The sequence below is a fragment of the Hippoglossus stenolepis genome, chromosome 6 (genome assembly GCF_022539355.2).
Source record: "Hippoglossus stenolepis isolate QCI-W04-F060 chromosome 6, HSTE1.2, whole genome shotgun sequence".
Classification (NCBI taxonomy): Eukaryota; Metazoa; Chordata; class Actinopteri; order Pleuronectiformes; family Pleuronectidae; genus Hippoglossus; species Hippoglossus stenolepis.
Genome location: NC_061488.1, coordinates 9,611,066 through 9,755,244, shown reverse-complemented (window position 1 = coordinate 9,755,244; position 144,179 = coordinate 9,611,066). Strand labels below are relative to the sequence as shown.

General features: G+C 43.8%; 5 protein-coding genes across 12 annotated transcripts in view; 2 read left to right on the top strand and 3 right to left on the bottom strand.

Annotated features, from left to right (window-relative positions):
• The window catches only part of slc2a4rg (SLC2A4 regulator), a 34,811-nt gene extending 7,567 nt beyond the window's left edge, over window positions 1–27,244 (bottom strand). The window contains exons 1-4 of one of the 2 annotated variants that reach the window (XM_035159987.2): window positions 26,563–27,244; window positions 23,526–23,761; window positions 4,371–4,471; window positions 1,354–1,592 (exon numbers count right to left, since the gene is read on the bottom strand). In XM_035159987.2, coding sequence (XP_035015878.1) covers window positions 1,354–1,592; window positions 4,371–4,471; window positions 23,526–23,761; window positions 26,563–26,841 — 855 coding nt within the window. In that variant the 5' untranslated portion in view covers window positions 26,842–27,244. The remainder of the gene's footprint in view (window positions 1–1,353; window positions 1,593–4,370; window positions 4,472–23,525; window positions 23,762–26,562) is intronic. The other variant, XM_035159988.2, reaches the window with a different exon arrangement.
• A 1,416-nt stretch (window positions 27,245–28,660) lies between these two features.
• Window positions 28,661–67,318, bottom strand: LOC118111415 (basic salivary proline-rich protein 1). 4 transcript variants are annotated; one of them, XM_035159985.2, is made up of 9 exons: window positions 66,919–67,318; window positions 42,256–42,473; window positions 40,013–40,067; window positions 39,768–39,855; window positions 39,197–39,660; window positions 38,832–39,032; window positions 38,163–38,324; window positions 35,454–35,588; window positions 28,661–32,479 (listed from the first exon to the last, which is right to left on the bottom strand). In XM_035159985.2, exons 2-9 carry the CDS (start codon window positions 42,381–42,383, stop codon window positions 31,859–31,861), a joined length of 1,854 nt encoding a protein of 617 aa, XP_035015876.1. In that variant the 5' UTR covers window positions 42,384–42,473; window positions 66,919–67,318; the 3' UTR covers window positions 28,661–31,858. The 4 variants fall into 4 exon arrangements, with proteins under 4 accessions (XP_035015876.1, XP_035015871.1, XP_035015873.1 ...); XM_035159980.2 differs by having other exon boundaries at window positions 39,768–39,858; window positions 66,919–67,317; XM_035159982.2 differs by lacking the exon at window positions 66,919–67,318 and adding an exon at window positions 66,191–66,381 and having other exon boundaries at window positions 39,768–39,858.
• Window positions 67,319–72,115: 4,797 nt separating this feature from the next.
• Window positions 72,116–120,479, top strand: nkain4 (sodium/potassium transporting ATPase interacting 4). 3 transcript variants are annotated; one of them, XM_035159989.2, is made up of 7 exons: window positions 72,116–72,621; window positions 92,555–92,692; window positions 93,900–93,980; window positions 97,840–98,040; window positions 108,580–108,640; window positions 117,099–117,183; window positions 117,976–120,479. In XM_035159989.2, exons 1-7 carry the CDS (start codon window positions 72,568–72,570, stop codon window positions 117,983–117,985), a joined length of 630 nt encoding a protein of 209 aa, XP_035015880.1. In that variant the 5' UTR covers window positions 72,116–72,567; the 3' UTR covers window positions 117,986–120,479. The 3 variants fall into 3 exon arrangements, with proteins under 3 accessions (XP_035015880.1, XP_035015882.1, XP_035015881.1); XM_035159991.2 differs by lacking the exon at window positions 117,099–117,183; XM_035159990.2 differs by lacking the exon at window positions 117,976–120,479 and having other exon boundaries at window positions 117,099–117,187.
• A 219-nt stretch (window positions 120,480–120,698) lies between these two features.
• On the bottom strand, window positions 120,699–124,216 carry birc7 (baculoviral IAP repeat containing 7). The gene is made up of 7 exons (XM_035159075.1): window positions 123,589–124,216; window positions 122,966–123,065; window positions 122,724–122,805; window positions 122,531–122,576; window positions 121,818–122,027; window positions 121,109–121,174; window positions 120,699–120,908 (listed from the first exon to the last, which is right to left on the bottom strand). Exons 1-7 carry the CDS (start codon window positions 124,127–124,129, stop codon window positions 120,709–120,711), a joined length of 1,245 nt encoding a protein of 414 aa, XP_035014966.1. The 5' UTR covers window positions 124,130–124,216; the 3' UTR covers window positions 120,699–120,708.
• Window positions 124,217–127,091: 2,875 nt separating this feature from the next.
• LOC118110915 (YTH domain-containing family protein 1) lies at window positions 127,092–135,639 on the top strand. 2 transcript variants are annotated; one of them, XM_035159074.2, is made up of 6 exons: window positions 127,092–127,547; window positions 128,314–128,338; window positions 130,430–130,509; window positions 130,982–132,622; window positions 132,779–132,823; window positions 133,057–135,639. In XM_035159074.2, the coding sequence occupies exons 1-6, from the start codon at window positions 127,521–127,523 to the stop codon at window positions 133,081–133,083; spliced, it is 1,845 nt and encodes a 614-aa protein (XP_035014965.1). In that variant the 5' UTR covers window positions 127,092–127,520; the 3' UTR covers window positions 133,084–135,639. The 2 variants fall into 2 exon arrangements, with proteins under 2 accessions (XP_035014965.1, XP_035014964.1); XM_035159073.2 differs by having other exon boundaries at window positions 130,982–132,631.
• Window positions 135,640–144,179: the final 8,540 nt, after the last annotated feature.

The following is a 144,179-nucleotide window of genomic DNA, read 5'->3' as shown; positions in this document are numbered from 1 at the left end:
TTCGGCGGCTCAATAATCTTCACTGCTGCCCCTCTCCAGGGAGGCTGAATTGCAAACTCCCACAAACTGTGCAGTATATGAGTATCTCCTCTGTCACCATATGGCTGGAGGGAAATATTGAGATTCATTTTACCTCCCGTTACTAACTTGAGCATCAATTCTTCTCTCCTCTGACTGTCCTCGTTTTCATACATCCCATGAACCCTTTCATACTTCCTGCAGAACATCCCTCCCCCGTCTGCCTCCTCTCCTTCATTCTTACTTAACCTTCCCACCCGAAAGGGCTGAGAGGGAAAGAGAAAGCTTCTTAACACTGAAACGTTTTCAAAAAGAGAGAGGGGGAGGATTGAACGACACAGAACATAATACATCACCCACACAAGCAGAGAGAGAGACGAGCCGTACGTCAGAGGCTTGTAAAACTGAATGGTGCTTACATATTCCCAATGTTTCTGGTGCTTCTCTGCAAATTCTGCCCCTGCTACTACAAATGCTCTACTGCTAATTAAAGTGACAGAAGCAAATCAGAGTTATTTCTCTGCAATTGTGGACGAGTATTACGTCACATTATGACACATGTTCGTACGTGAGGTTAAAAGTGGAGTTAATGACATCTAGGGCTGCCATGCTAACCGCAAAACCACAAAGAAACTGTGAGAGCGACTGTGACAGCGACTGTGGAGGCTTTAAGCTAAAATGCACAATAAAAGTCTTTCAGCTTTCACTGTCAAATCTTTAACCAAAACTATGAAAAATGCAGCCACATCAATCAAAAATCTAATAATGCCTACAGATAACCTTGGAAGACTCAATCTGTCACAACTAGAAAGTTTCTATTCAATCATCAATTCAGTCAAAAAGATTTCAACATTTTCTTCAATTTCTCAGAAAATAAAACATGGATCTTTATGAGATATTTATGAGTGAACAGATATTTATGAGTGTGGGCATTGAAAATACAAATTCAAATCTGGATCTAGTGAATTTAAATGTGGTTTCATGAGGGGACTGTTTGTGCTCTACTGAGGGGCCATTCCAGTTGTACTTCACATGGGCAATTACACAGGTGTTACATTGCTTTGTACCTCACTGCTGACAATACTCACAAAGAATAAGCGTGTAAGTGAAAAGTACTGCATTACCTATGTTGCATTCACAGAACGTTCAAGTGACATAATACGAAATGCGGCCTGGGAAACATTTTTTTTAGATGAGCTTCCCATGGGATATGACAAATATATGGAAAAAACCTCACTGAATATACATATGAAGCTATTTACAAAATGAAGTTCACTGTTACAAGCTGCAACATAGGACAAGACATGAACTTCACGTCACATCACCCATCTTTACCTTTCGCTTCCGAGGTATGGGGTCCTCAAACATGAAGTGCGTGCTCTCTGTGTTATCCTCATTGACATCATCACCCTGGGACGAGAGCAGGAAGTTCTTGGTGTTATCGTTGGAGAGAGGAGGGGACGGTGTGGAGGGCACCGATTGGTCGCTGGTATCCCAGCTCCAGTTGCCGCTGGTCGAACTGCTGTAGCTAGCTGATAGCACCTCTTTCCAAGCCCTGCTGGCTGGCTCTGGGACTGCAGGTTAAAGAGAGCACACATTTAACTTCAGATCAACAGCGAAAAAGCTCTACTGCCCTACTTTGAAAGGCCTGAAATAAAAACTGGCCAAAAAAATGTACATCAGAAATGGACATTAAAATCTCTGAGAAGTCCTGAGCTATGACAGCAGGTTTAATATTTACATTCAAATATATTTCATATATTACATATAGTAAATACAGCCACGACATTTTTCATCAAGCTTAGCTGAGCTCAACTGATTAAACCCAACACAGCTTTAATTTCCCCAACAAGGTTTGTAATCTACTATTTCTAGTCTTGGCCCACAAACCCTTTATAAACACTTTGGCTTGTCAACAAATACAATAATGCTTAATCTATATAGCTTAATAATTACACTGTAGTAAAACATGGTAAAAATCCAAACGTACACTTTGACATACTAATCCCCATTGGATTAAGTTATACCAAACCATAACTATCCTATATTAATGTAAGGAGACCAATCCCAGCTCAAATGAATATGTAGCATAGATCACTTGTGTAGGATTACTGCACTCAGGGCTTAATGCAATGAAAATGTGGTGTTTTAAATGTGGTTGAAGTGGGGGTTGAAACTTGGTCCACCAGCCCACTGAAGCAGCAGCCCACCAGGGTTTGCCTGGTAGTCCCTATGGCTAACTGATGGTGGTGGTTGTCTGTGCAAAAATGTTCCTGGGACTTGAAGTTCAAGGAACTTTTGGTCAAAGCCAACTTAAGATGCTAAAAACCGTACTACAGGCTACAAATGTGAATCCTCACATTAACTTGAAGGGTGGTAATAAGTAAAATCTCTTGGTCCTGTCCTCAGTCAGAAACTGGAGTCTCAATTTTGTCCCCAGTCCAAGCATAACTTTCAAAGACCAGTGTTTCGCCCCGCCCCCCCAACGGCCCCCCCCTGGAAGGTCAAGTTAATTTTTTTTTTTTTTTTAATATAGCGCCAGATCTCAACATAAGTCATTTAAGGTTACCTTTCCTATAAAACAGGTCTATAGCTTGCTCTTTTATTAAACAAACTAAATGGCCTTATGTTATTTATCTTATTTACACGACGGCATGTCATTTCTGTCTCTACATGGTCGCGCGTTTAGATTTCTCCTCTGCTCTCTGTATCACACACAGGTGAGCATGAACATCACGATTCCTTGAAGTTTTTGTGTCCGTGTCCGCCGCCCCCCCCCGGCCACCACCGCCCCCCAAAGCTGTAAACCTAGGGGAAACACTGAAGAATGTTCCAACATCGACCATGAGGCATGTTAGGTTAACTGTTGTTGAATGATTGTGGCAATGACAATAGTGTCATGTGCTTTATAGTGCTGACCCACAGCATAAACATTTTCCATATACTTATTTTTGAGAACTTTAAGTCATGTGTCCCACTTCACAGAGCGACTATAGCGCTATAGTAAACCATGTGTCACACCAATAAGGGAAACAAATCACAGCATGAAAAGATCTATTTCAGTTCCTAAAATAGACAGAATGGGGAAATTGTGAATTACCAAGAAAAACAAGTTTAAATCACGATCATAAAAAGCATTATAAGAGAGGCGTGGAGTGAGTGGTGTTAAGAGTTGAGACGCACAATGGAACATACAGATATTTTTATGACCAAACTGTGATGAATCAAAGACGTCAACCTGCATTCCCACTGTGCAACACTGCGTATTAAATAAATCTTTCATCAAGCTTAGCTCCTCCCAAACCCTCGGCATCTTCAAACAAGTCTGGAAGATGAATTATACAATAAAAACTTATAGAGCTATAGATTTATTACATCCACAGAGGAGGTGGTTTTCATCCCTGTCCGTTTGTTTGCATGTTTGTTCGTCAGCAGGATTACGCAAAAACAACCCAACTTATTTCCACGAAACTTGGAGTAGGAATGGGACATGGACTAAGAAAGAACCCATTCAATTTTGGGGTGGATCCAGGCTATTTAAACTCTCTTTAGCGTTGCAAGATAGGGCTTTTGTTTTTTTTACATTTTCACATATTTCCAAGGGAATACTTCATGGATCTTGATGAAAAAAAATCTGGCAGATTAAAGTGACTGATATCTATGAGTGAGTGCACTTTGGTGCTGCTCGATTGAATTTAAGGAGACTGTTGGGCCTTAGTGGAGGTATGTGCTCTACTGAGTGCCATTCTAGTTTCATTTGTTTATACTTGATCCCACTTGGTACCGCCATTTCTATCAGGATGCCTCTGGGCCTTTGGGATATGAAGTACAACATGTTGCTTTACTGAGAGCAAAACAATAGATTTGATTTAATGCTGGGCTTAAAACTATTTAACACTGACAGGACTTTGACCATCTGGTGTGGTTGGCATGGTGATGGCAACCGCAGCAAGACTTGAAACAGCAAAAGGAACCATAGTGATAAAGTCAGGGCTGAACAGTTGGCACCAAGTACTGGGCTTGGGTAAACAAGCATGCGTACAAAGATAAGGGAGCAGGGCTAAAAAATAGTAAAACTACCTTTCCATTGGAAGGATACAGATTAACAATAAGGTTAAAGCAGGTGAACAACTCAGCAGCTCAGTATGTGCGAAGCTAAGCTAACATCAAGTGATTTAAGATGAGTATTTCTTCCCACTGTCCCCTGCTTCACCTTAATGACACTGAGTAACCCCTGACATGATATGAAGTGAATGTCCTAGATTTGTTTAACTCGGTAGATGAGTCAGTATTTGATGGAGGAGCTTCTGCTGTGTGAGGTTACATGAAGCTGACACTGGGGGGGGTGTTACCTGTAGATGCAGAGGAAGGGTAGAGCACCAAAGGGGATGTGGACAGTGAGGTCAGGACGGTGGCAGCCATCACTTCCTTATCAGCGTGACCTGAGGGCTTCCTGCAAAACACACAAATATAGATTGACCAAACAGGAATAAACAGTCAGGTGTGGATTATCAGTGGGTCCTCTTGTCCCCAGTTCACCTCGAAGCCAGTTTAGTTATTATTTTTTTGTTTGGACAGTTTCTCAGAGTAATGGAAAATGTTTTAATAAGTGTTCTGTCCAAGCCAGGCCTTGTCCCTAGAGAAAAATTCAAATCTCTGTAGCCGCCCCAAAAATATCAAGAAATGTGATGTAGCAAACAAATCCAACAAGAGTAGTAGCCAGTGCACAGATACGTGATATAGCTGGGAAACTTACTATTCTTATGTCTGAGTATGTGCGTGTGCGTGTGTGTGTGTGTGTACAATGGAAAGCCTCCAGAGTAAAAAGGGTTTTGTGGTGTGTTTCTGCACAGCTTGAGCAACCTCGCTTCGAGAGGGAGAGAGATGCTTGTTCCTCCCTTCCTGCTCAGTGCACCCCATGCTGAGCTGAGTCCAGGCTCAGCCTAAACCTTATTTATACTGCCCACTTGAACTGGCAACAGACACTTACACACAATAATAATATACATGCACAGTAATGAGTATGCTTTGGCATCTGGCATTTTTATAAAAAATGTGACTGGGAACACCAGTAATTTTTGTGCCATCCTGTAATGAAGAACACGCTTCACCAGACGGCCAATCTATTCTATTTTGCACTTTGCACCTCTGTCCATGCTGCCCTTGAAAGTTAAATACAGTGGAAATTATCCAAGTCAGGGCCAAGAACACACACGCACGTACACACAGACAAGCAGAAAAAAGATTTAAGCACTTGTGTAAAATCCCGTTAAAAAAGAGAGCCATACAATGTGGTGAGCAACTATGCACTTTGTGTAATATACAGATCCAAACCCTGTAAACGGTTAAACGCACATACTAACACAAAGCAGACAGACACTCGTACACAGACGGAGATACACATGGTCTGCAGCTTTAAGAGGTCCTTGTCCCGCCCCCAGACTCCTCCACTACACAACCAGAGTAAACTGGTTTGAGGCGTTCTCTGAGCCAAGCCCTGAGCCCTGGCAGACATCCACTCCGAGTCTCCGTGCGCACACTCACACATACTCAACATTAAAAACTTCACTCTGGAGCCCACAAACACTTCAAAATATGCAAGCGTACGTGTACCTGCTCACACACACACACACAAACACATTAGAAGTGACTAGATTTAAAAAACTTTATATGACACAGAAAAAGTTCAGAGTGTCTCAGCTCCCACGCTGAGGAGAATGTGTTAGATGTGGGGCAAACAGTTTGCAGAGGAATGTACCAGATATGAAGGAATCTGAACGTCCTGCAGTGATGTTCACACAAGACACACTGGTGTTACTCTTCAGCGTCTCAAAACATGGGCTACGTGTGTGTGCGCGCGTGTGAGTCTGTGGTCGACATACTACTTATGTTGTGGGGATCCACATCTCTTTACACTGTCACATCACACAGACATACCATCCTTATGGGGACAAAAGGCAAGTACCCATCATGTAATTCATTAAATCATAAGATGAAGACATGTTTAAGGTTATAGTCCGTGTGTGTGTGTGTGTGTGTGTGTGTGAGTTCTGAATACAACGTTGCCAAAACAGCCAATTCTAAAACACCAACATAGAGAATATCACAGTATAAAAAGAATAACACAGAAGGGGAAAGGCAGTTAATGCACAACGCGCACAACACGAACACGCACATGCATAAACACACTCACAGTCTGGGAGAGAGATAAAGAGATAACAAGATTAGCCGTGTCCTGTTTCAGTCATTAGCTTTCTTTTCAGCACTGAACAGGGCCGACCAGGGACAAGCTCCTGATTTATGGACCCGTCTATTTTTTTAATAACATTTCTGTGCTGTTTTTCCTCATTCTGCCGCCAACATGGACGACGTGTTGTCAGCTACACAGAAATTATGCTTTTAATTCTACAAAACGCATGTTTGGAGTCCCAGTAAAGTCCCATTTGACCTGTGTGGAAAAGTGGTTTACTAATAGCGTATCACTTGCAGTCACGCATGTCTGTTTCTAGTGTGTGTATGTGTGACAGATTAGAAAAGAAAAACAAAACTATTAGTTGATTCCGGAGTTATCTCAAAGTTGAATATCCCTCACTCCCACACACACACACACACACACACACACACACACACACACACACACACACACACACACACACACACACACACACACACACACACACACACACACACACACACACACACACACACACACACACACACACACACACGACCCCATTAATACCCGCACACCCTCCCAACCCACTCTGGTTTCCTGACATTGAGCTTTTTCCTTCCTCTGCTTCCCGGCAGAACCTTGATACTCCACCACAGTTTCATTACATCTGGTGTGAGAGTGTGTGTGTGTGTGTGTGTGTGTGTGTGTGTGTGTGTGTGTGTGTGTGTGTGTGTGTGTGTGTGTGTGTGTGTGTGTTAAGCAATAAACAACGACAATGACATGTGAGACACTTTCTCAGAGGGCAATTCGCTGATTGACTCTTACTCAGGCTGACAGAGGTGGAGCTAATCCCATGTTGTCATTAGATTGATTTTCATATCAGTGTTTAAGTTAGGAGCAGATGGTTGCCATCTTCTGCCATCATAAAATCAGTTTGCCCAGATAATAGCCCTGCTATTCCTGTTCACTGCTCGCTCTAATGAGCAGACACTGTATATGTCACGATCCTGCCTCTCTGTGAAATAACTATGGAGCCATTAAACTTGGTGGGAGTGTAGGACAAGCTAAAGAGTGGCTGCACTGGCAAGGGAGTAAATCTGTCTGCTTCTTCCTATGTGAGGCTTTATTTTCGAGCAAGTTAAACTGGGGATGCCTTTATTTAGTGCCCAGAAAGAGGCGGCTGGAGAGGTCGCTGTCAACAAAAAGCTGGTGTGTGTGTTTGTGTGTTGGACGACAAGGGTGTTTTGGGGTTTCTTGGTTTTCAAGCGCCCAAATATGGATGTTTACAAGAACCTTTCAGTCCAACCACCTTACGTTTATGGCAAACAGTAAATCTAATGATGACATGATAAACATAACTCCTAAGCATCTCCTCCCACATATGCAGATGAATACGTGTAGGCACATACAGGCACTGTGTGGTAACAGGATTTTATTTATGTAGAGGAGTGACACCATTCATGCTCTGAGCTGTCAAATTTATATCCCCTGTCACTGATACAAATGTGCTTAATGAGACAGGTATTATATCAATCGGAACGTCTTAACCTCATTTTACTTCCCTTGTGTATGTGCGCGTGTGTGTGTGGTATGAACATTGTAGCATATTCTGGTTGGAGTATTTGGCAGTTAAATATTTCCGCTGTGATATGACCAAAATCTCACATCCCGATATAGGTAATTTCAAATTAAGTTGTTGATACTAACTACTTCCGTTATTGCTAATTTACTGTAAATTCCTTGAATAGTTGATATAAAATGACCAAGTGGAAAGGCCTATTTTATTCCATTTCAAATAATGCAACTCATAAACAAAACGTACTTTCTCATATTTGATTATTTTTGTCATTTTATCTTCTGCAAATTTCTGGAGCTAGCAAGTTAGCCTGTTAGCTGCAGTGAACTGGGGAACTGTATAGTTTGTTGAAAGACAGTCAGAAGTCACTAGTTTGTTAGTAATATCTCAGATTTAATGGCACCACTGACCGGTAATGGAAACTGCTAACTGCTAACTGCCAGCTGTCGTCCAATCACCTGTTGACTAGAAGCCTCAAGTTCACAGCAACTACACAACACTTTATTTATCAGGTAGAAGTCTTTTTAATTGGCCTATGCTCTACTGACCTCTCAGTGTTAATCGTAATGACAGATTTTTGTGTTATGGCTTTAAGACAGAGCCAAGTGGTTTGTAGCGATGATGCTGCTGAAATAAAACTTCTATTTATGAGTCTGAAAGTGTATGATTCTACTTTTTCCTATGGTCTCGTGTAGAAAAAGTCAATACAAACCATAATAGATATTGAATCTACAATCTACTTCGAACAATATCCAAAGATTGTGAGAGTATTGAATCGAGAGATAAACATATTATCCCAGCTCTATTAAATATGCATGCATAACCAAATACCCACTCTCACACGCGCACATATATAACACACACTTTCTCGCCTTCTTTCCCCCCTTTGCGTGTATTGGCCTTGACTAGGCCAAAAACCCTCCCCTCTGGCAGCAGCACAACACATGGGCCAACTTAAGTCAACAAGCCAGGCACACATGCGCACACACATACACACCCACACTGAGGGAGCGAGGGAGAGAGATGAGGAGCAACAACTGGCTCAGAGTGTAGAGAGGGAGAAAGTGTTGTGCGTGTGTGTCTGTATGTTGTGTGCTAATAAAGGTTAAGCGCTGTAAACCATCATTTATTCCTTGGTGCAGTAAATAAACAACGAGTCGAGACTCAGACTGAGCATTTTTGTGGGATGATTTTCACGACTCACTTTATTACTTGAATATGAAACACTTCCAACAGTGGATTAGATTTCCAAACAAGGTCCTGAGAGGAGACCCGGACTTTGACACTGAAAATGGTGATGTGATGCCACCGTGTTGGCCGTTTTTGCACCCCTCACACACCGACCCCACCCAGTACTATAGTGGGCTCTCTGCTGTTGTTGGGGAGGCAACGGGGCCTTACCTCTATATTTAACACAGCAACTCTGCTCAAGTTACCAGCACAGAAGAAATCCCATGGATCTGTCTGGTTTATAGCACCTATTACACACGGTACAAGCCCACTTAAGGTCGAGGCCAAGTGCCACAAATACATCAGTTTTGAGAGCCAACAAACCGGCCAGTCAGGCCACACACACACCGCAAAAACTCGACATGTTCATTTGCGGAGCACTGACCTTCATATACGGTGTATTTTTCATCTCTGTTTTCTGCCTAACCTAATGTAATCACTCTCCCTCGCTCCATGTGTATCCCACCTGTTTGGCAGAGCTCAGATTCAGTTTACCAGAACATGACTCCCCATGCCCCCCCACCCCCCTTTCTTACATTGCATCTTTTGCTTTGCGTGGAAGAGCAGACGATGAACATTTTAGAGAAACCTTCCTTCCTATTGATACAATGTGTGAATGTCTCATTATCAAATGTCAGATTTTAGTTTGATTATCACTTGAAGTCCGGTACAACACACTAAAGCTCTATCTTGTTACCAGAGGAAAAACAACTGTGCGTCGCACAGGCTGCTTAAAAGAAGAGTTTTAGAAGGTCAAGAGAAAAAGAGGAAGGCAGGGTGGAAGGGACTGGCCATTATCAGTGGATTTCATTGTTTTGAGTTGGCTGACCACAAAGCTTATCCATTTTTCACCAGGATGATTCAAAGCTGTGCAGAGTTTAATATGGTGGGTCTTGTTTTCACTCGGGATGTACACCGCCAACAATACTCTCTGCCCCCCCCCCCCGAGCCCTGGTGGTGGTCACTTTAAATAGCACTTATCCTTCCAATATGTGATCAACGTGATCCCCAAAACAGGCACCGGGTGTATTTGTGTCTCTGTATGAACTGTATGCATTTGCAAGTGTGCCGACTTCTTGATATCCAAGGCAGCTGTGTATGCCTCAGACTGGCATGAAGACTGGTGTGTGACCTTGGCAATTAAGGAGTCGAAAAACGCTGTCACGCAGACACATAAATAAAACCAACTTTCAAACATGGCTTATCGAGATAGGATACACAGTGACACCCGCTGAAGTTTCCGTGCTGCTTTTCTCTCCGCTGTTTCTCGCTTTATCTCTCTTGAACACAAACAAATGCAAAAGCACACGGCAGCAGAGATACACACATCAAACATAAGGGTTATGTTTTTAGTCATGAGGCAGACGTCTTCCTTAGGGGAAGCTTTTTTTTGTCAATTCATCTCTAAAAACATATGTTCTCATTCTCATCTGAGAGAACGAGAGGGAGGCTGACAGAGAGAGAGAGATGGAAACCACAAAACCACACGAGAATTGTTAGCCATACATTTTTCTGTCACGTGTCCTGATATGCATCTCTCTTTAATTTATCCTGTGGGTCTGTTCAAGGCTCAAAGCAAACAGATTGGCTCGAAAAAGGAACTGGGACTATGCCCTGGCAAGTGCGTTGTCCTAAAGCATGCAAAATCATAGATGAAGATGTAGATGAAGGCTTTAAAACTTGAATTATTGGTGCACACGGATAAAGTGAAGTGCGGACGATGGTATGATGTAATCAAACGGTTTCCTCCTGCATAATGAGGTAAAGTTGTGACAACTGAGGCTATTAAAACTGACCAGGCTGGTGTTGATGGTCGTCTGTCTGCTGTGTGCCCCCCCGACAGCTGCCCCATCCACACCCACTATTAATAGAACACCCACCACTCTTCGTCCAAATATCCCTCAGTCGTTGCTCATCATCACGCCTCGACTCCACAGTATTATGTAACATCCTCGGTCCCTCTCTCAGCCAAGAGACGCATAGTCAAGACTAGCAGTAAACAGTCTAGCCCCTGACCTAATACGAGGCTTCACACCCCCACCCATTTTTCAGCTATGATCCTCTCCTTCTGTCGTGATCACTCTCTCGACTCTTGCTCAGTTTTTTCCTACGATCTCTTTGTACAACACAGCAGATTTTGTAAATGCGCAATTAATATGAATTTAAATATAAACCTGTGGTTAAGCATTAGGCTGTGTTGTTGCAGTGTGTGAATGCATGTGTGTGTGTGTGTGTGTGCAGTCTATAACCGTGTTGCCCATTGCCAAACTCCCCGGGCTCTGAACCCCTTGGAGAGGCAGAGGCTGTTAGGCAGGAGCCGTGTCTCTTAAACGTGGGCTGAGAGAGTAATGGCTATTCAGTCCTGGGACAAACGGCTCTCTCTTTCTCTCTCTTGATCCTCGAATGCAATCTGTCGCCTTAGGGCCAAACACAAACAACGGATTGCTTTGTTCTGGGAAAATAATAATGGACAGGATAGACGGAGCAAGCAGCCGAGGTGTCTGACCTACATGTCATAAACTATACAGACACAATAATATAAACACATATTTAACTTTAACGGCAAACTGACAAGTCAACTGTCAGTGAACGGTCGTTTATTCTGCGTGAAGTAACCTGTATCAACATCTCGCATCTAGATCAGAGCCGTGCTTGTAGCGCATGTTCCACACAGAGAAAAATGTTGACACAGCACAAGCAATTAACAGGCTGACGACAGAGAGGATCCTGACGCACTACTCGACATGCATGCCCTGCCCACAACACGTGGAAACAGCTGAACGTGGTGAAATTGTGGGTCATTACATCTGTAGTATGAGCCGCACACTGCATGTCAGACCAGTGCTGGAAAAAACACCGGTTGAACATTAGTTTGGCACCTTTGCTTGACTTTACCCGACAAATGATAAGTTACATAATGTTCTATTAAGTATAACATACTGCTGCTAAATGTAACACCATCAAAGAGATGACAATGTGTGGAGAAAAGAATCTGAGCATAGTTTTACATTACACAACTCCACTGATGCTTTGGGTCTATGGGCAAACTAACTAACAGCTACAGGTAACTCACTTTATTACCCCCATGTCACCTCAGGCCAAACAAAAAGATTAACTTGTAGCTATAGCAACTTCCCCCGCAACTTCTCTCAGTCCCTCCTATAACAATGCTGTTGCTAAGGGAGAGCAGGGCAGTTTCTCTTGCGGCCTTAAGTGTTTTTTTCCCCGTCTTCTACCAAGGGAGACAACAAAGATAGACTCGTCTGCCTGAAAAAAAAAATGCCTCCTTATCAAAAGTCGTTTTTCAGTTTCGTTTTTCATTATATTTTCTCAAGGTTTTGATTCTCCAGAAACAAGACGTGTGTTATCCACTGAGCCTCCGAAAAAGAAACTGCCTGTTCATTGTGTGAATGTTAAGAGAAACCAGATCATGTTGTTAAGAGAAACCAGATCAAATCACAGCAGGAAAAGTTAAATCTACATATAGTTAACTATTCCTGTTTCCATCTGACTTTGACAAAAAAAAAAGAATTCAGATGATGTAACAACCCAGACTTTGATAAACAAGTAAAATAGCCAAGAAAAGAGGAAAATAAAACCCAAATTAAACAGAAAGAAACAAGTCTTGGAGCACAGATTAAAATGTTGGAGTGCCTCAAAGCAGTCCGTTCTCTTCAGCATTCTTAGTTTGTTCCTCATTCTTCTCCCCCTCTCGCCTGCTCTTGAGATTTGCCCTTCTGCCATCACAAGCCAGAGCAGGCCTTTGCCTGGTTTCCTGTGTTTTGCAAAAGCAGCCCATTGCTGTTCCAAAGCCACTCTGCTCTAGTAACTCCCATGAAGCCAAACATCTGCAGGGCAGCATCACACAGACAACGACTCCAGCCAGTAAAATAAACTGATCCATATCTTTTTTTTTCTAGAAAGAGAAAGGGACAGATTCGGAGTTCAGAAGAATGAGGTGCTGAAAGCATTGAAAGGTGTCGAAGAATTATTGCTGCAGATTTTGAGGGAGTGTGACTCCTCACCTGGAAGTAAATGCGACCCCTCCCCCAAAGAAAACAGTGTTTTGTTTATATGCATAACAGCCAGCACTTGTGTTTTTTCATAAGTCTGTGTGAATAATAATACATTTAAATTTGCGGGGGGACCTACAAATTAGACTACACAGATAGAGAGAGAGAGAGAGAGGCACTTTGCTGAACGCATATTATTACGCTGGTGTAAACTGAAATAAATAGCCATTCAGACATGTAAAGCAACTCAACTGAACAAATTAATACATTTACCTTATCAAACACTCAAAGCCAGTATGTGCTTCTTCTTGGACACAAATGTGAACAACAATAACAACACAGTATTAGTAACGGTTTAAGCAAATTAATAGTTAGATTTTCAGCCGTGACCGAGTCTGATTCATTAAGCGAATAAAGCAGCTCCCACTATCACTTCAAATTAACTGTTTGTTGCCTCAGCTGCTTTGTCACAAGCTATTAACAGAAAGAGATTTGTCCACCAAGCACCCGAGTGTCTCAAAGGTCTGACGCACTTATCATGCACCGACAACATCTCAAATTTGAATTTTTTATGGTTTATATCATAGCATTTTAAACACACATTTGCATTTAACAACGGCTCAAACACATTTGATCTACAAAATGCAACTAGAGTAGCACTCAGGAAAGTGCAGACCTCTGCCAAGGCCAAACAGTCCCCTTAATAAAACCACATTCAAATTCACCAGATCCAGATTTGGAGCTGGGCCATATTACACACACTCATAAATATGAGTCCCCTAAATATGTCAGATCTTTTTTTATCAAGATCCATGAATTATTCTCAGAGAAATTTTCAATCTCACAAAAAAAAAAATCCTAGATCCCCCGATTCAGATGCTAACCGAAATTCTTTCCTGACCCATGCCACATCCTTCCACCAAGTTTTATGATAAACCACTTAGTACATTTTGGCCTAATCCTGCTAAATAACAAACAAACAAACGCAAATGAAAACATAACCACTTTGGCATAGGTAATAAATATATATATTTACAGGCCATAAGTATTGAAAGAATATGACAAATAAATAATAATTTTTCAACTGACCCCAGGTGAAAAACAGACCTGTGCTTATCATTTACAACACTAGAAAATATTCATAATATACATGTTGCCTAGTATCTGTGTGATAGAGAAGCTGTTTTTACATTTTAATGGTGGGAGTGAGTGTGCTTTTAATTTCCTGGTGTGGCCCCTATCCTTAGGAGTAGCCCTTGTGTATCACCCCATCCTCAGGCCAAACTGGCCCCATCAGACTGGATACTGCCAGATATAGAAAACATTTTTTGTTTCCCAGTGGATCCTCTGGCCCAGTGCCTCCAAAAGCTATTCACCCCTCTCCAAATTATCAGTGTTTCAACATCCTACAGATGGAGGCAGTGAAACTATTGGGAATAAGGAAAGGAAAATGGCCCCTCTATCACCCTTCAATGCCAACAACTGAATAGTTAACAAGATGAATGGAGGCAATAAGAGCACATTATAAAAACACTGGAGAGATGATGATAAAACAGAGAGTAATCCGGGACCCTGACTCAGGACCATATTGTTCTTTTTTTAGACATTTGTCATTTCTAAACACAATGACTATTTGTTGGATGTGAGAGCTGCATAATTAATAACATGGCCAAACCTGAACAATGGTCAGATCAGACTCGTTCTCCTGAACCCCCAAACAGGCAGATGGGAGAACTTTCAGACTTAGCTTTCAGCCTTGGCCCAAGGAAAGTTGTGACTTGTATTTTTGTCAGACACATAAAAGCAAAAACAAATTATAACAGTAGGTTTTGTTGAGTGAAAGTAGAAACACCTACACACACTGAGTTTTGTCAACTACTTTTCCAAAGTTCATAAGTGGACAGTCAAATCTAATTAAATTAAACCAACAGGAGACAATGATTTCACCTTAAAATAGCAGCTTCAAAATCCTTTTTCATGTCACACTGACTTGTTATAGGGAGAATGGTGCCTCTTTCATTCCCACTCCACACTTCTTGCACTATGTGACTTTGGTGTGTGGGTTCAATCCCTTGCCAGAGGTGCCAAACCGAGTGATAGTCTGCAGCTTAAAATGTCTGAGTGATGTTTGACTTTAAATCCGTTAAAAAGACGTCTCGGGTGAAGAACACTTAAAATATCAAGAATTCCACACAGGGTTTGGACTACACTGTCAGAGATCGGTCGAGAGATTGATGGACTTTGTTTCTGCACTTGAAAACCACAACACAGCAGAATTATTAAGCGTTTGTGGCTGCAGAAGCTGCTGTTGCTCTGCAAAAGTTACTTAGTGTTGCTTTAATAATTGAACTTTATTAATCTTATCAGCAGATAAAATGCAGCCAATCGGGGCCGTTACAGTTGTAAAGGTTTAAAGGCTGCGTAATGCTGTTTGGACACTAGACAGGAGCCTTGTGTGAAGCTACCGAAGCTTAAATCAGATCCAGCGTCAGAAATATCACCATACCGCTACACCGCATTCATCCACACACTCACAGACGCGCAGACATGCACGTACTTGGAACATAAAGTCCCCTGTAGTGCACTTACATCTCGTAATAAATCTGGTCAAATGTACGGAATCTGGCATGCCACCCCCGCAGACCGAAACAGCTGCTCAGCTTTACATATACAAGATGTATAGCACTCCCTTGTTCCCCTATAGAGTGATGACCTTACTTATCCCCTGTTTTCACATCATTTTTTCCCCTCTGCTCTTGGTCTGACAGTCGTACAGGGCAACATTGTCGTCACTTAGTTATAGTCCATTTGCTACAACCAACATCTTGATCACATTTCCTGTAACTGTGCAATGTGTGCCATATGTTAATAGTACACTGTTAAATCTAAAAGAGGGGATGTGATGAACAACATGTTTATGAGGGGTTTCTTCGTGTGATGTCTTCAGACTAAATGAAAGAAAGGCACCGAAGGGAAGTCAAAATAAAAAAATATATTTTTAATAGAGCCACTTTGTGTTTTTAAAGATAGACATTCTTAATATGGGATATGATGCGACAAAACTGGTGATAATTTGAGGGGAAATTAAAGTCAGGAAATGTTACATTTACTGGTGTTATCCTTTCTATTCCTCTTCCTCTCTGTCTCTCTCTCTCTCCCGCCCTCGTTCTTCCATCGTTTCCTCATGGTGTAATTATGGTGAACAAAACACTGTGTAAACACAAGTCTGTATATATATAGTGACCATGGTGTTGATATTTGGTCCAAACCAGATTGGGGCAGATTGAACAGGAGCGAGGAGAAGCAAAAGCTGTTAAGTAATAGGAGATCAGCTCTGTCCTCTGCATAAATCACAAGTGAGGGAGCAGAACAACAAGAAAAAAAGGGAACATTTGCATCTCTGGGTGAAAACCAAGTGTAGGAGGAAACACAGTCCATTAGAGGAGAGTGAAAATTACCAGATAGTGAAAATCTCAGAGTACTCCCATGCCCTGGAACAGCTACAAGAGTTCTTGGGGTTACTTGGGAAGTGATCAGGGTTCTGCACCTGACGGAACAGCTTCACACACTCAGTGCTTTGTGCAGTGGCATGTTGGTGCTGGAAGCCGCCACCACTAAAATTAAGCTGGGATACTTTCACCTCTCCCCAGGCCGGAAATCTCCACGTTATCTTGGCAGCAGTCACAGGCGTCCAGGGGTGTGTGTCGGCTCCTGTTTTAAGAGACTGCTCGGCGGAAAGAAACTTATCTTGGCCAAAACTACTTTTTAGAGTCATACAGACTAGGTATGACTTTTAAATGTCTTTTTTTTTTTACATTAAGGAAAATTAAAGACTAATTCAAAACTAGAGCTGCAAAAATGTGTCAAAATTCACAAAAGATGATATATCTCACCTCCATTTGTTCATCTGCTCATTGATCTTACACTAGAAAGTAGTGCAAGCAATATTCACAAGGTGGGAAAGAATCAAAGTGAATAACTGTATGTAAGATACTTTTCACATCTTCATTTTAGCTCACACAGGGCTAATGAACATCAGATAGCAAAGTTCATAAAGAGTCATCTTTCATATGTAACTGAGGGGTGTGTGACTTTGTGCGAATATTGCTGACTGGCTCGGCACGGTATAGCCAACACTTTGATGGAGAGCAGCATTATTAGCACATCAGTGTTAAATGAAGCGTGACTACCTCACAATGGTTACAGAATTTAGCTTGTGTGTGCAAGTAGGTGAGAAAGAAAAGAATAAGCAGGGGGAATGGGAAAACACAATCTGTTCACCTCCAAAGCTACTTAATTGCTTGTTTTGTCCTCCAGCAGCTTTGTTAGACAGCACAAGGATACGTCATTTTCCTGGCCCTCACCGCTCTATTGTTAAAGTCGTACATATCTACACCCACACACTTGAAGACACACACAGATATTTCTCTGACCTGGGCCCACTGGTGTTAGAAGTCTGGGTGCGGCATGTTCTTTAAAACTTGTTTATTTCAAGCTGAATATCTGAATGAAGGAGCTGGGCATTGAATCTATGCTGTGCTTTGGTTTTTCATTCACACTTTGATTAACCCAGTTCCTTGCAGGCCCAAATTAAAAGGGCCCACATCACTAAACTGTGTCAACAAGAAAATCAATGGGGATTTCAGACGTTCAGTGCGGCTCTCCTTCCACAGCCGAGCTAAAGGACAGGGCAGTCGATGATCCTTTAATTACAAGTGAGATCATGAACATGTGATGCTCCTCAGGAAGCAGTCAGAAAGCACTGTAATTTTCATGTCCCTCATATTTACATAGTGACGTGAAGGAAGCCATGTTTCCTAATTCATGGGTCACAGACACAGCAAAGGGGAGATGAGGGGAAATAGTCTCTCACAGGAAAGGAGAGGGGAACTCAAGTCTGGGTAATTTTGGAAAATTATAAACAAACTACCTGAAATGAAACAATGGTTAACTGTTAATGGTCTGAATGGCAATAAAGGATCATAGCTAAAATATGTCACCTATAAGAAAGAAAAGATGACACATATTCGACTTAAATCTGAGAAGTATGATACAAAAGCAAAGTACCTGCATTAAAACAGATGTTAGCCACTCAGTGCTGCACAGTACAAAGTATTAGGCGTTTCTCAGACTTCTTTCTCTTTGCAGTCTGGACTGAATTTCACTGCCTGTCGTTGGCGGACCGTGATGACTTATGACAGAGTTGCGCAAGACACCGAGTGTGTTTGTGTGTGAGGATATTTATAAGTGCAGTGATTGAGCGCAGGAGAAAGCAAACCCCATTAAACTAAGAGCTTACAGGACATTTTGAAAAGTGTTTGAAAAGCAAACTCTTCGCCACCAAGGATCTGCTTTTGGAGGCCATTTGCAACTGCACTGCTGCCTTTGCACAGTGGATTCAGAACATGTTCCTACTGTGTCTGCTATTGTGAGAGGTAAAATAAAACAGACCAAGAATAGAATTACTGTTATAATGTATTGTTTAAGTGTATAATTGTATTATTTTCTGTTTGATTTTAAGAAAAACAACACGTGGAACTTGCTCAGCATTGAAGAAATATTTCGAACCGAAAATCAACCCTTGGCCTGTGAGCGTAATGTCTGAGAATCTGCGGTTTCAGTGCCAATAGAAACATAGTGAACATTCCTGTGATGACTATGCCATTATTTTCCTGCCTTGTGAATGAACACAGTTACTTTAAACTAATGGAAATTAAACAATATCACATACACACTGAAGATGTGTGTTTATGGCTGTTTGAGAATAAAAGAAAGATAAATACATGCCAGCAGATAGGAATGGAACTTATTTTCTAGAGCAGTATGGAATACCCTTTACTGGCAGAGAGGGAATTTGAGAGGGAGTTGGCATTGTTCAGAGGACTTCATCTCCTTTGGAATTGAGAAGGATTTAGCATGTGTCCTTCAGACAAAAGGGGAAGAGGGCAAAAGGCCAAGAGAAACGGAAAATGGGATGTATGGAACAGATACAACACATAAAAAAGGGAGGCGGGGACATTTCACAAAATGAGGAAAAGGCAAAAACCTTCTGACCATGGAGCAATTTTGTATTATACTGTGGTCCGTGCCTCACTATGGAGAAAGCTTTGTAAATAACACTGTCAAAATAAACTCTGACTTCACTGAGGAACTCTTTTGGCACGTTTATAGCTTGTCTATAACGCACGGATAGAGAGGGAGGGTTATTGAGGGAGTGACGAGAGTTGCAGATCCAGAAACTTTGTAGGAGGAGTATAATGAAAGCTGAGATGGTTTGGAGGAGCTGGTGAGCAGAGGGGCAAGCCTCAGAGCAGCTGCTGTTGGTATGAAGAGCTGGGTAGAAGAACAGAAAGACTGATTGAAGAAAGACGTTGACTGGGGTATCTTTGAATGCTACTGAGGCAGAACAGGGGGCCTTATGTAAGGCTCTATTAGTGTGAGTGAGCAAGCGGTAAAGCATTTTGCTGCAGCGGAGCCAGAGCTGCGCAACAAGAGTTTCCTTTCCTCTTGATATGATTTTACTTCTCTCGCTGTGTCCCTATGGTACCGTGCTTGAGCACAGATAAACAACCCACATGTACACGACTAGATGTGGAAAAAGTATGTGAGGAGTTAGAATACACATACAATCAATCCACTCTTAACCTCGTCTATCTACTTTTGCAATGGAGCAGGAGGTTTGCAGATAACATTCCTTCATGGCCTCCTACTCCACTCTTCACTTATGAAATTGATTTTGCCTTGCTTCGTCTTCCCTGCATAACAGCAGATGATTAATGTCTCATTAGGGCCTTGTACTCACAAAGACAGAGAGGGAGAGAGATAGAGACGGAGAGAGAAAGAGATGGAGCTTCTCCCAGAGGCCCTCATTTCTGTGAGAGATTCAGAGCCTGGTGCAAAGCTGCAAAACACAGATCAAATAGGAAAAAAATGCTTTGACACTAGATCCTCACTTCTCCATAAATCAGGATCCAGTAAAGCTACGGTTAAGTGATTATATGTCTGCTATAATCATCTGTGGTTATAAATTGTCTACACTAGCACCTAACCCAGATCCTGAGGCTGACCTAGCAGACGTGCCAGATGCCTGCTCGTGTCCTGATCTGACCCGCACACAAGCCCTACCGCCACCAACCCCCTCTGCATAACTCCATTCATTGAGGGTGACCTTTCACCCCTGCTTGTGTCAGTGCAAGAGCATTAACCTCTTATGGTCTGGAAGGGGGAAAAAACGGCAACAAGGAAGTGTAGAAATAGCTGCATGAAATTCAGAGTTTTGAAAAACTAATTATAAGACTAACATGAAAGCAAAAAGAGGAAAATATTATTGATATATTAAAAATATAAACGAGAATAACCACCTGAGAGAGGAGTGCTAGACTCTGGAGGCCTCGTCAGCAGTCTGGATGTGGGTTAAACATCCCAGACAAGAGTGGGGGCGGGTGGCTGTTCCTCTGACTCTGACCTTCAACAACAGGCTGTAATGTCTCCTTTGGGAGAAGAGGATTGGTGGCGGGGTGGTCGAAGGGGGACGGAGAGGTGGTCAACGAACTGCCTAGCCCGGCCTAAGCCCTCCCGATGACTCTGAGCAGTCTGAGTTGACGGCTGGCCGGTAATTATGTTAAAAACAGAGCTGTCATTTCCAACACCCCCAACACCCACCCTCCAGTTGGTTTCTCTGGTGTCCTGTTTATGCAGACTCAGTGTTTTCTATTCATGTTATCCTACTGTGGTGACAGTGTACCTGACCAAGGACAGATAAGAAAGAAAAGCGTTTCACATCAATACAAAATACCCCCTCCCCGCTTCATTTCGTCAGACCTCGTTTTTCAGTCCATTCACACTGTGCTTTGTTCTGTTATCAGTGCCCTGGATCCTAAGCTGATGAGTATTGACAGGTAGAACGAGCTCCGCTATGAGGGTGTGAGTGAAAGAGAGACTTTAACAGAACGAGGGAAGGAGAGAGAAAGACACACACAGGGGCAAAGTTGATAAGATGGGTAGGAGTGCAAATATATATGTGTAGGTTTGAATGTATTTGGATGAATATGCACAAGTGTGAGTGAGCGATTATCTAGGTTCCTCCTCTTTCCTCCTCTCAGAGCTTTGTCCATGCTTGCCTAAAAGATAGTGACCTACTTTGCAGCATTTGCAAAATGACAAGAAAAGGTGTGAATGCACTGAAAGTTGTACCTGACAAACAACACTTTAAGTGAGACAGTTTTTAATGTAAAACACATAGGCTTTATAGCTTAGGTCTCTGTAAACAAACTTAATCCCCGAAACACAACGGAGGTATTACCTAAGGTGGTGGGGAGCAAATGAAAATAAATGGGTTGGTTGGCATTAACTAAAGTAGGGCACAGAGTGCAGCAAATGCACAATTAGTCACACCCGCAAGCGGAGATGTGCGCACTCACTGGGCTGGTAAGTGCAGCCTCGCCACTGTGACCATTACTTGGAAGAAAAAAATGTTGCATCACGCTGCAGTTCAAAAGTGTATTAGCGTTGTGCGACTGTAACTTGGTGAAACTGTTGCACTCCGGTCAAATCCAATTACTGTCAGTAAGTTTAGGTGGTACAGTGCCTGTCCAAACTGCTTTTATAATTTCTGATGAGCACCACATGTAGTTGTGTTTTAATACACAAAGCTTTTAAAAGTTCATCCAATCAACTGAATATTGTATTTAAATGGTTTAAACCGAAAAGTGATTCAGGGTTAAAAGAAAAGCTGATTGTTTCATGGTGAAAGAGGAGAGCAGGGCCTCTTGTCACCAACTGCAAAACAAAAGCCAATTTGAGCAGGGTAAAGACAGGGACTTAATATGAAAGACCAATGGAGCAGCAGCGAGGCCGGGCTGACATGACCACACTGTTATATAATGTTATGCAATCTCCTTTAGCAGCTGTGTAATGTCAACGCAGAGCTCATTATAGCTGTAGCAGTGTCCTGAGATAGCCGTCAACATGCTGTGGAGTAGAGATTGTGGGTTTGACCCAACAGCTCCACTCTTCTGTGTTCATTCTGATTGGTTCTGAGAGTTTTGTGATGTCATAAATTCACCACAATCGTTCAACCCATTTTGTTTAAAAGCGTGTTCAGTCTTGCACGCTTCCCAGAGACACTCCCTCGCATCATACATGACCAGTGAAGTTCACATGATGAAGATAAAAGGAAGGAAAGGAGCAAGTGTGACGTTAACTAACACACACACACACACACACACACACACACACACACACACACACACACACACACACACACACACACACACACACACACACACACACACACACACACACACACACACACACACACACACACACACACACACACACACACAAAATGTATATCCAAACATTTTTGAAACAATCATATACTGTGGTTCAGAAAATAAGGTAGAATGTTGAATGCCTATTCAATAAAGGGCTGCTGAGATTGTAGATAGTACTGTCCCAGTAATTTTGTTAATGTATAAGAGCGGTTGCTTAATGGGTATAAGCACCAACTTGATTCAGACAGTAACCAATAGCAGTGTAAAATAAAGGCTTAGGCACCGCCTGCAGCCTCTCCCAGCGCTCTTCACTGTTACATAATCCCTTATCAGTACAGTAGGCTTGTCCCTGGATGTATTTTCTGCTTGCTCTGTGTGAAATAGTACAAATGTGCATGTATGTTTGCCAAAGGACGATTGAAGAATTACCTGAGCAAAAATGTGCCAGTGTAAATCTTGTGTGAATCAACAGTAACAAAGGTTCACTTCACTGTACTGAAGCAAGAGACATCAAGCAAAACGCACAACAAAGTTCATCTTCCTGCCCGACATGCAGAGAGCACGTCACGCTGAGACATACGCTAGCCTGGCCAGAATATAATGCAAGCAAGCCCTTGAATTGCTTGATTAGTGAAAACTTTCCTAAACACAGTAAACTGATCTATAAACACTCAACACCATCATCTTGTAACTATCTCATTCCTTTGCTCTCTTTTCCTTCTGTCAAGCGATGGGGCAATCGTGGCCCTCATCTCCGGCTCTGGCTCGCTTAGGGCCTATTTCATAACTATTCTGGATAGAATACCAAACATGTGGTCAGTTGACCAGTACGCCCCCACACCATTCATAACCCAACCACTGTACTGTTGTAGCTAGAGGGTGCATTCCATTTCCAGTCAGGACTCGGTTATAGAACACAGGGTCGGAGTTGAGCATGAAAATGTTGATTGTTTTTAACACCACAAAGTCAGAAGCAAATTAGCTCCTGGACTGGGCTGAATAGAACTAGAGCTATGCACAAACAAATAGGTCTGGTAGATAACTATGTGCTCCAGAGTAAACTAGGGTGATTACACTTTTTCCCAAACCTCATGGTTAAATGCCACGGTAAGGTTAGAAACCCATTAAATGACTGCAATACTTAAAGGTGTCTTTTCTCTCTCAACACCGATAAAACAAAAATAAACCAAAGGAAAAGGTACAACAGGGGTTTAAGAAGATTAATGGCCGCTCTGTACCTGTTTCTGGGGACAGGGATGTGGGAGGAAGGGAGCGGTTGTCTTTCTGCCGGTGGTGCGTTTTGCACTTGTGCTGCCCTGAAGTTGTTGGCCAGCTCTGCCTGTTTCCATGGGTTGCTGATGTCCAGATGCTTGAAGCCACCTGGTAAAAGACCGTTGATGCCAGGGCAGTGAGTGGGACTGGCCCTCTTCAGGATCCCAGTGGAGCCAGTGTCTTTATGATCCCCAAGACCAGTCTGGAAAATGAAAATAATAAATGTTAAAGTCAGTCTATCATTTCAAGGCTGATATCAGCATGCATATCCATCAGAAACATTAGGTCTGGTAATACCATAAATTTATATTTTTGGTCGGACCTGACCAACGTCGAACCCAGTCTTCAGTTTGATCTGAACTACACACTTGCAAAATTCGTGGCTGTATATCTTGCATGTAAAATAAATACAGCCTGAAATACATATCAGGTTTGCTTGTTATTAGCAAGCATAAGTTCAGAAGCTGAAAAACATAAATCTTAAGTCACATATGAAAAGGAAAACCAGAGAGCACTTGCTCGGATTACTGCTCATAGATTTCGGGTCATCTGCGTTTCAGTCAAGCAGCTGATCTACTTCCCATAACTTGGCTCATGCGCAGTGCAAACTTTGTGTGAGAGAGCACCGGTTACTTGTCATTGATGGCATCTGGTGGTAGCAGCTTGCAACCTAATTCACAGAGAGAGGGCATGAAGACTGAGAATAAAGAAGGATTTGTTAGGAAAACGGGTGAAGGCAACGGGCACAGACGAAGCTAGAGAAGTTGGAGGAAGAGTTAATGTCTGTTGCTGTAGCAGATGGCTGAGAGAAGAGGGCTCTGTGGCAAGCTAGCTATTCTGATGATGTTGTGGTAGATATAAATATTATCAGATCACACAATCCACCGGAGGAGAATGTGCTGATTGATGTACACGTGTTGCTGTATTGAATATCTCCCTGTATTGGCCATCCAGTACTGTTGTTGTGTTGGGTAACTATCAAAACATATGGAATAATTAGTATTGATGACCATTTTGCACCTTTTTGGCAGGATTAAGGTATTAATAGTTTGCCCAATGTGATATTGATCTGTGTGTTCAAATAAGTCTATTAAGAAAATAAATTGATTAATAAAATATGTTTAAGAAGTAATTGTCACATTTAATATGAGAGATCTAGTTGGATATTTCTTGGCAGACGTTTGATTCCTTTTTTGGAGCAGGACAGGAGAGAGGAGAAGAGATGAGGAGAGCGACAGACGGATAAGACACAAACAGACAGGTGAAGAAGAGGAGAGCATCAGATAAGAAAGGACAGGCCGAGCGTTTGTCACAGTTCGAATTTGTCACAGTTCAAAAGGAGCCCTTGTCTCACAATAGAAGCAGAAGCCATGACTGATTCATCAACATCAAGACTTTTATTTTGTACTGCTGCTGCAGAAAATAAACTAAACTAAAATTACAGTTATTTTGTGTATTCTGATTTCATGTGGTGAAAGCCAACCTACACATCTAACTCAAACCTTTAAGTAAAAAACAGTGCCTGTGTCCGAAACAGTCACTAATCACTATGTAGAGAGTTCACCATTTTGTAATGCAGTCCGAATGTTTAGTGAATCATTTTTTGTTTCCAATATAGTGGACTTATTGTTTCCCAAAATGAATTGTGAAAAGTGGTTTACAACCGATGACCACTAACCGAGCAATATATACCATCATGCATTGCGCTCGCGGGTGAGAGACGATAAGAGAGGAGGCCGCAGGAACAAATGAAAATAAGAGCAACAAGTTTATCTCTACATTTAAAGATGGTCCTTCAACGTGCTTGTAAATTAATAATCCATATTGGTTCCTACATCTTTGCAACCTCCTCCATTGCTCTATTGTCCTCTGGTCACAAATCCATCACATCTGCATAGTAATTAAATGTTAATGTCCGACCTTGCTCAGCTTGTTGTCCTGCTGCACTACAGCTTCACTCTATTTGCACATAGTGATTGTGTTTATTTTGTTAGCTTATTTTGCAGTCTGTTTTTACTGCACGTCTATTTGGACAATCAACACCGCAAATTTATTGCGGGACTTTCCACTGGCTGACGTTGTTATACGTCACAATCCTGCAACAATCACATAATTACGAACACAGAGAAAATGCGATGAGTAGTGTCGAAAAACTTGTTGGGTCAACTGCATTTTGCCGATGGGTGATCAGAGGTTGTCAAACGTTTTTGGAAGCAGACTGGGCGGCTGTGGCTGAGGGGGTAGAGCGGTCATCCTCTAACCAGAAGGTCAGCGGTTCCATCCCGGTCTTGGGCAAGATACTGAACCTCATAGTAAAAATGCATGGATGCGAGTGTGGAAAGCACTTTGAGTGGTCATAAGACTAGAAGAGCGATATATAAATACAGACCATTTACAACTGAATATAACTATGTAAATCACCATTGTGAATATTTAATGGATGAGTAGAAATAATTGTGAGAGAGGGAGATGATGAAAAAGCAACAGAAGTGGATGATGATGTCCTGTGTCTTATATGTTGTTTATTTTGAAAAGTGGGGTGGACGTGTTGAGATTTCTGGGCTGGGCAGGGCCGGCCCCCCCCCCACCCATCCTAACAACGCCTCTGCTGTAGCTCCACCCTGAGGTTACCGGGGGGGAGGGGGCTGCGTGGCCGCTAGTTTGAAAGTCCCTTCCCCCCTTTCTGCTAAACTTTTGCACGCAGAACGAGCCGCCGCCATTTAATCCGTCTGGATGCGACGTAATCAAGTCGAGCGCAGACGGCAGTCGGCGAAATGACCGACACTTTGCCGAGGAGGGTGAAGAGTTGTTGAGTCCGGTAAAGAACACACAACACACAACACAACACGGCGTGCAGCGGCGAGTGTCACACGTCTCATGATAAGCTGTCAAACTTCCCGGTACATGTTGTGTTTGTTGACACTTGACTGGAGTCGCACACACGCACACACACACACACACACACACACACACACACTGAAAACGCGCCTGAACGTCACTTACTTTTTCCGCGTCGTACATTATCCGAGCACCCGGAGCCGGTGCGCTCCCTTCTCCGGGGGTTCTTCCACTTTTCACCTCCGCCGCGCTGACGTCCATTACGAATTTGTAGAGGACGGGCCCGTGCGTGTACACCGGCATCACGGGGCCGCTCTTCTCCGCCGTGAGGACCCGGGCGTCGCGGAGCACGGAGCGGCCTGCCCGGCAGTTGAAGTCCGCTCCGACGCCGCCGCCGACCCTCGTCCCGACCGAAGACTTCTCCGAAATGTATCTGGAATCCATTTTTCTTTTTTTTTTTTCCTTCTTCAGAGCGGGGGGCGAGTGGAGACTAAAGAAAGAAAACCAGCTTTCTATAGGTTTTAGTGCAAATTGCTGGAGTTTGATACATTTATCGGGATTGTCTCGACTGGATCCGACTCTTAAACTTTCTACTCTACATGCAAAGTTTTCGTTTTTTTCCCACCGCCGCCTCCAGCAGGATCTCCAGCTGCCGCCCGGTCCGGACGATTCAAGATTGTTTTGCCTCTTTTCTCCAAACCAATGCCACGCCCCCCCCGCCTCGCTCCCATTGGTCCGCCGCGCGCAAAAACATCACATTCTGGCACGCGTCCACGGCGAGGCGGGCCCTGATTGGCCGCCGCCGCCGCGTCAATCACTGTGTTTTTTAATCCGAGTGATGTGGGTGGAAGGACGGGAGGGGGGCGTGTCCTGCAGTTTACCGGCCGGTGTCTGCGGCCGAGGCCGGAGACCCGAGCGCAGGCAGCCGCCAGGCCTCCGCGGTAACTGCGCATTTACCCGCCTGCAGATGGTGATCTAGCGAGCCGTGCTCGTGTTATTGCACGAACTAAACTGTGCAAGCGTGTTATTATCGATGCAGTGAAACCTCCTGAGTCAGATTGTTTACTCCAGCAGAAGTTTTAAAACTCGATCTATTATGAGGAGTGTCTTAAAACCCCAGTTGTCATCGTGTAAACATTAACATGATGGCGTCTGCAAACAAGCAGTGAGTGGTATTAGAAGCCAAGATCTTCTGCTCGTGTACAAATTATGATATCACAGTATATAAACGTTCAATTACAAGTAAAACAAAAGTATTAGCATTGAACTTTTATTTAATTTAAGTGTGAAAAGTGAATTGGCTTCCAAGTGTTTCAAAAATGGCCCCAGAGTGTTAAAAGTACGTTGAGCCGTTTCTGTGTTTTGATTTGACTGTTGTTTGAACTGTTGCATCCTATTTTTGAACCGATCGCATTTTACATATAAAATCTTGAAATGGAAAGTAACCGACCGTCTGATAAATTTAGTCGAGTAAAAATACAATATTTGCCTCTGACATGTAGTGAAGTAGCAGACAATGGAAATATTCATAGGAAAGTACCAGTACCTCAAAACGTAATACATGTACTTTCACCAGTGACAATAACACGAATCCCTGTACTAAATAATGAACCCAAGACAATTACACTGCAATAAACACGGAGACTGTCATGCTGCAGTGGGTTCCAAAAGTCTGAGACCACTTTCCCAATAAAGTGTGTAGGTACACTTATTGATTTACATCCAGGCCAACTTTGAGGTCTAGTTTGTGACTTGATTGCCTTATAAAGTGGACACAATAAGAGACACTTTGCTTTTTTTATGTCCTTGCAATGCAAAAGATATTTTAATATGAAAATGGAGGAATATATTTTTTCACGGTATCATGTAGATACACAGTGGAGAATGTAGTCTCATTGCAATGTATTTGTTTGTCTGAACTGTTCCTGCTTACATTAGATGCATATACGTGATATTTGATATAATGTTGTAGCAACTTGCTTGATGTAGTCATAGTAAGATTGAATTTATGAACATCAAACACATTTTATTATTGAGAGATGCAGTATATAAGTGTTTGTTCCCCTGTCTCTCAATATAACCTATTTCTAAAATGCCTGCAGAGCCCAGCCCCTTAAAGTTTATTGCTTAATACTACACAAACACATTTTACTGCAAAATGAATTTATTGTAAGCTACAGTTATTACTGTGAGGCTGCTCCAGAGATTTAACCTGGTATAATAAAGTGCATGAAGCAATAACACCACTGGCAAAAGACAGAGACGCGTTATAATGTGCCACTTTATTAGAAAAGTAAAAACTCACTTAAATATTTTATGAAGGTTAATATAAAACATTACAATCTTTTGCATATCTGCACTGTCACTATATTTTTTTTATTATATTTGCTATTTTTAGACTAAACCCTGTGCTTTAAGAACATACAACATTGGCTACAGCTGTCACAGCAGTATTGGCCCATAATTATATCTGAAAACGATTAACAAACAGCATCTGTATCTGCATGGAAAGCATGAAACACTTTGCATCCACAAAGTACAGTGTCTGTGATAACCATCTTTTTTTCAACAAATATACTGTATACTGTATGTTACATTGGAACAACATCAGAACAGCAACAGAGTATTTTTTACACATTTACATCATCATACTGTATTTGATTGTGCAATGAACGTCCGTCTCGATCAGCGTGTGACAGTGCTCAGCAAAAAATATATCAGATCAGTGCTTTCTCTTAGGATAAAGAAAAGGTGACGCGTAAAGTGACAGCCACAGGAGAAGGATTAAGTGTGATAGTGATTTCCTGCCAGCGTTGTCTAAAGGTAGCCTCAACAGAGCTTGTTAAGCGTCCCAGCTGTTAGCCATTTCTCATATCAGACAGTGGTTGAGCCGTTGGTGCATCGTTCATATCAGACATGGGGTTGGCCTGACCCACAGCCTCTGTCTCACCCCATCCCAACCCCCAATATCACTCCCAGAGTCCCTCAGAACTGGACATCAAACGCCACTCCCCTGCACAGCGAGGGAGCGAGGTGAAGCAGAGAAGAGAGAGGCCTGTGTCGGTTACTGGAGGATGAACACAGCCGGGGGAGGAGTGTATGCAAGGGTAGACCAAGTGGAAGCAAAATGTGCTTCTTCCCCGAAACTGAAAACGCACATGGCTCAATGTTGCATTGTGTGTGTGTGTGTGCCTGCCAGTGTATGAGTGTGCACGCTATGGGGAGGAGGAGGGTCCTTTGGATCCATGTCCATTTGCAGCGATCCTCATCCAACTCCACACTAGCTGTTCTCCATCTCCCTCCCCCACCACCATTGCTCTGTCCTGCTCCACCAGAGGGGAGGATAAACAATTCTCTGCCATAAACTCTCTGTGCTTTCTCTCTATCTCTCTCTCTCTCTCTCTTTCTCTTCCTCCAAGTTGTTGCTTTGAAAAAAAATAGAATGCTGCTTTGCATCACGCGGCAAAAGAGTACAACAGAAAAGTTCAACGAACAAGAGATCAATTAAGTACCACAATATTTGTTTTCATCTCCATATATCAAAGCATGCACTTTTTTGATCAAGCAGAAAAAATTGCACCAACAACATAAACATACTGTTTTTATGGCAGTGGCATGAGCTATTTAACCAATGGTATTGTCAGTAGGTAAGAAAAAAAAGAAACAGTGCATAAAATACAGAGTGCAATCATTTTTACATACTTTCAGACGCAGTAGCATTTGTGAGCGTATGCTACTAACATTTTAAAACCCGTTTTTTCTTTGTTTTCGCATGTTTGTCTCAGGGAGCTCATTCTAATGCGTCCTCCGTCTCTCAGCCTGGGAGCAGCTTGTAACCCTCTCCAACTCTCATCTTTATGCCCATTTATTAAGGCTCTAATGTTTTGTTTTCGTCCGCTGTTTTTAATGTTCCCCAAATCTACATGGGAAAGACATTGTTTACAATGGGAGAGAACTCAGAGGCTGGAGACAAGGGTGGGGAGAGGGCGAGGGGCAACCTTCCAAAGGACACTCGCTGGCAATTTTCGTGCCCAGCTCTTTATTTTTCTTGGAGCCTTAGCCTTCTGTTGCTGTTTCAACCATCAGACTTAAGTCTGGTGAGCTGCAGGGCCACTCTGGTTCTGTCTTGAGACCATGGGAGCGAATCAGGACGGCGTTTTGGAAACACCCTTTAAAGCACACGATTAGGCAAACCAGTCCTGCAGCTGACCAGTGCGAAATTAAAATGGTCCTAAAATCAAGCCAAAAACGTTATGACATATTAACTGCATATAATGAAACATCCTGTGCTATTTTGGACACTTTCACTTCCTTATTTATTTTTAGTTCTTAATAGTCTTCTCTCATTTGATCCCAGTAATACAGTCAACATCTCACATTGTGAAATCTGTCACCCACTCGATGCCCCTGACCTGATCACTTTACCCTGCAGGACTCCGCCAAGTCTGAGTGTATCCGTGTGGGGGTGTGCTGAGGCGTGTCATCATGCTTCTGGCTACAGATGTTTGTCAAATCTGAGCACCGATTGTTAACTAATCTCATAATTAACTTTATTGCGCAAGAAGTCCCTTTCTATATATATCACAAGGGCTGTTATTGGTAATTGCTAATACATGTAGGGCACGTTGAAGGTAATTTGTGTAACTGTGACAAAAGGCTTTACTGGCCTCTTTGCTTAAGGAGAACTACAAATTATGTGGGCTATGTTTGAACAAAGCACCACGATGCAGTCGGCCAGGCAATAGGCCACTGTGCACCGAGAACCTGTTTCAGATGTTTGCTTAGTGAGAGCTAAGCACAGCAAATCTCTGTAACATCCATCTGCTTATATTACATAAGTCTCACCAAGATGAGGCCTATGGGTGTGTGTGTGTGTGTGTGCTTGTGGTTGTGTGTGATTATGGGTGACAATAGCTATCATTGTGCCTTACACTCTTAATACATCCAGGCTCCTTGCTACTACACTTTATGTTCAGGTGTGTTTGAGTTTGCCCAATGCATGCACATTTATTTTGTTATACATATATTAAAGTGTTTTTTTGTCTCATGTTGTGAGTTTCATCACATACTCTTTAAAGAGTACGGTGTTCTTATAAAAATAAAGATATTATGGAAAATGATGCACAAACAGGTGAGTATGGTCAGTGACACAGTAGATTTAAGTTGTACAGTTAATTCCAGTTTTCTTTTCTTTGTTTTTTTTCTTGGTTGTTGAAATGTATTTGGTCCATATTCGGGCTGGACTAGGCTTAGGCTGGTTCTGAAGTGCAGACCAATCAAGGGAAGTCTGAACCTGGATTAAGACCCTGTTTGTACCTGATGTCAACACAAAAATGGATCCTCATGTGTTTTGTCTATAGAGGGCCTTGTATCTATGTACAGTAACCTGCTGGCAGGTCAACAGGGTCCCGTTCCTGACTCAGTACCAGAGGGTTCTGGGGCCCTTCTGACTGTCAGCCAGCTACAGGCCAGTGACGTACATCTCCATCCCATCATTGAAGGTGAAGATGGTGGTGGTGCTGGCGCTGTTGCCCCCTTGTTTCACATCACTGATGCTCTCATAGAAGTTTTCCCCACCAGGCAGGCCTCTAGCAGGCGGGGCGGTGGGTCCTGAGCCCTGAGGTGCCGCTGGTGCTGCTTGTTGTTGTGGTTGCGGTTGCGGTTGCTGTTGTTGTTGCTGTTGTTGCTGTTGTTGTTGCTGCGGTGGCTGCTGCGGTGGCTGCTGCGGTGGCTGCGGCGGCAGCGGCGGCGGCGGCGGAGGCGGCACCTGCTTCTTTCTCTTCAGAGTGGCACTACCCCCTGCTGTGCCGTTATTGGTTCCCCCCTGCTCACGTTTCCGGTGGCTGTCGATAGTAGCGTACGCGGGGTCAGACTCGGCCATTGCGCATGTGGACCAGGACCTGTCTCCAACCGACTCATAGCAGGGCTCCTCTTGGGAACGCGCCGGGCCCTGGACTCCTCTTCCTCGACCCCGGTTTCCCCTATCCCCACCGAAGGAGCGTGGGAGGGTCTTCGCTCCGTTGTTTTCCATAGGAGGTTTCTTCTTCTGGGATTTACACACGATGGAGTAAGTGTCTGCAATCTGAGAGCACACAGAAGACAGGAGCAGAGTATGGTGTCAGTTAATGGCCCTGAACTACAGTCCAACTATGTCCTTCAGTCTATGGGCGACAGTACTTGAAATAGAAGGTGACTGTAACTCTGCTTGATTCATGGTCTTGTTTCTACAGGTTATACAGCACAGTATCACTCTTTCCCACCTTAAGTTTCATGTTTCTGAATTTGCTGAGAGTAGCCTATGTGCAGATTTCTACATTTAAGCAACTATAAACTGTAAAGGAACAATATGTTAACATGAGAGTAAACATATGATGCTGTTAATTCGGTGTGTGAGCATGGATTGTGTGGGTGTGCACAGTAGTTTGCACATGTGTTGACAGAGCTTGCTCTGTGCTGTAACCTGACCTATTTTGACGGGGTAGGATAAGACAGAGTAAACTGTGTTATCAGTCCGTTGAGGTCTCGGCACAGAGACAAAGTTAGCTTTGCAGTGGATGGACCTGTTAAAATTTCACCACAACGGCTTTGGCAAGAGAACAGCAGGGTATGGTGTGAAAGATCTGGATGACAGCCAGCTCGCAGAGGGGAAAAAAAACAGTGTTGTTCATTAATGGACTTTGCTCTGAATGAGGCAAATGTACTTGTTTTCCTGACTGTGTTCACTGCAGGTGTATGCATGAGTCTGTAAATACAGTGTCTCTGTGTCTTTTCTGTACATGTGTGCGCTTTTTACAGTGTAGAGCGTCAGATTTGATATCTACGACTCGCAGCTGACTGGCATGTGTGAGGTCTTCTGGGGAATTCGGATAAACCAGCCCTGTGACCTCTGGCATTTCTGTGTCAAAATTCCACGAGGAGAGCACAGGAGCAGAGGATTGTGGGACATGGTCATGTTTACCTTCCGTGTTCACACCCAGACTAACAGCTCTGCTCTAGTGGCCCTGAGAAACACCGGCTATGCAAAGTCTCTCCCTTTCTCTCTCTATCTCTGTCTCTCTCTCTCTCTCCCTCTCTCTCTCTCTTGCACACACGTGCACACACTCACGCACAGATTTTTGTTCTGCTCCAAAAAAACTGAAACCTGAGAGCACACATACAATGGACAAAACTCTTTGTGTGCTCGCCTTGCCTTTACTTTCATGGAGCCTTTGTATTTTAAATCTTCCAAAAGAGAAACATAATATCAGGAAATGTGATTAAAGTGAAAACCGCTGTGACTTTAATTGTGGAGATCACTCTCTCTCTTTCCGTCTCTGACAAACCTCCAGCAACACGGATACCCTGCCCCCACAAATCACTTGTGTGACCTTTTTGGATAAACAAAGACCCTGGCGTATGCTACAAGTGTGTGCACACAATGTGCATTATGTGTGTGTGTGCGTGCATGTGCGCGCGTATGTGCAATTGTGCGAGTGTGGGTGCATCTGAGCACACAGAATTTGCAGCTCTGTGCAGCAGAGGAAGGAAGTCACAAGATGATGGGGATTTCAAAACTGGGCTGCAGCTGTTGAGGAAGCCTGTGCACTGTATGTTTTCTTTTCTTCTCCCCTCAGCCCCCTCTCTCCGTTAAGTCTCGGCTGATGCTGCTTTAACTCTCTGCCCAGACTTAGGCTTTGGAAAGTCCTTTTTTAATTTCTGCACACAGCGATTATCCATGGAAACACAACAGTATTCATAAGCGATGCATCTTTGTGTGATCAACTTTCTGAATAGCAAATACGGTGCAAGTTTCCAAGCGGTCTGCGAGCAGTTGATATTCATCTGGTAAGACATGCTTTGCGCAGCGTGATTGGTCGGGGAAGGCAGCGCCTCCTAATAGCCACAAAGGGAGTGGAGCAGAAGGAGAGAGCGCCAGAGGAGAGGAGGAGATTTAGGTGGGAGTGGAAACTCAACACCTTTTGACGGCTGCAACTGACAACCTCCAGAGGATACAAAGTATATGGGCATGTTAGGGCAACAACAAACTAAACAGTGGAAAAACACAGCAAATAAGGAAGAGAAAAAGTTTAAAAAAGAAGAAAAAAAACTGGACAGAAAGTTAGAGGGAAATAAAAATAAATTGGGAGAGCGATTGCAGAATGCAGTCAAGGCCAGCTGCTCTGTGTACCAGTCTGACTTGCAGAGGAGTAGTTTAACTGTTGAGCCAAACAGCAGAGACTTAACCCTTTAATCTCCACATACAGCAGCTTCCAAACTTTTTGGTTCAACTCTGTTTTAAACAAGAAAGTTACCAGCAGCTTCAAACTTCATAAAACTTCAGGCCAACATGTCTCCCTGAATAGATACATCAAAATTATCTTTTTTATATTAATAAACTAACCCAAACTGTGTAAAGTCACAAAATCCAGAGTTACTCTTCAATCATACATACACCACCGGATTTACTGTCCAGCAGAGAGGGAACAAAGGGGGATTGAGAGAGAGATTGAGTGGGGTTGCTGTGTTTGGAAGCACATGTGCTGGGGTATGTGACATGATTGGTGAGTGCAGGCTTCCCCCCCCCCTATCACCACCAGACACACTCCGCCACATATATACATGTAGAGCTCATCACGTTCTGTCTGCATGCGCCCAGGAGATACAACAGTGAACCCCTAAACGGATGAATGCAAAGTGGTGATTCATTATTCGGCAGCAGGTGATAGTGATGTCTGATCTGCCGGGTGCGTTGTGACTAACAGTCCAGTGGGGGGCTAGGAGATTGGGGTCAGGGAGATTGGGGTCAGGGTTCAGGCAGGGGGGTTGGGAGTGCATGGATCGATGTAACGAAACCACTGGTGGAAGCAAAAACCTCATATGACAGGCAGGTCAAAGGGCAGCGGCAGCATGACGGCGTGCCCAATCAGATGTGCACCCCGCTCAGTAAACACAGCAGTAACAAATCAGAGACATGTGCATCTTTCAGTCTGCCTGTTGTCCTTCCGCTCCCCCTGTGGAGGGGTTCCCCCTTCCTACCAACTACCCCCACCACCACCACATACACACACGTGCACTACCTCCTTTGCAGTTGGGGGAGATGGGTGCCCCTGTCCGTTCTCGCCACGGAGTGGAGGTGGGTGCAAGGTGATGATGTCATCGTCCTCTGGAGGCTTCCAGATGTACTGCTCCCCGTTGCCCATGAACACGGCCTCCTGGTAAACAAAATCAATTGAGGTTCTCAGGCAAGTATTGTAATTATGATGGATTCTTTGTGCAATGATGCAGAAGTTTTTAAAACATGTAATTAGATGTAATAATAACACAGTGCTGTGCTTCACTGTGTCGTTTATTTTTTACCTCCGCCAAAGAGGTTGTGTTTCCAACGATGTCCATTTGTTTGTTGGCTGGTTTGTATGTTAATTTGTTCATAACCAAGGTTATACAAAAAAAAAAACTGATTGGATTTCCATGAAACCCGCTGGAAGGATGTGGTCAGAGAAGAACCCATAAAAGTTTGGCGCGAATGCAGGTTGGTTTTTTTGGGGGGGGGGGGGTTCTTAGTTTTTTTTCGTACATTTCCGTTGATTTCTCAGAAAATAATTCCTGGATCTTGATGAAGAATTCTGACATATTTATTGAACTGATAACTCTGAGTGTGTGGAATTTGGTGCAGCTTGATTGAACTCAAGGAGACTGATGGGCCTTGGCAGAGAAATGCACTCCACTGAGTGGCATTCAAGTTTTTGTCCAAAGACCTACGAGCTGTCAAAGTTTTCACTTGTCAAATGTGTCCTTGTTGCACAGCACGAGCAGAGTGTGCATGTGTGTCTGTGTGAGTGTATGTGAGTGTATATATGTATAGGTGTCAGAGATCATGGCTGCATGAATGACAACACACTTACACCGTGAGAATAATATGAACAATTTGTTTTTTATCAGATTTGGTCAGTGCTGCTCTCATCAAAACAAGGTTCTAGTCATAAAAGTGTCACTTCTGCAGCTTTCTGATGAGAGATGTCTCTGTTTCAATATCCACATATGTAAAATGATCTGTCTTTTATGTCCCTGTTGCGCTCTCCAAGGGCAGCTTTTATGTCGAGATCCAAACAAACGAATCAGCAAGTGGCACCGTCATAAAGAGAGTGGGCGTTGGAAAACAGTCTCTTCAGCTGGCAGCTGCTCTGAAACCAGCTCCTAACTGGAATCAGATGCTACTGACATTTCCTCTCCTCTGTTGCCACAGCTTTATGTTTCTGTTACTACTGCGTGAAGTGTCACCACAGCAGATTACTGAATGGCTCGTGCTGTGCAAGTGTCAAGGAACTGCCTGCTCAATTGTTGAACGTTCATTAAGAGTTTTATTGGTTTCTCCACCCTCTGTGAATAATCTTTCCTCGAGGTTTCGACACAAATCCATTTAGTCCGAGACGATGCTGCAAAAACACAACCCCCGTCAAATGCGACTAGTGATTCTAACGAGGTTCTCGTGAAGATTTTTGTATTGTATCTTTATTTTCTGTCCGTTTAATAGCAGTTATTCACGACCCTTCACCGAGAAACAGCAGAAAACCAGGCTGGATGTGGTGAAACAACAACAAAATGAGTAACTGCTTTTGTTAAATTTCTATCACTGCTGCTGCTGGAGAGCAATTAGAAAGCAATTAGAAAGCATGAGGTGGCATGTGCACATGCGACCAGGATGATTAAACGTTTATAAGCTCCTCCTGTGCAGTGTGGGGGAGTAATAGAAGCCGCAGCAGAGTAAATGGCTTCAGTATGTGACCATTATTTATCGCTACAGTGGCTGCTGGCTACCTGTTAGCCTGTTTCTAGATAGACTTGCTGATTGATTCAATGAGAACACACACTGACACTCACACACACACAGAGACACACAGACACACACACACACACACACACACACACACACACACACACACACAGACAGGGGGCTTGGAAGCCTGCCAAGCTCTTACATAATACATCCTTCCACTCTCGACTCTGGCCACTCTGATGCCGTGCTGCGCAGCACAGTGCAAAGGGGCGGAAGAAACTCACGTATTCGCAAACATGCACACAAACGCACACACTATCAAGGATTTAAAAGATACGCAGATTAAAAGTGCAGGTCAACAGAGGGGCCGGCATCCACAGCTAAAGCAAAATTGTTTTTAACAACCATATCAGTCTCCTTAAATCACGAACACAAACGAGAAAGTCATGGGTTTTCTTTGCTCTGGAAAACACACAAAACCATACACACACAAGCAGACGTGTGTGTGCCAGCAAACCCACAGGAAAAGGCTGATCACCATCCGAGCATTGTGTCTCTATTTCCCCACTGCCCTTAATTGTTAAAACTCAACCCAGCTGGAAGTATATTATTATTTTGGGGCTATTATATTCTTCAGTAAAGCAATTTGTGTTACATTGCTTCTAAGAAAATTGTGACACAAATAAAGTGATGATTGATTGATTGATTGATTGATTAAAGTTTGTTAGTTTATACATTTTTGGGAGGTAGCTATTAGGTTTGTTCACACATGCACACACTAACAATAAATGAAAATAAATTAAATAAAGTATAAACATCTGGTATAATTTCATTTGAAGCCATTGACTGACTAAAATAATCGAAATCCTCAAGCGTAACCATGAGGAGCGGTTTGTTTGTGGACAGTGGCCTCTGGTGGTGAGCGGGCAGGCTTACAGTGTGGAGGGTTTTGGTAGTGGCATGCGGGGGCCTGAGGTTGATGGGGAGCATATTGAACCAATGATTCCTGTACCTTTGGGAAGGAGTGCAGGTGGAACGGCTCCAGCGGCTTGCGTGGAAACTCCTGACTGCGATGCAGGGGAGGAGGAGCAGTGGAGGGTGAATCACTCACGCTCGACTGGCTGTCTGACTGGCTGTCGGCCCCGTTGTTTTCCTTCCTGTTCGTCTTGTCAACCTTCAAACATCGAGGCAACAGTGAAAACATTATCTATAAATGAACACGCAGCAAAAAAGTCCACAGAGCATTTTAGGATTTTTCTTGCATCTTAAGCTGGAGTGTTGATACTAATCTTCCATTTATGTTAATTTAACCTAATGAGTCAAAGCCTGACAAGATAATGGATTCATTTTTCTATCTACATGCAGAGTTATTAAAGTACATTAAACATCCAGTACCCTGATAGCTCTGGTCTCTGGTTTAGTGTGATGTCAGTAAATACATTCCATCCAATCAAATCACAAAACCCTCAGAAATGTTTTTAAAATCTGCAAATCATTGATCATTTTTTTGTTGACTGTATCATGTGCATGTCTGTGTCTGTGTAACCACAGGCTGACATTCTTTCTGGTAAATAAGACAATATAGAGTTTATAAATTCCATAAAAACCAAACTACTAATTTACTGAATCACCACAGGGGGGGTGTCACCAAAATAAGTGATATTCATGTTAATAAAATTACCTTTTTGAACTTGCGTATGGACGCGTACTCGGCTGCAGTCGGATCTTGAATGGCCAGAGATTTAACAGAAGACAGAGGGGAACTAGTGACAGCGCTCACCCCATTACCTCTTCCATTCACCGGACCATTAATGGTGACGTTCCCCCTGCCGTTCCCCCTGCCGTTCCCCTTGCCGTTCCCCTTGCCGTTCCCTCTGCCTCCCTGTGAGCAAAAAAATATCTGTTTTAGCTGTTTATTATTATAATTTCATCAACTGCCTCTGCAGCTAATACTTGTCGAACATGTGTAGAGAGTTGACTGGGTCTATATGTTCCATTGCATTTAAAGGTATAAAGCAAGTGTTGGATCTGCGTGTATATACATACGTTCCCAAGCCCGTTCCCAAGCCCGTTTCCATTGCGGCCTCCGTTGGTATGAGCTGGCGGGCTCTGGGCAGCCCTGACTAAAGCTGGCGTGTTGGAGGATGTGGACGGCGGGGCAGAGGGCACCTTGGGGCCCGTGTCACCCTCCCGGACGCCTACACTTTCGTACAGGCCATCGTCCAGGCCGTGGGTCGGGGTGGGGTTGTTGCGCAGGCCCACCTCGGTATAAGTGTGGTCTCTGGCCTCCCCTACTCCTGCCCCTCCCGCTCCTCCTCCTCCTCCAACTCCTGCTCCTCCTCCTCCTCCCCCTTCTCCTCCCGTCTCCCCACCCTCCCCGTGGCCAGATCCCTGGGGACTGGTGGGGATCTGGGGTAGCTGGCGCCCATGGGAGGGCCTCAGGTCTGTCTGGGAGCAGCGACTGTGGAGGAGCAGGAGGTCCATGCTGGCTGGACGGCTCTTACCAACAGCTGCACGGAGAGGAAGAGGAGGAGGGAGGGGACAGGACTGAAATTGTGAAACAGCTCAGGGTTGTTTGTCATACATTGTCACACACAAACTGTCGGTCCTCACTCACAGTTTCCATTGCAGGGAAAGCGATTGATCTCGTGCAGCCTGGTGTCAGATTTGCTCATGGAGTTCAGTTTGGGATGGCGAAGTGTGCCCTGCTGTCGCACACACAAACGGACACGTCAATACAGGAACCAACCATGCAAACACACGCACGTGTATCTGTGCACACAACCAGCTTTAGAGGGAGGACGCTCACAGGGAAAAGAGCAAGAGGAGATGGAGAGAGTAAAAAACGAATGCATGTCTCACCATATTTACAGATGTCCCTTTCTCTCCGGCTGGAGGGTGCTTGGTCTTGCTTTTTCTGACACAGCATCAAAGTGAGGAAGGTCAACAGGAGCCGGTGGACAGAGAGAGAACATACACACACTCAGAGCGCATAGATACTATCAGCACCCGGCGCTGGCGAGGGCACGAATGTCCTTGCTTGATAACAACAACCCAGTCAAACAGTGAGGGGAGCGTGCGTCCAAAGTAGAGGATGTCCCTCAAAAAAACTTTACTTTAATTTTTTGTTTGCTTTTGTCTGTCTTTGTTATTAAGCAAAATTACAACAAAAAAAAATGGGTTAGGGGTAAATCTTGGTGCATATACAGATCAGGAATCAGAGCCACAGCCGCACCCAACCAGGAGACTGTTAAGCAGAGTATGCCCTCTATGAGTGCCATTTTAGTTTTTATTATAAGACCAAGAAAACACACAACCATTATGGTGTAGTTTCCTTTATGCTGATCCTCTTTGCTGTTGCATGCTCTGGCATCGGTGTGAGAAGAATGTATCTACAGGAGTGTTGTGGATCACGGTGGATCCCTGGAGGAGGCTGTATCCATAGGAAACAGTTGATATGGTGAGAGAGCGACGAGATGAGAAGAAGTAAGAAGACAAAGGCTCCAGAGTGCAGGTGTGACTGTGAGAAATGCTCTCGCACGTAATGTGTGAGATTTCAGGTTAGCGAGATGGTGCGAGAACCACACAAATAGACTCAACTTAACATTATAGACTCAACTTAACAAGTAGTTTGAACAATATCTGAGCACTAGAATGGCACAAAGTGCAGCGCATACCTCTGCCGGGTCAGTAATCCCCTTAAATTCAATCAAACTGTTTCACACATAATTCCATAGATATCAGTGCCCTTTCATTATTCCCTCGGAAATTGGCGAAAATGCCCCAAAAAATTGCAATGTTTTACAGAGTAAAACAAAATCCTGGATCTGCCCGTTTGTCCGGATCTACACCACAATTCAATGATTGGGTTGGTAAGTTATTTGTTGACGTCCTCTTCACGTCCCGATAATCATAACCAGAGTCTTCAGCTGGGTGTCGTACACCGCTGAAGCAGAGACGATCGCCAGAAGTTAGCGAGTGAGTCACGGGAAAGTCGGCTTCTAGCAATTATCAGTTCACGCCCGTGTGTTATGTAGCTTTGACAATATATGGCTGATGAGAAGGGATGAGGGATGTATCTGTTGCATATTTTCAAAGTGTAAGCTACTCTTGCTAGCTTTACCAACACTAGATTTAATGGGTTCTTTCTTGGTTCATGCTGCATTCTTCCGCCAAGTTTTGTGGAAATCCGTTCAGTAGTTTTTTAACGTAATAATCCTGCTGACAAACAAACCATCGGACAGATAACCAAGGTAGCAAGGTCAGTTGTGTCAGCTCCGTGTTACTGCAGATATCTATTGTCTCCTCTGGTGAGCTGGAACTCCATGGGATTTTCAGACTAAAATCTCCCACAGGCCTCAGCTTCAAAAACCACAAGCGCAGGGTTCATTTTAAATCAATAGCAGCAGGTTTCTCTTTCCAGGATCTTTGGCATTAATGCATGACAAAGTGAATTTGAACAGGTGAGCGGCCGAGCACTCGGCTCCTCGGCATCACATCCAGTCGGGAGCCTGCATTTCGTTCTTTAGATCTTTACAATGGTGTTGTTTTATTTCCATGACACGAGCTGGTTTGACATTTCGTTCCCCTACATCCTTATCTGTGTATCCCATGGCAACAAAGCCACAGTGCAGCCTCTGATTGGTCCCTGAGGATTGTGTGTCAGAAAAAAAAAAAACAGGCTATTCCATTGCTCTTGCCTTGCGCAGAGTCTGATCCCCTTTAAACTGCAGGGTGTTCCACTGCTACTGCCTGCTGAGGAGTCTGCTTAAGAGGGGTGACGCGAGGCTGCTCTGACTCTGGCCTGTCTCCTCAGTGTCCTGTAAACATCATTTCATCTGATCTGACATTCGAAAGCCATTAACATTCATTACTGCCACTCCGCTCAGAGCGGGAGGATAAAAGAGACGGAGAGGACGGATGGAGGGAAGAGAAAGAAGGGAGGAGAAGAGTTCAAAAGTAGTAGAGACACATAAAAGGGAAAAAGGATCTGGGAGGGCACCAAAAAAGCTGGCTGCAGATTTGATAAAACTCTGGCTGTCCTCTTTTCTGATTTCAGTCCGCCCCCTTTACGCTTTTTCAAGTCACGTGAGCGTTCCTCTTACCTTTGGCAGCCGACGCAGACGAGGACAATAAGGATGGTGACCACGAAGGCAGACGCTGCTGCGATGGCTCCCAGGAGAAGCAGGTTCTGGTAGGGAGGGTCCTCGCCATCTTGTCCCCTTTCATCCATGACAGCCACTCACTCACTCAGTCACTCAGTCACTCAGTCACTTCCACTCGAGCTAAAACTCTGCCACACAGACCGTCTGCTCAGGAAAACCTGCAGCGATAAGGGAAGAGTGAGAAAAGAAAAGAGAACGATACAAGGTTTGAGTGACATGAGAGATAAGAACAAACTGAAGAAATGAAATGCTGCAGAAGGCGAGGTGACAAAGTGTGCGCGTGTGTGTGTGCGCGTGTGTGTGTGGTTGGTTTGCCTCTGGCTTTTTTGTCACCGTCTCTTTCTGACATATCAGTTTCTATTTTTGACTCACTCGGAGAATAATGCACAGAAAATAGAACACCTTACAAAGCAGCCGGTGTGAGCGAGCCCAAAAAAGATTTCATCACACATTAAAAAAAGATCTAACGACACCGTAACATGCGTTTGACTAACCAGAGAGAGTCGTCTGTTAGTTTAACAGGGAAAAAATCCACCGAGCTCCCCAGAGTCGTCTCTCATTGACGGAAGGATCAGATCCACTGCTGTTGCACTTCATTTGCCTGGCACAACAATTACTTTCTTTCTTTCAGCAGTGGCTCAAACACTCACAGCAAGATTTCCAATTTTGAATCAGCGGCTCATACTGCAGGTAGTACTATTAGTATTACTGCAGTTTTCTAGCATTAAAGGTACCTTCTACAAAAAGAATCGTGGGGTAAAAACTTTTACCAAAGGTTTGAGATTCTTTGCGTGAGTGTAAATGTTGCACTTTTTTCTCCCATGGGTTAAAATTACATTTGCAGTTAACATAAGCTGCTTTCAAACATGCACTGAACTCTCCGGAGGACGTGCATGTGTGAACGCAAATGTCCGACTCCGAGTGAGAGGCTCTAGACTTTTTTTCCGCCTGGCCCCATAGTACAAAATCTGTAGAAAGTCAGGAGAATTCGATGTGAGAACACAGCAGGGGATCCACAGAGATAGTGGGAGGGGGGGTTAGGGTTCGAAGATGGCGCTTCTAATACGCGTCAGACGCAAACATGAGATAAAAAAAGAATACAAGTATCTCTCGGTGGAAAAGTGGTGGTACACACATAGAAGGCGATAAGAGCTGGTGTCTGTGTGATGTAAAGAAAATCCCTTGATCTCCGCAGCGGAGTTAATACATCATTTCCTGCCTCTGTCTGCTGCACCCACCTGCTCCACCTCTCACCTGAATAATACAGAGGGATTTGTTGCTGTTGTGAACGTGTCTGGAGGGTTAGGGTTAGGGTCTGAAAACGGCTTTATATTCTGCAGAATAATGTTTTGTGGAGAAAACATGATGATGTTTTGCTACAGTTTAAAGAGAGAGAGCTTTGGGCCAAGTCACTATTTTGGAACAGTTAGTGAGTACGGCCCTGCTGGATGATCTCAGGATGCCATCGGGCTCATGGGGGGACTAGCAGATCGCAGATATAGGCAGGAGCCTGACCATTCAAGGATTTAAAAACAAGCAGTAAAATTTCAAAATCTATTTTCTAAAACTCGCAGGTAATCAGTGAAGGGCAGAAAGGATCACTTCGCTTAGTCTGTGTTAAAAGCCTGGGAGCAGTGTTTGTATTTAGTTGTAATCTTTGAATGTTTTGCTTCCTGATACCGGAGTAACGTGCATTACAGTAATCGAGTCTGGACTAGATAAGAGCCTGGATGATGATGGGTCTTTGTGTAGATTTCTAAGAAACTATTACCTGTCATTTGAAACTGCCGATTTACTCAATTTGGCTGCATAACATCTATAGACATTTCCGAGTACAAGTCAGTGTCGTGTCACAACCTGTAACACAACTTCAACACAGGTCCTTTGTGAATATAGGTATTACTTTCAATACGTGGAGCATCAAAGTTATTATTATATGTGCAGTTAAGTTTAGTGTGAAATATCTGATCATGCTAATCTTACTGACACTATTTGATCAGTTAAGGTGATGTATTCTGCTTTTGTGAGTACAATCTAAATTCTTCCTATTTCATATGATTTATCTAAACGCTCAGTATCAGTTTATTATGGCAGATAAGGGGGGGGGGGGTGGATATTGAGCAACGAATAATCTCTGCACAACAACTAGTAGATGTATTACAGCTGGTTTTAGTGATGCATGAATCTCCACTAAGTTCACATTTACATTATACATTTATATAGGCTTGAGTTTGAACTTACAAAGAGCTGGTGCAGCTGGCTCCTGGAGCAGAGCATCCAAAATGTCACTTGACTAGAGGACGTGTTCAGTGTTATTTAAAATGTCTTCACAGTTACTGAAGTAGCAGCACAAGACATTTGGAACTGGAGCAGTTGTCAATACACGCCCTCGCTACTCCGCACATCTCCCACAGGCACAACAACGCGCACATGAACACTCTACATGTGCTGTGCATTCTCTCGGCACAGAGACAATGGCAGCAATACGGTTAAAATATTAGATTAGAGAAAAGGCTGAACATCAGGGATCCGAAGGGACAAAGCAAACAGAGCGAGCGGAGTGAAGCTACTGTATATACTGTGTGTGATTCTGGAATATACCACCACAGGATCTGGCTGTGGCTTTCTGTTTCTTGCAGATAAAACTGCATCTTTTTTCCCCCCTCTCTCATGCATGTCCTCTTTCCTCGGTCCCTCTCCCTCTTCTCTTCCTCCAGATCTCGTCTCTTCCTCTCCTCCTCTCCCTCTGTCTGTCTGCCTGACCCTGCAGATATGTGAGGCGATGCACAGCGAATGAATTAGCAGAGCAGACGACTCAGACAGCCCTTTATGGAAGAGACAGACAGGCAGGCAGGCAGGCTGAGTGCTGAGAACGCAGCGGAGAGGGAAGAAACAAGAGGAAGAGGGGGAATGAAAGGGAAGGGTAACGCAGAGGTGATGAGACTATAGGAGCATATGAGTGGGATGAAAGGACAGACAGGTGGGTGAGGATGCGAGAAAAATGGGACGGAAAGACGGAGGAAGAGGGGAGCACACTTGAAACGCGAAAGGAGGAACGAGGAGGGGAGGGTGTGAACGGTGGGGGAGGGAGGAGAGAGCAAAAGAGAGTGATGAGACTGGGAAGATGAAGACACTGAGACAAATAGCGGGGAAGCCTGGGAGAATGTGCGATGAGCTCAGGGAAAGGAGGAGGAGGTGTTGGAGGAGAGGGAGAGAAAAAAGGAGGAGGAGGAGGCGGCGATGAGAAGGAGGTCATCAGCGGTCTGTTTCTGCCTGCATTTTGTCAGCCCCCTTCTGAAATATTCAGGGGAGAAACACACACGAGGGGGCTCGATTCGGAAACCGCCAGCGAAACACAACGCAAGATGGGAGCACATGTCTGGCAGCGTATTTAACAGTGTGTGAAGCTCACAAGTGGGGAACATGGCTCTGGATGAGGAGAGGCACTTTCTGTACAACAACACACAACAACACCCCTGCAGCATCAGCTCAACAATGACAAACACACACATACACACACAGACACACACACAGTTTCTTTTTCTCAGCATCCGTCTTCATTTCAGCAGTAAAAATGATGACAGTGGTATTAGAAGCATATTGAGAATGATGACGACGGTGGTGATAGCTCTATTGATGCCTGCTGCTGGCGACGAATATAATAAAGAGATCAGTGATGATGATGATGATGATGGTGATGGTGGTGGTGGTGATGATGAAGAAGGGTGCAGGCACTTATACGGATGGTAATGATGGTGATAATGAGGTCAAAGTGAGCGCTGCAAAGAAACATGTCGAGGGGCGGATGCAGGCAGCAGAACTCTCAGAGCAGCGAGCAAGATGCAGCGGTGCAGCGCAACCACAGGGTGGAAGGTTTCTTCTGTACGTCTCCTGAGATCACACAAACGCACGCAGCGCAGACACACACACACACACACACACACACACACACACACACACACACACACGAAACGGCAGCCGGTTGTGTCTATCAGCAGTTTTCTGGATTACACAATGAAAAGCAAAACTTTAACGTACAGGTTAATGCTCCGATGTAAAACTGGGGGTCTGACAGACTCTGCAGCCTCTTTATTGTGAAATAGCTGCTCAACAAGAGCTAATTATAGACTCCACTTCCTGTCTTAAATTGGATTGTTTCTGAGGAAATTCAAAAAAATTTCATATGAACCAAGATACTGTTTTTGAGATAATCTGAGGTTTATAGTCCTCATTTAATGTTCATGTTTTGTGTGTATTCCTGTTTCTCATTCACGATTCTTCAGCCTCACCATATGTAAATTAAATAGAAAAAAAGGGAAACGTTACTTGAGTATTAAACTGACCCTGACAACCCACTGGTTTGTCTTGTGGTGATGACTGAGTGGATCAATGTTTTTAATGTGTCATCAGTTTGATTTAAGAAAGTATTTCCTTACCGAGAGGCTCTTTTACAAACAATCCATCATCTATCGCCTGCTGACACTTCAGCAATGTTTGATGAAAATCTGTTACTCTTGGGTCGCAACACTACTTCACTGATTTTGAGCTTTAAAAATAAGCGTAACCTGATTTCAGTTTGGCGTGGTTGTAACATGCCGGCGACCTGTTCAGGTTGCACTCATCGTCTTGCCTCTGGAAAGTGGGATCGGGGATTTCAGTTATGTTTCAGGTACATTTTTCGCCTGCCATATACAAAGCATATAGGCCGGACACAACTTTTGAGAGGCTGAGTGTAAATAAAATATGTTGAGTTGTACTGGGAGGTTCTTTTACAACAATGTATTCCTTGGAATTATTCAACATCCAGTTATCGCTTACCAGTAAAAATGATATTAAGTGCAGATGACATTTTTGAGTATTCTGGCTGCATGTAGACATACTTGTAGTACTGTACGCCTGCCACATGTGCAGTACATTTACATGTTGGAGTTTCAGTCGTTGCCCTCATCCACAATGAAAGAAATATTTCATAAATGTGAATATGTCTTGCAACTATAACTATATTATTTTACCAAGGTTCAAGGGTTCTCTAGTATTTACAAAGTAAGTAATAAGTGTGTTACTTTTCTTTCTGTGACACATCACATGACATAAGGTGCAGAGTGATAATACAACATATAAATTACTGTCCACAGTCAGTACACACATATGACCTTGTGTTCGTACTCAGAATCCCACTTATCTGGTTTCTGTTCCTTGTATCTCCCACACAAAGCTGCCTGCACTTTACACAGGAGGACCCCCACTCCCCAAAAAATAAAGCCTCTTTACCCTCCCAACACTGGATTCACAAAACCAGCATCCATGCAATTTTCCTAATTGTAGCCAGAGATTCGCGAGGCCGATATGTGCCCGTCATGTTCCTGAACGCAGCTTTCAGTCTGTGTCATCACATTAGGACAAATCCAACTAAGTGATTATTATCAAGAGCAACAATGGAGAAAACCCTCGACATACGTCGGACTGCTGCGTGTGCGTGTGTGTGTGTGTGTGTGTGTATAAAGGAGTGTACGCGACCACTCTTGCTCAATCAAATAATTACATTAACTAAACAAGTCCCACTTTACAAGCTTTAAACAACCAAGACGTCAGTTAGAGGCCACATCACCTCTTCATCACTGACCTGTAACCGATATCAAACTGTGAAGAAGTCTGCCCTTTACACGCCCCACCTCCAAATCAATCTATCACGCTATTTCACGATGGCTCGTCGATGCACACGTAATCTGTGATGGACAGGAACAAATGGCGATAATAGAAAGAGAGAAAGTGCGAGGGGAGAGTAGAGAGGACGACATGTCTTCCAGAACACGAGCGGGGCGAGTTCATCGGAGGACTGGACCACAGCATTCACGGCTGAGAGCAGACGAGAAATCACATCATGTCCACAGCAATCTGCGGCCCTGTGGGACGTCGCTGCGCTGTGCATAACAACACGGAGTGATGGGGCGACAGAAGAGGAAAAAAAAAAGGGCGAGCAGGAGAGGCAGAGAGGCAGTGGGAGGCAGCGGTGGGTGGGGAGGTTAGAGATTAACCCTCTGACATTTTCGCCATCAGCTGCAATGCCTATCTCTAAGCCTCACACACACATACACACGCTTGCACGCACACGCACACACACACAAACACAATAAGGACTAAAAATTAAAGTTGCATTTTTGTGCCCGTAGCACCAAGTGAACTGTAACAAGCAGTCACATAACAGATGAAGTGATCATAACCTGCAGCTGTTTGTCCCAGACTAACACTTTAATCTCATAAACAAGAACAAATATGAGCTGAAGTCTACTCAAAGCTTTCTGCAACATTACTTAATGAGTGGCATGTGTAGGTTTAATCTCTGAATAACGTGTTTAATTGTTATCTGAATATAATCTTGTTGCTATATCATAATCACAGTTTTTTTTCCAAGGATAAAGCTCATGATGTTTTGTGTTTTTTATTGTCAACAAATCCCATGAAAGTATTTAAGTCTGATTAAGTGTTTTGCCACAGATTTCCATTGTTATTCAGAAATAGACCAACTGTTGCACTGGAGGACATGGTCCTCACCGCTGTTTATTTTGAGGACGCACTAGAGCACATAATGTGTGTTAATCTCCGGCGGAAAATAGTTCACAGCAAATGTGCTATTTAATCCTTTTGGAGTAAAGTTTGGGAACAGTTGTCTTTAGGGAAATTGCAGAGCCATTTTTAAAAATGAAACAAAGGGTATGTTTTTCGCCCCGCAGTGTTGTTGGTTTGTTTGTCGACAGGATTACCCCAAAAAACTACAAAACAGATTCCCACAAAACGCTTGGCGTAAAGATCGGAACCTGGGCCAAGAAAGAACTCATCAAATTCTGGCCTGGATCCACAGAAAAGGGGCAAATTCAGGAATTGTTTTATTCACATGGAAATAATCAGGGTATTTAGGGGACTGATATCTATGACTATGGGTAATTTGGTTTGACTTAAATGAATTCAAGAGGACTGCAGAGGTACGCACTGAGTGCAGACAGTATGAGTACAGAGTAACATATACATGTATGTTTGATTTGCACACATTAACAAAATATCAAATGTTGTCACCCTTTTCCTTTAAGATGCTGGATGAGATGGCAGCAAATATCAATCACATTGTGTTCTTTCTCCACAAAACGTATTTGATTCGATTAACAACGGCATTAAGGCACAATTTGTTTTTACATGTGGTTGTATTATGTAATAGTTTAAATTTATGTATAAAACATTATGTACTATACGTTAAATATGGCTGCACTGCTATGTGATTGTGACGTTACAGACCCTCGTTGGTCGTTTGCCTCTGACTGAAACGGAAACTTAGTTAAAAATGTTAAATACATAACAAATTTGTAAAACCCACTCTCGTCTATTCTCAGCAGAGGACAGTTGACAGCTCCACTCCGGCTGCTGTTGGGTATAAAGAACTGTTTGTTTTATCTGTTCCACACCCGATCGTGTGCCTGTGATGTCCTCAAATGGCAACCGTTGCACAGTTTTATTTTTAGAGTTGCTCAGGATTCTGACATTTCACTCGTTTGCCTCATCCTGTGTCGCGCGGCGAAATCTTTCCACCATAAAACAACAAAGAAAATCCCAAAGGTTGCTCAACAGATTTCTTTGTTTCTCTGAGTTCCGCAGAAGTCGTGTGTGTGTGTGCGTGTGCGTGCGTGCATGCGTGCGTGCGTGCGTGTGTGTGTGTGTGCCTTTTCACTGAGTGCCGGATGTGCAAAAAAAAAGCATCTACCACAAATGGGAGCCAAATGAATAAGTGTGATAAATAAAACTGCTGGCACACATAGGCTGAAAAACCAATGCTGAATGGGAGCATTTACGCTTGATGTGTATGTAAATTTAAAAACCTGAGGGAAAGTGTGTGTAAAGAGGCTGCACAGGTCAAGCTAATGAAAATAGGAGAAACAGACGGGATACAGTTTGTTCTACCGCTGCTTCCAGAGAGCACAGGGGACAGTTCCAGTGAGAGACTTCATAAGCTGCAGATTCAGTGTAGTGCTGATCCTACAGACTCCGGCAAGACAAGACCCCATTTTCCTCTCACTTGACTCAACTTAATTAGCCAGAATGAGTCAGAGGCAACATTCAGGATTTAAGATTTATTCTTATGGGATTGAGGATCTCTCTCTCTTTCTCTCTTTCTCTCGTTCTCTCTCTCTCCCTCTGTCTCCATGTTTATGGTTGAATTCAGTGCTAACTTCCTGCTCATTACTTTAATGATGGTGCTACTGTGAGCTCTTGCTCACGAGTGCAGTTTGCTTTTCTAACGCTGCAGTTGGAGAACAGCAACATGCGTGGACAAAAAAAACACATGCAAACAGTGTGGTGTAGCAGAAAACAACTATAGTGGCCTCGTCGGGGAAAAAACTCTAAAGAAATCCAAGAGTTTTTCACAGGATGCATCAGTGTGCAAACGCCTCACATTTACCGACAAGAGCTAATGACAGAGGGAAAAGTAAATGGGAAGCTGGGAAAAGAGCGACAAACATACTTTTTCCTCCTCTGAAGTATCAGCCTAAGTCCCTACATAACTGTAATACAGAGAAAGCGGCTGACAGACAGATATCCAACCCCAGCTCTCTGCTTTTGCTTTAGATGCATTATTCATCTGTGTGCCAATTTGGAGGAACCCTCCCAATCCCCCAGCTAGCACCAAAAAGAGGAGAAGCGAGAGCGAGAGACAGGCAGACCAGAGAGAAAGAAGTCGCAGCGACAACGTCAGGAGAAGAGAGACAGACAGAAAGAGAGAGAGAGGAAAACACCAGAACAAAAGAACGAGTGCGACAGACGCAGAAACGCGGCAGCGGCTCAATCTCTCAGCTGCAAAGTAGTGAAACATCCAAACAGGATTTCAAATGAGCCAGGGACACTTCTCCCTACGTGTTTTGATATTCTCAGCGCTGCCTGACTTGTCTGCGCAGGGCAGATTAATGACGGTTTCCACACTAAAGCGTCTTAACCCTGTCAGAAACACAGAGGGAGCAAAGACCTCGGGCCTGAAGCTCACTTCGTTTAGCCCCGAACCAAACGGCACGCCAGCCGCTGAATTTCAGTCACAGTGTAAACGCCACCGTGAGCACGCTGTCAGGCACTTCCGTTAACCGCACGGTGACGCCGCGAATCTTTGTTCACAGCACTGCAGCTTCACCTGTACCTCAGCTATACTATCTACAAGTGTCTTGATGATGTCAGGATCATCCCAACATCCCTTCCAGTCAGCCACATCCTGCGCTGGCAGCTGTTGGAGTTGTCCATCAGGGGGGGACAGCCTGCCCCAGATTTAACCCCACACATTCTGCCGCCCCCACCTCATCCTCGCCCCCCCTTTTTCCCAGGTTTGCTGCCATCATGGCGGCAGGCTGTCAACCGTATACAGACCGGACCTCTTTAACGTTACCGCCAAGCAGAAGTTAAAGTGGTCACTCATAGCGGCAGCTCTTCAGTGTGACGGATGTGTGTGTGTGTGTATGAGGGGGAGGGGGAGTGGGCTGGTAAGTGTGTGGGTTGGATCAGTAGGATTGCTGTTTAATCTGCCACCGTCTCCCCGTGGCAGAGCTCGGAGCTTTTAGACCTAACAGCTGGTTGTGTATACGCCCGAACCCACGTTTCTGCTCCACATAGAGAGCTAACAGGCTACTTCCCCATGAAAACCCACTCCCCACATTATTTAACCTTGATTTACGCAAACACAGTGCGACGAAATCCGTCTGCATCATATCCGACATGTGACGCTAGGTTCATTATTTCTCGCAGCCTCGCTTACGTGATCATTCCAACTGTAGCGGTATGAAATAGCATTAATGAAGGAGTATGAGGGGCGTTGGCTCACGCTCCTCCGCTGAAGGATCTGTCAGACTGTGGAGCTGCTCTGAGGATTCGCCTGTCAGATTTGGCCTTATTTGTCAGTTCGCTGTGATCCCGCTCCCTCGGCTTTGTCGTGTCACCGTACCGACTGCTTCAGAGGGGCTCCTGGGAGTCGCCCCACCGCGCAGAGTATATGCCAGGCCTCGTAGCTGATTTACATCAGGTCAGTCTAACCCGCGCCGAGACAGACGGAACGCCACAGCTCCAGCAGTACCTCTAGTTATGAGGATCAAAAGTGCTGCGATAATCTCCTGAGGTGCACAATCAAAGAGACCATCACACAAAATAGGTCTCGTTCTCTTATTCAGCATTGGAAATTTAATTCAATGTATTTAATATTAAAGATGCACAACACATATGAAGGGAAACTGTCTAGAAATGTTCCATTTTACACCTTAAAACTCCATCGTTACAGAACTGATTCCTGATTTGTGGGCAACTTAAGGGGCGTCAGTTTGATTCCCGGCTGAAGTGTCCTTTGGCTGCACACTGATCCCCCAATCGTCCCGGATTGCTTTGCCGTCAGTGCATGAATGGTGGGTTATAGAGAAGAAGCGCTGTGTAAAGAAGTGCTGTATGGATGTTTGCACGAATAGGTGAATGTGACTTGTACTGTGAAGCACTTTGAGTGGTCGATGAGACTGGAAAAGCACTAAATAAACACAGTCCATTCACCGTTCCCTGTATAATCATATTTTTTGTAACAGGAGACGGACAAAGTACCTTTCAGTCGCCGTAATGAAAAACAACATCGCAACTAACTATGACCACAGAAATGATAACAGAATGAATCAACACCACTTTAACGCAGTGTCAGAGAAAAAGAGAAGCTTCACAAAGACGGGAATTATTGCATGCCCGTTGTGTTGGATTGTACAGCTGTGCCTCAAACTAACTCAATATATACCCTCCGTGCTCCAGGCTGTGTGTTTTGTAATCAAAAACCAATAGATTTCCTTTGCTCAGGACTGACTCAGAAGCATCCCGGAGTCCCATGCTCCTTCAAATCCTTTATGACAGCCTGCAGGGATCAAACTCACCACTCACTGTGACAGGGTGAAGGGCGGGGGGGCTCAGTTTGTGACCCCTTATTTTTTAATTCACAGATATCTTGGTGTTCTGTTTCGTTGCCTCGTCAAGGTTCAGTTTAGATGCGTAAACGTCACAACCATCGGTCGGCTTCGGGATTATACCTCTAACATGTTGTAACCCCGAAGACTCAGACTTGTATGCAAACAGAAACACACGCGTACACGTGTAGACCCACATGGCAGCGCCAGCTCCCAGGTCTCTGGTGGCGAGTGATGTTTTCACACTTGTGTGGGGAGATTGCTATTTCTGCGCGGAGCCAGATAACTCAATTATTCATCGCGGATGCTGGTGCACTCACTTTACCTCTATAAGGAAGGGGGAGGGTGTGTCTCGCACAGAGTGGGTCTTCCCACGTGCGCCCGTGCGTGTGTGCGCGTGCTGCGAGAAGACCTGCGCCGACCAAAGATGCACTGCTGACATGCCACACCGCATGGAGGGAGGAGGCGAGAGGAGAAAAGGAAAGGGAGCTGTCATAAACATGGCAATCAGAGAGATAGGAGGCAGGAGGTGAGGATCAAAGAGCAAGAGGAGAAGAGGGAAGGAATTAGTTCCCTTATCTTCTCTCGAAGCCAACTGTGCAGCCTCCAATCCTCTTTAGCTCAATGAATGCTTATAAATAAAAAGAAACGATATAGCAGCAAAATGGAGACTCGGCTGCTGCGGCGTCCAACTGTTCTGCACAGGAGGGCATGTTAACGAACGTTTTGAGTCTGTTACTGACGCAATGTACTTGTTATATACTCAATCTTTACTTCAACAGAAATTGCAGAAGACGAGACATAAAGGTCAGGAGACATATGCTGCTTTCAGAATTTCTCCAGAAATATCTGGAGGGGCCACATGTCAGAATGAAAATGTGAGTCAGTTGCTCTCCTGGAGATTTTCCTCCTGTAGAGCAACGTCCACGGGTCCGTGGGAGAATACAGCCTGATAAGTCTGAAGGATTCACCCCGAGCGAGTGGGCGTCTCCATGATGTTTCTAACACACACCAGATGCAAAACTGAAAAAGCTAAAAAGAAAATACAAATATCTCAGAGTGAGAAAGAGGAGAAGACGCTGAAGAAGATGTCAACTTGAAAAGACAACAAGATTCGGGAGCTTTGGGATGTGCTGTAACAAAAACAGGTGATTTCCGCAGCAGAGTTCATACGTCATGTTCTAACCACTTCTCACCTGAAAGCTCCAGAGATTTTGCTGTTGTTGTGACTGCGTCTGATCCCGAAAGACCAAGTTCTTGTCTGACTAGCAGCACTATATGTGAATGTGGTGATGTCACGGGTATAGTTTGAAACCAGCAACGTGGTGGGTGTATCGTGTGGTAGAAGGCCGCTTAGCCACAGACCTTTACACAGTAGGTTGTTAAGGCCATGACTCAGTGTGCGCTGCTGAGAGTCCACAAACAGCTGCTGAGCAGTGTCCCGAGAGCACATTTATCACCCCTGACACCATATGGAGTCCTAGGAAGTCTTGAACAAACAGCCTGCTCACACTCACACACACACACATAGCCCCCAGAAGCAGACATTATGCACACATATGCACGTGTACATGTAAACAAAGACAAATCTTCACACACAAATTATTAGCCGCAATGCAAATTTAAACTTGCGCGTACACACACACACACGCACGTGGGCATGCATGCACACACTCACACTACCACAACACATAGATCAAACATTGCGTCTGTATCTGCACATTTCGCACATTTGTTGCGTTTCCTGACATCAATCTGAGTGAGAACGTGCACATGTAGGACAAACACATAACTCTTTGTCGGTGGCAGCCCATCTCCGCCTGCGCGGCTGCCCTTATTTCCCCCGAGGGCGACTCCGGAGAGCCAATTGGAGCAGTTACACATGTCGACACTTCCATTTACCACACCTCACCCGCCCAGTGGCTCTTCTCATCAGCTTTACATTTGGTAGCTCACCCACGGACACATAAACACTGTATACATGCCGTAAATTCACCAAAAGCACACTCACAGACAAACTTGGCTGTCTCGTTGACAGATCACACAGACACACACACCCACACACCCATGAATTCACACACACGTCCCTCCACTTTAATCTTCAGGACAGGCGGAGTGATGTATTTTAAACCGTTCCCCAGGGGTTTCACCGGATTGAGCCACTACTCAATCTGATCACAGCGTTCGCCTTCTATGTCAGCACTTTATGAATCCTCCCTCTTAGCCTGAGTTTCTCCAGGTGTGCATGCATGTTTGCGAGCATGCTAATGAGGGACATAGAGAGAGGTGTAGAAAGAGGAGATGCGAGGAGCGAGGGGGAAACACAGGAAGAACCAACTGGCGCTGTGATGAGTGTATACTGTAAGTTAGCACAGTGTCTGTAGCATACGCCCCCGTGGTTTTGGGTGAGTCACTCTCTGCACTTGCAAGCTTGCATCCAGTCTTACGTGCTTCGCTATGCAACAGTTTCAGTGGGTGCGTGTTTGGGTGTGTAAAATGTTAGCAGACCCTGAAAAAAAGCACAGCACGAAGCCCCGAACTCTCTGCAAAAGCTAAGCTGTGACACGACAAGGCCACAGCGCGACACACCCCTCAACCGTCATGCTGCCGTCTCCCATTCACCGCCCGGCGCTAAGTACCATCCCGATGAGTGTGTCTAATTTTCCCTGGATATACCATTTCCATTTGAAAGGTGGCTCGGGCCCATTGAGCGGTGTTATCGAGGCTGTGCAGACAGAGAGAGGCCGCCCCGCTCCTTTGCAGCCACAGATGTAGAAGACATCGATTTGATTCAGTCTTAAAAGCCGGGGTCGGCCTCGACGATGGCGGCTTATGGAAAAACCATTACCGCAGGTGAATTCTGAAACGTTGAACCTACATGCATGTTTGCCACCACTCTCTCCCTCTCTCCGACTAGCCTACGTAGCACCACAGATGGAGAGGAGACAGCAGAGAGAGAGCTCTGTGGGCTGCTCTCTGTGGAGCGTGCAGGCTCCTCTCTTGGTGAGTCACGCTGCCTTTCTTTACACTTCTCCTCCAAGGCCACCTACCTTACACCTCCACTCTGGCTCAGCTTCTGCCAAGTTACTACTCCCGCTCATCCATTACACTACTCACAGCCTCTGACACTGTAGAAAAGTCACAGATGACGAATGTGATCCAGCTGGAATCTTTGCTGCTGGGCCTGAAAATGATATTTCATGTTTCAAGCCGACATCCACAATGTTTACAAGTAAGAATATTATATGAGGGGACAAATAAAATCGCATCATGGCTTCACGTGGAGTTCAACTTTGGTGAACTCTGACCTGCGATATTCGCTTCACATTCCTGGATAGAATGTAGGCCTGCTACATCCTGACCATCACCATGGGACCTTGCTCACCACTCAGACCCTGGAACCCAATTTCGAGTCCCTCAATAAATCTGTACATAGTGGTCGTGTACAGTTGTGCACTGTACCTTTGTAAGTATGTGGTAATAACTTTAATGTGAAATTTCTCAACAGTGCTTAGATATCAATGAGAAAAACATTTTTAAAAATGATATAACATGAATATTTTACAGGTATTGATGCGCAATATTGAAGAAGGAAATGATGCCAGTGGTTATTTCACTCGGTGTTTGACGGGCTGGCCTCGTATGTTTGATGCCAGCGAGATGCATGCGTGCGGTGCAACAGTGTTAACAGAGTGCAGGGGCTCTGCTAATTGGGTTGCTGCACAGTGTGGTTAATTGGGTTAGCGGCGATTCCATGACAGCGACCACGCTGACAGACCCAGTTTGCTATCGATCAGATGTGTGAGTGGAGGGGACAAACACAGCAGGTGCTTTCAACAAACACGTGGAAGCACAGGCAGACCCAATGAACTACGTGCACACTCAGACGTGCACATATAGAGGTATCGGATTACACTGGGTCTTTGTGACAGAGGGAGAGTGGAGGTGAATATATCCCATCAAATGTGATACCAAATATAGTAGAATGTAATAAAATATCATACAAAAAAGTTGAAAGTAATGACGAGTGTTTACAAAAAGTGGTTGTGAATGGCTAAATATATATGGATTTATGTGTGTGTTTGCATAAAAGAGAGAAAGTGTGTGAGAGAGAAATAGACAGAGACCACTTGGGACCTCAGCTCTCTTTCATGTGGAGGTGAATACATAAATAATAAAATTAAATCATCAAAAACCGCCCAAAATAGCGCCGGCCCTTCTCTCAATAAGAAACACACACACACACACACACACACACTCACTAAGTATCATATCATACGATCCACTTTCATTCTTCAAAGTTATGATAGTTGGAAACCGTCTTCGAATTTAATAATCTATGTGTTAAAATGTCAAATGATGACAAAAATATCTCTTTTTCCTGTCTGTTTCACAGGAATTAAAATGGCCTGGAAACTGAGATAACAGTCCTGCTGACAAATGACATTTTGCAATAAAAAAGTAAAAATAGTTATCGTCAACAATGTGGTTTAGTATCTTCTGGCTTTGATGTGCTACCTGCTTATGTAGCTATCCGTTATCTGATGGAAGCTGCGTGCAATCTGCAAGGAGTCGTGGGAGCAAAGTACTAAATAAAGATATTTTAAAGGTTTTTCAGAAACCAAGAAGTCTCAATCCCAGTCGTGTCAGTTCACCTCCTCACTTAACACAATGTGCTGCCTCCTAAAATAGCTCAGTGTCTCTGTGAAGCCAGGCTCTTGACTTAACACCAAGACAGACACATCGGGTGTGAAGCTACAAAAAAAAAAAAAAAAATGTCAATGCAAAAACCACAACATCCATGCTGCTCTACAACTCTACTGCAGGATGGTAAGGTTGATTGTGTCTGATCCTACCACGTAGCCAACTACCCGACACGGCTGCTTAGGGTTTTAGAAGATATGTGATACTGTGCTCAACCTTTTGCCCTGTGACTAAAGTTTGGGACTTTTATTTCCCTTTTTAAAACTTGAACCGACCTCACAGAGAAAATGTCTCTGACTATGTTTACACAGATACCAATAGTCTGATATTAACCTGATTAGGACGAAGGTCTGAATAAGACTCTGCCATGCAAACAGCATTATCTGGTTACCTTAACCTGAATAAGATCAAACTCACAATAATTAACTATCAAATTAAGACATGAGTTGAGTTGTATTATGTAAAAAATGTATATGTCTTAATCAGATTATAATACCCTGGAGTTTTCACAGCATTTTGCAACATCAACATACGACAGTTACCAACTGTTCGACTATTTATACCCTGTGTGTAAACAAGATGGAAAAATAGAAAGTTGTAGCTTTTGGAAATTTTTACAGAAAACACCCAAGTTAGAATATGGTAGCATCATTCATACATTAAACTATCTCAGCTTGAGGTTTTAAACCTGGGGGAATAAGATGTAATGATGTGAATCATAATGCTCTCAACTGACATGTAAACAGGAATATGAATTGAATGTTTTATTAGAAACTCTGAATAAGGTCAATAGTAGGAATATTGGTGTCAATGTAAACGTGTCAATGTTTTGTTTAGCGCCAGCCCTCATGTAATGTTCATATAAGATATTTCCAAATCTAAAAGTTGCTGCGTGCCAGAACCTGTAACCTGAATGGATTAGCCCCCTCTTACAATGTTTTGATTCTGCTGTGAACTGTTCTTTAGAGTGGAGGCAGCCTCTGGAGTGGAGTTCAGCTGATGTGATCTCTCTTTCCACAAGCCACTCTTATTAAGCAGCACCATTAAAGCCAGAGGATTCTCTTACTAAACCAATCAATATAGGATCTGCCTCGCCGTGGTCCCCAGGGCCCCTGACTCCACCCTTCATTCTTCCTCCAGCTTCCAATGTCCCTACAGTCTTTGCTCATTCATGGTGAGGCACGTAGGTGGATGCTACTGCGCGTGTGTATTTGTGAGATCCTGCACACCCAAGATACATCCGATACCAAATGCAAGGTTACATCTCAAACCTCAGGAGGTGAAACGGGGGAAAACGGTCCTCAGAGGCAGAGCCGAGGAGCATACCGCCTGTTAATGAATAAATAAATACACCAGTCAGTGTGAATGCCCCGCTGTCATCGCTCTTTGAGTGCAGAGGCTGATCCTCCATCGTCAACACCTGCGTGACTGTCACAGGAATCGATAAACAGCTACTGTCGCAAAGGTGAACTCAGCCCCGTGGTTTCGCCGGCTCGAACAGGAAGAGACATCTTCAAGAGCGACGCAGCTCGTTTTCATGTTTATATCAGAACTGAAGCCAGTTACACATAAACACTGTTCATAGGCAAATATGGGCAGATGGTTTAGGGGGGTGTAGAAACACATACACGCACAAACACATACACATACACACAACATTACATTCTGTAACGTATCATGTTCCTCACCTACTGTGCTCAGTCCTAATGTGTGACAGCTTTGATACGCAATACTTCACCACACAAAAACACAAAACACATGAAGTTTAACTGCAACAGAATATTTCATCAAAGCAACTGAATACATTTCACCACATTTTGACCTCTGCCAGCTCATGTTTTCATGGGTAGATGGGCAGATACAGAAATGTAGTTTCACTTTCTCTGAATGCGTTTCCCACAGAATAGCAGGGTCTCACATAGCTGGAGCAGGGTCACATTTGCAGGAGCCCTAACGTTCCTCTAACGTGATTCCGAGGGACAGGTACACAGACTAAAGAGCGGAAAAAAAAGTTCTCGCATGTGAGAGAGAACTGCACTACATGCCACAACTCGGCGGAAACTATGAGGTCTGACTGTGTGGACGGTAAAGATTTTATCGACGATAGCTTGAGCGAGCATGCAGCAAATAGTTCTGCACACAGCGATACAATGCAGCAACTGAGCGAGGTCACCTAGTCAGAGATCTCTTATGTTGTTATGAGAAGTGCAGAATGTTTTTGGGGGTCGTTGGGAGACCGTGGTGGGACGAATTTGAATAGGACGTTGTCACCACCGTCTAGATAATGAATGGGAAACACTGCTTTAACATGGCGAGACATGGGAGAGGTACGCTCCCTCAGAACAGCCTTCTAGTATACACCTTGAATGTCAACTCAGTAGAGCTCCGCCGCCTACATCCACTCAGGCCCAACAGTCCCAGAATACAGAAACCTTAAATTTAATCAAGATGCACCAAATTGCACAAATTAATAGATCAGTTCCCTATAATATGCCTGATATTCTTTCATCAAGATCCATGAATTATTCCATGGGAAATCTATCAATTTTAAAGAAGGTTGTACCATCCTTTCACCAAGTTCCTGGGAAATCCAATCAGTAGTTTTTGCATGAAACAAACAAAACAAAGGGGCAGAGGAGAAAACATAACCTCCTTGACAGAGGTAGTTATGCCCTTATCACACTTGACTGTGAGTAACTTTTGCTGAGATTCACTAACAAGAGAGTTTTCTTATTATAATCAAACCGTGGCACCTTCATATATGATCTGCGTCTGATGATGCAACAACTGCAGCTGTGTTTGCAGGCTGACGGAAGGAGCTTCACTTGCATCATGAGTTTTAGCTGCTGGTTCTGCTTTGTTTCCGTATCTTGATGGGATCTGATATGTGCTGGGTAGCGTGTTGAAGAAACACACCTGTTGCCACCGCCGAGCTGCCGATCTGACACTCAGCCTAAATCAGAGCATGAGGGGCGGTTATGTAATCCCTCCCTTAAAGCGGCAGCAGGCAGTATTTTTATGTTAAAGTGTGCCGATCTGAGAGCATAAAATAAAACACAAAGCGCGGGGTGCGATGAAGAAGAGCGTCCCGTCCCCGCTAATGAGACCCAGATGCTTCGCTCTGTTTGCGCAGATTAAGCTGTTGTTGGTATAAACACTTCTCCGCCCACTAGAAGTGACAAACTCTTAAACTTTTACAATGAGAAATAAAAAGTGACTGCTCTCTTTTCAGCAGGGACACAGAGAGAAAGGCAGAGAGCGGAACAGGCCAACAGCAGAGAACTGAGGTCACAGTGTGGTGAACTCAAAGTGATGCTATGTCAAGTAAGGGATTTTACTTTACTTAAACAGTAAAGTAACACAAATATCTTCATGTTCCTTTAGATTTTTACTTTATTAGTTTCACACTGGATGTTGTGGCTGCTGATTTTGCTGTGATTCCCCTTTTAAAGTCCCCCTCCAGGAAATATCAAGTTTTTAAACATGTAAACATGTCCCTCCACGTTTTCTTTAGCTAAATAAGCAGTCGGCATCACGGCTGAACACTTCCACCTTAGGGGCACAGTCACATATACAGGAATAAGGGTGAAAGATATATGTGAATTATCATCACTTGCTGAGTGTGAGCAGTGCAGGATGTGACCAACACATTTGGGCATATTCGTCCCAGTCACAAAGTTAGGACAGAAGGTGTAGATTTACATTTAAGCCATTTAAAGGCCACGAGAGAGAACATTTTTTAATAAAATCATTTGAATATGTAGGAAGTGATTGAGAGTTATAAGCGACTGGAGTGGAACTTTAAACTACAGTGCCATCCTAACTTGCATGAAATTTAAAAAAGAAAAGGGGCATAGGTGGCAGTGACCATGATAAATGATAACTGAGAACACCAATGCACGACTATAAGTCTTTATGGAAAAGCTAATACATCAAAGGGCACAGTGATAAACACTAAATATAAGAGGGAATATTTCCTCAGTTAAAAAGTCCCAGTATCAGTTCCGCTGTAACTGATACTGGGACTTTCCAAACCAACCGATTATAATTTCATTGATTCAAATGTTTGCTGAAACAAACGCACGTGTCGGTGGACACATTCGATTACATTGATCTCCTATTCTCCACATCGGACCCCGCGCTGAGGACCCGTGGGCCTGATGATAACGCAGAATAAAACTGGATGTAGATTTCAAGATAATACAGCAGCGAGCAGCACAAGCTTCAGAGGAGGGGAGCAGAGGATGGAGTACATTATCTACATGTAATAATGGTGCTGCAATGTTCGGAACAAGCAGATTATTTAATATTCTTGTGCTATGATTGTATCACATTAGACATAATGTGGAGTTAACAGCATATGTATGTAAATCGCAGTTTTTTCCCCCCCCTCTGCTGCTTTATTTATAGTGTTTGCTCTTGTGTATGGTCGTGTTCAGGGGCATTAAGGCTGTGATGCTGCTCGGACATCAATCAATACTTATGAATTACAGTGCTCCTGCTCTAATGGCAACCTACTGCAACGCTGTGTGCGCAGCCTGAGATGTGTTTAGTGTGCACCGACATGACGGACACTAAACTACCTGGGCACTCAGCGGTGAACGGGGAGGATCCTGTGCGACTGCATGGATGAAGGCGCGGATTGAAAAGTCGGGACACGAGAAGTGTATGAAAAAAGATGAGGGTCTCACTGGTCCTTTTTCTTTTCATCACCAAAGTGCATCAACATCACTCTTTTGATCTTCAGTTGCTATGGAGATCTTTTTTTGGTATATATATCGTATTATGTGTAAGTTGACTATAGAATTACACAGAAAAGTAAAAAAGTATTTGGTCCATTCATTTATTTCCACTTCTCTTTGCTCGTCATACCCTGACTGACTCTTTCTTCCCTCCTTTCTCTTCCGTGCCAAGTTCTTAGTTTCCTCCATTGGCCGCAGCACTGCTTCTTATTGCCCTGTACACAGCATTAATAATTGAGAGCATTTTATGCAGACAGTGAGTTTCGGTGCCCTGAGCCCTTTGGTCATGGATCCATGGCACTAATGCTGGGTGGCAGGCTGGTTTCAGGCCCCCGCGCTCCGGGTCCGGGCGAGGGCACATCTGTCTGGCTGGCTGGCCAATCTACGTCCCCCCGGTCCCTGAGCTATTATGCACACAGCTGACATGCACGCACACACGTTGTGCACAAACACGTTTTTTTGGAGATTCATGGACCATTTGGTGTGTGATCAGTGGGGCTCATGCACCTTTCCCCGAAAGAACCACAACTGACGTTTTTTAAAACCCTCAGTAACTGTGACTCAATGTTGTCTCATTATAACTCACAGACGCCATCATACATCTGTGTATGAGATATAATGGTAGTTTGTATGAGTGTGCGTCTTTCTGTCTGATTCAGAATAAAAACATGTCTGATAGATAATAAAGTGTGTGTAGACGGTGTATATGTTTGATAGATAATAAGAGTGTGTGTGAATATGATAAGTGCAATAAGGAAATGATTGTGGGTGACTGTGCATGTGCTGCGACATATTAGTGCTTAAGCCAGGTGTATATTTGAAAGGGTTTTTACTTTCATTCAAATTCTCAGTTTCTAAATTGGCTCACGGACTCCTTAAAAAACGAAGCCTGTACCTACAACACTGACATTAATATTTAAATTTAAATTAAGCAACAGACCATTTAATAAAGGCTTAAAATGTGTCAGGTTTTGCTGGAACAATAGCAAGGTCAGAAGCGGCACGATTTGTCTGATTATTTATTTTCTCCTCTCCACAGTTGTAAGAGCTGCAGGCCATGAATCGAAAGTTCAATGCTATTTACACTTCAATCAAACGCTCTCTCTCTCGCACACACGGCTATTCTAAGTAACACGTACTGTAATTTTCTCTGAGATACAGTCCACTATCATTACTATTCTCAATCTCACGCTATAAATGTTATTTGGCATTTCAATATTATGGAATGACGGGTCTTTATTCGCGGGAAATGTGTTTGTACATAATGTTCTCACAAAGCAGCCACTGTTATACACACACACACACACGTCTACCTGTATGTTAATGTCACTGAGCTCAAAACAAACCCTGAGGGACTTTTACAGTTTCTGTATTAGAGTCATAATTTGCATCTACAGATTTTAAATCCAAGATTCTAAATCCAATCCTCTGAGTACAGTATCTCAAATAAGAGTATAGTTTTATGTATAAGCGAGAATAGTGCTGTGTATCAGCTACTTACGCTCATTAGACACTATTTGGTACATTATGTGGTTTATTGGTTACATCTCTGCATCCATTAATCCATTATCTATACCACGAATCCTCTGAGGGTAGAAGTGGTGCTATAGGCCAGGTGCTGCCAGTGTATCGCAGGGCCAACATTCAAAACCTAACCCAAGCTGCCTGTGTTTGGACAGTGGGAGGAGAGCTGGAGCACCCAGAGAAAACCCACGCAGACACGAGCCCCTGCTCAGCCGTCAGGTTCAAACCCGGAGCATTCATGCTGTGAGGCTAACCACTGCACCACCGTGCCGCCAATACAACTCTACGATCCACTGGAATTATACATGTGACCAAGATCATAGTTAGAGGTTGAGATGTCCTGGACTGCTTCATATTGAGGGGTGTTCATTATTTTATTACATCTTATTAGAAACACCTGAAGTGTTTCTAATAAGATGTAAGAAAATGACATCAGAGATACAACATGGGAATTCAAGAAATCGCTCTATACAAACTGAGCATTACAGGCATCATCAAAGTCGACTTCAAGGCAGAACAGTTGAAACATGTGATGAAGTGACCACTGGGTGGATGTGTGTTGGAGAGAATAGCTGTGTATGACAGTGAGCACAAGAAATCATGACTGTGGATATAAGACGGTGTGTGTGTGTGTGTGTGTGTGTGTGTGTGTGTGTGTGTGTGTGTGTGTGTGTGTGTGTGTGTGTGTGTGTGTGTGTGTGCGTGTGCGCAACAGCGGTTATGATCGTAATATGACTCCTGAGGCAAAGGTCTGCATGTGTGTTTATGAAAGAGAGCAATACATGTTTCATGTGTGTGCGCGTGCACACGTCGGAGGCGAAAGGGGAAGAAGCTGGTGCAGGTGTGTGCGAGTCAACCCGAGAGAGCTTGGTTATTTCCATGAGAGGAAGGTGGGGAGGGATGATGGAATGGCGGGTGGAGGAGAGCGGAGTGGGCGGGCGGGTGGGTGGAGGAGAAGGGAGCGCTCCAGTCCTGTCGCCTTGGGTGCATCAGCAGCAGGAATTGTTCTCTGCCCTGTGGGGGCCATCTGACTGTTCTGTCACCCTCCACAGAAGGCTGACTCTGCCTTTAAGTGCTCGGCCCCGGCGCCTGCAGTTGGACATGCTTGATGTTTAATACATACACAGGGAGAATTTTGAGAACGCCTTCGGGAGAAACGCAGCACACAGGCTGTAAAGGAGAGAGGGTGGGGGGTTGTCAGTTTGTCGAACAACACAAGAAAAGAGGAGCTCCTGTACAAAGTGTGCGTGGGCAGACTGGGAGCTTTAATTGCCCGGGATTCGAACCAGAGCTGTGGAGCTCCGTCGCAAAATTTGAAACACATACGACATCTGAGAGTCAAGCACCTCTCAGCAGAACACACGTGTAGTGAGAGGTTGTTGAGGGGTGGGGGTGGGGGGATGGGGGGCTGCCTCCTATACCTGGTGATTGTGTAACACACTGACATGAAGTATCTGCACCAGGAAATACATGTCACATCCACACACACACACGATGCTGGGGTTGAAGTAACAGTCGTGAACTTCACACGTAAGCTGAAAGCCCTCTCTCCCAGTGTGCTCGTGTGCTCCTGCAATCAGCGGGAGGCTGGTGTAATTCAGGGCATCACTCCTCAATAAGGCAGGAGAACGGGCCTCAGGGGTGACCCTCCTGCTTAAGTCAACACAATGAGTGTAATGAGGTGAAATACACACACACACACACACACACACACAGAGACACAGACACACACAGACACACTTACATGCATGCACACTGGAGATGGGAACCCTTGGTGCATAGTAAGTGGATTTCATTCATCTACATGCACTGAGGCTGCTGTGGAAGTTCTGCTCTCACCCACACCCACACATCCAGCAGCACAGGAAGCAGCTTATTACAGGTGAGGAGGGGGGGGGGGGGAAAACCATCGCAGACTGCATGAGATATTTGTGCTGAGGATTATTGACTCACCTGGAAATCGCAGTTATTTCAAGGTAAACAGCTTTAATCGACGCCGCTGGTGTTTCTCAGCAGATAGAATTTACGCTCTGGTTGAAATCATCCTCACTGTCGTGGATCAATTAGGAGAATTGAGAGTTAATTGATATTTTAAAAAAGGCGAGATTTCAGTTTCCCTGTCGCCTCTTTGGCACCTCGGTGAGTTCATCAGTTGTGAGATCATAATTAATCAACCCTGCTGTGTGAGTGGAGCTGGTGCCTCCCTCCTTATCATCACGCACAGCAAAACCCACGCCCTCCAGGCCCATGAGCGGATTAGTGATGAGAGCCACCCCCCCCCCCAACAAACAAAAAACCCTTTTAATAATTAGCCTGGTGGTGACCGCAGCGTGCAACACATGTTCCCTCTAATCACAAACTTGTATAGGGTACATGCACCATGGACCACCCAGGCGCCACCCACCGCGTAAAGCGCACCGCACGGCATTCGATGCTTGCGTTGCGTGCGTTAAGTTGCGGGTGCGTGCGGGGTGGAGGCGGGAGGTGAGAACAAATTCCAAATTGCCATCGCAACTTTCACACGTTTCTGACCAATCGGTGGTGATGACGAGCTCGTGGACGATCGATCAGACAGGTGGGGGATCGATTCCGAGGCGATAAGCGGGGACTTGTGCAACGGAAACACACATGTCACCAAAAGTGGAAGCAGGATGTGAGGGTACAGATCGGGTTGTACTCACCGGTCCACCCCCCCACCCGGTGCGTCACAGGAGCATCCCGGTGCCTCGGTGCCAGCTCTTCGGATGAGTTCTCCCGGGACAGCGCGCCCTGGTCCTCACTATCATTCTTTGGAGAGCTCCAGCCTCCTCACAGCGCACAGCCGCCCCTTACTCTTCTTCCTTGGCCATCACATGCAAAATACTAGAACAAAAAAAATCAGCTGCATGCCAGACGGAGTTGGGCTTTGAGTTGTGGTTTCTGGGGGGGCTTCGGCGGTTCGCCTCTCGGAATGTGGAGCAGAAGTGACAGCAGCAGATTCCTATTTGAGGGGATGCTGACGCGCAACCGGAGGGGCTCGCCTCCTGCCTCCCTCATCTGGCTCCATCAGCTCCCTCCGTCAGGCAGCACCATGTGACTCACACCGCCGTCAAGGCACGTGTAGTGACGAGTCCTGCTTCCTGTGCAGCCTTTCAGAATAACACACGTCTTAAACAAACGAATGACACCATTGTCTGTATGTTTGGAGAAGTCTTTCTTACGTACAAAGACTGAATAAATAACATTGACACACTTTTCCATTATGTTACAAACAGTTTCTTCTAATCAATGTTGTAAATATTGTAATTTTGTTGATGCGTTCAGTTACACGCGGCATAAATGTCCTCTGATATCCTCCTCTTGAGCCCTGTTCGCTAAAAACATGGTGTATATGACCTTGTTTCAAGTTTAATTTGAATGTCGGGGCTTACGGACACTTGGATGACACCACAGGAGCAGTATGGAAGCATTTAAAGTTTTGTTTCTGTTGTGTTTTACGTTTAAAGATACGTTTAAAGATTTGGATTTGGTTGCAACGCTGTTTACTCCTGAAACTCCAAAAGTGTTTTGGGGACTCAGACACTTCACCCACCCCTCCATCGGCACAGTGGTGAGTAGATAATGAGTGGATTTTCAGTTTTTGGGTGAACTATCCCTTTAACAAATGAATGACATCATTGTCTTTATATGTTTCGTCAAGTCTGGGGAAATAAAATAAAGGAAAAACTAGAATGACACTCAGTGGAGCACATTCCTCCACCAAGGCCAAACCGTTCCCTTATGAAACCCTTATGAAGTATAGACTATAACCACATACATTTGTACATATTTAATCACGTAATTATACCATGTTATCATACAGACTTTCAATGCAATCAGCTGTTTTTCACTTTATAGGCTATGGTCAAGCCAATCGTGTGCTGACGTCCCTTCTAACCATCCAGCATGAAACAGCAAGAGGAAACACAGGTCGAGTTTGTAAAGCAAATACCAGAGAGAAACACTTCAGTCGTAACAATTTATTGTTGAGCTAAATACTAATTCCCACCAGCCATGCTCCAAGCTCATTTCACTGTCTATGTTTATCCCCTTTAAAAATAGCACTTAAAAAACAAAAACTAATTAAACTAGGTTAACCTCTTTTATAAACTATTTATGAGATGAGGGATATTTTAAGACATATTTGGCCTCATATATATATTCAGCCTACAATGAACTCCCGAAACCCAAAGGCCTACTTTCCTAAACCTTGTTCAGGCAGACAAGCTTAAATAAATGTATTTAAATAAAAATGATTTCAATAAATAAATAAACAACTTAGTAAGTGAGTGACACGTATGAGTCTCTCCCAGCTCATTGTCTGGTTTAGATGAAGCCTCATTGCTGATTGTTCTGTCAGCACTGATCTTGTATGACGACATTAACTGGAGAATCTCGCTTCACAAAACACAGATTCACTGTCAAACTGCTTGTAGCTCAACCAGAATGCTTTTATTTTGAAGGACACCTACCTGATTTCCGCCTGTTTCCCGGCTTGTGTCTAGCTTGACACAGCTGTGAAGGCGTCCATTCAATTAAAAACCCTTTCACAGAGGAGCGCCTCCAGGTGGCGAGCGTTAGGATAACCCCAATTGCTGAAAAATGATTATGTGGACCAGTATCTCTTCACCAAAGCATAATCCACCATTAAATAATTGACATGCTCCTCGTGATAGCCTCTGTATGTATTCTTTGTCGAGTCTGGAACTCTCTTCATGGCACAGAAAAGATAATGGAGAATAGAAAAAAAAACAAATGAGACTCTGCCTCCAAGGGCTCATGCGTAATCTTAATCTTTTATGAGCCTGGATCTAAATAAAGAAAGCCTTCATATGCTGGTCGGACAGCAGTGGAAGATGTAATTTGCAGCTCTGTGTTTGTGTTGATAAATGCACGGCAGAGATGAAGGGAGCAGCTCGTTCTGCTGATGATATCATGTTTGGTGAGGATGTATTATTTGCCTCAGTGTGTGTGTGTAAAAGAAAACATCCTGTACAACAACAGTTCTCCAGGTGACACAGCAAACTGCTGCTGCACCACAATCATTTTGGGGGGAATCAAGTCATTCAGGATGATGTGGGGATAAGAGAGGATGAAATCTGTTTTGCTCTCAGGTCTCCTCCGACCTCAGACACGATGACCTGGCTGTTATTACTGAAAACAGGACGAGGAATTTCCTCTCTTGTGTTTGGGCGCCAAAATGTGTGAGGAGAGAAACTGAGAAAGAAGGATAAAAGAAAGAAAGGGTTGGAGAACTAGAAGCGACAGCCTCGGGCGCTCTGAAAGGGAGAAAAGCCTCGTCCTTTTGAGGGCTTTTTTTTCTATTGTTGTCCTCGACGAGCCAGACTCCTGGGTCTCCTCCACAATGCAGGTCCCCTCCGAGCAGCACACTGCTGGCTCTCCTGTCACTTCATGTTAGTGTCTCCGAGAAGAACAGCAGCCCCCGAGGGTCTGGACACACTTGTCATGAAAGAAGAAGACTTCTGGACACACACACACACACACTGAGTGAGTCGATAAGGGGGCGTTTGGGCAAAATGGGAACGCAAGGAGAACCTCCATCAAGGCTTCTAATAGAACTATAACAGTGACCTTATTTCTGCCTCAGCTCCACTTTCCCAGCATCACTCTCTCCCACCCACCACCCCAGATATGCACACGCCGACATTTTTATGGCACACATTCAAAAAACATGTCCTCATACGAAATGGGTTTGTGAATGAGTGAGCTTCGTGTGCTCAGGAAGTGCAGGACAGTGACTAATGTATTCTACTAGCAGCTCTTACACTGGCTGGCTTCATGTGTAACAGTAAGACGTGACAGCTGTTAGAAACCAACTGGGTAATTCAATACACACACACACACACACACACACACACACACACACGCACTTCATATACTCACTCAAGCTTTTACATTACATGATTTAGGCAAATAGATTCTCTTGGATTTGTTGTTGAATGTGTTTGACAGAACAATCGATTTTGCATGCAATAAGTCCTAAATTAGATTTTTCTGGAGCTTTCAACTCTATCACACAGTCTTCATCGGTGTTGCTTTGTAGCTGTTGTGATTTTATTAGTTGCATTTTTCTCCTCTTGATCAGTTGATGAAGACAGACAAAATGCCCTGTAAAAGCTAGTAAGTGGATCTTGAGTCAAAATTGATTTGCCCCAAAAAGAACGGAACTTATATATGAGACTGTCATAAAAATGGCTAAACTATAGTCAGCTTTGCATCAGAGTCTTCAAAAGGTAAATGGGCTATAGGCCTGCGTGTACTTCAACATGGAGTAACCCTACGTTGTATTACATAACACAAGAGGTATGTGCCTGTCTGAGAAACTTGTTACATGAATAAATGTATAAAAGTGACACAAACTATTAATCATTAATAGACTTCACTATAGACTGATGCAAGTCTGCAGGGCTCCTGCAGTGATGCTGAGGCTTCAAAGTGATCACGATGCTAATTTTATGTTTTAGTTTTGAGTCTTCATGATGAAAGAAATGCTTTTTTACTTTTCAAATGGAAAAAACAGCTTGTTTCCATTAATACCCTGAGGTTATTTTTGGCGAGGAAGGAGGAGCTCCTCCTGGGTCCCAGCTGGACGCAGGTGGGCATGGTGGCGTGGGACAGGGGGAGAGGAGAGGAGAGGAGAGGAGAGGAGAGGAGAGGAGAGGAGAGGAGAGAAGAGAAGAGAAGAGAAGAAGAGAAGAGAAGAGAAGAGAAGAGAGGAGAAGGGTGGACAGGTTTCTTAAAATGGGCAGAGCAGAGGAGCTTGTGTGACAAAATGAGATGTGAAGTGTTCCCTCAGTTAGGCCGCAGATGCGTAAAACATTTATCAAGCTGCTGAGGAGAGAGGTTGGCCCCTCCACACACGCTCTGAGAGAGGAGGAGGAGGAAGAGGAGGAGGAGGAGGAGGGTGACTGTGAGAGCAGCTTTTAAGATCTTTTCTATTATATATCACACTAAGCAGCGGCTACCCAGAAGGCAAACTAAAGGTTTGTGCAGAGGAAGAGGGGCAGAGTGAGAGTGAAAGTTGTGTTACATTACAATATGAAAATATTATTTCAACCAGAACACCCCTCCCCCACACACACACACACACACACACACACACACACACACACACACACACACACACACACACATCCAACATGTGTTTTATCAGATGTGGTGCTATAGAGAAGGAACTTAACCAAGTGTAATAATATTCAACATGTAGCAATATTTGTATGTAAAATATAAGTGAGTACACATACTCATCTGTGTAAAGACCTTACCTTTCATTATATGTATTGCTTGTGTTTTTATATGCATTTATATTTAAATATTAGAGTAATGCCTCTATGTTACACTGGAAGGTAAAGTAAAGACATTGAATTGAATTAAATGAATCGAACTATGTGAATTTGAATGTAGAGGCTGTTAAAGCTTTAGAGGAATGACGCCAAACATGACAGTGAAATTAAAACACAAATCATATCACTGATGCTTTGGCTTCCATTTTGAATAATGACCCGATGACTAAAATGTGCAGAGCTTTTTTTTTTGGAGCTTGTCAGTATGTGCCTCACATGGCCACAAGATGGCGCCAGTTGCTCATGAGTGGCAGCTAATTGAACTCCTTAACACAGTCACATGAAAATCACCCAATTTCAAAATGGGACATAATATTAATAGACACCATTATGGATCGATAACATTTGACAATACTAAGGCGCAGCTATTCGACATCAGCTTCACTGCTGTTATCTATTTGGCGCAGGAGTCTGATTGGCTGATTAGAGTAATTGGTCACCATGACAATAAATTGACCGTCTCTGTTTAAACAGTTTTTGAATCAAGTGGCACTCTCTGCTCCGCCTCACCACAGACAGCTTCCAGGAACCAGTTGACGCCCTTCAGTCAGATCAGCCCCTTCCCAGCCCAGACCACCACAACCACCACCACCACCACAGTCACCTCCCACCCCCCTCCTACTATTCCACACACCAGCCCTCCACCCAGTCAGTCACCTCGTGTGCGACCGGCCGGCAGGAGCAGCGGCAGCAGCAGCAGCAGCAGCAGGAGCAGGAGCAGCAGTCACTTCACAAAACAACAGCCCGGACCTCAGCGGCACAGAGATCCTTCCCTACCCGGGGCTTGTCGTCTGGCTCTGGGGCAAAGAGAAGAGAGGAGCACCAGGGGGAGGAGAATGGGACACCGGTGCCTGGAGTCCGCTCGGCGCATTTGAGAGCTCCTCCGACCCGCTTCCAGGTTCCTTGTCTCCCGGCTCCGAGTCACGTTTTCCCCGCTGACACAACACAATGGGCTGCTGCAGCGGGCGATGCACCCTCATCTTTATCTGCACTTTACAGTTGGTGAGTTGACTCAAGTTCTATCAATGAGAAAGAAACATTAATGTTGCCATGAAATTAATTAGAATGACTCTTTTACAATAAAATGTGGATGTTGATTTGTCACCAGAAGCTGTGGCTTGTTCTCCTGCAGTGTTGAAAACTCATGTTTGTCAGAAACACCCATTAGTTCCACAACTAACAGATGCTCACGTCCATGTTTTCATATTTTCCAGCACATTTCATTCACTCTGACATTTGCTGATTTCGTGTTTGAGCAGAAATCACAACAAGTTGTTCCATGATAGCAAATGTTGTTTTTATTTCTCTGTCTGATCCGCTAGGAACTAAGTTGTTGTGACAGAAAACATATGGTGAGATGAAGTCAGCTCGGCACTCACACAGCTGCAAGTTAGTGCCTCCACAGTGATGGACAGTTTGGGGGTGAATATGCTGTGTGATGATAGTGCTTCAGCAGATCTATGGATTTTCTCTTGTGGATTACCTATGTATGTATGTATGTATGTATGTATGTATGTATGTATGTATGCTCAGATCCAGAGAAATCACCTGGAGACAGCATCCCATGGTTCCGAATGAGGCATAGGGTCAAAGCCAGTGTCTGCATTCTAGATTAATATCCATGTTGGAAAGCGTCTATTTTAAGACATCAGGCTCCGATCTTAACGTTTTGAAGTGTTTATCAAGAATAAAAACAGTGGCTGCAGTGACTTTTAGCTCGTTGGAGCGTTTCAATTTCCGATCAGTGAAGTGTGGACTGTGACATTTTCACTGATGGTAACCGTGCAGCCTCAGATGATGCTTCCCGTCGACTCACGGGCCGGCTTTGCCTTTGTCACCATCCCGGAGTGGAGTTCACTTGACAGAGTGTGACGATGTTATTTATGACGGTATTAAACCTGAGCCTGCTCGCACCATAAGCCCCCGAGTAAATGCCACTTTTAACAGCTAAGGGAGCAGTAAAAATCTCTCCCCCTTCAGACAAAGAGTCAAATGGTGAAGTTTTGATGTATTGTTACATGCATGAGGGAATCCAAAAACAAAGAAAAACTGAAAAAGGAAAAATGTGTGATGGCTGGTGTCAGCCACGACTGAAAAGTAAAAACATCTCTTAATTCATTATGTTGTGTTTACCAGTCAAGCCAGCATTGGTTTCTTGCTGCTGTTTCATACAATCTCAAGTTTAATTCTCTTAGAAATATAAGATGCCGTTGATCTAGATTTGAGTCTTTGGCCTGAGGTGAATTCGTTTTTACAGAGGAATGGGATTAGGAAAAGTCTCTGTGGCAGTTTTTTCTTCTTTCGGTCATTCCTGTGAATCTTTGCTGCCTCCGGCCCGAGTTCCCTGCTGCTCCTTCCTCACTTCATCTTCAAAATTAATAGAGAGCCGGTGTGTATTGCTGTGCAAAACTCGTGCGTCTGTCAAGTTTAAGCATCACAGGAGAGGAAACTCGGAGGTCAATATGGTTCAGGACAATGTGGTGTTGCTTCCTGATTGAAATTGACTTGTTCTCTAATGACAAAGACACACACACACACACATACAAACGGAGGGGCATGAACCCACCTTGGGGGACACACCTGCTTTTCCCTTCCAGACTCTCTTTTTGCCTCATTAGGGAGAAAGAGGGTCGACCATTTGTAAAGAGGTTCATAAAGCTGTCACCGGGCTCCCTAAAAAGTCCCTGAAGACTCCTGGAAACAGCTTTGTTTTCCCCTGGCACTATTTCTGGATGACCTGACACTTCCTGTCTGCGGAAACACACACACACCCATACACACACACACACACACACACACACCTGCACACTTCTGTTGGGTTAAACCTGCAAAGAGGGGTTACATTAAACCCTGCAAGACCCTTGAAAGGTCATCAGGTTGCAGGCGTTTGTTTATGTGCATGTGTGTGTGTGTATACGTGTGCGTGTCCACATTAATAAACGTGTGTGTGTGTGTGTGTGTGTGTGTGTGTGTGTGTGTGTGTGTGTGTGTGTGTGTGTGTGTGTGTGTGTGTGTGTGTGTGTGTGTGTGTGTGTGTGTGTGTGTGTGTGTGTGGTGGAGCAGCACGGCCAAGGGGCCCCTCCACTCTCCCCTGGCTGAAACCTATGCATTGAAAATGAGCCGGCTTATTCCCAGTCCATTACAGGGGTAAAACTACCATTAACAAAACAAGGTACTCTGCTCCTCAGATGTAAAAATAGCCCCTGTGAACCGCTGCGTGTGCTAATTAGCCCGGCAGAGTGCTTTGATCAAACCTCTTTTGGCATCTCGGCCATCCCCTAATTGAATTGTGGTGAGCTTTCTTCATCAACAGGCCGAGCGGGGAGACTCCTCTCTGTGGGACAGAAGGCAACAGATAATGAGCCGGTATTGATTGAATCGCCTCAGTTGCCTCTTCCCTCGGCGGCCTAACTATTCCAGACAGTAGAGCTGGATGGTTGTCAGAAAAAAAGCCGGTCAGCCCCAGAGAGCGGCGAGCGTTGGCAGGGAGCCCCGTCTGTCTAATGATTTGTTTGTACTTGGGGACACAAGCAAACCCGCTCCTCGCAATGAGTGGGTTGTTTGAGGTGTCGACCTCACGCTGACCCGGCGTGGCTGCGTTTCAATCGGTCAGATCTGGGACCCCGTCCAGACATATCGTGATTGTCATTGAGCGGCCACGAGGAGGGACGTGGTCCTTAATGGAGCTGGTGGTTAATGCGGCTCCGTGGACAGTAGGTGATTGATGCACGAGGCCTCTTCATGGGTCACGGTGGTTTATCAGGAAAGGGCAGACGGTCACACGCACACTCACATTATCACACTGAACAAGGGTAATGAGCTCAGAGCTGAACATTGACCCGGAAAATGTCTGGCTGTTACTGCACCGGCAGCGCTGACGACCGCGACCTCACACAGAGACACAGACACTGTTTCATGGACCCGTCTTCTCACACGCAGACACACCCACAGACGCAGCTGCACATTCTGCGACCTATAGATTAGTAGGTATAGTGGTGGGTACAGATTATAGCCTTTGGGTGGAAGTTCAGCTCTGTCGGCCTCTGGCGAGATGAGAGAAAAGAAGGAATGAGCTGAAAGAAAGAGAAGTTAAAGGTGCCCGTGCTGTCGCAGCCAATGACTGGATGAAGGGCTGACAATTTGGTGACCCCTGGTACAGACAGAGGAGATAACTGAAAGTTTCACCTTCGTCAGAGGGTGATTATAACAGCCCGACGTACCCCCCAGCACAGTGAAAATGTACGTGTGGAATATCTTGCATCAGCCGGCCCACTTTTCCTCTACTCTTTTGATGACATAGCTAGAGAATAAACTAACTTTGTAGCGTATGCTTCAGAGGAGAAGATCGGGTTCAACCAAAGTGCTTCCAAGAAAGTTATAGCAGATAGGCAGAGCGCCTCATCCTGAAGGCACGACATTATCCCTTGGCAGGCATCACGTCATCTCCCACAAGTTACAAAGGATTTGGGCTGTTTTTCTCCACAGCACTATTAATATTTGCTGTATAGAAGCTCTAACATTGAAATATGCATGAGCGTAGGGAGGCTGGATGTCATATCAACATCCTGTCGCTCCAACCGCAACATACTACGTGTGCATGTGTGGTGACATACACCCATAAGCTGTTTTCAAACAGGAACTCCGGATAATGTCCGCACAATATGGTCCAGGCATTTTCTGGATTCAGGAGGAGATTGTCCGGGTCAGACATGTTGGAAAATGTCCGGCGAGGACTGACTTCCTGTCCAACTGACCCCTCCAGATAATTTCAGGAGATTATATTCAGGAGTTCAGTGCTTGTCTGAAAGCAGCTCTACACCTCGGCGCACACACACAAGGTCTTGGCCCACAGCTTTGATATGAATGCATCCTACAGCTGTAATTAAGAGTCATTACTGCCGCTGAGGCAAATTGCATGGTAATAAAACATTGTACTCTGTCAGACATGGGTGTGTGAGTTACTGCTAAAGTATAATCCTGTCCTGTCTCGCCCGTTCCAGAGGTGATGCATCAAAACCTGGTAACTAACAGGAAATCTGTTCTTGGCACGAGCTGGAAGGTTTAAATTTCGCCGGCTATACAGATGCTACAGACGTGTGTTTATTTACAGCTTATGTGGGTTCTTTGTTCAGTGTATGTGTCTGACTTCTTTATAGTGTCTTTGTGAGCATGGAGTCGAGTACGATTAAACTGTATTTCCCTGTCACCGGTGGAAGCGAGAGGCCGGCGAGAATAGAGTGGATGGTCACAGCTCTTTTATCTCTGTTCCTTTCCGTTTCTTCTTCGCCTCTCTGAGCCTGCTATTAAGTTTTCATAGAGCCTCTCTGGACAGTGATTCATATCGTTGGGAGCAGAAACACATTTTTCCCCCCCACTATTTGCTTTGGCTCGTACAGATGGTGGCAGAGTAAGATAGCATCCCTATTTGAATTATCCATGCAGAAACAAAATGTGTGTGTCACACACAGTACGCTGCGCAGAGACGGGCTCCCCATGAACAAGGTGTATTCACCAAATCCCAGCAGATGCCAACACTTATGTTGTTGTTGTTGTTGTTGTTTCTTACTTGAGAATGAAGATTTAAATGGAGCTGTACCAGGGCTCAGGGCTTTTGTTATCACTGTTAACATACAGGTTATACACAGTGATGTGGACTGGGGTCAGGGTTTCTGGGTTTCTTTAGCCCAGAGTGAACTCTAGCTCAAACTATCACATAAACATATCTGATGAAATAACAAAACAACAAAAGCAGTGACTTTCTAACACAGTATGTTCTTCTCTTGTGTAACTTAGTGATACAGAAACTCTGTATCTTGGACTTTTTTACCTAATATGATACCAACACCCCCCATCATTACTAACATAAGTGAGCCAACTTGGGTCAGCACCACCACCAGAGTCTTGTATTGCCAAATGCATCTCTGCAGCCCTGTGTCAGTATTAGAGAGTGGTCTTCCAAGCATTATCATTCTGAAATTGCGGAAAAATCTCAACTCACAAACTAACAATCACGACTGAGCAACACTAAACCAACAGGGAACTTGTTGTGGAACAGTTTCACGTAGGAACAAAGTGGATGAAATGGGTAATTTCCCACAAAGAAAAGGCCACAAAAAGGAACATGTCGACTGTGTGATTTCACAATCCAAATATTTGTCTTCATGCCATTTTCAGCGTGTAAGTTGCTTGCTCGGAGGTTACTCTCATTGTTTCCTGTGGCTAAGAGGATTTTGAAAATGGTTACAGACCAGCAGCAGATAGAGAGCAGAATGCTGTGTGAAACATACGCCCAGAAGCAGGGTTATACCCACAGTCTCCATCCGGTGAGTCAGACTAACAAAGTCTACTCTTACTGCAGTAGAGACAAATTAATCACAATTCAAGTCCAAGTAAGGATTCAATGGACAATAAAGCAATGATATTTATGGTGAATTGATACTAGCCCTCTTGTGTCCTAGTTTGGAAGTCACATATAATACTCCAGGGTCCCAAGGCACTTCGTTAGTAAGCCTGATAAACCTGAAATGGTTCCGCGGTTTAGAACATGCGAGGACACGATCACTGACAGAAATGATGCAAGTCATTAGGACCTGGTTAGATTTGTTCATTACAAGTTGCTTTTCAGGCAATTAAAACTACAAGACCACTGATTACAAGCTGTTGTGTTAATGGTAGAAATCAGTCGACCACTGATTTGACTGCAGGACTCGGCTCTTTAGGGCAACACACAGAATCCACTTCTTTCAAGGAAATGAATGTTTTAGTTTCCTGTGCCTTTTTATAGAAGGGTTTGTTTGTTAGGTGTTTAAATATCATTTTAACACTTTGCATATTGGCCAACTCAGAGTACTAATCTGAAACCAGTTCATTTAAAAAAATTGATGAAGAAGGAATGATTTGACGGTTATTCGCCTCCTTTGAATACGGTTTCCAAAGTTTGCTTGGTGAACTTCCTTGTGCTCTTTTGTGTGATGGATCTTTAAATGCTCCATGAGATCGCTCATGTTATAATTAGCAACACTAGTGTCCCCCCCTCAAAACTGAAGTCTTTAGTTCACTTTGCCAATTTACGCTTGGGAGTATCCTGCGTGAAATATTGCTGACATTTAAGCTTCCTCTGTCTAACGCTACATTACCAGAAACCACCAGAATTGATTTCCTGGAAAATAAAATTGCAGTTTTATCTCATTGAAAGGAATATACTTTAAAGTCAAGGTTTTGGATCAGTACGTAGATTTGCGTATGATTTGCCGATGCCTGACATGGTATTTTCAGCTGTATTGGATGCATTTCTGATGCTGGTATTTGTATTGGAACATCTCTTCTTGCAGAGACGCTGTGAAAATGGGAGGTGGAGCGCAGAGGGTTCTAACAGTATGTGATCATTGGCTGAAGAGGCTGCAGTAATGTAAGGTTTTAACCCCGTCTCATGCTGTCTTTGTTGGATTCTTCTCCATTTTCCTTTTGAAGGTCATGCAGGTTGCCACAATTAGGTTGTGTGTGTGTGTGTGTGTGTGTGTGTGTGTGTGTGTGTGTGTGTGTGTGTGTGTGTGTGTGTGTGTGTGTGTGTGTGTGTGTGTGTGTGTGTGTGTGTGTGTGCGCTCTGTCAGATGGACCCCCGCTGTTCCAGGCTGATTGTGGTCTCGACCTAGACTGTGTTGATTGCTATGCTTGAACGGCCCCTTATCCACAGAAGAGTGGACCCTGTCTGGCCTTCGCCGCAAGTGCCAGCGCCATCAACGTGAAGACGATTGAACAACAGGCTGCAACAACGTGTGTGTGTTGTAGGTCACAAAGCAAGGTGACTGTATAATACATTCCCACTCAAAGCTAAGAGTTTTGGAGTCACCCCCCAGTGTGTCATCTCACCTGAGAGCCTGATGCATCCTGGGTACACTGGGATGAGAAGCACAGCTTGAATGTGCAATGAGTGTTCATGCTCCACCCACAACGTGTATCCTTTGTGGAAACACAACAATGCTCTGTGTCATCTCCCAATCCCATTTTCTTTGGAACGGGGGAAATCCTCTCCTCCATTGTCTCCCCCTGCTGGGATCTCAGGTTGGAATATGTTTGAATTATTGATCACCAACCGATTTATCAGCGAGGCCAGAGCCACTGGAGATTTGGGGGGGGGAAATGCAAATCGAAAGGTGCAGAGAAATAGACAGCGTAACGGGGGGGATGGGCGTGGGGTTCGACCTCTCACTCCGGGCCAATTATGAGCATGACCCTAGAGACCTGAGATCTCTGTGTTTAGCTTTTCTCTTCCCCCCCCCCTCTTTCGTTTTCTTTCCATCTCCCTCCCTCTTTCTGGTGCACCGTTACCACGGAAACCTTTACGTATACTATAAGATGCTGAAGAGTCTGCAGGGAATAAAAACCAACCTGTCAAAGGGAAACATTGGAAAGTATGACGCAAATCTGAGTTAGCGTGCTGAGGAGGGACGAGTGCTGGTAGATGACCTCGGGGTTGGGCTGCAACAGAACACGGGGCTCAGTTAACATCTCGCTCTCAGGACAACTGTCACTCTAAAGATAGCCCTGCTCACATACATAGCCTTTAACCTCACCACAGAAACGACCCGCCCAAAATGCAACGCAACAATTAGTCCGATGCAGCCGGGTTGTGTTTTACTTGAGTCCAAGCTTTATTTGGAATCAGTTTATTTTCAAGGTTTATCTCTTGTTAAGCAGAGATGAGAACAGCCAGGTTTTGTGCTAATTGAGAAGAGGTGACGACCTTGCTGTTGTTTCCTGACCTTCCCTGGCGTTCGCTGTGTGCATGTTGGTTCATAATACTACGTGTGCTCTTGGAAAAATCATCCCCTCTTTTCCCCCGGTGGCCATTTTTACTACTATTCTCCATTTTAATGTCTTCAATTTAACAGACCATTAATTATGTGGTTATAGCCGAAAACCTTGGGCTGGCAGAAGTGTGTGTGTGTGTGTGTGTGTGTGTGTGTGTGTGTGTGTGTGTGTGTGTGTGTGTGTGTGTGTGTGTGTGTGTGTGTGTGTGTGTGTGTGTGTGTGTGTGTGTGTGTGTGTGTGTGTGTGTGTGTGTGTGTGTGTGTGTGTGTGTGTGTTCTGCATCAATGACACTGCAATATTAAGCCGTAATGGAGATAAAACTAGAACTATTTGCAAGCCCATTTCTCTCTTTCCATTCCAGCGTTTCCAGCGCTGTCATTTGTTATAGTGTGGCGTCGAATAAATTGCTTCGGGAGCACCACAGCTGGAATGACTATCTTGACAGATCTGTCGAATGACTGCAAAGCGTATTCATCTCACTAAAATCCTCCCCACAGTTTTTTGGCATTTAGTCCTTGTTTTACAAGAGGCTGATGACCTCACGGATGTTTTTGCTCTAATTGCCTCCACCATAAGTTTTCACCCCTGTCGGTTGTTTGTTGGTGTTTTCTTTTTTGATATGGGTCTCGGAAGAAGCAATTAGATTTCGGTGAGGATACTAATCAGGGAGGATTTTTTTTCCTTCTCACTTTGTTTAACATTGTGCGATTTTTCAACATTTTCAGTTTTCCCACAGAGTAATTCCTGGATTTTGATAAAAAAGGCATATTTAGGGAAATTATGTCTGAGTGTGTGAAACTAGTGCAGCATGATTGGATTTAACGGCACTGCTCGGCCTTGGGATGAACAAAGTATAACTTTCTTCACTGGTGCTTGAAAGATAAAGAGTGATGGTATTATGATGAAAAGAAAATGATTATGGAAAGCAGAGCTGGAAGGTGTAAACTGCTGACAGCTGTTTCTTGACTGTTTACTCCTGAAGAGAATTTCCTATCGCAGCTAAATCGCTTGTTAATTGGGGTGAAACCCAAACAGCTTTCTGTTCTATCTGGGACAGGGTGGGACCGAAGTGGAGAGAGGATTTAAGCTTCACCACTTGTGTGTGTGTGTATAGCGATTTTCAGGCATTGAACTTGTAGGTGTTTGACTTTGCATATGAGGAATGCAAAATACAATATGGAGATTTGTATACAAGAATCCAAATCTCTTGAATCTCGTTGTCTCTTCATAGTTGACATGTTTGTCAGAGTCTTCTATGTGTATGACTTCTCTCTTTCTTCCTGAGATATATTCTTCTAATATTGCCTCCGTCGCATGTTAGAAACATCTTCAACACGGCCGCTCGCTGCAAATTTCCATTTTCTTCCTTTATACCAAAATAGAGTCACTCTGACATTTTCTGGACACTTTACAAGGAGGCAGGCAGGAAACATTCCTAGAAAGTGTCTGGAACAACTGACTCGGACATTTCCGTTCTCACATACATTCCCTATGGAAAGTTTCAGGAAAATATCCTTGCTGAAATCAGCTCATGTGTGTGTTCCTTTGTATCTCTGTCACTGAACGTTTGTTAATGTTACCTGATATTCTTTGTTAAGAGTGATTCAGTCTGCTGCATCTCTGGTTTGCTATGTGACGCCCATGCAACAAGAAACAAGGAGACAAAACTGCACAAGTGACATTCATCTCTTTGGGTTGAGGCTGAAATCATAACACCCGCTGCTGCTGCTGCTGCTGCTGCTGCTGCATCCATCCTCAAGTAGATGCAGTAAAGACCAAATAGCTTCTAATAATCCAAACATTGCTGCCACCAGATAAACTTTAAAGAAGTGTTTGGCTGACTGCGAGGAGGAGGAAGAGAGATAAAGCGAAGAAGAGGGAGGGAGCAGAATAAGCGTCTTACGAGAGATACCAGCCATGTGGGGAAGGATGTTTGCTGTCACAGTGAACAAATTTGGGTCATATCGCGGTGAACCTCGCTTCACCATCAAGTCAGCTGCTTGACTTATGTGCTTAAATCCTCTAAATGCTGCTTGGCCACTTTTATGCAGACTGTTCTCACTGTGAGAACGAAAGCAGACAGCAGACACTGGCAGATGTGGGATAACTGTTAAAAGGTCTCATATTTTACATCTCCTGTCTGAGGCTTCTCTGCGGAGCTGAAGCTGGAACAGCCGATCAGAAGAGAGGTATCGCTGCCTCTCGTCTGTAAACAGAAGTCTTTGGTCTCGTTCCAGGTGTGATGCTGGAGCGGCGGAGCTCCCACGTCTCCAGCTCACTCTCATTGGCTGCTCCACCTTCTGGAGGAGCCAATACTGTGTCAGTAAGCGTGCATAGCTGCAAAATGTGAGACAGTTGGGGACATCAGGGAGGTGGGTGATAAGGCAGCTGGCACAGAAAGAGTGGAACATATCGAGTGGTTTACCAGGAGCAGGAGTGGCCTATACGTTTTTGTTTAAAGGCAATGAATATGGACTGTATGCATTTCTCTGTGGACTGAGCATTTTGATACATTTTTAAAAAGATCTGCTAAAAAAAAACATGAAAATCTTACATTCTATAATATGGGACCTTTACATTTTTTATCTAAAGATTCCCTGTGGCTATATAAACCAAATGAAAAGGGATAGTTCACCGAAAAATGAAAATTCACTCATTATTGACTCACCACTATGCCGATGGAGTGTTTGAGTCCACAAAACACTTTAGGAGAACGGTGTTGCAGCCAAATCCAATACAATTGAAGGAAATGGAACCCCTTCTTCAGACGTAATAAAACAACAGAAAATAAAATAAAACGCCTTCATATTGCTCGTGTGGCGTCATCCAAGTGTCCGCAAGCCCCGACGTTCAAATTCAACTCGAAACAGCGTCATTTACACTGTGTTTTAAGGCTTTAAGTCCTCTGATATCGTCCTGGGAGGCGCCTTCACGTTCTGACACACTGGAAAACCGCACACACTCTCGCCCAAGGGCACCCCCGGAGTGCACGTTCGCATCGCTACGTTTTTCATTTTTCAGTGAACTATCCCTTTAAAGCCCCTAAAAATGTGGCATGAAATTTAAAATATGCCTCTATAATGTTAAATAATCATGACTAAACATGCAACAATTAACGTAAAAAAAAAACAACCTCTTTTATTATTCATTTAAAGTTGATCGCTCATAAACTCACTCGGCTAATCTGTTTTATTGGGACTTTGCCCCATTAAAACTGAATAAAACAGATTTATTAGGGCTGTGTGGGTGGTTTGATCAGATTTGACTGACAGTGTCGCAACAGCCCACCAACTGTCAACAGACTCTTATTCAGATGTTCCTAAATCCTGATGGATCTCCCGTGGATTTCAAACTTCAGTGAGAAGAAGGGGAAAAAAATAGAAACACAGAGATGTCTCATGTGAAACAACCAGCGCTGCTCAGAAACCAGTGCGTCTATAATCACACACAAGAAGCTGATGGAGCACACACACACACACACACACACACACACACTGACACTTAGAGGGAATTTGTGGAATGCTCTTTTTCACATGTGGTCCCTCTGATCTTTGTGCTCTAATTAACACTTGTTAAACAAAGTCTTACAGGGGTAAAGCCTAATCATAGCTCAACTATGAAACACTTATTGATCTACTTAACGGGGAATGCCAATCATATTTACTTCACATACACACTGATGATATTGTGCAGAGTAAAAATCAAAAACCACCTCCCTCTATTCTTTATTTCACTGTCTGCCTCGTGTCAGTATATTGGTGCTCGGTAGCCTTTCCACAGCGAACACTTGAACATATCATAATAGAATAGAAAGGTGTTGCTAATAATATTGTGACCCAGTCGGCCATGACAGTGAGACAGTGAACCAGGACCCTGTCTCCAACGAAGCTGCTGTTACCTGTCAAAATGTCCATGGGTGAAAAAGGGCCTCTGGCCTTTTTAGTGATACTATCAAAGTAAAACCAATTAATGTCTCTCACAGATTAAAAATGTGTTATCTTTTCACACTGCAGTGTTCAGAGTTTAATGCAGACAGGCATTCATGTGAATTATTTCTAGTTGAGGGGCTAATTGCAAAAGCTTGGTAGCAAACGCTTAGTGGCAAAAGCATCCATGCAGGTTTAGCCCCACAACGACAGATCTCTTCACTTTTGAGTTGAGTTGATGAAGTTGAAAAGCCTAAAATCTTTAGTAAATAGAGGTCCTCCCTTACACAAAAACACTGCTCCTGCAACACTTCATCAATCGTACAGCCGACACTTATGTTTCCACCATTTGCAAAATGCTTGGCTATAGCAGCCAGTCTGGTGCGCCCCTTAAAGAAGCCAGGTAAAGCGAGAGAAGGGTGAGTCTGACATTTCTGTCACTTGTTGGACGTGGTTGCCCAATCACAACAGAATGGGCAAGCTGGCCAATCAGAGCAGACTAAGCTTTATCAGGAGGGGGGCCTTAAAGAGACTGTAGCTAAAACCAAGTGTTTCAGACAGAGGCTGAAAAGAGGAGCTGCAGCAATGGACAGTCTGAGGAAAGAGATGTGTTTTCTGAACATTAGAGCATGTAAACCTAATACTAGCCCAAATTAAAATTATTATTATCTCCTTTAATTCATTGTTTTAGGTTTTTGTTTGAATTCTGGTTTTGCTCTCAAGGAAATCACGTGTAATGTCCATCTGAAGGATTTTCCAGAGGGCTTGAAAATGATCTGAAAGTAAAGCAAGTCGACAGGGAAACGCAAAGTGAAATACAAAAAGCAGATGAGATCTGGGATGAGGAAACTGGGTAGCAGATGGAGAGATAAAAAGGAGATCAGAGTGTCTTATAGATCGGTAACTTTAACCACTAAGAAGGTCAGTCGGACCAGGACTCTGAATTTGTTTGGAGAGTATATATTGGACCAAATATTGGCCCACACTGAAAATGTTTGGACTGCAGACCAGGAGATGTTCACAACATCATCTTAGAGTGAGAAACTGTATCAGAGAGAACGTTACAGTAGAGCCGACCACAGAAGTGAAAGAAGTACTGCAGTTTTCCAGAGGGAGACTCAGTTCAAAGCGATGGCTTATGTTTCTTTCAGTGGGATGGATTTGTTTGTTGTGTGTTCCCAATAGCAATGAGAGATTAGCATGTTATTAGCACTAAAAGCATCTAGGCTTTCAGCAGGCACGTCTCAAAGAAATCAAGAGCCGCAGTACAGGGAGCTCGGCACTCTGCGTCTCTTTAGCACCACCACCTAAAACAAGTGATGAAGTACAAAGGGGAGTAGCTGCTGTGAGTTCCACTGTGCGGACCATATTTCAAACAGCGAAGAAGAAAGTGGCTTTACTACAGGCACCCTACCTTTTAATCCCTGTCTCAGCTGCGGTCGACCAGGCACCACCACGGGCTATCTATCTATCCAACTCTCAATGTAGTCACACACACACACACACACACATATTGAGATTGGCACCATTAGTTACACTCGGATCAGGCAGGCACCAGGGTATAATAACTTAACTCAGACGAGAGGTGAAAAATTGGATTGGAGAAAGTTTTTGAGAAGTACTGCTGGGAGTCACAGGGTGAAGACAAGCCAGGGTAAAAGCATGGCACACAAAATCACAGCTATAGTCTCCGTTACTGTGTTTCTCTTTATGTACATTTGGAAAGGAACAAGTTTTTGACTAACACAGCTGTGTGTACTCGCAACCTCACAACACAGATTGCATGGACTCTCAGATTCCTCACAGATCCAAAATGTTGTATTATAATATAGAAGATAACGCAATATATACACAAAGACAAATGAATGGATTTTGGATGTGGTATGGGTCAGGAAAGAACCAATAACATTTTGGAGCGGATCCGGATCAGAGGGCAGATCCAGGATTTTATTTTTGTCTTTAACATAGCGAGACAACTGTTTAAAAAACATTTTCGCTGTTTTCTAAGGAATCAATGCAGAGATCTTGATGAAAAAAACTCTGTCGTCTTTAGGGAACTGGTATTTACGAGCAATTTTCTCTAGCTTGATTTGAGTTTAAGGGACTGTTAGGCTTTGGCAACATCTTTGTTGTGTTTAGGGGTAAAATTATCATGTTATTCACGCAAAAATTACAAAGTCAATGAAAACAAACCATATTTGTTATTATTTTCTATTTTGTTAATGATCTTTGTGTCCGGTTTGTGTTGCCTTCCACTTGGGGCATTTGAACCTGATTTACAGAGCTATGCAAGCGCTCACAACTAGACTTAGCACTAGATAATGTCTATGATGATGAATGGGAAAACTACATGAAGACAGTGACAAAGTGTTAATCAGACGCTGTGTCATGCTTTGTTCTGGCTTGTCTTTTTTCCAGTGACTCCAGACAGGCAGTAAAGTCTCTCTCCCTCTCGATAAGATGGTGAAATCCGTATGAAACAGAAGTGGTAATTGGGATAGTGCAGACAAATTGCCCGTCTGAATCCTATCGCTCTGTCTGGCTCAGCTCATTGGCTAATGCTTCGTACGTCTAAATAAAAACAACGCATTAGCGAAAGACACTGAGATAAAGCGCAGGAGATAATGTGGTAACTCTCCGTAATTCACCGCTCACATCTGCTGGCACTCCTCAATTTCGTCCTTATGCTCAACTGTGTGAGTCAGAATGATATGCTTGAACACAGGGGAGACTGACTCATGCTGCCTGAAGTCACTCACACACACACACACACACACACACACACACACACACACACACACACACACACACACACACACACACCTGCTTTTCGAATCCGCTGATCCGGATGACACATTCAGTAACATGTTATCAAAGGACATTTCACAGAGGACACAGAGAGAGGAACGCTGATGTGATTTATAGTATCTGGAGGCGACGGTGGCGAGCTGAGAGAGTCACCAGTCAAGTCTGTCCTCTGTCTCTGGGGAGCGTCGTCTAGTCCCCCACACTTTCACACCTAACATCTCACTATGCGTGACCTAGCACCTCTGTGTCTACATCCTCAGTACGTTACTTTTAAAACATCACTTTTGCCTTCATGCCTGTTTCGAGCCCCCAAAGTGGAAGCTTTATGAGACACTGTTTTAGTTTGGAAACTCTGGGACATTAATAAATCTGTGGATATAATGCTACGATAAGAATTACACATACACACACTCTCTCTTCTTGATTGGGTCTTATCAACTGACCACTTATTAATCAAGCTTTTATCACATCACCCTTTTATGAAGGAAAACAAAGTCCTGATGGCTCTGCTAAAGTGAAGCCAAAGCGTCTCAATCACCACCTGGTGGCTGAAGTATAGGTCATAAATCTGGCCTCCTCCGTGTTATTGGATGGGACCAAACTTAAAAAGTCAACTGCACAGACTCTGGCTCCAAATGTTAAAGATGGCAGCTCTCGTACCCATGATAGTTGGGTTTCCTTTCTGGGAGGAAGTAGTGATGTGCCCCTTCTTTATATACAGTCTATGATGCCTAGTCATTTCTTAGCCCTGTGTGTCCATGCCAGTTGACCCTTTTAAATAGAGTACTCGATCTACTGTTCTTACTCATGTTTTTCCTTGTGTTGTCTCTTAGGCTATGACCTATTGTTGATCCATTGTTTGCGTGTTTATGACTTTTGAAACACCAGGAAAGACCTTTTAGTCTTTTTACCTACATTTGTTAAATCTGTGAATTCTCTGCTTCTGAGTCTCGGCATCTTGATGTTGTTCACTCATCTGGATTTTTAAAACAGTTTTCAAACAAAAACATATTGGTGTGGATGCATATCACTAAGCTCAGTCTGTGTTTGAAATCCCTTTTAGATGCTGTGGCCATGCATTTCAGCCACTTATCTTGCGCATACACACACACACACACACATCTTAATTAGCTCCTCTCGGACGATGCGGATCAAACGTCATTTTTCTCTCAGAAACGTTGGCTCTGATCCTCTCGTCACTCTTTTATCTTGTATCTCTTTTCTTCGTGGCGTGTATAAGAAGGTGGTGATGATTGAAATGTTGTGGGGCTTTGATATTCCTATTAAGGAAAGCAGGATTTATGTTGTAAGGCCGTGTCCCCTTGTGTGTTCTTCATTGCTCTGTGGGTTCGCTCATTTGTCCACACCTCAAAGAACTGAGTGAACGTACAGAAGCTGAGGTCCTCTAACAGACGCGGCAGGATTTACATATAGGTCTATGATCTCTGTTAATACTCTGTTATCACGTGGCTGAAGGAGTGAATAATTGGTAGAAACTAAAACTCTAGAAATAGAGAGAATGATAGAGGACGGGCAGTAGTGGAGGTGCAAGAGGAGGTTGTTGCCTCCTGCTGCCGTTCTCAACCCCCTAATTGCTAAGTATTTATGGTGGGAGTGGTATGTGTGGGCAACATGCTTCTCCACATGTACACATCCGAAAACCAAAATACACACTGAGAGATTCCGTCACCGCGTTGGGAGCCACTTGTGCTGGCAGGAGGTCAGCGGGAGGCTTTTACAGGCCGTTATGTAGCCGGATCACTATTCCTGGAAGAGCGTTGGTATCTTTTTATTAAATTCTACCCCACTCTGCAGTAACCCGCTCCCTATGAATTGTTGGCTAATTGTCCAAGATGGCTTTATGTGACGTTGTGTGTGTGTGTGTGTCCAGGGTGGGCAGAGACCTTTCTGTCCTTGATTGATTGTTGTCATCTTGGCGGATTATTGAGTTAGCAGCGAACGTGATAGGCTCACTGCAGCATCCCAAAGGAAAGAATGCGCGCACACACACACACACACACACACACACACACACACACACACACACACACACACACACACACACACACACACACACACACACACACACACACACACACACACACACACACACACACACACACACACACACACACACACACACACACACACAAACGTCCCTCAAGCCTATACACGTCTCTAATTCAACGACTGGTGGAAATCTTTGGAATGGGTCGACGGCCATGTATAATGAATGTATCAAGTGATCTAATGTATATGTAGTTGGATGGATGAGGGTTAATATACATTAACATGACAATATGGCTGAGAGTGGCTGAAAGGGTCCAGAGGATATAGTGTGTGTTTCTGTTGTCTGAAAACATTTTAAATTTGAAACTATAAACCTAAATTAAAATGTAATTAAAAACATGCAAAATAGTTGAAATATGTAAAGTAATTTTTCTGGTCAAATGACTGAATTCTTTCAGGCTTTTCATTATCACAGTGTAAAAATTGAAACCAACTACAAAAGCCCCAGAGGCTGTTTACATTTATCCAGCCAAATGGAATAAAGGCTGTTTAACAGATTTTGCAGAGCCATCAGATGTCTTTTATTCCCACCAGATTTATCAGAGGACATTCTAAGCTCGCAGGTCCACTATCTGTCTCTATCAGCACAAGGAGATAAACGCCATCCTATCTGTTTTCTGTAATCGTGTGGAGGGATCCACAGTTTGTCAGACCTTGACTTGACAAGACCATATATATGCAGTATAATGGGTTATTTTTAGTTTTCACTCTCACATTTTATTATCTCCATTTGTCTTAACAATTTTACGATAGAATCTCGTCGTTCTAGCTTTGCATCTGAATTGATGATCATATTTCATCTGTAAGAAAAAATGTTGTACGCTTGTATTGGTATTAAGGCGCCCAAAGTGTGCCGAGAAAACATTTGCCACACTGTGCCACCACCAAGCAGCCTGGACCCAACCTACCCTGTGTGGATTGACACAAGACAGGTTGGGATCATACCATCTGCAGCCTCAGCAGAAATCCAGATTCTTCAGACCAGTCTTTGTTGTCCCAGTCCCGCTGAGTCTGTGACAACTGCAGCCTCAGATTTCTCTTCTTCGTTGACAGGAGTGGGACCCGGTGTTCCGCTGTTGTAAAACCATTTTGCCACAAGGTTTAACTTGTTTCTTCACCCTAGTTTTGGTTATCTATCTATAAATATTGGCAGACAGCATTGAACTGCAACAGACAATTTATGTAGGAAACCATTATGAGTTCTATGAAAGTGATTTCAAATGTTAGTCTTCGGGACAGACCTGTTCTCGACCAGTTGAACTGCAGGCCTGCTCTGCGCCATCTTTGCTGACATCCTCCTGCAGGAGTGTTATTGAGCTCTCAAACATTGACCCAGACGACTCGTGATGTTATTCATTCCCTCCAGCCCCTTCTCCGTCCAGGGGGCAGACAGAGGTTATTAAGAGGGAGAGGGAAGCTCAGTCGTTGTACACATACTCTATTTGTGATTTTCTCTCATGTCTCCATTTTCATTATATTCTCTCCATCCATCTTAATTTTCTTTTCCTGCCGTTGCTAGATTCGTTTTTTCTGACTGACAGTCTCTCTCTCTTCGACCTTAGTGCGATCATGTTCGGTGCAGGTGGCAGTTCACTCACCACGCCCTCTGTCGCTTCACACCCTGTCTGTGGAGTTACCGCCCTCCACGTGAGAGTGTGTTCATTTTTAATTATCACTCGGGATTTGATCATCACCCTCCCCTGCCTGTCACTATGTCTCATCGGGTTCCTGGTAACATATCCATTACATTTGGAAGAGGAGCCATCACTGTGTATCGAGCATTTTGTGTGTGTGTGTGTGTGTGTGTGTGTGTGTGTGTGTGTGTGTGTGTGTGTGTGTGTGTGTGTGTGTGTGTGTGTGTGTGTGTGTGTGTGTGTGTGTGTGTGTGTGTGTGTGTGTGTGTGTGTGTGTGTGTGTGTGTGTGTGTGTGTGTGCGCGCTCATTGGTGCGTTCCTATCATTGCAGCAGAGACGAGATTCCCCCTTCCCTCATCCATCTTCAAGCGCTTGGCTGGAAATGACATGTCGAAGCACAACAAAACACATCATTGCTCGCAGGACACACACACACACACACACTGGGAATTGAATAAAATGGAATTGGACTGGCAAAGGAATTTTAATTAAATGGTTCACACCCGTCCCTGTATTTTGCCCCAAATGGAATGCTAATTGGGTCGATGCAAATAGGGACTCCCAGATGTAGGTTAATTCTCAGTCCAGACAACAAGTGTTTTATCTGCATATCATTAATGAATCTCTCTCCATGCTAATACACCTGAAAAGGCAAATCGCATGACTCTTTTATATTCACATACACTGGTCATGCGGCGTGCCGTTGTGAATAGGAAGCAGATTGTCCACTTTGTAGTTGCAGAAGATTCTGCGAATGAGAAGGTTAAAAGTAAGACCAAGGATTTCTTTACCTGCACTTACAACAAGGTGGAACTGTTACTGACAGTTATGATTAACAAACCTTGTGATACATGTTGCGTTCTTTCTTTAAGTCTCAGTCGGGACTTAAACAAAGGCCTGGAGTTATTAATATGAATCAGGGCTGCAAACATCTCTGTTGTAGCGACTTGAAAACCGTAATCCATAAAAGTATTATGGATGCCAGGTGTAAACGTAACAAAAATAAAATATTATTGTAGCCTTAAAGGGTCAATTTTTCAATTATTCAATAAAAAACTACATCGTGAATGTGTCAATCTTCTCTATGTAAAAATAACTATCGGTAAATATGTAAGATTAGGACGGGTGAGTCTGTAATGAGAAAACAGTGAAATTCCTCTTTTCATTGCACAGGGTTTAACTTTGCTTGTACACGTGCAGGTTGTTTGCAAGCAAATATTTTAATAAGCGTCTAAGCTCTCTGCGGTGGTGTTATGAAGCAGGGCTCTCACCTCCCGCCACGTTCCCAGAACATTATTATTCCTGGAGGCCACTGGCAGGACGGTTGGAAACAGTGAGCGTCTCCTCTGCTCAGCGGGAGACGAATCGATAAATCTGTCATTGTTTGTTCTCTAAAACTTTTTAGTCTTCTCCTCTAGGCGATGCTGTCGTCAGGGCTGCGCATGACAATTTCCTCATTGTTGGATTGTTGGGTAGTTGCTGCGAGGTACATTGTCTTCAATAAACTATTAACAGTGCATGGACATGTTGCCAGAGTTTATTTATTATGCTGCCGTGTTTGGCTTATGCAACCCGCACCATGTTGCTCGGTTTCACTGTCACAGCAGGAGGGCACTTTTTCTTCCAGAACATATGAACCTGATGACATTTGTTTTTCCTTTTTTCTCCCTCTCTCTCTCCCTTCAGTTGCTGGCTTTGGAGAGACAGGTCTTTGACTTCCTGGGCTACCAGTGGGCCCCCATCCTCGCCAACTTCGTCCACATCATCATCGTCATCCTCGGCCTCTTCGGCACCATCCAGTACCGGCCGCGCTACATTGTGGTGGTGAGTACACCTCGCCGACGACTGGCAGCTTGAGTGAAAACCTGGCGCAGTCACATAATCCTTTTCCTCGCGGTTTCTGTTAAGCAGGGTCACATCACTTTGCATTAGTCCTGCGCCTGCGCTCGTGCTCGTAGACTGGGCATGTTGTTGACTTTCCTCGCTAATTGCAAATTGTGCTGCAATCTCTGGAGCATTATGCGACACCCTTAAATCACTCAAATCCCGTGGTAATTAGGGCTAATTAAAAAGGGGTGGGCCGGCTAAGGAGCTCATCAGATTTATACTCAGCTTCAACTTGCTGGACGGAGAAGGTCGTTCTCCGAAAACACGTTGAAAAGCACGTGCCGCAAGTTGCTCCGCTGCTTTTTGTTAGAAAGCGCGCCATGAATCTCCGGTGTGCTTTTTACGCACTTCAGTTTTTATTTGACACCATAACATTCATCTGAGGCATTAAAGGCCTATTTTGAGCTGCATTAGCGGAAGCGCAGATGGTGATGTTAATGACAGGAAAAGACTGGGGGAAGCGAGAAAGAGATACAGAGGAAGGGAGAGTGAATAAAGAGAGACAGGGGAGGCGGAGGAGAATAAATGGGAGCCACACAGGATGAAGGAGCAGAGGAAGCAGGGATTGAGGGGAGGAGGGAAAGTGGAGCTATTGTCTCATGTCAAGTGGAAAATTGGTGAGAGGGCAAGTTCAGCGGTTTCGTGATTCAACATGTATGTTTTTGCGAAGGTGCTGATTTTCCCTCCGCTCTTCCTCTGACATCTTAAACACACAGTTCATCGGGAGTCGGAGGATTTCACAACCTCCACAATGATGACTCTCTCTCTGTCTCTCTCTGACAGTGAATACCTCTCTACCACTGAGTGTCTGTCAACAGTCGACTGTCTCACTGTACAATTTTGTAAACGCTTGAGTCGTGAACTTCTGCCGCCTATAAACCTGCAGCTCCCTCAGGCCATAAAGAGACTTGCTGAACTTACCGGCCCCTTTTTGAAGACAGTGAGGTCTTACATACAAACTTCGAGTGTGTGTGTGTGTGTGTGTGTGTTGTGTGTGTGTGTGTGTGTGTGTGTGTAGGAGGACACCTTGGTTGAGGGGCTCTTTCATTAAGCCCACCACGTTTTTCAACAGTTGTCACGTCCTGTTCTGTTCAGCTCATCGAGTTTCCATGGAGCTAATCTGTGTGTGTCTTTGCTCCTGCAGTACACAGTATGGGCCGCTCTGTGGGTCGCCTGGAATGTCTTCATCATCTGCTTCTACCTGGACGTCGGAGGCCTGTCCAAGGTGAGACCCTCCCTCCGCTGTGTTCTCTGAATCCTCCGTCATTCATCTCTCAGCCAACGTCAACAGCTTTGTCTGCTTTTGCCCTTGATAGCGATTTATGGTTAAATGAACACTTCTATAAGTGCTGGTATGTAAAATACCACCAATACTAATAATTCTATGTAGATAATGATGAACACATTTTCACGTCTCTTCTGGAAGACGTTCATATGATACTTATGATACTTATTTCTCTGCATGAAAAGTCGTACAAATGGCAATTGTGCGGTGTTAAAAACCATCTCCTTTAAAGTGACTGCTCACAAATATCTCTCTTACACCAACATTAGGGGAGATATTATTATTCTCAAATTTCTTAAATTCATGAATGTGTGACACACGCATGTAGTTTGAATCCAACAGTGAACTTTTAGGGATCTGCACCATGTTCTTTTAAATTATCTGTGTGGTGCATTTACTGACCTTAGCAGTGGGGGGGCTGTTTCCTCCCTGCCAAGTTTCAAGTGGAGGCTTAATAGGTGAATAGAGAGGAAAAATCCCCACTCCAAACCATCAGGCTCACACACACACACAAACACACACACACACACACACTTTTAAATCTTCTGGACTCCCTGTGGCTCCTAAGTGCAGATTAAGCGTGTATTTATCCAGACAAAGAGAAGTGTTTGGGTTGTCACCTCTCCGTCTCCCTCCTCCTGTCAACCTGTCTTCTCACAGCATTTCTCCACATCTCCCTGATCCTTTTGATGTTCTTTTTAATTTATTCCACATATTTTGCAAGTTCCATATCTCGTCTTTTTCCTGTCATCACTCTCTCTTCTCCTGTCTCCTCCCTACAACCCCCTCCCCCTCCCATCCCCAGCCTCTCTAGTTATTGATGGGTGCCTTGCCTGGTTGCGAATCAGACCACTGACAATAATGAATTCATGTTGGCAACAGTCCTCTGACAGCTCCACCTCGGACAGGCAAAATTAATTTCAGAAACACCTTCCCAAGCTCCGGTGACTTTGTCGTTGTGTGATAGATCTTGGCTCCATCAAGTGTGTCTGTCTCTCAACGCGTATGTCTACATGAGTCCACTGTGAGTGTGTGTGTGTGTGTGTGCTGTGTGTGTGTAGCTGTATGCTCCTGCGTGGTTCCTGCTAGAATAATGAGGCTTGTAGGGGCCAGCTGCTCGGGGCTGAGACTGGGCATTAACCTGACAGATGGAGCCAGCCTGGGCTCCCAGCTCTGCATATGGTGGCCAGGAGGAGAGCTGGCTAATGGAGTGCCCACACACACACACACACACACAAGCCCCATGCGCACATGCATGACCAGACTTGATGCAACACTTTCTGAGAGGACCCCCCAACACATTTTATTTTAAACCAGAGTCTATGTTGCCTTGACCGATGTTGACAGCCGAGCACTGGAGGGTGTGTTTTTATTTATATGTGTGTGTGTGTGTGTGTGTGTGTGTGTGTGTGTGTGTGTGTGTGTGTGTGTGTGTGTGTGTGTGTGTGTGTGTGTGTGTGTGTGTGTGTGTGTGTGGGTGTGGGTGTGTGTGTGGGTGGGTGGGTGGGTGACAAGCCCCTCAATGTTCAGGGTTGTCAGAGTCATATGCCACATGCTCTGTCACCTCCCATTGATATCCCTTATCCCCTCCCCCACAGTGCGAGTCAGACTGACAGACGGACCCCTGCTACTCTACACTGTTTTAAACACTTTTAATCTTTCACCACTTCTCTTTTTATTCATTCACGCTCACACTGTGCACACAGAGACACAAATTCTCACTAACCTACCTGAACATGAAAAAATCCTCTTTCCTTTATTTTGAAAATGAAATAAGACTCTTCATAATCCCCAATTGGTTAAGCTTTGGCTCTAAATCAAAACGATATTTCTCTTCCCTCTTGTGGTATGAACATCAGTCCCCTAAATTTTATTCATCTAGACACTTGGATTATTCTCAGAAAAATCTATGAAAATGTTGAAAAGCTACTTATCTCTCAATGTTAAAGAAAGAAGAAATTCGTTGATCTGCCCTCTGATTCCAGATCTGCCCCCAAACCTAATGAGTTATTCCTCGTGTCACGACTCACCCCTCCTCAAAATGTTTACGGAAATCGATGCAAAATTCTTCCAATTAACAAACAAATAAATAATAAATGATCTCTTTGGCGGAGTTGATGAAGTTTTTTGATTTATCTTCCTCTCTCGGTTGAGCTCAGCCCCTCCAGCTCCTGGATCAATATGCCACCACCCTGCATGTGCATCTTTATGAAATCTAAGTAAATATGAGACTCAACGGAAGAGTCTAAAACATCCACTTGGCCACTCGGGTTCACTCCCCAGTGTGATCGCACAAACACAAGTTATCTCTGTGTTTCAGAAACAATGAATCACAGAAGTAAGATTCGAATCATTTGATGTTTAATACCTCATCGTCTCCAGTGATTCCAGTAACAGGATTTCTGTCCAAACACGCATTGAATTTTGTTGAACAAAGTAGTTTGAGCAATATCAGGAGAGTAACCTTGAATCCAACATTGATTCGGGCTTTCGGACGCACGGGAGCATAACAATAACACTCCTGACAGTAAGTTGCCTCGAAAGCCTCGATATCAACTGCTGCCGTTGTGCCACAGCTTGAGCAGAGATGGTTTCCCCCGGCTCGCGGGCTCAATCAATGGCGTCAGTCAAGTCATTAGTCTCCTACCTATTGACCTTCAGCCGACTTTGTTTTCGTGACTGTGCTGGAGAACGACAGAGAGGGAAACTAGAGACAGAGAGAGAGAGAGAGAGAGAGGTGTGTTACACTCAGCAGCTTTATGTTGATATGGTTCATGACTCGCGTTGCGTATCTTCCCTGTTGTGGAAGTTGTTGCGACCAGTGTTTTTATGTAGGTGCTGTTGATATATATGTACGTGTGAGCAGCGGTTGATAGGAATCAGAGATGCTTCCTGACAGCACTTGGCTCTGTTAATAATGCATGTCTTGTCACTGAGGGGCAGATGCAGGGTTAGATTGCTGTATTCGGGTATTGATTGGTGCGAGCGTCTATATTTCTGTGTTTACGGGCTCATGTGGCTGTGTGCAAATTGAACAGCGGCAGGTTGTACAACAGTTGCATGAATAAAATACTGGCTCCCAAAAAACGCGTGGTTGCTTTTTAAAAGTAGCAACATGTTTTTGCTGAAACAACCAGTCAACAGTTTTTATAGGAATTCTTTTTTCACCAGGAAGTAGTTCCAAACAAACCTGATGACTGTTAAGCCTGTGAGGAACACATAGCCAATGACTTTGGGGATCCCGGACTTTTACCAGCATGATGTTGGGATTCGTGGTTCTGAGTTCAGTTTTGTATAGTTTGTTGTGTATTTGCATAGAAATGAGGATACAATATGTTAAATTTATTTCGGTCCAGACAGTCTCAGTATGTTGTGGTCACTAAACTAAACTCATTAATTATTCTCCCAGAAATCAACATAGATTTAGAAAAATGCCCTTTTGAGAAAGTGGACAACATTTTTTGGGATTCGTCCCCTAATACAAATCCGCACAAAAATTAATTATTATTATTTATTATATTTGGACCCAAAAATGAACCATCCACCAACTTTTGTGGTCATCCATCCAGTAGTTTTTTGTTGTCCTGCTAATTAACAGAGGGACAGACGGAGGTAATGAGGAAACAGCCACATGAACCATCTTCCATAAGGCCGAGAGATAAGCTTCCTGTGTCATGACAAACCTGACTTGTGATCCAGCCTTGGTTTTCTCCATAAAGAATAAATGAATGTACTTCATAAGTAATGAATAGAGTTCAAACTAAGAAGTAACTGTTCACTTTTTTTATTCTCCTTCCAGGACAGTGACCTGCTGACATTTAACATCTCAGCCCATCACTCCTGGTGGAGCGAGCACGGGCCGGGCTGTGTGAGGAGAGAGATGCCACAGGCTCCAGGGATCCGCACCACAGAGAGCCACTCCTACATCTCTGTCATGGGCTGCCTCTTGGACTACCAGTACATCGAGGTCGTGCACAGCGGCACACAGATCCTTGTTGCTGTGAGTACAAGCTACACTTGACATTTTCACATGCTGATTCACGCGCGTCTGAACATGTGCCAGGAACTCATCGTATTACGTTGCCTAACTAACACCGGCAGCGACCGCACTCGCTGTGGGATTCATGTATGTGAAAGGTGAAGACGATGGAGATGAAGGTGATGTTTTTGTTTCCCTTCAATCACTTCTCTAAGTACACTTCCACGGCGCTCTGTTGTTTTGTCTGTGGCAGCCTCCCTTCCTCTGCCCCGGTCGCTGAATGAAAAATTGATCCGTTGTTTTGTCTGGCGGAGGCTCAGACCTGCCAGCTGCTTACAGGTTACTCAAACACGGGAAGGACTGTTATTGTCCTCTTTGTACAGCTCGGTTTGAATACACCACAAACTCCCATCCTGCCAGCATTCACATTTACACACACTCCTGTACGACTGACTAACCTCGTGTTGGACGGGGGCCACCTGGAGTTGCCAGCACAGCAGGCATTTGGCTTCATGCACATTACACACTTACACTAACTCGCAGTAACATTCACTCACACACACTTTGACTCCTTTGTGCACATACACACACACACACATTTAAACATGTAATGCGTAACAATTTTGATGACTTGTGTAATTACGTTATCCAAAATAATTCCAACAATTTTCAAATTCAGAGGAATCCACAATTTAACACAAGGTAACAGGACGTTACATGACTAAGGTTAACCACCAGTTTGCCAGTTTGCCAGTCGACAGTTATTTCTTTCCATTGTTTGTATTGGTCACTTATAAAGGATCACGATAATTCATTGCCATTTGCTGCATAACGTGAATATAGTCTGAATTTGTGCCTGAGTTGCGTCGGTTAGATTTTCTTCTGCATTGGTGGTGAACACAACATCTCCCATGATCCCTTGCTGCTTCATGTCGTAATAGGTATTTTGTTATTGTTTTGTTTGAGAGACCCCTAGTGGCTAAGTTGTACGTTTAATGGACGCAGATGTTGTCCAAGAGGAAGAGGGAGCTAATACACGGCAGCGTCAACGGCCATGAACTTGAGTTCAGGTTTCAGAATCTGGTTGATTTTCGTTCTTACTGTTAAATCTTGGACTAATTTAGACCTGGAAAAGTGCTAAGTACTGCGAATCTAGGTGATAACACGGCACATTAGAAAAACTGGCAGAAAGACCCAGTTGTTGAGAAGCACTGGATCGTACCATTCGTCCTGTCACCCCCGTGGAGAGAGGCGGGTGATAAAAAGACTGACCTCACTTTACAACCCCAGCTCTCACTGAACCGTAGCTCTTGCATTATAGACAGTGAATTGGTTCATTCCTTGTCCCACTTGGGCTTTTACTCCTATATAAGAAATGGTAACACCCTTACGCCTGCGTTTTGTCCAGCTGAGTATTTAACTGCAGCTCTGTGGGCGCAGCTCATTAGAGGAGCAGGGGAAAATGGTGCTGAAATCCCAGTGTCACTTTCTTTGTATCCTCACTTCCTCTCAGAAATGGACTCCTTTGAGATGTCCACTCTTGTTGTGTCTTTCCTTTTTCTCCTTCTCCGGTTGAGGGGAGGGCCAGACAGGAAGAGAAAGGGATGAATGAAAAGAAAGGGAAGAAAGTGGGGTGTCTCTTTGTCTTTGTTCGAGGGGTTTCAAGGTTGCAGTGAGAGGCCATTAAATATTTAGTTTGGGCTCCAACGAGCATGTTTCATTAAGATGAAAAATGTGGATCCATTGGGCAGTAATGGAGGCGTCACTGTCATTTATCTGCTCGGATTCGTCATTGAGTGAGAAGGGAGCCGTTCAGAAGTGAAGCTTTGAATTTGGGAGCGTCACACCTGTGTTGCTGCCGATTGAGGCTTCGGGCAAAATTCAGCAGAAAAAAAGTAACGTCAGGGTTTAAAGGATGAGCTTGAAGTGGAGGCAACCTTTTCAGACTGCCATCATGAATTATTCATTTATCACTGAGGGGAATATTTTGCTCCTGTCTGCCATTGTAGCGTATTCTTTGTTGCCTTCACTGAAACACCAACTAGCCCATCCATCCTACAGCACATATTGCTATTGAATTGCTTTGGTGCCATGATCATTAATGATTCCCCCGTCATTACAGTCAGCGGAAAATCCACCGATTCTTTTTTTTGTTTCTTTCTTTCTTTCCTCCTCTCTCTATCCTTCCTCCATCCTGTCTGCTTCAGCTCCATGTGCACCGCCTCGGCTGTTAAATAAAACATCTGAGTCTGAGAAAACATCTCCGGTGAGATGGAGGGTAGTTAGGAAGAAAGGTATACGAGAGAGGAGAAGATAAACGGAGCAAGATGTGAGATTCAGTTTACATCCAGACAGAAGTCTTACATGCTAAAGGGAGTAGTGAGAGATGTCAAAGTGCTGTCAGAGCTGTTGAACACACACACACACACACACACACACACACACACACACACACACACACACACACACACACACACACACACACACACACAGACACACACACCCGTCTCTCTATAGTTGTGAGCACACTCTGACATAATGCATTCCCCTGCCCCTAACCTTAACCATCCCAACTAAATGCCTAACCCTAACCCTAGCATAAACCTAATTCTAACCCTAACCCTAAAACCAAGTCTTAACCCTCAAAAAGCCAATTTAATTTGTTAGGACCAGCCAAAATGTCCTCACAATCATCTTAAATTGTCCCTCATAACTATAGATATACATGCACACACACACACTGCCTCCTGCATGCTCTACTTAGGCACCATCCCTTGCCTGAATATTCAAGATATTTTCCTGTTATGATTATGAAAGCGTCTGACCTGAACAATTTTCACAACTATCCTCATTAGAACTTTGCATTGACTTCCATTCGTTGTACAGAGCCTAACCAGAACCTTGATCCTAGCCTCAAACATGACCAATTCATACGTAACCCAAACCTTAACCTAACCACAATTTACATCTTACCCTTAACCTTCAGGACCTCGGAAATTACGTGTTGCCTCATTAGTACCAGGCTTTGATCCCATGAGGTCTTTTGGTCCTGACAAGGTCAGTGTTTATGCTGGATATGGACCTATAGAGGCAATAAAAACAAGTGCACACACACACACATCATTTAGTGTAGACTATTGCTGCCACAGGCAATGCTTTCTTCTGCTGCCTCTCTGTTCCCTGCACCGAGTGGAAGTTGATAAAGAGAGGAACGGCAGCCTGCGTCATTCTCTCGTTCCATTGCTCATTTCCTCCTTTTTCCACCTATTTTTCCCCTCGTCACAATCTCTCCGCTCTGTCTGTCTTCCTGTCTCCTCTCCCCGCCCAGATCTCACACTGTTTGACCTTCACGCAGATCAAATTCTCACCAAGTCAAACAACAAAAAACGACACCCTGCATTTCTCACTCATCGTCACTTTAGCTCCTTCTCTCATTTTCTCCAGGGCTTCGGGGCTCTGTCATGTCGGTCTATACGTCTGCGTGTAAGTGAGGCTTGTTATATGCCGGGGGCCAGGGTAGGGTTGGGGACAAATAGCGGCCCCCGGTTGATTAGAAGAGTTCCCTCAGTGGGACTCGTGTGGGCTGACCCCTGTGATTGCAGCTCGGGGCGGTGCCTGCCTACAGAATGAGGCTGGTTGTGTGTCTTGTGGTTGTTCAGGTTCACTTAGTTCAGCAGCATAAAAACAGTGTTCACCCCCACCCAACCCATCGCTCATCCAAAAGGTCCGGGTCCTCGCTTTGATAAGTCCATGATGTGTTTTTCAAACTCTCATACCGAAGAGCCATCACCACTGGGATGAATTTGTGTTGTTCCTCTATTTGTGTGCACGATGCACAGAGAGCTGAGGGATCTTTGATGTGCTTGTATTTGAAGTCCAGTAATATTTCCACAATCAAGTGGCCATGGATTGTGTAGTTTAATAATAGCATAAAGTAACATCTGCAGTATGTCAGGCCTGACACTGCATTGTGCCTGCGCTGTAAGTTTCACAGCATCTGCTTGAAAGGATTATAAAGATCCCAGGATTAAAAGACTTATGATGCAGTCGTGAGCAGTTATTAGTTCTGCTGGCTGCTGCAAAACAGAGCGGAAAAGAGAAAAGACCTCAAGACCAGAGGAGCAAAGTCTCCAAGTCTCTAACTGGCCACTGCATAGCGTGTCGGGCCACTCGCAGTACATCATAGAAACGGGACCGCCCGCTATTGTTCTTCAAAGGCTCTCTCTGCCAAGAGCTTTAATTGTTAATATGTGTTGCAGCGAAATGGATTTTCCTCGGATTAATTTGACTCTAGTATTTGGTCTTTTTTATGTTAAACCTCTGAGAGTATACAGGCAAAAAAGAGAAGGGGGGTTAAAAAGAACTGAAAAGCAATATTTAAGGGATAAACTTCTCACGACAAGTTTGTTTTTCGCTTTATTTGTTGAGTGTGACTGGTTGTTTTATCTAAGTGCCAGTTTGACGATTTGTCCATTTGTTTCTTCTTCGAGAAAACTCTATATTCTCTTCCCTTTAAAGGGGGATTAGGGTATTTTTCAACATGGGCCCTATGTCTATAAACTTGGGAGTGTAAAGGGAATGGTAACAAAACTTTTGGAATCAGTCCAGTCTCCGCTGGAAGCTGCAACAATGCATCTTATAGGGCAACTGCGACAGTCCACAAATGTCCATATTTTTTCGCCAATAAATTGCTCATATCAGCCCCTATTGTTTTGTTCATTAATATCCTCCACTCTCCAACTTTCTCTCTTTCACTCACACTCACGTTTCCGCCTCCATCTTCCTGCAACAACCAAAGTCTCACAAGACTTTTATTGGTGAAAAAATACATTTTGTGGACTGTTGCAGTTGCCCCATAAGATTACATTATAGTCACTTCTACCGTGATGCACTTGCTGGCGGAGGCGATCAACCGGAAGTAGTTTGTAGATATCATTCATTTACACACACACACACACACATTTATAAACATAGGACCCAAGTTGAAAAATTGCAGTTAACTAAGACATCATCTAAAATCATCTGTTCTTCTCTGGGACTGCAGGGAGGAACAAGCTCCTCATACAGCTTTTATCTCTGTGTGTGTGTGTGTGTGTGTGTGTGTGTGTGTGTGTGTGTGTGTGTGTGTGTGTGTGTGTGTGTGTGTGTGTGTGTGTGTGTGTGTGTGTGTGTGTGTGTGTGTGTGTGTGTGTGTGTGTGTGTGTGTGTGTGTGTGTGGCGAGGGGGCTGGGAGAGGAGAACAGGTGGATGTGCTCTGCGCAGTCCCCATCTCATCATGTTTTGTCATTAAACATGCAGCTGGCCACACACAAACACACACATCTAATTTTGTGCAGAGAAGCCTCGTGTCTCATTGTCGGGCAGAAAGTCCAGTGTAATTAACCTACAAGACGTCTGCACCAGCCCGCTCCCTCTCCGTCCTCCGTCTCTCTCCCCTGTGATATATTCTACCTAGGAATTCCTGTCATTAGAGTACACTCTGTGAGTTTTCTCCTGACACTGAGCTACGATCAATAGCGTGTTAATTAGCTTGTAGATCGACTCAGATATCCATCACAGCACTGGCACGTGCACGGGCCCAGCGGCTGTGCACCAGAGGCGGCTCCAACTGTGTGAGAAAATCTGGCAAAATGCAGACTGAAACTTGCAATTGTTGTCATAATTGATTAATCTGTCCGTTATTTTTGACCAACCAATTAATCACAGTTAGAATTAGGAAATTGTGGGGAAACTGCCGAGAAGAAGATGGCTCCTTCAAACGGCTTGTTTTGTCCAACCTGAAGTCTAAAATCGTAAATGTTAAATGTTTAAACTAAGAAACATAAGAAGCATAACATGTGACAAGCTGAAACAGAGGGGAATAACTGAATGAATAGATGATGAAATATTGTAAAATATTAATAAAAATATCCCGTAGAAACCCTGTCAAATATAATTAGATCTTGACAGTTAAATGAATTTGACTGTTGCTCTGATTTATTGTAGTCGCCCCGAATAACTGAGAAGAATGAAAGCCTCTAATCATGAGGAAGAGCCGTGCGTGTTGAGCTGACGTTTATGAGTGAGAGTGCGCTGTCAAAGGTGATTATGGGTCTTTTGTGAACCGGCACATTCTCTCTACCTGACCTTCATTAGCCTATGCAAATACAAATAGCCTTCCTTCTTAGCTCAGCAGCTGGCCTCCTTCTCACGCACACACACACACAAATTATTGCCCGAGCATTCTTTTCGCCCTCATTTTCGAGGGAAAAGAAATTCAGATAATGCTGAACGGTCACAAATACCGTCTTAAGTTTCCTCTGCAACACAGTGAATAGTAAATGAAGGGGCCCACTGGAGGATAGCTTTGCTTTTGATGTTTGTGCTCATCCGGGGCTGAACTTTTTGTGCCTCTGTTTTCGCTGTCATGCTTCCTTAAGTCAGTTGTCCACTGTTCACTGTCCTGCAACCTGCAGAGGAGGGTGGAATTTGTTAGAGAGACAATAAAACAAGGACACACAAGCTGCTTTTACAGACCTGAACTGAACTGCGGAAATTAACCGGAGGGGCTGCGTGTGAGAACGTAAATGTCTGAGTCAGTTGCTTCGGATATGTTGCATATAAACTTTTCCTGCCAGCCCTCTAGGTAAATGTCTGGAAAACTGATGTTGATAGCGTTTGTAAAACGTGGAAGCCAGAAGATTATATATCAGGATGCAAAAGCGGTGTTGTACACCTAGAAGACACAGATGAAGATGTCCTCTTGGAAAGACAACGAGATTGGAGAGCGTTTGTTGATAAACAGAAATATAATACATAATTTCCTCCCTACATGCTCGACCCAGGCACCGCCCCTCGTCTGAATGTTCTGGATCCAATTTGTCTGACATTTTCTGCAGTTCATGTCTGAAAACAGCTAGAGAGAGGTGGAGACTTGTGTTTAGAAAGAGACTGTGCAGAGTGCAAGAAATGATTGGCAGATGAAAGAGTTGGCTTTGGTGTGACGTGTCCTCCCAGACGGACTGAGATCAAGTCTCAGAGGACATGCAGGGGCTTTATGAGCTTAATTAATATGACATTAATTTCCAAAATGAATCAGAGTCAAAGAAGACAGCAGGGGAGCGTGCGTTCGTGCATGCTTGTGTGGGTGTGTCTGTGTGTGTTGGTGGGAGTCCATTAACTATGCTGGAAGATATAAGTGGACTTGTCACTTATTATTGAGGACACTGACCTGTATTACTTAAGGGCAGAAGCGCCTCCAGGGAAAAACCACCAAGTGGTCCCTTCTGTGATCTTATTAGCCTCCTTTACGTAAAATTACTGTACTGAGGCCTCCGAAAAGGAAATGGGAAGACAAAGATGATATCGGTTTGTGGAGGGATGGAGATCTTCCAGATTCACTGTCCAGACGTGATCGTTTTTATCAGTGGAGGTGTGAGACATGGCAGTGATGTCCCATCGCTGAGCAGCACCCACTCTTTGGCTTTCACTGAATTTAGTGCTGCGTCGGATTTGTCTATTCACAAGTGTTATTTATAAATGTGCGCTGCAGCTAAAAGTAACCGCAGCATGTCAGTCGTATTGTATTTTGTTTTCCCTCGGGGCGACAGCGCAGCTTTAGATATAAAACTGGCCTCGTCTTGTTTCTGTCGTCATCGCCTGAGCCGCTTTGTGTTGTACCAGACTGAAAATCTTTGAGACTAAATCTGTCTGATACGCTCTTTCCTCCCCTCTATTCTGTTTCTTTCTCACATTCGTAGATACCGTCAAGTGCCTCCTCATTGATTCATTTGCTGAGTAGATAAATGATGTGCTGTGCTATCATACAAACAACGATTATATTTTAGATCATGACTGACTGAGGGTTCAGACCAGAAACTGGCCGATGTGGGCGTTTGAGGATTTGCTGGGATTTCTAACAAAAGATTATTTTCTTCTCATTTCAATCGTCTCAAGTTTCTCTCAACTAAACAGTCTCACATTCTCGTGATTCATAAATGAACATGGTCAGCCTGACACCCGTCCTGAGAGATCTGATCACAAGTGGTGTTGAAGAGATCCAATCCCTCAGACTGCATTGGGAGGTGGCTGCGTGCATTGATCACTCAGGATGGACGTTAATAGCAGGTCTGAACACGGCCCACTGCAGCCTGCTCCACCACCATCTTCACATATGATATGCAAACACTATTGTTTCCTAAGCCTCCTCTGCTGTGACATGTTGGCTGTATAATGTTGTGACTCAGAGCACAACAGCAACCCTTTATGCAAATCACACAAACGTGCACTCATGCATTAGATATTAACTTGTCCGAGCACACACTTCTGCAGGGAAAAAGCACACATTGGACACACATGCGTGCACACACACAGACACAATACAATTGGGAAAAACAGGGTGTGCCCCCTGCTGTTAACACCATCTTGTGTTTGACACTGGCTTTATACATATGCTAATTCACCTCCATTTCACCGCCACAGTAATGGATGGGGTGAGACCAGCAATTAGATACCAGAGCCAGGAGAACAGGTGAGAGAGAAGCAGGGAGAGGAGAGAGGTACGAATCTTATCGAGCCCACACAGAGACGGACCCATTCTCTCCTCCACTAGACACCACAGCTGCGTTTCATTCATAAATAAAACATTTAATCTACATCTGGATGAACTTCTGTGAAGGCCACATATATTACACGCATGAAAAATGGAATAAAGACGTGCAAACTGTTCCTCTTATAATTACATAGGCCAGGCCCAGTTATAGGTTGAATCAATGTTATATAAATAGCCAGTCAGTCCCTCCATGGGCTCTGTGTTTGTGTACCCAGTGTGTGAGGAGGGCAGCGTGCCCGGTGCTGTTTTAATTGGCATGGCTGAGTGCCAGATGATGGATGGATGGATGGCTCGGTGGTGAGAGACTGTCTCTCGCCGTGTCCGTTTCTGAGTCGATGACAGCCATCTGCCAGTTCCACAGGCTATTCTCAGTGCTGTGTGTGTGCCCACTCGGTTGAGCAGCTACTGTATGTACACTGTGGAAACCCTGTCCACTTCTATAGCACTGCCAACACAGATACTGCATTAAAACTCCGGAGAGCTGTGAACACATAGCGCCGACATAGTTTTACCTTCAGATTGATATGCTGAACATGTCAGTAAACAGTTGTCTGTTTACATGCCCAGCACTTCTCTGTTAATTTGGATTGGTTGTGTTTCGGGCCACCTGATTGATGTAAGTCCAGTGTTCCCTTTTGGTTTTTGCTTTGTTTTTGGTCTCCACCGGCTTTTGAGGGAAATATCTGTAGCTTCAGCTGCCAAGTGCTTGAGTGGTTTCAGGCTAACTTTGTCTGTTTGGTGCTGGGCGGGTTGTGTGCGGTGGGTTTGAGCTGTTTGCTCAAAAACGCTGCCACTAATATATTTTTAGTTTTAAACAAAAGATTTGTCTCACATCCTTTCTACTCTGGAGATTTCAAGCCACTAAAAAATTCCATTTTGTAAACACTGCTTTTCTCCATTTCAGTTCGTAATCTCCAGGGTTGGACGGGCAGAAGCTGAGACTGTTTAAACAACAACCCAGACATCCACGTTCGCTTCCTGATTGGATCATTATGTCTCATTCCTTGATTCATCACAATCAACCGTGTGAACTGTGAACTAAAACAGCATCCTCCTAGAATACCAGTGTTGAATGCAACATGGATAATGAATTACTTTATAATGCTACAGCTGCCTACATGCACAGGACGCCATCTTGTTGCAGTAAGCGGTGTCAATTCTCAATTGCGCATGCAAGTCAATGGTCATGTGACCTGCATTACTAGGCGAGTTAGCGTTGACCGAGATTATTTCTGATATGAACCTAAAACTTTTGTCTGGACGGTTTTTCATTTACATTTTCAAATTAAAACCTGTAAAAGTAAATATATTAGAAAAAAGGACATATAAGCTGCTTTCAGACATGCGCTGAACTCGACATTTTCCTGGAATATCTGAGTAAGTTGCATTGGATATTATCCAGATATTTTCCTGCCAGCTCCCCCAAATGTTATTTTTTGGTCTCCACCGACTTTTGAGGAGAACATCTGTCGCTTTAGCTGCCAAGTGCTCCACTAGTTTGTTTGGTGCTTTAATTAGTAAGTAATTAGTAAAAATGTATTAATTGGGATGTAGCCTGATGCGGATGAGAGCAGTGACCACAGTAAAACATTAAAGTTGCAGGCAAAGTAACTAAACGTGTGTGGTTTCAAAAATACTTGTGACCCCTTTCACGTTACACCTATAGTTTTATAGTCTTGATGGTTTCTTGACGATTCATTGTTTAGTCTATAAAATCTTTATTATTGCATTATTATTTTATGAGATAATCAATCATTTCCGTTGTAGTGTCGTTCTTTACAGTGTTGCACCGGCCGCACACTGCAGGCCCCCCCCGAGACTGCACAGCCTCCATCTCTCAGAGTCATAACTGTCTGTTCTCCTCCGGGTGTTCTTTCTGTATTATCTGTTTGTCCATTAAAGCCAACACACTGTTGTTCATCTGCTGCTCTGCGGAGTCTAACCTCTCCTGTTTGCTTGTGTGTCCACAGCTCCTGGGCTTCGTGTACGCCTGCTACGTTGTCAGCGCCATCACTGAGGAGGAGGACAGCTGTGAGTCGCTCAACCTCCCCTTACACACACAGACACACACAAATACACACACACACACACTCTTGAAACCGAGCCTTGCATTAATGATTGAATCAAACCCACTCACTAACATGAGATAGTCGACTCCCAAGTTGGGGAGAGCAGGGCCGCATCTTTCTTCCCCATCCCTCTATTCCCAGCTCGAGCTCTCTTCTCACTCTCTCTCTCTCTCTCTCCCTCCCCCTTCCTCCCCCACACCAGCTGGGCCCTCTCCCTCCAGAACCAAAGCAGCCATGTGTTCCCTCTCCTCACCTCCTTCAGCCCATTCTTCCCTTTCTCTTTTCACGTGTCCTCTCGTCGCCTCGCCGCGCCCCCTCGACGTTCTGTGTGGTCCTCGCTGTCGCAAACCTGTTATTTTCCTCCTTTAATGGACTCTGGCTTTCACTTTTCTCACTTCCGTCTCTCCACGCACCCCCCTGTTTGTCCCCCCAGCTGTCTGAAGCCTGCGTGGGGTGGGGTGTTTTCATTCTGCAGGGGTGCACCTCCCCCACTTTCTCTCTCGTACGCAAACACAAACACACCTTCGCTCCTCACATCTGTGTCGTGCCGCTACTCAAACATAGTCATCGTTTCGTTGAAGTGGCTCCTCGCTCTGTTTCCTCCTGTCTGTGTTGTTTTTATGTCGTTCCCTGTTAAACCTTTAATGTGGCGTTGACCTTTACGTGTGTAAAAAGGGCCGACGGTGTGAACATAAAAAAATATGCCAGCCAAAAGTAGAGTCATATGAGAATGTGAGAAGAAGGAGAAACCAGAAACGGACACTTGTGATTAATATCCCAGTTGCTGTGACCTCATAGGAAGCAGGTCAGAGGTCCTGCGGAGGGTTAGCCAATCAGATGAGAGGAAACATTTGATCTTAAGGGTCGGTGGGAGTCATAAATATCTGATTAGTGCTGCAGGGCTGTCTACGACACATAGCTGCTCACATGCATGAGAATCTGTCTTTACAGATATATTCAAGCAATGCTTTGAAACTAAATGCAGGAAGGTGCAGGTGTCAGATGGTTGGATAATAATAAACTGTTTATACACTTCATACCTTTCGTACAAGAAATGCAGCTCAAAGTGGTTTACATGCAGTGTGGATGAAAATAAAAAACATGTTAAAATGTAATTTTAAAAAAGGAAGAGAACAGATTTTAAGAAACATAGGAACATGTTAAAATGATATTTAAGAGATAAGTACATAAACATTTTTTTTATTAAATCTAATAAAAAAAATGCATTAAAACAGAAAGGAAAGAAAATTATATTTAACCAAAAATGTACATAAAAGTGCGGGCAAGTGCAAGATCTAGTTCAAGGCTGAAAGAAAGAGAAATATTTTCAGTTTTCTTTCACTGAACTAGCTTCTCTGATATCTATTTTGGCTGTTGATGATCTCATTGTTCTAGAGGAGACATAGTTAAATAGAGAGTCAGCTATGTAAATGAGTTCTATTCCATTCAGAGCCATTTATGTAATGGCTGAACAAACAAGCTCACTCTGTGAGGATTAGCTGAGGGGTTTCTCAAGTCCACACTCATATGCGCTTGTTGGAATACTCAAGCAGCTTCCAGACATTCATTGAACTCCAGATATGCTCCTGAAATTATCCAGAGGGGCTGTATGTGAGAATAGAAAACCTCCGAGACAAGGAAGACAACGACGACAGATGCTGAAAGACGATGCGATGCGAGAGCTTTTGGAGATAAGAATCCACGCTGGTGTCAATGTGCTGTAAACAAAAACATGGGATTTCCTCAGCAGCATTTATACTTTCTGTCCTGCCTCCTGCCTGCTCCACCCAGACCTGGAGAGTCTGCTGCTGCGTTCTTCATATGTGAAAGGAAACGTCGGGATAATTTCCGGATCCAATTGTCCCAAATGACCGATACTTTCATATCTGAAAACAGCTAAAGTATAAAGAATATGGTGCTTGGCTGTAACCAAAACTGTAATTGGATTTAAACAGCACGATGAACAAAGCACTACATGTACTAAAAGCGTCCTTGACAACAGAGTCTTGTAATTTGGGAGGATTTTGATGTGGTTTCCGTTTGTGTTCCCGTTGACCGGTGGCACACGAGTCCGAGCAGCTCTCTGGTGGTCACATACCAGAGACTCACTGGCTGTGAGTGTTTAGCGTTACCATCCAACTGATTTCCCCTCCCAGCTCTGGGCAGCACCACTTAATCACCCATAAGTATTCCTGGGAGGGTAATACCATTTCATCTGGAACTTAAAAAAGAAAGACTTTATCGCCTCAACAATTTTTTCATTTGTTTTTTTTGTCTGGGACCTTTGAGCTCCGAGTGTGGACAGTTGGCAGAGATTGTTAAAAATCATACCAGACAGTCGTCCACACTCAAAAAACGGAGATAAACTATAAGAAATAGCCCACAAGCAATAAGGAAAGGTTGCAGAAAATTATGTGATTTTTATTGGCTTTAATCATCTGGTAGTTCTTCTCTGATTCAGGCTGTGCTGGAGCGAAAAACGCTGCAACATCGCTTCCAACTCTTTGTTATCGCAATCCTGCCTTAGCCTACACACACACATGTATTTTGTTCATGCAGACACGCACACTCTCTCATCAACACAAAAAACAGCCAAGGCCCCTCTGCCGCTCTCGTTTTCTCTCCTCATTTGATCTGTAGATTAAAGCAAATTTCTGCAGTGAGCCTTCTGGGTGAATTAGCATCTCTCCTCCCACTCAGAACTTTTCCATCACTTCTCCCTCGCAGGCCTCGTGGTTTCATCCCAGGTAGATGGAATAGCCAAGTATCACAATCCAATTTGAGTATGTTCAAGAAGTCCTTTCTCTTTTCCTCTTTCTCTCCCATCTCTCTCGCTCTCCTTTCTCTGGTTTCCGAGCTGTAACAAGGTGCGCTTGTTGTAAAAAAAGTTAGAGGTCTCTGGTCACTCGTTGTATCAGCCTCATTAAGTGCCTTGCTGGTCAATAACTTCCCTGTTGATTGCGCCTCACCAAGAGAAGACGGGTACAGGAAGCATCCTCTGGGAGAGGCAGAAAGAGAGGGAGGAGGAAAGACGGATAGAGGAGTACGTGAGGGAGGTGTTTATCAGGAGCGAGCCACGGAGGGGAAAATAAGACGGGGGGTAATATGCAGGAACAAACAACACGAGGCAAGATGAGCGTTTCACGACTAAGGAGACGAGACAGGAATTCCTCTCACGACAAGCACTCCCTCGCTCTCCAGGGAGAGGGGTGAGATAGATTAGAGTGCTCAGGCTTGCGTAAAGACTAGGGGGATGAAACATGCACACACACATACACACACACACACACAAGAAAAACAAGAAATAGAGACACAATGGGCAGAATAACAAGCATCATACACCCTCGGCTTAGTTTTGTGTGTGTGTGTGTGTGTGTGTGTGTGTGTGTGTGTGTGTGTGTGTGTGTGTGTGTGTGTGTGTGTGTGTGTGTGTGTGTGTGTGTGTGTGTGTGTGTGTGTGTGTGTGTGTGTGTGTGTGTGTGTGTCAGCACTTCCTCTATTCCTCTCCCACTGTATAAATGCATGTGTCTGTGTGTACGTGCACACACATCAGTGGGGTCGAAAAGTCTTTCCATTTGAAGTGAAGGGGAAACAGGGTCTCAGAACCTTTGGACCCCGCCATTTGTGTGTGTGTGTGTGTGTGTGTGTGTGTGTGTGTGTGTGTGTGTGTGTGTGTGTGTGTGTGTGTGTGTGTGTGTGTGTGTGTGTGTGTGTGTGTGTGTGTGTGTGTGTGTGTGTGTGTGTGTTAATTTGTTACACAGAGTTATCGGTGGTGAGCAGACACACCGGCAGAGTGAGTGGTGGGGAAAATCCTCTTTGTAAAGTAGGTCATGGAGTTAGCCGCCGAGCGCTGGGATAAGCTCGCTTTAGCATGTCTGCTAATTATGCTGCCTCCCTGTGTGCTGAGTCACATCCCCAGAAAATCATCCGTAGCAGACGGAGCAACTGGAGGGATGGATTAATGTGTAGGTGGCAGCGTACGAGTGAAAAGGTCAAAGAAATCAAAGAGAAGCCTCAACCCGTTTTCACTTCATCACCTCGCTGTTAGTGAAAAATGATGCCAAACACGAAGAACAAGGATTTTTCACAGAAGATCTTTTAATATGTCACTGTAGGACAAGCCGAGGTGCTAATGACAAAATGTATAATGGCTGAATTTCTTTTGGTTTGCTCGGTTTTAGGGTCAATTCACTGTCAATATAATCAAAGTAATTATTGTTCATGGTTATAGAAGCGGTGCTTTCACTGTTTAATTTGTCACTTTGTGTTTTATTTAGTCATAACATATTGTTTTTGTTCACACTTACCTGTGTTTACATTCCAATGCATCAGAAATTAAGAAATGAGACAGAATAAGGCAAATATCACTAGAAAATCAACATTTTCCTCAAATAATTCTAGTAAGATATAAAGTACCTTACAGAGGTTGTAGACACTTGCAGTAAAGTGAGCGTGCTTTCAGAAATAAACCATACACCGTGTTCCAAGCATCTTTGATAACTTTTCTGTGGATTTAGTTTTCTGTCTCCTCGTGGAGGCCACACCGTCTGTGTCTGGACTCTTTGTTCTTCTCGTCTCTGAAGATTCTTCCTCTGGTCTCATGCTGCAGAATGAATCTGAGACTGATCAGACGAGAAAGGCGACTGGAAAATTACAGCTCTGTATTTATACACATGAAGCTAAAACTTTTTTTTATCTGGATGACTTTTCCAGTGGCTAAAATATTATAGTCTGTTCCCATTACATCAACAAATAGTATTCGTCTACAAAATTAGCAGTCTGATGGTTTGTGTGATTGTGGCCTGGGATGGAGTCAAATTTCCGGCCTAAATTATTGTTTCAGTTCTCCCCTGAAAATGCCTTAAACTATTTCATACTGTACATGTGGAATATGATATTTTTGCTGTTTAAAATTCAGATATAATCTGTCCAGCTAACAAAATAAAAGCCCCTGCAAACCAGTGGTCCACACGGATTGACACTGTTGCTGCCTCTCCTCTCAGGACTGTGGGTTTATACAGACTGGGCCTGATTGGCCTTGTTGTAAGAGCAGGACAGTTTTATCGACTTATCGATCTTAAACCTGAAGTGCACACAATAGTTTTTACTAAATCCTTGACACTATTTCATTGTTGCATCGCAGTATTTGACAAACACAAAGTACAGCCTGCACACATATCACCTACATTCAACTTTGCGATTGTTATGAAAAAAAGGCCATACATCATCCCAAGCAAATTCTGGAGCATTTTCACTAAGATCAGGTCAGAATGTAGAGGGGACCTGTACACATATGTTTTTAAGACAGAGGAAGAAGAGCTCAAAACTATATCTAGCATATATATCAGCATCATTCTGCATCACACTATTTGCACATTGGATCATATTAAACTTGACCTATAGATGTCTTATTTTCATTTTATTGTCCACGATTCATTCATTTTATTGCTCATTTATAGCTGCTGGAGACACCCTCAGTTTATTCATCTATTATAAATTCAGTTAATGGACATTAGAGCATTTATTGTATCTGTCACATTAAACCCATTGCTTTAGAGTGGCCCCCCTCCATAAACCCTTTTTACACCCAAATAAGCAGGAATATGTGGGTTTTCTAAACGTGGCTAAACCTGCTAAAAAGAAGGCGATTGATGCCTTTCACAAGGCCAGTGGACCAGTTTGCTTTTCTGTTTCTTGTTCTGGTGTGTGACGTTAAACGAAAAACAGAAACTCCAGAGAACAGGGTTTTCAAACGGTAGAAAGCAGCGTTACACTGGTTAACATCAGTCTCTTTAAACTCAATGCCAATGAAACGATGTTCAGAGAGACACCGACGTGGGTGTAATTTTTGGCTGAGACGCCGAACAGTCGCAGAAGGCACCCACAGGGGAGTCGAGTCTTCATTGCCTCAATGATAGCTTCTGTTCAAATGTTCCCCCCGATCTGTCGAACATTAGCATGTCCTCCCTGGGGTCATGTGTCCATCCCTGCAGATATAAAAACCTGAGATTACTGCAGAGTCACAGTACTGAACGCTGATCGTGGCCTTTCCCAACGAAGACAGACACCACACGTGAGCGGGTGTTAGTTAGTGGCTTCTTCTGTCCAGCGTGAAAGGGGCTGAATTGTTGCCTGGAACCTTCCTCTTCTTTTCACGGGTGATTAAGTTTAAATGCAGTGTCCATCAAGCACACCTGAAGTTTTCATATGCAAAATGAACCGAGCATAAACCCACTAAACCAGTCTTTAAAGTAGATGATAAGCCTGTGCTGCAATGATGGCTGTGTAATGGTGTGTGAGGACTGAGGGTCAGTGCTGGAGCTCCCTTAAATGCAGAGTGTGTGTTAGAGACAGAGAGAGAGAGAGAGACTGTGTCTTCTATCTCATATTATAGAGATTGTTACAGATATGCTGTGAAGTCTGGAGCTGTTTGTCTCTTTATCTCCATCTTTGTCTCCGCCCCGTCTCCCCTCGATTTTCTCAGTCTTCCTCAAACTCTTTTATTCTCAAACGCCCTCATTTTCCCTGCTGGTCTTCTTCCCTTTATCTCTGTGCTCACACACACACAGACACACGGTTGAGATGCAGCAGTCTACTGTACATTGACGTCACATGGTTTCCACTTAAACTGAAACATAATCGTCTGACATTATTCCCTGCTTGTGAAGGGGCTCCACACACATGCCTTCAGTGTTGACCTACATACCTTTCAGTTCTTGCGTGTGTCCAAGTGAGAAGCAGCGACTTGAGCCCGAGCTCGTCTCTCAGAGCAAAAGCACTGATCAACTGCCAATATCCGTTTCCAAGGTCGTGACCTTTTCTCGAAAGAACACATTAAATACTGGCATCCACACTTGAATACCAAGCTAACAGCTTTTTGCATTTATTTGTAAGTTTTGTTTGCTATTCACACAACAGCCATAAAGAACAGATTACTTCAGAAAGACTCAAAGTCCCGTAAAACTTTACAAAGACACATTACCCAGCCTGCAGTATGTTAGTGTCTTCTCTGATTTCACTCCTGTAAATATACACTGAAAAATCTGACTGGACTCGACTTGGAGACATTGATTGTCGGCCAAAAATCCCAGTCCTGTAGTTGTTGTTGTGATGTTTCACTCAGAATCAAAGTGTTGGATTTACACACTGACAGACCGACAGATATCCTCCGTCCCTTGAGTTGTTGGATTATCTAAAAACGGCAGCCGTCATTATCATCTAAGTGTATTCCTCAGCACAGTTTATCGTGGCAGGAGATGGATCCCCACCTGCTCATAATGAGAAAATCACTGGTACAGAAAAGAGCAGGGAAGAGGGGTGCGTGTGCGTGTGCGTGTACGTGTACGTGTACAGATGAATCCTATAGAGGATCAGGGCAGGGTCAGAGGATAGGGACAGCCCCCCCACCACAGCACCCTGTGGCTCTGTGCGCTCATCCTGTCCACCTATCAGTATTCTGCAGACCACCCTGGCCTCCTCTTATCAGGATGGAACCGATTTGGCCTTGCGGTACTTTCCATGGCTGGCTTGTGTTTTTTTGCTCCTCCCCACAGAAAGTCACAGATCTGCCCTTGTAGTTTTTTTCGTCTTTTCCTCTTGGTCCGGGATCCACTGTTTGTTTGGGGTCTTTTTCCACTGAATCAGGTTCCTCCTCTCGCGATGTTTACAGGAGTCTCACAGCCCCCTGGACATTCTGGCCTCTTTCACAAACTCTCGCTCAACTTAATCTCTTTGCCCCCCCGTCAGTCAGACCGACCAGCATGACTCTCCTCGTCCTCCCCTGCGTTTCCGCCCTCTCTCCCACTCAGCCTTTGTGTCCCCCAAAGAGCCGCGAGCACTTTCCTTCATCTCAACAAAAAAAAACATCTCTCCGCATCTGTGAAAAATACGCAGCCCTTTGGTACCAGCATGTCCCTCTCGTTCCCGGCGTGGCGTAACACTCGTCGGCTCGTCTGCCCTTCGCCTGGAGTCTGATCTTCAGAGCGAGAAAATAAACAGAGAGGGTTGAGCGTTTGGTTCGGCGGCTGAAGGTCACCTCTGTTTCTGAGCGATAAAAAGGCCTCTGCTATTTTGACAGCTGGCCAGCTTACACCTGCTCCCCAGCTTCCCCTCGGGCTCGAGGCAGATGCACAGATGAAAAAAGAGTTAAAGCAGAGATTTTTAGTTTTTTTTGTCAAAGTTAAAAAACTGAAAAGAAAGAAAAAAGTGTGTCCTGTTCTTGGCAAGCTGTCAACACACCCTTGTTTTACTCCTGTTCCCACTGTGTCCTCTTTGTTTCCATCTCATTCCTCATTCAGCTCATGTTGTTATTGTTTTTGTGTTTTTGGTCACGCATGTTTGTTTGTTTTTGTTAAGCGTCTTATTTGGTTATTGTCTTTTGATTTGCTCCATAATTTATGTGTTTAATCCTTTGTTTTCAGTTGATTTTATTGGTGGATTTGACCCATTCCCTCTCTACCATGTCAATGAGAAACCATCTCATCTACTCTTAAAGCCCATGTACCTGTAAGTATGACGGTGCTGTCATCCCATTGTACACTGTGTGTCCCTCTGAGTTGTAAATGTGACTGTATGCATATCACCATTGACGTTTTGAGGTATTGCACATTTTGGGATGCACTCATTTTACTACTTGTGTGTGGTTGTTTCCTCCTTTTTCCCCTGAAGTTTTTATAAAAATCGAATTGACAAAATATTCTCAACTCAAGGTCAATTTACACATTTGCTGCGGAGCCTTTTATCATTTGGTTAGGACGCAGTATAGTTTGGAACACGAGAGTGACTCGAGGAGGTTGTGCAGACGGGTCCTTGCTCAGTATCTGGGGATTTGAGTCATGTCTGGAGAGAAAAGCACTCTGTGAAACATGCTACATCCTGTCAGAGGGCTTTGGGGAATAAGAAGTCCTTTCATGGTGCTGTTTTGTGTGTTTTTGGTTGTCTGAAAGAAGCACACGAAGAAGAACGTACAAAAGAATCTGTCTAAAATTGGATTAATCAATTAAGTTGCAGATAATTTAACAACAATGGGCCTTGGAAGTTGTGTAATAAGTCTCGGCCAATGTGAAATTAATGTCTTATTAGCTCCTTGACAGTTTAATCAGCTCCGTCTCTAATGGGAGGAAGTTTTTGTCTCTTCAATCCACAGGGAGTTATATTCTGGATAGATTCATCCGGTGTGTGTGTGTGTGTGTGTGTGTGTGTGTGTGTGTGTTGTATGCTGGGCACAAGGTGTGCATGTGCATGTGTCCAATGGCTGCTAACCTCTGCTCTTCCTTCCCGTGTTTCTCTCCTTTCCAGGTCTACGTAAATAGGAGAGCGTCCAGCAGGGAGGTGACACAGCAGATTCCCACGGAGACAAAATGGCTGTTTTGACACAAACGTCCCCAGTGCACCGGGGCATGCCAGACATTCCTCCCCCTTCTTGATTTCAGTTCTTTAAACATGTCATTTACTGGTGTGCCGCCCAGAAAAGCCAACACTTCTCAGTTAGGGTCCATTGTTTTCCATGGAGAGATGACGGGCCCTGAGAACGAGGGGGGGGGCGGATTACACTGGAACAAAGCCTCATATTGTGTATTTAGGGAAGTATCAATCATTTTCTTTGTGTTGAGTTCTCTGCTAAGGTCCCATTGCTGCACTGACCTGCCCATAATGGTCTCGAAACTCCCCCTGAACATGACTGTATAGAACACGTGCAGCATATAAATACAGTGTGTATGTAACCAGGAACTGCCCAGCGTTCCCAGTCTGTGTCTTCGAGGGGACTCAGTGATTTAGCGTGTCATTGCCGGTTTGGCTCAGATCTTGGCCAGAGGGCTGAATTACAGTGGAGCCTGTGGAATGAGCTATTGTGTGCCGCCTGTTTACTTTAGGCCAGGATCTGTGTGCATAAATACACAAGTAAAGCAGGAAGGGGCAGAGGGAGGGGAGGGAACAAAAGCACCAAAACCTTCAGCGGCATCTGTCAAAAATAGAAAATGTAAATAATGAAAGGGGGATTTGGATTGAGAGTCTGACATGTGAAGAAGTGTCAAGAATGAAAAAGAGCTTTAGCTTCCGAGCGGCGTTCAGACACAAGGAAACAGCATGTTGAGTTTTACCTTTTTATTTTTGGAGTCTTATTATTGTGACTATTTTTCGCCAACAGCCTCGTCAGATGATGTGCCGAGAGCTTTTCTTCTCACTTCTCCTCTTAACTACTGACGACACATCAGGGCCGCTCACACACACACACACACACACACACACACACACACACACACACACACACACACACACACACACACACACACACACACACACACACACACACACACACACTCTCTCGAGCAAGGGTTGCACAGCGTATTTTTAACTTTCAGCGGAACAATAGAGATTGTTTTACTACTTCATATTGCACACAGCAGTGTTTGAGTCCGTATGGGTATAGTCCTCAGTGTAGAAGTAGCATGGCTATACGTGAGTGGATCAGATGTTCGTCTCCTGTCGGTCAAACAGTTTAGATTCTCAATGGTGATAGTCTCAGTTGTGATTGTTTTATAGCATGTTTTTTACAGGGTTTGTATTGTAATTATGTGTATAACATCTTAAGTGATGACAAAATAGTAAACCAGTATCTTCAGACGACTTTACAGTGAATGAGCTGGTGACTCTGGAACAGAAATCTTCTGCTGAGTAGTTTCTTACTCACATTTCCTTTAATCTGATCCAGCAACATTATAAGTTGACATAGGCAAATGTGCATCATATCTCTCTGAACCGATTGGTAGCACTTTTTTATTTTCTTTATGTTTTATCTATCAGGACTATACAGTCTGTTATGGCGCCTCACTGTTTGTGTGAATCACTAGTTCCTCCTGGTGGCCAAAGTGTTCATGTACAGGTTACAAGGCCCCTGCCACAAGCCTGCCCCTCAGTAAATCTCAGTGTTTTATCTTTCATTGATTTTTAATGGTTTGTCAAGGGTTTCTGGAAAGTAACTGTCATGTAAAGAGAGTCAGACATTTTCCTGATTTATTTCAATACTTCATTTCAGTCCTTTTCTTTTATCACCCAAGTTAAGGTCTGTTTTTAGCCACTGAATTTGAATCCAGAATATTTTCAGTATGTTATTCATTTGATTGCAGTACACTTGCAAAATCTTAGAATGTAAATTATTTCTATAATCGAAACAGTTTCGAACAAAGCAGTATTTTTTTGTCCATTTAGCAGCTCAAAATATAATTCTGCTGGGTGTCTGATTCCCCTGTGGTATAGGATGTACTTCATTCTACCTGATATTCTACAATTTTGATCCTGAAAATCGTTCAACAACTTTCTGCCGGCTAATGTCACAATGATGGATTTTGATTTGTCCCCTCTATACTGGATAGATGCAATAATTTATATGTTCTTATTGTCTTTATAATTTAAAGTCCACACACTCCTGGTAGTTTAAATCTGGGGTGTGGGTTAGTTCAAAACACAAATCACCTCATATTGTAACATAATCATTACAAATAGTAAAATGCTACTATAGTCATTACGTTAACACTAGTCTTCCTCTCAGTGCAATACAGCCTAAAACCTGGTATGGTTGTCAAAGTGTTTTTCCCCACTGAGAAATAAAAACACCTCTTTGTAGATAATTATTTTTCTCTGCATAGAAAGTGGGAAAGTGGATGTTTTTGTATTTCTCTTTATTTCATGTCCTGTGTTTCTCCTGTTCCCATGTGATCTGATTGCATAATCCTATTTATCCTGAACTGTGCTTTGTGTTCATGTAAATAGGTGTTTGTTAATAAAAGAATGTGCTCTTTTAACGACCTTGTGTTGTCATTTAGTCGAGATTTGAATTGTGTAAAAAATAAAAACAACGCACAAACGGCTGAACAGCTTAAAATGTTTATTATAGAAAATAGTCTGTGAACTCTGACAACACAAGCAACCAGCACTCTTGCTTCTGATCAGTACAAGGGGGAAATGAGTACAGAAGAAAACTCAAGGCCACTCATGTAACCCCTGTAAAGCAGTGGCTTCTCTACTGCAGCTTCAGGACATGAACGCACGAACGCTGCCCCTGATGACGGCTCTGCAGATGGGGCAGTGACGCAGGCTGGCAGCGCAATCGCCACACACCACCAGATGACCACAGGGGATGAAGACGATGGACACCAGCTTGTCCATGCACACCTTGCAGGTCCTCTCCTCCTGCAGCTGCCTCAGCATCTCCTCTGGACTGGGGTCCTTCACTGTGTGTCAGATCACATATAGAAAGAAAAAAACACATGAAGACACACAAAATACAAGCTCAGTGTTATGTCTGAAGCCAGATCGCTGCAGGATAGAGGAATCATACGCCAGGAGTTCAATGGTGTAATTCATTATGAAAGTATTTCAAGCACAAAAGTGGCTTTTATTCCTGATAGTCATATAGATGTTGACCTCTGACCTTTCCCTCTGATGGGTGTTTGTGTTCTCACACTTCCAGCACTGGAGCCCTGCCTCGTCTCAGTATCTGAAGAGAACAAACATTACAAAAAGACAGTGACACACCACTGAAATATATCAAGTTATTAAATGCACTCCTTGAGTATAATTGTGTGAATAGTCAAAAATGACTACTGATACTTAAAGAAGCAAAAGTAAATGTACTCGTCCGACATAATCTGCCATGACTGTCATATTACAATTCATTATATAACAGGTGGAACCATTGTATCTGCATGATACAGATACAGCTTCCTCTGATCGGTCACAACATACATATTTAGGGGTCATGACAAGATTAATGGAAAATAAAAGGAACAGGAAGGAAAGATTTTGGGGACTTTCTCTATTATCTTTTCAGGTTTCTTCATCTATGGGCCTAAAACCATGATTTAAATCAAATCTGAGAAATTCAGAGGGGAAATGTCTGAGAATTCTATACATTTTAAAAGGCTCCAACCGGACATGTTTACCATGAAATGTATTTTAGAAGTGTTGATGTAAAATAATAATCTAAAAAGTAACTGTAACTATATAGCTGGCCAATAAATGTAGTGGAGTAAACACTACAATGGCTGCAGAGTAAAAAAGTTGAAATACTGAAGTATATCAAAGAAAAGTACTTTAAGTTTAAAAAAGTACTTAGTTACTCTCCAACCACTGGCTGTTACCTCTGCTCTGTGGCCCCCTCTGTCTTTCCTCCTCCTCTGCCTGCAGAACGTCGGTGACCAGGTCAGATACTGACATGTAGTGCTGGCCTGTCAATAGAAACTTGGTCTGGACCAGACTCTCCACCATTCCGGCCTCGAAGCCCATCTGAAGCACAGTCTGCACCACAGGAGAGAGCATGGCCGAGGTAGCCGCCAGACCTGCGACCACATCTGAGAGACGAGAGGGAGGGAGAGGAGAGGAGAGGAGAGGAGAGGAGAAATTGCGCAGCTTACGTTTATCTGCCATTTCAAACCACAGATCTCCTTTATGTATCTGCTGAAATGGATTATAAGTGTGATTCCTGCATTGTATGGTATAATTGGCCTCTCCTGTCTGCCACTTCAACAGTCAAATTATTTCCATAGTGCTCCCTAACTACTGCAATCCAATAACAAACATAAGTCCGCAGTGCTGGAGAAAGGTCTGCTTTTATCCTTCAAATCCCCGTTTCAATCAAGGTGGTTCTCTCAAGATTCAATCATCGCGCTGCAGTTTCGCTTTTCTTTCATTGGAAAAACCAACTCGGCGTGTTTGCTCTACCTTTCCCCCTTTTGTGTGAACAAGCAAGAGTGGATGTTGACATTTTGATGATGTGCATCAAAGACGGAGGCTGACGTTTATGTCCACATGTCCTTCATTTACTGCCTTTTTTAAAACATTTTATAGGACTTACCATTTCTGGAGCCGTTATCTCTGCTTGTCGAGGTCTGAGATCCACCCTTGAAATTCAATTCACAATGAAAATCGTGAATTATTTAAATACAGGAGCAGCATAGTGACATATATTAATGTGGAATTGTTGTAATTATTATTATTGTGTCTGCAGTGTGACAAACAGATATTATCTAGATGCGAAGGATTCTCACCCCAGTCTCACCCAGATGGAAATGAGTATCTTGGATGTTGCTGATATACTCCTGCCCCCTCGACTGGATTAAAAACTCACACCTGAGGAATATAAATTTGTCATCTTGTTTTTTTTTTTATCTCAGAGCAAAAACCAATGCATAGCATATTAATGAAACAGCCTAATTTGCCAGTGCATAAAAAACAGGAATATTATGTGTTCGACAAATGTCTGTATACTGTATCCTAGTCCTGGTGTTACCGTGGAAACCACTTGGCATGTTCCTGCCAGGGGTCATCTCCCGGCTCCCAGTTTCTCAGCCCGCCATCACAGTAGAAGCATTTGACATTGTCACCGTGACCTGTCGGTATGAACCAGACTGCTGTTAGAAAAAGGGCAGTGACACCGACTGGACGCAGAAAATCAACTTGCACTCCACACTAGAATAAATAACACAACTGAATTTGTCTGATTTGACGGGGATTATCTTTACAAACCATAACCTGTAAATTAAAAGAAAGGTAAATCCACCTTTTGCGAAACAAAACTAACATCATTAGCTTCACAAAAATGCTCCTCGTACGTTAATAACTTTGTATAGGGTTTCATGATATTGTGTCCACACCCTGTGTATTGCCTGAAGCTGCGGAGCCCTACTTCTCTAGCAGCCCCAGCTTTGTCCAGGTTGTTCTGTCCACAACAGGATGACTCAGCAGGACAATTGTACCATGAACCCTCTCACAAAAGAGAGGTCACTCTAGCAGAGACTGGGTCAGTGCGGAACATTTCACTCATATATACGCCTGGATACAAAAAAAATGAAGAAAGCAGATATAAACTTAAGATACAAATGCTGTCAGGTTTTAGAGTGAGACAGTGAGCACCTGTGTAGAAAAATCCTGCCCTAGCCAGAACATCTGGCTGGATCGAGGCCTCAGTGGGCCAGTTGTGGAAAGTGGTGAGCCGGGAATCCTCCGCCTCCATCTCTGGATACACCGCTTGTCCAGCTGTCCCCTGGTCATCCATAGTCATCCTCTGGAGTTGGCTCAACAACTGGCCGTCCACGGAGTCCGAGAATCCAACTTGGAGAGGGATGTTTCCCACAGCTTGGCCCAATATGAAACTGCAGGTGGGGAAATGCCTCCTGTGCTCCGCGGCTGGGCTGTCCCCGTGGACCCAACATCTTAAAATCCCCCCGCAGCAGAAACACTGGACTTTATCTCCGGGGCCGAGGAAGAAGAAGCCCGCTCTGGCCAGCTCTCCAGATGTTACAGGTGCATCCGCTGGCCAGTTCTGAAAAGTTCGAAGTCTCTCCGTTTCCCTTCTCATCCGAGGCTCCTCGAGAATGTGCACCATAGTACTTCTGTCATCCGTCATTCTGTGGCAAGTAGCTTTTCCTTTCTCTTTGTATCCTGTGCCAGTCATCCCTTTTGCGGTCCATAGTGGAGCGCACGCTGAACTGAAGGTGAGTGCAGCACAGCGACTGGAATAATATGATCAGCTGTGTGGGCCTGAACGCTGGCCTACAGGAGACTGCTTTCCAGAAAATCCACTAAATGCCAGAGTGTGTGCTCATTGATGCATGAATGAATGACAGCCTGAATATGACATGTTGCTCTGCCTCTTAGGGGAGAAGGCCCAACATGTAAATAACTGTGGACGTGTACTTTAAACCTAACAATGTTGATTTATCCCTATTGAAGGGAAGTTACAGTGATATTAAAGTATAGCAGCTAGAACAGAATAAGCTCACAACTGATGATTCCGCACTGGAACAAAGTGAATATTGTGCTGGTTATCCAGTTAGAGTTCACGGAGTTCAACTCGTAAAGAAAAGTTGACCTTTCAATGTATTGGAAGCACAAAAGTGACTTTTTCTGCTGCCTATCTTAAAACGTATGGACACTGATCTGTCTCTCTGTTGGTTGTTAGTGTCTCCACGGCCTGCAGGACGTCTCTGCACTTAGGTAGGTTTAACAGTGAAGATAAATGACTTAATAAACACATAAACAATAATAAGTCTAATAAATAAATGATCTAAACTAGGTCTTATTATGGTTCATTTATCCAACTTATACAATGAAAATTGAACCAGGAGAACAACTCGCCTTCCGAGAAAACTTTTGAGGTGTGTTGGCTGCTGTGGTAAATTTAAGGAGAGTTTAACTCAAATAAATAAAAAAATGGCTGGAATGGTTAACAGTTATATCTCTAATGCAAATGGGCATGAACACTGTAATGCACTGCTTTATATATGTATGTAGGCTGTTTTATTGGAGGGCCTGTTACCTGGGTAAAAATCTTTTAGTTTGCTGGTATATCCGGGACTCTTATTTTGAAAAAGACAAACCAGAAGGTATGTTGTGTTAATGCACTGTGATATACATGTGAATGGGACAAAGATTTGGTGGCACAGTTCAGACAAAGGAGCCTCAGTCTTGTTATTTAATATTTTCTATAAGTAGAGGCGAGCCCTGTAACCATTGGAGACATTTGTAAGGAATCATTTATAGAGATAATTTATTTTATTAAGGCTACTTCATGTCTTACTTTGTGGCTTTGGATGGAGTTTAGTGGTGTTATCATGGCACCGAAGCCTGAAATAAAGTTGTAGGTAAATCAACTATTTCTACTGGTCAGACCCAGACTTTTAATTCACCCTCAGTTACAGATTTTAGCCTTAATCATACAAATTATCTGAGGAATTAATTAATGAAATAGGCCTTCATATATGAATCATTCCAGTGTTGGTGCCCATTGATAATTTACTCACAATAGTTTATGATTAAACAATCATATATGTATATATTATTCATTATTTATGCTGCTTGTTTATTTATTTGGTTTATTTATATAACATTTTACTTTGAAAGCCAGCGGCCTCTGTTTCCGTCTCTGGATTTGTTTCTTAAAGTTTTTATTGTACAAGTTGGATAAAGATACGAGTTGACTCAGAGTTCGATCAGATAATAAGATCACACCGATCATCATTCATTTACACTAAGAACCATGAAATAAGGCAATACCCCATAAAGTCCTCTGGCAGGAGCCTTTACACTGTTCCAGATTCTGAGGGGGACAGAGCTTCCTTTCAATCAAACCTCAAAATGTACTTTTATAATATACCACGTGCCCTGATTATAGTTTGAATCATTGTATTGGGAGGGCATGCTTGAATCTCTGTCACATGTTTAGTGTTTTTATTCTTTTATGCCTGGGTTTTTATTAGATTTTTGTTATGTTTATGTATTATTTACTTAACTTGTATATTTTTATTTGTGAAACACAAAGTTTTGAGAAGTGCTACAAACATAAAGACATAATTATTATTATTATCGTGACATTATTGTGACAAGTGACATTTTTCAATATTCAACGTGAACAACTGCAGGTGAATTATACTCCATGCATGGAGCCTCCTGGTGGTGAACCACAGTAATATTGTTTGCTATTTAAGATAAGATAAGATGAAATAAGATTAGAAAAAGATAAGAAAAGACAAGATAATCCTTTATTAGTCCCAAAATGGGGAAATTTGCCATATTAGAGCTGCAGGAGTCAAATATAGGCATCACTAAGTAATAATAAGTAAAATGCAATACTCAAATGTAAGGATAATAATACTTAAATGTACTTATTTACTGTACTTACTGCAACATGTCCATGTCACATTGCTACAGTCATCCGCAGATTATCGTAACATCCTCTGCAGTGTTACAAGCCACATGCATTCACACCCTCACACGTGACTCTCTCTGAGGTTTCTATGTTATTTCCCCTGTGTTTTTTGGGGGGGGTTGTTTTTCTTGTTGAGCCCTGAGACAAATTTGTGAATACGCCATACAAATAAAATGTGATTGATTTATTGATAGATTGATAGATTGACACCCTGACCACCCACTCACTTTTCAAAACACTCTCTGACTATAGATATCTGTGTCACCTGACGATGCAGCATGGTTCTAACTCCATGAGGGATTTAATGAATGCATTATTACACATCAGTGATTTTGCCTCATTTCATTTTGTCTTTTTTTTTGTTTTTTGTTGCATTCCAGTGAGACTCACATGAGCAGAAGTGAATCAGATGCACTGAGGCCCCTCTGCAGAAAAACCACACACAGTCTGCTGATCGCCCCCCTGGCGCCGTGCGCCGTGCACCGTGCACAGCCCCGGAGTTTGCAGGGGAAACGTCTCCAGAGCCTGTGCACACGTGAGTGAACTTCTTACATATCGAATGCATACGAGTTGTTTATCATGCAAATCACAGACTGTAGCTTCAGTCACCTGTTTTTTAAAAAAATGGGAAGGTTGCACCCCCCCCCACTCCACTCCCCTCCCTCTCCTCTCCTCTCTCTCTCTCTTTTTTTTTTACCCCCGCAGGGAACGACGTGAACTGCAGCGGCTCGAAGCCCGGATGGAGCAGCCATTGGGGAAGTGTACGGGGCTTTAACGTTTTCTCTCTCTGGAATAAGAAAAAAAAAAGAGACAAAGTAAAGGCGAGGACAGAAGTGCGCCCGAGACCCGAAACAGCTCCGAGACCTTCGCACCGACCCGAACACCCCCCGCACCAGGACCCTGCCGGCCGCTCCCGGACCCAGAATCCGCGGCGAGCAGACTCGAAGTGTGGAAGTTGGGAGACGTGCACACAGCGGAACACACACAGCTGAGCTAGCCGCACGCTAAAGCCGCACAGCTAGCCGCGGAGCTAACTTGAGCTGGGGAAGTTGCCCTTTTTTTCCTCCACACCGCGGGGCTCGAGAATCCAGTCACAAGCTCAGGCTCTGTGAGAATCCCGGGACTTGCTTCATGAATTATGTCTGCCACAAGCATTGACCCTCAGGTAGGAAGGACGCGGCGCCTTGTACGGGGGAGGGGGGGAGGGAGATCGCAAAGCTAAGCTACCCGCTAACGTTGACGATTTACTGGGCTACGGCTATTCCTCGGAAGAGCTAGCTAGCTACTTGCGCTGGCCGGTGCTTGTAGCTAGTAAGTTAGCAACATTCCGGGGAAACGGCTTCACCTTTTACTGCGCGTTTAAGGGAAGCGACCCCATTATATTTGACTGAAATATTGTTCAATGCATCTTTGTGTGAATCTATGTTATTAATGGCGTCGACTTTAGTAGGAGAAAATCCTCCTTATATTCCTGAATATGTGAAACCTGAAGCTAACGACTGGAAGCTGAAGCTAACCTCCTCTTGTCAATCACAACTTTTAATGGAAATACCTGCTCGATCTCCCGCTACATGTTCCCAGCGTGTTGTTTTTAACTTCATTACAAGATGTGTTCACGCAATTAACGCCATTTAAAGGGATGGTGGTGGTGGTGGTGGTGGGGGGATACGTTAGTGAAAGTAAGGCAAAGTTGTGCGTGAATCACAGTTGTGCATCTTATCGTGCAATACTCTAAATAATGTGTGTAACTCCTGCAGCCAACTGGTATTTCAAAGAGTTTTTTACTGCAGAGTAACGTTACCTGAATGTTTTGCTTCTGCCAGTGTCTAGACAATATGTGAAGCGGCACTGTGTCAACCTGTGTGTGTGTGTCTCAAATCTCAAACCCTGTCGTCCATGTTTCTTCTTTCCATGTTCCAACCTGGATGCAGAGATCAAAAGGACAAGCGTCTAAAGGTGAGTGGAAATATCACTGAACATCTTTTCCACATCATTTTCTCTGGATCTCTACTCCGGGCCTACAGTTCATTTCCCACTAAATACACCAGCCCATCATGGACTCACAATCCGTCTTGGACACACATTTCTTTTACACTACAGCAAATCACATTTAGTATATTCCTGCATCAAATGCTGGGGTCTTTTGTACGTTATGATCACAAGGTACAGAATCTTGTGGTGTGGCTTTTCTTTTCAAGTTAATCTTCTTTCATCACCATCCACATTATTTAGGAGGGAGTATCTTCTGAAATAATTTGTCTCGCTCTAGGATGAATTGTATTTATCATATTTCAAATATGAATACCGTGCACAAACAATATTGAGCCGGGACACCAGTGGAAATAATAGTGTTTGCAGAGACATTGAAGTAGAGCATCCACCATGTTATTAAAAGGGCAGGTTAATTTCAGAAACCTCTCATTATCACAAACCTCCAATCATGGGGAACGTACTCTTTTCAGTTTCTTTGTCAATTGACAGTATCCGTGATGAGAGGATATATTGTCGTGTAAGCATTTTTTCGCCCCTTGCACAATGGTGGTGCATAAAGTCTGTGAAGAACTGGCCTTCACAGTTATAATTTGTTGCGATATTCTGTCCAAATCTGTCTTTTGAGTACAAAGCAAAGCCCTGAAAGATATCTTTAAAATGTCTGTAATTGCTATTTCACAGAGAGTGGAGTTTGTGGTCAGCTTGAGTTCTAGTAGATTGTCCAAAAAACTCACACTTGCAGCACAATGCACCTGGCTTCTGTCCACGTGCTGTAGCAGGGATATTTCAATCAAATCTGAAAATGTGGATAATTAAACTTGATTAGTCAAACTGATCAGTGACCTGGGAAAGAGTTCTGAGGAATGGAATAATGGCAGACGGGCGCTCTAGAGGCAGTGTCCTCACGTCATTTTGACAAAAATAGGACATGAAGATGGGGTCATATATTTTGGCAAACATAAGGCTGTATGGAACACACACGGCAAACAGTTGTGAAATACTTCCTATTTCCTAATTGATTCACAAGGTTTTTGGTCCCTAAAATATCAAAATTTGCAATGAAAATTAAAAAGGTTTTTTTTGTACAATTAACACTCAAAAACCCCAAAAATATTTATTTTACACTTGATTATAGAAGGAGCCGGAGAAAGCAATTTTATGGTGTGTTAGCCATTACATGTTTGTCCATTAATCAGCTAATGGATTAATTGACTGATCATTTTAGCTGCAGAGCTTTCAATCTGTCCACAGTCGCTTTTCTATGTGAAGAAGCGAACTACACACGTTTATATTCACCATTAATGTTTCATACTCAAAACATCATCAGCTGGGTGTTGGTCAGTTACTCAGGACAATTAGTACTGTTTTGTTATGGCCTCGTAATTGTATTTTTTTATGATGTTCATGTCATCTTTGATTTACTGCAGTTGGTTTAGAGGTTGGAGTGACACCGTAGTCGTTTTTCAGACATGACCTCCTGATGAATTCAAGAGAATTGTCTACGGAGTTTACCCAGAGTAACACAGCTGGAGGTTTTCTGCGCAGACGCGTCACAACAGCAACAAATCCTCTGCGTTATTCGGGTGTAGGAGGCAGACACAGGAAGTGACGTGTTAACTCCGTTCCGGAAATCACGTGATTTGGTTTGAAGCACCCGACGTCTTCATCGATGTCGTCTACGTGTGTGTCACCGCTTTTTCACCGGGAGATATTTGTTTTCTTTTTGTTTTCATTTTTTCATCTGTTGCGTGTTAGAAGCGTCATCAACTCCCCAACACTCGCTCGCGGTGAATCCAGCTGTGGATCGACTGCTGTGTTCACACATCGAATTCTCCTGGATTTCTACGGACTAACTATCTATCTCTTATCTCTTGTCTCTTATCTCTTATCTCCTAACTATTATTATTTACCAATAAATCAATGTGATCAATATTTGAATGGTGTTCGGTAATCCCAGGAAGATGATCGCTGTTGCAATCTGTCCCTTTAAAACTAGGCTATGTCATCCCAACATGTGTTTAAAATTTTAATTGTGTAATCTTTATTTTGTTGCAGTGCAAAATGGTTCACTGCATCAGAAGGAGACTGTCCATGACAATGACTTTGAGCCTTACCTCACTAGTCAATCAACTCAGGTAAAACTCCATCTGCTGAGAATTGTTACGAAATAACACACAGTTAAAACCAATACCACATTCTTTATAAGGATATTGTCTGTCATTGATGTATAACTGTGTGCACAATCGCACTGTGAGAATAAATTAACTTTCTAATTACTGAAATGTATTGTTGCGCATTAAACGAGACAAAACTCCTGTTATGTGCAAAATAGAAACCTTTTATGTGGGCAGCACACATTTGTAGAAGTATAACATGATCTGATTAGTGATTAGAATAGTTTTGAATTCTATTCTCAGTGAAATTATTGTATATTTCTACAATTAATGCCAAGTAAATGAATCATTGATGTTCAAACTGTAAAAATAGGACTTACAGTTTAATTTACTGAGATGAAATAGGACTTACAGTTTAATTTACTGAGATGCTTCAAATCAAAGTGTAAGACAATTGCTGATTTTGTGATTCTGCTGACTTTCATTCGTCCAGAACAACAGCTACCAGTCCATCACCGACCCCTACCTGTCCAGCTACTACGCCCCCTCCATTGGATTTCCATACCCCCTCAGTGAGGCTCCCTGGTCCACAGGAGGGGACCCTCCTATACCATACCTCACCCCCTACGGAGCCTTAAGTAATGGAGACCATCATTTCATGCCGGACACAGTGTTTGGCCAGCCGGGGGGCCTGGGAAGCAGCATCTACCCCCACAGGTTTAACTTTTTCCCTGAAAATCCTGCCTTCTCTGCTTGGGGCACAAGTGGCTCCCAGGGCCAGCAGACTCAAAGTTCAGCTTATGGTGGCAGCTACAGCTATCCTCCCAGCTCCCTGGGGGGTACCATGGTGCCTGATGGTCAGACGGGCTTTCACAGTGACACCCTCAACAAAGCCCCTGGTATGAACAGCCTGGAGCAGGGCATGGTTGGCCTGAAGATCGGAGGGGATGTCACAGGCCAGGGGTCAGGCGTCAAGGCTGTGGGATCTGTGATTGGTGGACCTGTAGTGGCCACAGGAAATGGAGCCACACCTATTGGCATGCCCCCACCTAAACCCACCTCCTGGGCGGCCATTGCCAGCAAGCCCGCCAAGATGCAGCAGCTGAAATCTAAGGTAAAGCCAGGGATGTCCAATCTAGGGGGAGCTCTGCCCCCGCCACCCATCAAACACAACATGAACATTGGGACCTGGGACAAGGGCCCAGTGACTAAAGTAGCCACAGCTCCAATGCAGCAGCAGCAGCCTCTAGGCATGCCTCATGGTATGTCTCATCAAGCCGCCATGCAGCAAGGACCCATGCAGCCCCCTCACCAGTCAATGATGCAGCCCCAGATGCAGCCTATGGCCTTACAGCCCCCCCATCATCATCATCATCATCAGCACCATCAACCTCCACCTCAGCCCTACCAAAACCATACCCAGCCCCCACCACCCCAGACCCGCTGGGTTGCCCCACGCAACCGTAACCAAGGTTATGGGCAAGGGGGCCCCTGCCCAGACGGTAGTGGTGTGATGGGTGTGGTTTGTGGTGGGAACAGTGGCCCCCAAACTTCTGCCAGCCAGGGACCTGGTGGAGAGTCCCATCCAGTGCTGGATAAGCTGCGTGCCAACCACAGCTACAATCCCAAGGAATTTGAATGGAACCTGAAGAATGGTCGTGTTTTCATCATTAAGAGCTACTCTGAGGACGATATACATCGCTCCATCAAGTACTCGATCTGGTGCAGCACGGAGCATGGCAACAAGCGGCTGGACTCAGCCTTCCGGGCCATGAATGGTAAAGGTCCTGTGTACCTGCTGTTCAGTGTCAACGGCAGTGGTCATTTCTGCGGTGTGGCAGAGATGCGTTCACCAGTGGACTATGGCACCAGTGCTGGTGTTTGGGCACAGGACAAGTGGAAGGGCAAATTTGACGTGGACTGGTTGTTTGTTAAGGATGTGCCTAATAGCCAGCTGCGCCACATCCGCCTGGAGAACAACGACAACAAGCCAGTGACCAACTCACGCGACACCCAGGAGGTCCCTCTGGAGAAGGCCAAGCAGGTGCTCAAGATCATCGCTACCTACAAACACACCACCTCCATCTTTGATGACTTCTCCCATTATGAGAAGAGGCAGGAAGAGGAGGAGGAGGTGCGTAAGGTGGGTAAAGTTACCTCACCATTTTATTTTTCAAATTTCTTTGGCACCTTGAGTAGAGTTAGTGTATCTAAATATATTCTGTCTTAACTGACTGTTGATTTGTGTCTCTTTTCTTGTCCATTTCCTCTTACTTGCTTCTTTTGACAGACCTTTGAACCTCCTCCGATACAAAACCGCTCTCGGTTGGATCAGGTAAAGAACTGTCATACTTCTTTGTGTCATTACAACAGCAGTTTAAAGATTTTTTTTTTCTGAAAGTCATTGACGATTACTTTTAATAGTGTGTTTAGTGCAGTTAAGATGAAAATTTAGATAATCTGATATTTTATTTCTGCTTAAAATATATAAATTCAAAATGTACTACAGTTTCCTGTGCTGTTATCGGTTTCTATATCTAATTATATATTTTGTTTCTTTCCCAACAGGAGCGCCAAAACAGGAATAAACAATAGAGGACATTTATCCTTGGCTTGATCAACAGTTACACTAGGACTTTTGATTTAAGAGACAGAAGAATATGAAAATGCAACCAAGCCCTTCATTTTTTTTTCCTATTTAATCCTGGTGAATCTCTGCCATTGTTGAGACTTGTGCTTTTTTGCCCCATACACCACCCACTTCTTGTGCAGGGATAACAAGCTGATTTAATGTATTACCAAGCCGCCACCACACTCTTTAGTTCAGCTTTTTTTCTTTTTTAAATAGTTTTCTTCCCGTTCAAGCTCGTACTCTTCTCTCACCACCAGACTGGTTTTCTCTCTACTGCTCCCACCCCCTCCTCTTTCCAATTGAATCAGGGTTTGACTGCACCATGGAGGAAAAAAAATCTGCCACTTTATATTTCAGTACAATCAGGAACAGAGGTGTCCTGCCCCTATTTGTCCATGTGGGGGCAACATTGCCATGCTTCAGAGTTTTAACTGTGCCAACAGGGTTGGAGGATCCCAAAGGCAATGTCGGACTTGGAACTGTGCGATATTAAAACTTCAATGATTTATCTATTTTTCATTCAGATCGACAAAATCTCTATTTTTTGGCTTACTACTGACAATTTTCATTTCAGAAAGCTGTTTTCTGGAGCCTTAATGTTTTTTTTTTCTAATTATTGGTGACTTCTCAAAAGAACTGCTCAAAACAGTGACACTGCTGGAGAAATCAGGGATAGTGTGAAGTCACACGGGACTCGAGACATTTCAGAGGAGGAATTGCAAAGGCCTCTGGGAAAGAAATAACGGATGTTTCCTCCACAACCAGAACTCTCACCATTTAAATCAAAAATTGTACTATTGACATCCTTCACACCCCCTCTGCTTTGCTTTCTTTTTGTTGTTTGTCTTAAAGGGGTCTTTTGTATGTTTCATCAGGAGATTCTGCTTGTGTACGCAACCCAGTCTGAGAGAACTGTCGCATCCACCATTTTAAATTGTTTTATAATCAGTTCAAAATGAAATGTCGCTTTTGCATTTTTGTTCCACAAAATGGGGGGAGGGTTCACATATTTGTCCATTCACCATCATTCTGTCTTAATCCTGTTTTTGTTTTTTTCCTTTTCCTTGAATTTGGTTTTGCTAAGTCTATCATGTTGGTCGTAATGCTAAGCTTTAACGTAGGAGCCTATATATTCATGGAGAAAGCCTAAAAATGTATAACCTAAAAATTAATGTAACTGATTTACTATCAAGTAAGAAAAAAATAAGAATGAAATGTGGTTTCTGTGTGTTTTTTGGTTGTTGAGAAAAAAAAAAAATTATCGTTTGTTGTAGACTGAATCCATTGATTATAAAACGGTAAAGTACTTTCAGGTATGTTCATGGGAAAAAAAGATAAAAGTTAAAAGAACAAAAGTCACTAATAGATGTGTGTGCCATGCATGGCAAGCTGCAATATAGTAAGTGCTGGAAACGAATAGGTGAGTGTAAATGTTGTGGAGTCCCTGAAAGGACGGTGTCCCCCCTGTTCTCGTTTCTGTCATTTCAGGGCATTCAAAGCCAGAGGACAGTTTATTCGTTAATGAGCATTTGAGATCAGCAGATTCTCTCGTGATTAGTTTGAGATTGTTACTTCAGTATTTTGTGGATTGTGAGGTTACCATGTTGCAGAGAGGAATAAGACGTGGATGTCTTTTTCGTACAGAGGGATCTTTTCTTGTTTTGCCACTTTTTGTTTTATTCAAGTTTAAATCTGATGTAGATTCCAAAAACCAAATCAGTTATTTTGATCCCAATTGTTGACAGTTTTTGTTTGAAATATTTCAGTTAAAAACCAATAGTAATGTCAGTTGCACCTGTTCAGATAATGTGGCCTGGACTCATACACATGAAGCTGTTTGGTCTTTTCAGATTATGTCAGACAGTGTGTTTGCTGTATGATCCATCTTGATTCTGTGAGTTTACCCCTTTATAACTTTGAGATGGCAGAAGAACTGCACTTTGCTTAACCGTTTGCTTCACGGCTGTATTTCGAGAAGTGTGAAGCTGCGCTGTATTTTTTACTTGGCCAGCGTCCCCCCCCCCTCCTGTAATGTAGAGAACGGACCTCTGACAGGATCCTCCCTTCTCCATCTCTTTTCCTTTTTTACCTGCACTAATCAATAGCTAGGTTGATCCAAGCAATACGGTGAACGCCCTTCATGTGTTTGCCTCCACCAACACCTGCTCTCTCCATCCGGCATAGAGTCAGGGGGAGATGAGAAGTTTGGATGCCACCGATGTCGCAGTCCACGGCCGTCTTTGCCTCAGGAAGCATGAGCTGGTTGTGATGATTGTACAGGGCTTTACGTGCACGTGAATGATAACTGTCAGAAGAGGTCTGCTGCAATAGACGGGATGTCAGACTAGCCATCAAAGTATATGTCTCAACACTACAAAAGGATTAATGACATGAAATATTAAACATTGATTATCTTATAGACCACAGTTGTAGTGGCATAATAACTTGTTCAAAAGAGCTATCTTGGTTTTTCTTTCTAGAAGAAATGGAGCCTTAATAAACTGTCCATTAAGAAATTACTTTGTGTTGCTCTCGTGAATTCTCCAGTAAGTAACCAGTCACCTGTAGTGACCTTCTACACAGAGAGGAAGCTCTGAGGGGCAGCCCCAGCTCTTAAATGTCACTGAAAGGTTTTCCAGGCTGGAACTGTTTTTGTGTTGTCTTATTTCATCATGCTGTTACAGTGGACTGTGAATGCTCTCTTCAAAGCACGCCTCTGTTTCCACAGGCTCAAGAGGTCGTCTACAGAATGTTAACATGGAGATGGAAGTGCTGTAGCCCAGGATAAACCTTTATGGTATTTTTAAATAATTTAAATGGAAAATTTGACATTTTAGATGCTAATTTAACTTGAAATTTAAAGACAGGTTAGTGTTAAATTCATGTATATGTTTCCAAAACATATTTTTGATCATCCAGTTCTTTAGCCTGAGCTGAACTAACACAGGTTTACAGCAAAATACATTTGTTCCTTTGCTCGTTTATCAGAAGACATTTTTCCCTCCTTTTCTCGACAGGAGCTCTCCATGGTGCTGATCTCAGCTGGAGGAAGGGCTGAGGGACGTTTTGAGTCACACAATCAAGAAAAGAGCTCAATCTTCAGTAAACACACTGTAAGTGATCAAATGGATACACAGATTTTCTTATGTTTTAAGTATACGACTGTTAAGTGTCGTAACGTTTTATTCCGATAAGGATTCCAGAAGAATCATCTTCAGATCGGCAGAGCAGGTCCATCAAAAATAAATAAATAAAAGATCAGATGTATTTCTGTAAATACTGCCTGCATGGCAGCAATGTACAGTTCCTCTTAAAATAACACAAGAACAAGAAGAAAACTCAGAGCACCTCAGGCTTTATTTGATGTCACATCATTACAAAGGATGCATCGAACTGAGACATAACATACGCAGGCAATGTCACATTTAGGCTTCCTGCTCTATAGACTCATAATATTAACCTAACTCAGTGAAGCAGACTGTGTATAACATAGACAAAGAATATGACTGACTCCACACAATATCCACGATAAGGTTATTTATTTGACCTCATGCTCAAATTATTGGTTGAACAGTAACTTGTACTTTGTTTTTTATATATTTATAAAGGCCTAGTGACCACCTGCAATAGAGAACCCTATCATTCAAATATGGGAGCACAAGTATTGAATAATCTGAATAATTTTAGTACATTAAAGTCACCAATGTGGGAGACAGAAACAGCTTTTGATCAATTTTCCCGTTTGTGTTTAATTTGATGTTTGATGTGTTTCCCCCCGTAATTATTCAAAAATACGTGTCAAAGATCCTTTTTTAAAAACCTATTTTCTCTGCGATAAATTGTATTTGTCTGCATGAATGTCCATTGAGGTTAAAACCTAATAGACTAAGTTGGTTAGATACAAATTCTGGTGAATTTAATACTATTGTAGAGTGAAAGCTAATGTAGCTGATCGAGTAAATATTTTTAGTCTAGTTTATCTGGTCACGTTTCATATAAAACCCTTCGACCTGTGATGGGCTCCAGCGTCAACCATGCATTGACAGAAGGACGCCTGTGGGTGGCGTTGAATCACGTCCATTTCTATATGTTGACTCCATCCGACTAAACCCTGCAGACATCGTCAGATCATGTCCCTCCACAGCTCCTCATCCTGGGGGCCTGAGGTTTGATCCCCACTGTGAAGGTTTGCCGGCCCAGACCTTCATATGGAATTATACATAATAGACAAAATTCAACTGAAGCTGAAGCCCACACAGCCTCAATGATGATGGATGATGATGGTAAAATATTACAAGCTGTCACAATACGAGTGTAACAGAGAATAGAGTGTGTCACACCACCTCCTGAAGAGATTTAGCATGAAACCATTGACATTGGCGGATGTTTACATTATCGGACACTCTTTCATTTGTAGGCCGGCTTTGTGGCCGGTGCGTCAGATCCATTGGCCCCTAATCGCCTCTGTTTGGATACATTTTCACGAAAAATATTAATTATTATTACCGTTATTACTACAATTACTATTTTCATAATTTAGATATCACTGATTTTAAAGCGTACAGACCTTTAACCTGGTGATAAACTGATTCATATATCAGACGAGATACAAAAATGGCACACTTGACAAAATTATGCAAACCTTTAGCCTGGTCCAAAATTAAAAAATAAAGTAAAGATGCGGTAATAAACAGGCTTCCATGGATTTAAACGTTTCCTCTCCATGTTTGTGTCGAAGCCAGAGGACGGCCAGTGACCTCAGTTGGAGAAAGTCCAACTCTTTACGTAAACCTGCGTCTTTTTCTTCGCCTTCTTTTTTGGATGACTCAGACATCTGTGACCGAAACTGCGGACTCAAGCTCTGATTTAAAAGTTAACTGGCGCTAACCTAATTCCAGAGCCTATTAAAGTGCGCATTGCGCCCACACAAGAACACACAGACACACACACACACACACGCACAAGCAGGCCGCGCGTTCGCATGCATGCGATTGAGCACGCGCAGCTGAGTGACATGTACAGCAGTCAGCTTCATCCTGCAGCTGTGGTTTGAAGCCAGGCCCCGCTCCTGGAGCATGAAGGGCCACAGTAGTGAACCGGAGCCTGCGGCCTGCAGGGGACATTACGCAGAGAACAAGATGTGATGCTGTGCAGATTCCTCTCTTGGCATTCACCGCGTGCCTTAATTGTATGGACATTAAATCAAGGTCCGCTGTGAACACGCAGAGTGACAACCCTGTAAGATAGTCGCCTTCCTCCTCAGCCCGCCGCTGACGGGAGCCCGCAGCCTCTGACCCGGTCTGACTTAAACCCCAGCATCTGCCGCCAAGGAGGAGGCAAGACTGCATGACTGCGATTTAAGTAGCTACAGCTCCCGGTTCCGCGCGCGCGCTCGGGCACACACACACACACACACACACACACACACACACACACACACACACACACACACACACACTCACACGCACGATAGTCTAAAGCCGATTTTGCAACATAATCACGCCCGCGCACACGCTCATGTAGACACTCAAATCTAAAGCACAAGCAATAATGCGCGCGGCCACATTCCTCTCCTCCTGCGCCTCTTCGGACTCCACGCAAAGAAATATTGACACCACTGCGCCACAGCTCTACACGAACCCCCATCAGCTCACAGCCCATCACCAGAGCGTGTGAGGCAAAGCTTACAGCTGAAAAAAAAAAACCTTGTTATCGACAAAGCATCTGCAAACACATCTACCCCTGAGATTCTGTGGATGTGCGTCTTTACGCATCTCTTGGCACGTTACCTCGCAGAGACTGACAGCTGAAGCTATACTCAGGCTCTCTCGCTTTGTCCTCCCGCAAAACCTCTCGACTTACAACATGGGCCTGAACCCCCAAAACACAAAGGCAAGAGTGGAAAACAGGAGAAAGCAACGTTGGCAGCGCACCACGCGGCTATTTGTGTGAAGGCATACATCCCACTGCGAAGAGTACTGTATGTTCCGTTCAACTTGGCTTGAATGCAGTTCCCCGATTTGTCCACGATCAACGCCCTCGGACAAAACGCGCGATGCCTCCTCTCTCCTCTCATGCAGCTGACACAACTACAGAATCCTAGTTTTTAAATTCAACTACTGTGCGTGTAGAAAAACAGCGAGTCGCTCCTCTATGCGCCACACAGCTCTCTAGCGCATCCCTAAAGCCGGCGGTGTCGGGAGGCTGAATTTCACGTGTTTGAGGTGGTGGTGGGGGGGGGGGTAAAGGCGTCTTCTTTGTCTTCAGGAAGGTCCTCTCTCTCTCCAACAAGAGTCAGTCGGTTCCTTTATCTTCGTGTCTTTTTAATCTGACCCATTTCAGGCACAATCCAGCCCTGGATGCGCGCCCCCCTCTCTCACTCCTCTCTCTCTCTTTCGGGCTGTGTGATCCACTGTCTCCCGGATTAGAGCGCCCCTCTCTTCCCATCCTAGACAATTGCGAGTCTCCGCTGATTGGGCTTCAGCGCAAGAGGATTACATGGGCGCACAATGACGTCATGGCCCGGGGCCCAAGCCCCCCCTCCCACCCCCACCCCTCTCTCTCTCTCTCTTTCCCTCCCTCCTCACCTTCCCCCATTAAAACCAAATCCTCATCAGCCCCAAATGTCCTTGAAACCACCGGCCTGACTTTCTGCAGCGCGTCATGCATGCATGCACCGGGCAGACGGTAGAAAGGCCTGACAGGGTTGGTATTTACTAACAACTGCAATGTCGCCTGTAGCCAGAAGAAGCCAAAAATAACATGGCAGCTCCAATGTTGCTTGTGGGTGCATCTGAGCACCAACACCGTGCAGGTTTGACCCAGACAGGTGCATGGCCAGTGGCTAACTGATGCCCTCGGACCAACGTTGCAGACCTTGGCTCTGCAGTCCGCGTTTTGTGTCAACCTATTTCCAAAACGCCCCAAATGAAGTCTTTCTCACATCCAACACTCAGCACGTGGCCTCCTAGCCTCTACATTTGAATTAGATGTAGGCCAAGGTTACCAAAAAGTGGATGAATTCTACTTTGCAAATTAAACCATCAGTTGGAAGTAAATGTAGTAAATTTGCCCTTCAACACGTTTGGACAGGCCCCTAATCCGCCTGCTATTCGTGTCTATGGAGCCACATGTTACATCCATACAGAATTGTATCATTGGCAAATTTGCAAATACTGTCCTGTCATCCCAGATGGTCAGGACTAATACTGCAAGTGTGCATCACTTTTAATTTAGCATAAATTGTAAAGTTTGAAAAACACGTATAGGCTATTTTGTGGTGGTGCATTATCACACATTCTGTATTGAATGAAATGCACCACTGGTAATTTCCCTACAGCCCAGCAGCTAAAAATTATGATAAATCGTTGTAAATATATTCCCCCGTCCTGGGCTCTGGCTTTGGACCAACACAATTATCTTGTTAGTTTTAGACATGTTGACTTCTACATTAAAATAAAAAAAATTGGTGTTATGACTATACTTTGGGCCTAAATAGCTCCTGGTTGTCAGCTCCTCTAAATGCACGTCTCTAGTTTTCTTTCAGATATTTACAAATCAGTTTTTTTTCTCTTTTTGCTTGTTGCCTCTGTAATGTCCAGTCTCCAGATGCACGTATTTCAAAAGGAATTATGAATATTCTTCTTTTTATCTGATGTGTCCACCAAGAGGCCTTTCGTCAGTTTTTTGTGATCTGTTCATTTAATTATTTATTTATTTGTGAATGTATTTATTTGTTTTATCATTGTGTGGTCGCGTATTCTGCTGCTTAGCATCAATTAATGCAATTCAACCTATAATTTCCCAGTATTTTTTTCCCCTCAGTGAGTCAGATATTACATTTAAATGTGGTGATTCCACTAAAATCCTCCAGGAATATATTGATTTCTGTGCCGAAAGAAAATGTCACTGGATTTTCAAATGTCTCTCCCTCCTTCAGGAGCCTCTACCTCCCACTGTTGGCTGAACAAAGAGACCGAGAGGAGGAACCCTCAGCGGCGTTTAGGATGAACCCCTCGCCCCTTTGCTCCCATTATGGAGCCTATAGACTCGCAAATGTTGTTCTTTTAAAAACAAATGCAATTATCCTCTATTTTAACTTCCCTGCCTATTGTCTGATCTCAGCTTGCGTCGCAATCTACATCTCAAAACACGTTTCCTGCCCCCCCACATTAATGCAAGTCATTTGTTAGGCCTGTTGGTGCCCCATCACCAAAGAAAAGAGAAAATGCAGCAGTAACCCAGCCTGCACCGCGGCCACCTGCTACAGGAGAAGCGTCCTCAGTCCAGATTTACTGATAAATCCACGACGGCCCGGACTCACAATCCTTTGTTCAGCGTCTCCCTGTCGTCATCGCGCGTATCCTGCAGCCATGCTCCAGCACCGAGGCTCCATCCATCACATCATCTCTCCATTTTGTGCCACCGCGGGCCCTCGACTGTGCACGAAAACGCGTGCGGGCGCAGCAGCAGCAGCGTGTCACGGCCGAGTTTGGTGCACGCAGCCTCGGCGTCTCTCCACGTGCACGGCGAGGCGAAGAGAGAGCGAGGCTGCGAGTTGAGTCGCAGTTTGATTTTTTTTTTTTCTTCCTCCCCACATCTCTGCCGAGCTGAGCGGCCTCCACGTCTTAAGCTGAATGAAGGGGGAGTTGTCCCTGTGCATTACAATGACATTCAGGCCCCATTCATTCAGCCACTGTCTAACGGTCTTTGGATGGCAAATGCAACCCCATCGGGGGGTCGCAGCCCCCTCATTACACCCCCCAATCCCAACACGCAGCCCCCCACAATAGCCCCAACAAAAGAGAGAGGAGAGTCGGCCCCAGTTGTGCAGGCTGCTTTTGAGGTACGCTGGGAAAATATTCCTGCGCATTTGAATTCATTAAGGAACGTGCCGCGGTGTAGCTTCATGTAGAGTTGTCACCCGAAAGCATTTCAAAATAAATGTGTATGCTGATGGGGAAATGTCTCTGCGTGTTTGTAGCGGGCTGCGGACATTCAGTGCACCAGCTGCATGTTCGACCATTTAAAATACAGGTTCAATTCAGGGTTAATGGAACAAGCTAAACGTATTTGCTTATTGTGTCTCGGTTTTGCGTGTGAAGGCAACAAATGCGGCTCCACAGTCCTGTGAACTGCAGAGTTGGCGCAAACAGCCGAGTTAAACAGTGCACGAGGGACAAAATGCGCAATTACGCACGTGCCTGGGAAGTTGGTTTGTTTTTTTCCCTCTGCGCAAAATCACACCAGAGACACAAAGCACAATTTAATTCAAAGCGATGCATTTGTAAACATATAGCGCAATATGCGTGGAAAATAAAATAGAGCAATGGATGCATCTTTTTTTAAGAAAAACAAAAACGAGAGGAATTTAATTATGTGCTTTTAAAATTTGTGATTTAAAAAAAATAATTGATCTGCAGCCTCGTGTAAACATGATACGAGCAAACAATCATCTTATCTGAACTCAATTAAATGTCCTTGTTGTCTCGTATATACACACATGGGAGATAATTTAGTCTAATTCAAAATATTATTCAAATTGAAACATACAAATAATAATAATAATACAGTTAAATGTCGATGCCGGGTTAAACAGTGTTGGAGGAACTGGAGAACCAACTTTCCCAGGGAAATCATACCGATTTCCGAAATGCTGTTGAAGGCCCGAATAGGCACAGCTGGGCATCTGCTTATGGGCCCATTCATGAGGAGGAGAGAGGTCAGCGCCGCGGCTCCGCGCTATAAGCTCGTTATGCAGATATACAGTTTATGTTTCCAACCGGACCCTGAGAGGAGACCCCACCTCACCACACACATTTGGGGATTCAGAAATCCATCAGGGTTTGGGGAATGTTGTATAGTTGGTTACTTTGACTTTTTGTGTCCATTTTTGTTTAAGTATTTTGTTTTTTTATTAGTTTTCCCCCCAATTTTCCTTGTTGTAAAAAAAAATATGTGTTGCCTTTGCATTTCCTTTTTTCTTATTTATTTTGCGTTTCTTGTAGTTTGGGGTTTGACAATTTCCCAAATAGTAAAAGCTCCAGGTTAGAGGAGAACAAAACAAAAAAGGTGACATGAACTGTTCTTTAAATGCAGGAAATTTCCTGTAAAACAGTGACTGAAGTTTTATCAAAGAGAAAAGAAACAAATCTCCGGTGCATTTTCCCCCCTAAACCTCCCACACTTTTATACCGGCACTGCTACTTGTTTTGAGAGCTATATAAAGAGGTGTAATTTTGCAAACATTTCTTAAGTGCAGAGAGCCAGAAGGACCCTCCAGTATTGTCCAGGGAGAGAAAGAGAAACACGTTGACAAAGGAATCCATTGTTCCTGGTGAACAATTCAAGGGGCCTAGTAAGCTGTCCTCTGCGATCAGGCAGCCGGCCGCTGATTTGAATGCAAGGGGCCCCTCCAAGGAGAAATGGTAATATATGGCAAGATATAACAAACAGTAGCCTATATCAAACCAGGGCAAGTCTACTAGCCTATACCAAGACTCCTCCACATGCACACACACACACACACACACACACACACACACACACACACACACACACACACACACACACACACACACACACACACACACACACACACACACACACACACACACACACACACACACACACACACACACACACACACACACACACACACACACACACACACACACACAGTAGACAGAGAGAGGTTGCATGAGAGTTTGAGGAAAACTTTACTGTACTGTTTGTGCAACGTGTGTTACACTCGCTCCCAGGATGATCCATACTCTCTCTCTCTCCTTTTTTACAGAGCCTCTGTAAAGCTCGTGTGATTGTGATGGTCACAGGTAAGATTATATTAATGCAGAAATAATATGTACCATTCTTTTTGAAATATTCCACAATACATGGTATTTGTTATCTTAGAAAATTACTTATTTTTTAAATTAAAATATATTATTGCCTGACAAGAAATATTGAAATGTGATGACATAGCTGATAAAGTTAATGCCTCGCGTACCTTGTATCTTAGCCATAAGACCGCTGCTCCGTGGTCAGGCTTCTTTTAGAATTC

Excerpts from the sequence above, each read along its gene's own strand:
- LOC118111415 (XM_035159980.2), bottom strand. The coding sequence starts at position 42,383 with ATGGATGAAAGGGGACAAGATGGCGAGGACCCTCCCTACCAGAACCTG. Across the intron at positions 39,033-39,196 it reads TTGGGAACGGGCTTGGGAAC|GGAGGCAGAGGGAACGGCAA; the intron begins GTATGTATATAC and ends TTTTGCTCACAG. Across the intron at positions 32,480-35,453 it reads CTCCCCCAACTGCAAAGGAG|ATTGCAGACACTTACTCCAT; the intron begins GTAGTGCACGTG and ends GTGTGCTCTCAG.
- nkain4 (XM_035159989.2), top strand. The coding sequence starts at position 72,568 with ATGGGCTGCTGCAGCGGGCGATGCACCCTCATCTTTATCTGCACTTTA. Across the intron at positions 72,622-92,554 it reads TTATCTGCACTTTACAGTTG|TTGCTGGCTTTGGAGAGACA; the intron begins GTGAGTTGACTC and ends CTCTCCCTTCAG. Across the intron at positions 108,641-117,098 it reads CACTGAGGAGGAGGACAGCT|TTGATTTTATTGGTGGATTT; the intron begins GTGAGTCGCTCA and ends CTTTGTTTTCAG.
- birc7 (XM_035159075.1), bottom strand. The coding sequence starts at position 124,129 with ATGACTGGCACAGGATACAAAGAGAAAGGAAAAGCTACTTGCCACAGA. Across the intron at positions 122,028-122,530 it reads AGATAACGGCTCCAGAAATG|ATGTGGTCGCAGGTCTGGCG; the intron begins GTAAGTCCTATA and ends CTCGTCTCTCAG. Across the intron at positions 120,909-121,108 it reads AACACCCATCAGAGGGAAAG|TGAAGGACCCCAGTCCAGAG; the intron begins GTCAGAGGTCAA and ends TCTGACACACAG.
- LOC118110915 (XM_035159073.2), top strand. The coding sequence starts at position 127,521 with ATGTCTGCCACAAGCATTGACCCTCAG. Across the intron at positions 127,548-128,313 it reads CCACAAGCATTGACCCTCAG|AGATCAAAAGGACAAGCGTC; the intron begins GTAGGAAGGACG and ends ACCTGGATGCAG. Across the intron at positions 132,824-133,056 it reads ACCGCTCTCGGTTGGATCAG|GAGCGCCAAAACAGGAATAA; the intron begins GTAAAGAACTGT and ends CTTTCCCAACAG.